The following is a 144,179-nucleotide window of genomic DNA, read 5'->3' on the forward strand; positions in this document are numbered from 1 at the left end:
ACAGTGAAATAAGTTATTAGAATATATGCAGATTCTATGTCTTATATCTTGTTTTACCAGGCAGGAGGATTTTTTTAAATTAATTTTTATTATTAATTAATTTTGATTTATCAACAATCACTTCCATAAGCTTTTGAGTTTTAAATTTTCTCCCTTTCCCTCCCTACCTCCCTCCCCAAGACAGCGCACAATCTGATATAGCCTATACATATACATTCTTATTAAACATATTTTCACATTAGTGATGTTGTAAGGAAGAATTAGAATCAATAGGAGGAACCATAAGAAAGAGAAAACAAAACAGAAGTAAAAATGTAGCAAATAGTATGCTTCAATTTGCTTCCAAATTCCATAGTTTTTTCTTTGGATGTGGATAGCATTTTCCATCATCAGGCCTTTGGAGATGTCTTAGATACTTGCATTGCTGAGAAGGGCTAAGTCTATCAATGTTAGTCATCACACAACATGGCTGTTACTATGTACAACATTCTCTTGGTTCTGCTCACTTCACCCAGCATCAGACCATACAAGTCTTTCCAGGTTTTTCTGAAGTCTTCTGCTCATCATTTCTTACAGCACAATAGTATTCCATTACATTCTTATACCACAACTTGTTCAGCCATTCCCCCAATTGATGGGCATTCCCTCAATTTCCAATTCTTTGCCACTACAAAAAGAGCTGCTATAAACATTTTTATATATGTGGGTCCTTTTCCCATTTATATGATCTCTTTGGGATACAGCCCTAGAAGTGTTATTGCTGGGTCAAAGGGTGTGCACATTTTTATAGCCCTTTGGGCATAGCTCCAAATTGCCCTCCAAAATGGTTGGATCATTTCACAATTCCACCAACAATGTATTAGTGTTCCAATTTTCCCACATCTTCTCCAACATTTATCATTTTTCTGTTTTGTCATGTTGGCCAGTCTGATAGGTATGATGTGGTACCTCAGAGCCAGGCAGGAGGATTTTTAATAAAATGTTTTTGAAATTAAAAAAAAGTGAATGATAGGAAAATATACAATTTTTTAAACGTTGAAATTGCCAAAGATCCTAGAAGGAAGAAAGCTCAATTAATGACTTTGAGTACAAGCAGATAAATCAAAAGGTAAGATACTGGAACATAAAAGAAGATGGCCTCCAGAACATCTAACCGAGTCCAGATATCTCTGAATAAGTAATGCAAAACAAATGAAAATGAATCAATACCTGATGGGACAAAGGACTCAAGAAAACATGGAGCCACAGCAGAATGTTCCTGAATGTTTCAAGAGGGAAATAAGAATCATAAAAGCAGAATTAACAGCCCACACAGAATTTTTTTTAAAAAGGCAGAATGGAAAAACTGGAACTCACAGTGATGAATCTCTCCAAAGAAACTAGAACAATTGATTTGGAATACAAATGATCTTTACATAAGCAACACATATTCAACCAGAAGAAGTGATGCAGAGAGAGGACTTGGTTAATAAAAAGCTGGCCTTAAAGGGAGGACAACAGCTGAGCCCTGTGCTGTTTAACATTTGTGTTAATGATATAGAAAAGCAGAAATGTCATACTCATCAATTTGTATGAAACTGGTACAAACATGAGCTAACCTGCTAGATGACAAAGTTTGATAGGCTAAGAGAATCGGCCTATTCTGAATGTAAGATAACTGTAAAATCCTGCACTTGGGTTAAAAAAATCAACTTGGGGCAGGTAGGTGGCACAGCGGATAGAGCACCAGCCCTGAAGATAGGAGGACCTGAGTTCAAATCTGGCCTCAGACCAAACACTTGACACTTACTAGCTGTGTAACCCTGGGCAAGTCACTTAACCCCAATTACCTAAAAAAATTTTTTTAAATTTTTTTAAATCAACTCCACAAATAAGAGATGGGATAGGTGTGTATGAGCAGCAGTTGTTCCAAAAAGGATCTGGGGGTTTTAGCAGCTCAATATGAGTCCAAAGCGTGATATGGCAGCTAAAACAAGCTAATTAAATCTTAGCTACATCAAGGGGAATAGTTTTCAAGAATAGAAAGGTGAGAGTCCAACTGCATTCTTCCCTCATCAGGCCTTATCTGGAGTACCATGTTCAGTTCTGGGTGTCATAATTTAAGGAAACTGACAATCTGGAAAATGTTCAGAATGGCACCAGGACGGTGAAAAGCCCAGGGACTGGTTTTGCCTTTGTCTGTATCCTTGGTTCTTAGTACAGTGCTGGCATACATTAAATGTTTAAGAAATACTCGTCAACTGAAATAAAAGGATTAGTTGAAGAAACTGGACAAGTTCAGCCTCAAGAAAAGACAGGGGAGACATGATAGTTGTTTTCAAATATCTGAAAAGTTGTCATGGAGGAGAGATCAGACTTGTATTGGTATCAGAAGGCAGAACTGGAAGCGATGGGTGGAGGTTACAAAAAAGTTGCAAATTTACAATTGGAGTTAGAAAGAGGCTTAATGTTAGCTAAACAAACAAACAAAAAAACCGTAACAATTAGAATAACCCCACAGCAGAATGCATGGCTTCAAGAAGTGGTAGCTTCCCCCTCCTTGTAGGTTTTCAAGCAGAAGTTGTTGGCCAGTCGTTGGCCATTTTGCCATGATTATTCTTTTCATGTATGGGTTGGTCTAGTGATATGAAGTACCTTCTAACTCTCAGGATTTAAGTAAAAACATCAAGCTCAGTGCAATGGGCAGAAACAGCAAAATGTCATCCATCTTTTAAAAGTGTCATATGATAAATGTGGAAAGCCATATTTTGTTGTTGAGTTTTTTCAGTCATGCCTGACTCTCCATGACACTATTTGAGATTTTCTTGGCAAAGATACTGTAATGGTTTGCCTTTCCTTTCCCAGGTAATTTTACAGATGAGGAAACTGAGGCAAACAGGGTTAAATGATTTGTACAGGGTCCCTCAGCTAGTAAGTGTGTGAGGCTAGATAGGTCCTCCTAGCTATAGACCTGGTGCTCTATCTACTGCACCACCTCACCACCCCAGAAAGCCATAATACTTTCATTTTTAACAAAGTTAATAATTATGTAGGAACCTAAAACACACATAAAATTATTCCTCATTTAAAAAAAAAATTTGTATAGCTCTATGTCAAATCCAGAAATGATGATATTGAGCCCTGATAATAATGGTTAGCAGCCACAAACTAGAATTCACTATGAATAGGTGTGCAAAGAGGTACCAGTAATAGGTCTTTGTGACCATACATATAGAAAACATCACCATCTTCAGCATGATTTTCAAACTAATTGAGTCAAACATAAATAGTGTATGTTGCTACAAGGTCTGAGAATTTTAGAGCTGGAAAGGCCCTTAAAAATCATATAGTTTATTTGTAGTTAAAGATTCAGAGACTTGGTTTCTCGTACCTGGCAATGACACCAGGAAACAATGCTGTTAAATCTTAAAGAGCTATCACCTTGCTGGAAAGACATTAAAACAAAAAGCTGTTCATTAGCACAGCCCTACAAAAAGAAAAGGTCTCTCACTAAATTTCTAAGACTGGCATAAAACTGATCTCCGTAGAGTTTGGAAAACCACTGAAGTAATGGGTGCTAAATAAGACAGTCAGGGATGATTACAGCAAACAACAAAGCTAAACCGATGAAAGGTGAGTCCCTGCAATCCAAAATTCCCTTGCAGAATTTGCTAAGGTTGAGTTGTGCCCTAAACAATAGAAAAGCAGATCCTGAGCCAATTTCCTTGGCTTTGCCTTTCCCTTTGCTCCAACTGGGCTGGGCCAACATTAAAGGTGGCAACACTATTCTGGTATAAAATCTCTGTGGTCTAATAGAAAAAAAAGGCAATACTGTAGAAGTGGAGGTTCCAGTTCTACCACTGCGTTCTAACACTGAACAAGTTCTTAACCCCTTTATGACACAATTTCATTTGCAAAATAAGGGGTTTTAAATAGGTGCTCTATGAGCACCTTGAGAACTTTCAGTTCTAAAAGGATTGTTTTACAAACACGTATTACAGTAAATTATTTGCATGCCACTCTATCAATTATAAAAATTAACCAATAGCAAATCTACCTGCTGGGTGGCATAGTGAATAGAGCACCAAGCCTGGAGTCAGGAAGACTCCTCTTCATGAGTTCAAATCTGGCTTCAGATACTTACTAGCTGTGTGACCCTGGACAAATCACTTCACTCTGTTTACTTCAGTTTCCTTATCTGTAAAATGAGCTGGAGAAGGAAATGGCAAACCACTCCAGTGTCTTTGCCAAGAAAACCCCAAATAGAGTCATGAAGAGCTGGAAACTACTGAAATGAATGAACAACATTCCAGAGCTATTTTGTCTTGGTAGTGTTTATTAAAATATTAAATATTTTTATTATTAATAATATATAATAACATTAAATAACTATATTAAATAAAATATTAAAATAGCGCATCCTCAGACTATCACTCTTCCATTATGCCATTGCCTCATATCAAATTCATGACATCACAGATCTATAGCTGAAAAAGACCTTAGGGACCATCTAGTCTAACTCCTCGTTTTATAATATGATCAGGAAAGTTCAGTGATTTGCCCAAGGCCACAACTCAGGCATCTTATCTAATGGTATTGGCTTATTTTCCATTGGATATATTTTAGTGTTCTAAATGGAAATTTGGGAAGTTTTTTAGTTTTCTATGATAAGGGAAATTCTAGTCTTAGATATTTACAATTAATTTCTTAAAATAAATTATCTTCATTAAAAGTAAGTAAAAGGTAGCTAATCCCATCAAAGCTGAATCTGATTAGCTTCCATTTCAAAAGATGACTTTTTTTTTTACTCTTATCACCACACTTAGATGGTACTCTAGGAGGCCTCTAGTATTGACAATACTACAATTGACACCTCCTTCCTGAATTTCTTATACTCAGAGCCATAACTGAGAGACACTGACCCTGGGGCAAGCTTTACAAAAGAACAAAATTATATAGACACATGCCCTCAACTTAACTTTTTTAAGACAAATGCTGTTGAAAACACATTGAGGCTGGTCTACCAAAGGTGGGTGGGGGTATAGTATATGAGGAGGGTAGGAAGCTCACCTGTGGCACATGAGTAGCCAGTGGTAGGAATCACCTGGCACTTTCCTATTTTAACTCATTATGCATGCTAACTAACCAACCAAGCAAGGAAATAAATATTTAAGTACCCGTTATGTGCCAAGCACTGTACTAAGTGGTGCTGGGGACATAAGTACAATAATAAAACAATCTCTATGCTCAGGGAGCTCATTGTAACAGGGGAGACAAGTACACACATTAAGTATAAAAAGACTATAAGACAGCTAAAGAGGAAGAAAACTAACAGTGGGGGAGCTCAGGAAGGTATCATGTAAGCATAACCTTTTTTTGTGTCCCTTTAGGCAGTCTGGGGAAGCCTATGGATCCCTTTTCAGAACGTTTTTAAATTCATAAAATACATAGAATTACAAAGGAAATTAATTATATTGAAAGTTATCAAAATATAGGTATTTTAACTTCATAGACCTCAGGTTAAGAACCCCTAACATGGGTGGCTGAATTGTATCTTTTTTTAAAATAGAATTTTCTTTTGTTTTTATAACATATAAATTCCTTCCAGTAGCCCTCCCTCTCTCAGAGAGCATCCCATATAATAAAGAATATTTTTTAAAGAAAAGGAAAATAAGGAAGACAAAAAAAACCCCAAAAAACAACCCTGCAAAAGCAATCAATATTTTTAAAATCTGGAAATACATGCAATGTTCCATACCAGTGGACCTCCCACATGTGCAAAGGAGTGAAGGGAGGTGTCTTCTCATATCTCTTCTTTGAGGCCAAGGTTTATTCTTTGTAATTCTGCAACATTCACTTTTGATTATTTTCTGGTGGTTGTTCTTTCCATTTACATTGTCCTAATTATTCTGAATATTGTTTTCTTGACTCTATTGTACTTCACTCTGCATCAATTCATAAGTCTTTCCATGCTTCTTTACCATTTTTGTCACTTTTTTAGAGTACATTAATACTCCATTACATTCATGTACCATACATAATTTGTGTGGCAATTCCCACTACAAGAATTGCTGCTATAAATAGTTATGTGTACCAATGACCTCCATGAGATACGTGCCTAGCAAAGGACATTTTAGTCATTTTACTTGAATAATTACAATTTGCCTCCCAAAATGGTTAGTTGATTCACCATTCCACTAACAACGCACTAGAGTGTGCCTATTTTTCCACAGCCCTTCCAAACAATAACTATTCCCATCTTTTGTCATCTTTGTCAATTTTCTAGGTGTGAGGTAAACCCTCAGGGCTGTGTTGATATGCATTTCTCTTATTATTAGTGATTTAGAGCAGAAGTGTCAAATACCTATGGCCCCACAATACTCCTGAGGACAGCCAAAACCAGATTAAAATGTAATTGGGCAATATTTAACAATATAAAGATATAATAAAGCATAAGTAATACTAGTATGTGGTTTTCTAATTCAATATGCCAGCTCCAGGAATCCTCATGTATGCTTTAGTGGCCCCATTTTTTATTTGAGTTTGACAAACTGACTTTCATATGTTTGCAATTGTTGCACAGTTACATGTTAATAGTCTGTGGTTCTTTTCATAACTGTTTATTCATACTCTTTGATCTACTGAGGATTGGTTTTTGTGCATAGCAGGGTTTCCCAAAAGTCTTAGTGCAGTTTTAAGCTTTAACAGCTTAAAAACAATAGCTATAGTTTTGACTGTGAGGAATTTTTTCTTACCATTGACTTCTATGCAGTATATGCCTAGTAATGGAGATTTGAGTCATTTAAACACTTAAGTATTTAAAACTGCACCAAGACTTTTGAGGCATCCTACAACCCCCTAATCTGAGAAATTTGATAAATTTTTTTCTTTTTTCCCATTCAGTCACTTCCCTTCTTATCCTAGAAACACTGAAGTCGAGCTTCAACTTGAAAGAGAGAGGGAGACTATGAGATGATGGTGAGGAAGAAGTGTATTTCAGGTATGGGGCATGGCCAGTGCAAAGGCAAGGAGATGAAAAGTAAGAGTGGGGTGTTCAAAGAACAAAGAAGGAAGGCTAGTTTGACTTGGACATTTTTGGCAACTGTATGGTAGGAATCAGGAGTTAAAGGAGAAGCTGAAGATTAGAAAAGCAGGATGACTTAAGTTGTCATTTAAACAACAGATAAACAGGAAGCAATACAATCATCAAATGCCCATGTAGAAGGGTTAGCCTTGACAAGAAGGATGGCTCCCTCATTGACAGAGACTGCAGAAAAGGAGAAAGTGGGATGAAGTCAAGGGATTTGGGGATGAAGAGAAGAGGGGAAAAGGGAGCACACATTTGATGGCCTCAGTTTTCTTGGTAAAGTTAGAGGCAAATCCTTAGCTAAGAGGTTCTCAGTTGTTTCTTCCAATTAAAGTACAGTTAATATCCTTAAAATGTTGGCACCCTTCCCTAGTTCTGCTCCACTTCTTTTATTCCCTTCCTATATAATCTGTACTACAGTTACCTGTGTATTTGTCTTAACTCCCTCTGTTCCCCTCTCCAGTAAGTTTCCTGAGGGAAGAAACTATTTCATTTCATCTTTGTATCACTAGGGATAGTATAGTATAGTATAGTACATTGTATATGTTAGATACTTAATACATACTTATTGAATTTAATGTTCAATCAACATCCTAATCATCCTGACCTAGGTAACTTTAGAGCACAGGGGCAAAACTGCAACTCAATTATGGCATTAAGATTGGACAAAGCAAGCTCCTACCAGAGAACCATTTCACATCACTAAATATGTAATAAGGAAGAGTAATGAGAGGAAGTCTAAAGTAGCAATGGAGCCAGTCCTGGGGTCAGAAGTTTTAAGTAGTTTTAAGTCTTGCCTCTGACACATACTGGCTATATGATCCCTGGTAACTTACTTAACCTCTAAGTAATATAGACAACTCTTTAAAGCTGTAAGTGTAGAACAGATACAGATTTCCATTTGTCAAGAGAATCTCCTCAATAGGAATTTCCTCTACCAAGAAGGTCACAGGTGTGGATTGATTTATGTATTGAAAATGTTTTTCCTCCAATTACATGTTTTTTGTTTTTTTAAAATGAATTGTTTTCTTCTATTAGCTTTTGTACCTCCTTTTCCATTTGGCCAATTCTACTGTTTTTTTCTTTGTTAATTTATTTCTTTCTAGTTTTCAACATTCACTTCCACAAGATTTTGAGTTCCAAAATTTCTCCCCATCTTGTCCTTCCCTCCACCCCAAGATGGCATGCATTCTGAATACCCCTTCCCCTAATCTGCCTTCTCTTCTATTGGCCCCCCTCCTCTTATCCCCTTCTCCTTCAATTTTCCTGTAAGGCAGGCTAGATTTCTATACCCCATTGCCTGTATATCTTTTTTCCCAGTTGCATGTGAAAACAATTTTTTTAACATTTGTTTTTAAAACTTTGGGCTCCAACCAATTCTACTTTTTAAGCAGTTGTTTTCTGTAGTGTACTTTTTTTTCCATTTTGCAAACTTTTAAAGGAATTTTTGAAGGAATTGTTTAATTTTTCTTCTACTTCTCTTATTTGACTTTTAAAATCCTTCTTGAGCTCTTCCAAGAAGGCTTTTTGGGCTTCACACCAGTTCATATTCCCCTTTGAGGTTCTGGATGTGAGTATACTGACAATGTTGTCCTCTCCTGAGTTTGTGTTTTGATTTTCCCTGTCACCAAGATATTTCCCTATGGCCATCGTTTTCCTTTGTTGCTTCTTGCTCATGTTGTTTGCCTTTTTTCTGGCTTTTAAAGTTGATCTCTGCTTCTGGGGCACAGGGATTACTATCCCAGCCTAACAAGGTTAGGGGCCTTGTTACTTGTTTTGTGTGCTGGGGCACCAGGTGTTGGCAGCTGGAGGCTGTAGGCATCTGGTAGTTTACCTGGTGCTGAGCTGATGCCTGGTGTTGGCACTTGCCTGTTCTACCACCCTGGGGCTCAGGATCTCCCCTACTTTGCTGAAGTAGTGCTTGTTGATGGCTTGCCAGGACAGCTCCCCTCCTGTACTGGGCCCCTTCAGCCACAGCAAGAGGGACCTTTGCCATTAATCCCCCTAGCCTACCAAGCTAAAAGGCTGCTGTATCTCGTCTTTCTGCTGGCTCCACTATTCCAGAATTTTTCCTGGGGAGATATTCTCTGGGTTTTCCAAGGTCAACAAGGGAAGGTGAGAATGACTTTACTGCTTACTCTGCCATCTTGGCTCCTGAAAGTTGAAATAGCTCCCTCCAATTACATGCTAAAAATAATTTTTAACATTTATTATTTTGTTTTTAAAGTTTTGAGTTCCAAATTCTATCCCTCCTTTCCTACCCTTCCCCTCCCTGAAACAGCAAGCAATCTGATATAGGTTATACATGTGCAGTCATGTAAAACATTTCCATATTAGTCATTTTGCTCAAGAAGACAGAGACAGATGAAAGGAAGGAAGAAAAGAACAGAAGAAAGAGAAAGAGGAAGGAAGAGAGAAAAGAAGGAAAGAAAATAGTATGCTTCAGTCTGTATTCAGACAACATCAGTTCTTTCTGTGGAGGCAGATAACATTTTAAATCATGAGTCCTTTGGGATTGTTTTAGATCATTATATTGCTGAGAATACTCAAGTCATTCACAGTTCTTCATCATACAATATTGCTGTTACTGTGTACAATGTTCTCCTGGTTCAGCTTACTTCACTTTGTATCAGTTCCTGTAAGTCTTTCCAGGTTTTTCTGAAATCATCTTGCTTGTCATTTCTTATAGCACAATAATATTCCATTATAATCATATACCATAACTTGTTCCCCAACTGATGGGCATCCCCTCAATTTCCAGTTCTTAGCCACCACAAAATGAGCTGCTATAAATGTTTTTCAAATAGGTTCTCAAATATTCAAATAGGTCCTTTTCTCTCTCTCTTTTTTAAAAATCTCTTTGGGATACAGAATTAGCAGTGGTATTATTGGATCAAAGGGTATATAGCCCTTTCATAGCCCTTTGGGCATAGTTCCAAATTGCTCTCCAAAATGGTTGGATCAGTTCACAATTCCACCAACACTTCCTCTCCAACGTTTATCATTTTCCTTTTTTGTCATATTAGCCAATCTGATAGGTATGAGGTGGTACCAAAGTCGTTTTAATTTGCATTCCTTTAATCGATAATGATTTAGAACATTCTTTCATATGACTGTAGATAGCTTTGATTCCTTTGTCTGAAATCTGCCTGTTATATCCTTTGATATTTATCAATTGGGGAATGACTTGTAATCTTATAAATTTGACTCAGTTCTCTATATATTTGAAAAATGAGGCCTTTATCAGAGATACTTGCTGTAAAAATTTTCCCCCAGTTTTCAGCTTTCCTTCACAGGGGTGGATTAAAAAAAAGAAAAGAAAAAGAGAGCCATGATTTGATGGGTGATATGAGGCAATATGGCACAGTGAATAGAAAGCAGGTCTCAAACCCTGGAAGACCTGGGCAAGTCACTTAACTTCCCAATGCTTTTGCAACCTACAACAACTTCCCTCATCTGGAAGTTCCCCAAGCCAATTAAATCACAGTTCCAGTTCCTATCCCTATGATCAAAAAGTCCTTCTCTGATGCTTTATCATGAGGGTAAGGGGGTCAATGGGTTCTCAAAAGCTGTGCCAGTAAAGTGTAAATTTTGGCAGTTTCTACCAAGCAGGAAAGGTTTTGAGAACAGGTCCAGTGATGGACTGTGCAAGTATGTATATGTATGTACATGTATCTCTACAGACACACATGGCAAATTTCCAAGGACAATTGGTCTGTCTGCTTCAAGTGTTTCCCCGCTCTGATCCATCTTTCACATGCTGCTAAAGTAATTTTTCTTAGGAACAGATCTGACCGTGTTGATTGAGCAGTCAAACTCCATCAAATATAAACTCTGTTTACTTTTAAAGCTCTTCACAAACTGCCTCCATTCTATTTCTGAAACCTCTTTGGACATTGCTACTCTTTTCTCACTCTGTGCTGTAGCCTGACTTCTCTGTTCCTCACACATTGCCCCCAGGAGCAAATGAAAAATACTCTGTTTGCCATTCAAAGCCTTTCATAACCTAGCCCACTCCTTTCCAGTCTTCTTACAACCTTATTCCCCAATACATACTCTTTCTCTTTGATACAGTGACACTGGCCTCCAGGCTGTTCCATTTTTTTGGCTCTGGGCATGTTCTCTGGCTGATCTCTGTACCTGGAACTCTCCCCCTCCTTGGCTCCAACTACTGACCTCTCTGGCTTCCTTTAAGTCTCAACTACAATCCCACCTTTTACTGGCAGCTTTATCTAACTCCTCTTAATTCCACTGCTTTCCCTCATTTGATTATCTCCTATTTATCCTGTACATAGCTTCCTTTGTATATATTTGCCTGTATGTGGTCTCCCCCATTAGATTGTAAATTACTTGAGGCAGGCACTATCTTTAGCCTCTTTTTGTACTTCCAGAGCTTAGAATGGTACCTTGAACAGGTTAGGCACTTAAATGTTTACTTAATGAATGAAGTAAGTTAATCTCCCACCTCCTTGCCTTTTTACTTGCCAACAACTTACGTGGGTGGAATGGGTTCCCCCTTTATTCTCTGCCTCAAAATTCCTTTCTTTTTCTTAAGCCGGTTCAAGTATTATCTCTGGTATGAAGCTTTTCCTCAAGGCTTCTCTTCCAAATTACCTTGTATTTAACTTCTTGGTATAAATATTTCGTATTTATTCATGTTACACACATAGAGAGAAAAGGAACAGGTTTGGTTTTTTTTTAAGCTCCTGCTCTCTGCCAGGTACTGTGGGAAGTGCTTTACAAATATTATCTCTGAAGAGCCTCACAACAACCCTTAGAAGTAGGGTTGTTGAGGAAACTGAGGCAAAGAGCAGTTAGGTGACCGAGGTCACATATCCACTATCTGAAGCTGTATTTTAACTCAGGCCTTCCTGACTCTCAGGCTGTACATGCTATCCACTGATCCACCTAGCTGCCTCACATATAAATATATTGTTATTTGTACTTCTTGTCTTCATTAGATGCAAGCTCTTTGAAGTGGGCATTGTTTTATTCATATTCTCCAATCCTGTAGTCCACAGGAGGTCCTTCATAATGCTTGTTAATTGACTGATAGACTAGCCAAACTAATTAGGCTCAGAAAGGCTCATTAGCAGGTTGGCCAGGTAACAATGAATTTTTCAAGTACTACAACTCTCAAAGACCATAGGCTAAGTCCAGGAGTTATCCACCAACAATATATGTCAATCCTTACAGTATTGCAGTTGACTAAATGTACTCTATAAAGTGAATCACTTTATAATAGGGTTTTATTGTATCCTTTACCCCCTTCCAGACACCTAACACAATCACAATAAAAATAAAGAACCCATTGGATTGAGGAGAGTCCCTGCCCACCTCCACCTCCCATCTGCTTATCTACATCCTACTGATTCTTCAAGGCCCCAAATCTACCTCCTGCATGAAACCTTTTCCACCTATGACAGGCCACATGGGTCTTTCCTTTCCTGAATTCCTGCTACACTGACACATTATTAAACAATGGTTCAGCACTTATTTGCTTTCTATTTTATGAATGTTGGTTGTCATCATAAACAGAAGATAAGCTGTTTGAGTGGAGGAACTATAGATGTTATATTTATCTGCTTCCCCACAGCATCTTGTACCTTTTAGGTATCCAACAAACATCCCACAGCATCTTGCACATTGTAGGTATCCAATAAATATTGATATGACAAACTGGATATGAGCTATAAAAACAAGTAACAAAAATAGCAACCTTTATAACTGTCTTTCTTCATCACTCCCCTCATAATCACCCTTATCAGCATCACAACTCTGACTATCCTCATGAAAGCATGATGTACTGGGTGCCTGTGAGGCATCAATGAATGACTGGCAGATCATCCAAATAGCATTTTTTCTTGATACACTGTCTTCATGAACATTTTTAATGACTAGAAAGAAAATCGTCAAAAGAAAATGTTCAAAGGAAACAATAGAAATGTAAACATTAACTCCCTCATTAATATAGTATACGCTGTAACAAGTGAGAAAAAATGTCCAATATACCTCAAATTATAAAATGTGAAATTCCTAATAAGGGGCTTCAAAGCTAGTGGCAATAAATACCACCAACTACCCACCCAATCCTTTAAGCAGAGTTACCACCAAAGCAGAAAGAAAATTAAGATGGTTTGTGGGTGAGAATTGACACATCAGAAACCTATGTAGGGAGTTTAGATACAGATTATACTTGCTGTCTGCTAACACACAAAATAACTGAGACTATAGATATATAACTAGAGATTCACTGCCAAAGTGAAGAAGAAAAATAAGACAATAGTTTTAAAACAATGAAATAGTCAGACACTCATTATTAATAGTCAATAAGACAATAGAAAGTAATTCAGACCACGGTTCTAAATGACTTGAACAATTCTTTTATTTTGGAAGTATATTAGAGATCTGGCCTTGGCAAAAGCTTACACTTCTCAGAAAGTGTGAAAAGAGACAGTTCCACAAGAAGATTGTAAAGAAGTGTCAACACAATTTAAATGTGACATTGTATATTTCCTTATGTCCACAAATAATCAATCTGAGATTGTCATAAACAACCTTATAAACAGAGACGTATGTTTAAGTCATGACTTAAAAATATTTAATTTTAAAATCATACTGATTAGCTAGGAAAAGAGGTGGGGTACAGGGACTGAGGATTTATTAAGTGCCTACTGTGTGCTACATACCCTGCTAATAACTTTACAAATATTATCTCATTTGATCTTACTAACTCAATTAGCTCAACTTAAAGTTAGACCAGTGTGGATGGTTTGATTGCAATGAGGGATGGGCTAAAATAAGAATGACATCTTAGGGAATACTTTCTTTAACTCTTGCAATGGCTTTATTATACTTTATTTCCAACAATTTAGTTAACACTAACTTTCTGCATTCTATCTATAAGGTCTTTCCACAGAAATAGGAAAAGGATTATTGGATATTTTCAGCTCTTTCGGCCATATCCACAATACAGATAGAGCTTGACATCATATCTTGTTAAATAGGAAGTAGTAGATAACCCCTATTTCCCTACTATGCCTAGATTCCTGTTAGCTTCTGAACCTTCTCCCCCACTTTACCATTTTAATGCATTCAGGTGTTCCCACTTCCCTGTCAAACAGACAAATGCAGATAAAATTAACAATATTACTTAGAACTTGGCCCAAAGCTCCATATATCCTCCTCAATACTCTTCCCAACTGAGCTATTTTTGAAAAATAATGTTAAATTTTAAGTTCCAATTATCTTTGAGACTCCTCCAGAAACTACCAATAAGTGCACACAACAGTAGGCACTTAACCATGCTCACCAACCAACTTTGACCACTTGCATGTAATTAGGGGTGGAAATGGAACTGATCTTGTATCGTGGAACTGCATTTCAAGCAGTCCTGTTTCCACCACTGGATATATTTTAAGTGGTTTCAAGTGAACAAGTGTTTCAGTAAAGACTATTGTGGGATTACAGACATGGAGCAAAAAGGGACCTTGAAGGCTGTCTAACCCAACCCCTTCATTATATAGATGAAGAAATAGGCTTGGAGAGGTTGAATGATTTAATACCCAAAGTCACAAAGTTAATGAGCAGAATGGACCTCTGACTTAAAATCTAGTTTCTTGCTACAGCAATCAAAGAAATTAAAGGAATAAATTTATAGCACCAACCCCAGGTTCAGGGTGAAAATGACCAGAGATAGCAGACCCTAGCTCTGGAGTCCCCTCCCTTTAGCACGAGAGCCCTGCTGAGTCTTCTTTCCTAGCAGTAATTCCCCTCCCCCAGCTGTAGAGTCCCCGCCCCCCCAAGCTGTAAAGTTCCGCCCCCAGGAGAAAAGTCCCCGCCCCCAAGCTGTACAGTCTGAGCTCTGGAAAGACAAGTTACCGTCCTCGCGTGAAAGACCAGGAATTCTTAACCTTAAGAGGGCAAATTCCCTGGTTGGTCACTACCAACCCTCCGCCCACCTCGCCCAGTCCCCTGACTCAGTCCTGGTTCCTCACGTCCCAAAAGTCCACACAGAAGTTCAGGCATTCCACTGAAAAGGGGGAAAACTCCAACTACTACCGGCAACCCCCGCTTTCACTACCTGACTGGGAGGGGCTCCGGTTCCAGGTAACCAGAGCCTAACCCAGCCACCCAATTAGGATAAGAGCCACTGGCCAGGCCAACCAATCGCGGCCGACCGGCCAAGTCTTCCATGCGTGACGTCAGAAATAATTAAGGAGTCGCGTCACCTCTACGTCAGTCCTTCTGCTCCCTGGCATCCAGTCTCCGAAGCGAAACTGAGGCCACTAGAGGCCCCGCCCCACTCCGGGTGGAGCGCGGCCAATGGAGGAGGGCCTTGAAGTAAGAGAGCCAATGAAAGGAGGCGGGAGGCGGTGACCAAGCCTGGGGGGGCGGAAAGGAGTGGAAAGGGGCGGGACGTGGCGGCCGAGGGGCTGCGGGAGGGTTTAGTTGTGCTCAGTATATGACAGTACGTCAGCAGCGGGATGGCCGTTGCTGTGGTGGCGGCTGCAGGAGCCGGAGCAGCTGCGGCCGCAGTGGAGGCAACAGTAGCAGCAGCAGCAGCACCCGGGGGAGTTTAAGATGGCGGCGGGGGGGCCGGCGGCAGCGGGTCTGCGGGAGGAGCGGCGCTACGGTTTATCGTGCGGGAGGCTCGGCCAGGACAACATCACCGTGTTGCATGTGAAGCTCACAGAGACGGCGATCCGGGCGCTAGAGACATACCAGACCCATAAGGTGAGAGTCCGAGTCCCGAGCCGAGCCGAGCCGAGCCGGGCTGGGCTGGGCTGGGCTGGGCTGCGGAGCGGAGCGGGCGCTCCGGAGCGGGGCTGCGCCGCGCGCTCCTGGCCCTCTCCCGTCCCGTCCCGTCCCGTCCCGTCCCAGCAGGGCGGTCACAGGGCGGGCAGCTCAGCCCCTGGAGGATTCCGCGCTCCCTCCCGGGAGCGTTCTCTCCGCCTCACCCCCGGGAGGATTCTCCCTGTCCCAGGCAGCCCCAGGGCAGCGGGCCGGCGGGCGGCGTCGGTCTGGGATGCCCCTTCTTCGGGTGGCAGCCGGGCGGGGACAGGGAGGCTCCCCCAAGTCCAAACGGGGCTCCGAGGGCGGCCGCCCGTCCATAACGCGACACTGAGGGAGGGAGGCGCAGCCAGACCCGCCTCTGACTGACCCGGGAGCAGTCACTCCAGTGAAAAGGAGAGAAACACCCGGGACAGAGTGGACACAGAGCCGGGGACCCGCCCGGCACACCGGGGACAGAGGCGACAGCGGGAGAAGGGACAGAGTCGGGACATGGGCTCGGGCACGGCCATACACGCCTGGGGACAGCTGTCTGAGGGACACTCAGCACTTATGGGGGGGAGCGAAACGCACACGCAAACCCATTGGGGGGCAGAGAGAGGGTAATTCAGAGGCACCCACCAAGTGGAGGCAGAATGAATGACACATGGACACCCACCCGTATGGGAGAGAGAAGCGGCAGGAACCGGAGTGTGGGCTGGAGACAGAGACATCGACACCGAGGCCGGGGACATGTGCACACGGGAACACGAACTGGGATATAGACACAGTTGAAGGTACATAGGTACGCACAGAGACATCTCCAGGGAGGAAAACACATAGGTGTGAACTATACATGGGAAGAGAGGAGCTCATGAATTCACAAGTGGAAGTGCATACACAGAGAGGGAGAGAGACAACTATATAGACGTGCATTGACACAGAGTGAAAGGACATGCACAGAAGAGTTAAAAGGCAGAAGAACAGATAATCAGGGATCTGGGAAGAGCCCCACCATGGTTGAGGACGGAGAAATATGGATGGATAGGGACGCACAGATAAATGTGAACTGGCTTATAAAGTTACTCAGAAAGATACTAAAGGAAAGGTGAAAAGAAGAAATGCAAGGGAGAAATAGGCCAGATTTGGGGGTAGGATAGGCAAGAAGACAGACATGCAGCAAGAAAAGAATGCAGCGTTGCAGATGAAGAGATGAGGAGTTCAAGTATAGGAAAAGTGGGAATGGGGGAAAGAGAGGGATTATAGACAAAAACAATGTCATGGGGGTGACAGTATGGGTATATAGAAGGTGGGAGAGAAAGACTCAAAACAGACAGGTGTGGTTAACAGAGGAAAAAAAGACAGTCTCACAAGGAGAGAGATATGTACACCCAGAAAGATATACAGAGACATACACAGAACATGAAGGGAAAAGACTGGACACAGAGGATGACAAAGAATGACACACTCTCATACTGAGAACAACCCTGACATAAAGGAGAGATGTGCTGTTTAGAGGGTAGCAGCATGATTAAGTGATTCAGAGTCTGTGCTGCCCTGCACCACCTCTGAGCATCAGAGAAAGGAGACCCATTTATTTTCCCTACTTTTCTCTCCTGCATTCACTTATATGTTCACTACTTTTAATGTCTGGCTAGTACGGGGTTAAGATCAAGCAAATTCAAATCCCAGAGCTTTGAGCTCTGGGCGTGGATAGCAGGAAAAGTCTATCTTCCATCATCCTTGCTGAGAAGGGAAGGAAATCTCCCATCACCCCCTCTCCACAGTGACTTTATGGTGTTGGTTAGCCTGCTTACTTGAGTCCTTGGATCAGTCAGGGGGTTAATATTACGGTGTTAGCTTTGGGCTTTTTCCATAAAGTTACTTTCCTCTTCTATCTGCAAGCTGATGGAATATGTGTACTCTTTGTGTAGGGACAGAGTGAGGTGTTAAGGAAAATTTTGTTGTTTTTTCTTGACCCTTTATATCTCTGTGCATGGGAGCCAGGTGGGATGGGTTAGACATAAGATCCCTTTTCTCCCATCTACCAGGGTGGAGGAAAAACTGTTGGTAGTACTGTGCATAGTTCCTGGGTGCAGGGGGAGGGGGAGGAGAAGGGAAGGGGGAGGAAACCTGCTGACTTGGCATTTGCCAGGACAAGGCCCAGTTCTGGGCTTAACCAGTTCCTATCCAAGGCCAGACCAACAGCTCAGGCTGTCAGTACAGCACCAACAGAACTTTTTAACATGCTTGGCAAAGCTATGAGTCAGGGTGAGGCTGTTAGGCACTATGGATCAGGAAGTGGGAAGAGTTTCAAGAGGTAGGGGAACTATCAGAAACTCGGGAGCTGCCACACTGACTTTTTTAGACCAGCTAATGGGAGGTTATTTCCCAATGCAACCTCTTCCTATGCAGTGTCTGACTAAATCAGACACAAAGACTGAATCAGACACAAATTTATCCTAGAATTGACCCTGCATTAAAAGTGATCTTTCCTCCTGACTAATAGTTTGATTCTAGTCAGCCAAATGATTTGTAGGGCAGAAGCAACTACAATCCCCGGCAGTAACCCCCAAAAAGAAGTATACTGATCTATAAAAATATGCCTGTCTGGTTCTCTTTTCACCCTGAACCCTTGTCGGAATAAATTAAAAAAACTTTAAACTGCAGCTATAATTAGGAAGTGTATGTATGTGTCTGAATGTCGTGTAGTAGTAAAGAAGGTTTAGGCCTATGCTTACAGAAAAATTTGCTTCAGTTTTCCATATAAAATTTCCCTCACCCTTCCTGTGTTCTTCATTGTTAAAAGAGACTGGTGCCAGAACTGCAAGCATCCCCCCAAGTGACTTCAGGCTGGGCAAGGTTAAAGCTATTATTATTACTTCTCCCAGTCTGAGGACTTTAAAGGGACAATACTTTCTAAGAGCCAGAAATTTCAACATTACAATTAATAGAACTTTCCCAAATTAAGCTTGTTCTTTGTCCATTTGAATTACTCTTCCAAGATAATCCATTTTGGCTTGAAAATTAGGAGGCTTTGAGGGGATGAATTTAAGAACTTTTGGGAGCTGTGAAGTAGAAGAAATGGGAAGTTCTTAGTAGTAGTTGAGTGAACCTAAAAGAACTATACAACATAAAGAGTTCATGAAAACACTTTGCTGTAATTAAAATTCTGAAATCTCTCATTTCTCAAATCATAATTCCTTCCTGCTTTAGAAGACATCCCGAACTAATTGATTTTAGTTATTCAAGTGCTCTCAGGTTTTGTTAAAAAGAAGGATAATGCTGCATGATTTTTAAATATTTTTTCCTATGCAATGTGATTTTTAAGTAAGTATACAAATTGTCTGTGAGTAAAAAGCTGCAGTGAGAGATAATTTTGTTTTATAAGAAATTTTCTAGTCAATTTGAACCTGGAAACAGTTTGAAACAGGTTATATGTGTGTGTTAACTTAAAAGGTTTTCATGACTTGCATTATGAACCAAACATGTTTGAGCAGATGAGTATGTGGATAATTTTGCTGACATTAGCAAAGCTGTCTTTTTAACTGCAGGTAAATGTAAGCTGGATAAAGAAAAGGGCAAGTGAGACATGAAATTTTAAAAAATTTGCTGTCTGAATGTGCCAGTATTTGGGGAAAAGCATATTTTAATATATTTTATCAGTTTTTCCTAACTACATCCCTAGGAGCAGTACTGAATTTTATAAAGTTAAATGGTTTTGAGTTAAATGGTTTGCCAATTACCATTAGTAAAAATCATTTTGCATTTGAGTACTTAATTTGAAGGTATGAAATTTGTGCAAGTTTTACTTTCATTTCACTGACAATCTAATCAATTGAATATCGTTGCTTGATGGAAATTTTAAAAGTGTTTGATGCTCAGTGAATGAATGAATGAAAAAGCATTTATTAAGCCCTTACTATGTGCAAAGCAGTATCATTCATATATCCACTTCCTGTTAATTATGGTATTTCTATTTAAAATCTTTTTAATTTTTAAAGCTCCCTAAGCTATTTAATGTGTGTGTATGTCTGGGTAAAAGTTAATTTCTAGGAAGGAAGAATAATTATATTCATTAATTAGTATCCCATTAACACATTCTTTTATAAAATCTAATAATTTTGCATTTGAACAAAACTATCTTGTTTTTATTAGTACCTGGTAGTAAATAATGTACAAACTCAAACATAAGCTTTTAAAAATTCCCATTTTTAGGTTTTGCTCAGCATTAGGGCTTAAATCAATATACTTAAGTACTAATAGTTATTACCAAAGCAGACATTTTCAGAAATTAAACTAACAAAATAATTATCTGTACAATGTTTTGCTTGTATTAGGGGCTTAGTACATGTTTGAATTGAACTCTACAATAGAACCATGATACACTCTGATATACACTCTGAATCCTAGATTAAATAAAGTAAAATACTCAGATCTACTAGTTGATACTCTCACCATGGTAGGTTTCCAAAATTGGATTAATGGTCATTTAAGTATTCTGGTTAAGAGTTTGGATAAACTAAAATCTCACCTTCTGCCAGAACTTTTCGGTTCTCCCTAAACGCTAGCACCTTATTCCCTCTGAGATTACTTCCAGTTTATCTTCTATATATCTTGTTTGAAAATAGTTGTTTGCATAATTATGAGTTCCTTGTGGAAAGGGACCATTTTTGCCTTTCTATCCCCAGCACTATGCGAGGCACATAGTAGGATTGAATACATTTGATAAATGCTTCTTGATTTGACTTAATTCTCTGTTTCTTGACTGTCATCTTCCCTCACTCCCATCAATGTTCAGTTTCTAATTTTTATTAACATTTCTCAGTCTCCCTCCCACAAATATGGTTTATGCACAATTAACAAAAATCACTGTTCACTTAAAGTAGCCAAAGTTGTCATTCAGTAAATTATCTATATGGATTTTAAAATTTAAAATAATTTAAAATGCAAACCTTGATCTCAAGCTTTTTGACAGACAGAAATAAAGATTTCACGTAGTAGAGAGTTCATAGGAATAGATCATTCACTGATTAGTGAAAGTTGAAAGGTGATAACAAAGGAGATTGTTCTAAAAAGTAGTATCCTAATTGTCTCAAAAGTTAGAGAACTTGGAAGGTGAAATATTACACATATATGTATACATATATAAATACATACACACATGTGATTAGAAGAACATTTCAATCCTGAAAGAATTATCAGTATGCTTAGTTATGACAACCACAGGATCCAGCCTTTACATCTGTTTTTACTTTCAAAAATTAAAGAAGCAGTGTGCATACAGTTTGTTAGATTATGAGCAGACACAAAGGTTCTAAAATATAATTTTCAACTGTTGAGTCATTGGTGTAATTTTGCAATAACCAGACCCTTCTCCTTATTTTACAAAGAGTATAGCTTGACCATTTCTTAGTTTTGGCTGGATGTATTTGGAAACTAGGGTAAAAAAAGTATGTCTCTAAAGGAGATAGTATAATGCATTTTAAATGACCTAATCTTTTTCCCTTTTTGTGTGTATTGAAATGATTTTTCAGAAAATTTCTATGCATTTTTTACAAATGTCATACCTAGCTAAATTGTTTTTGTTTTAATTTTACCTAAACTTCTCCATGAGTTGTTAAAAAAAAACTTGTTTTTAAAAAGCAGGTAGCATTGTAGCACAGTTCTAACTGGTTTTTCACGTCAAAATCACTGTTGGGAAATATGAAGCATAATCCAGGCCAGAGTTACTTGGGCAGGCTGTAGCTCTCTATTTTGCTTGGCTATGGAGTTATTGCTATCAATGGGCTATGTTAAAGCCTTCAGGAAGAACTGGTTCTAAGGATTCCACTGACAACCTGGAAAGTACATACCTGGAACCCAGTTGACACAATCTATAGTTGGCATTTAAATATGGGGTAGAGGGGGGAAAAAAGACAGTACATTAAATAATGAATATGTAAATGATTTAAAACTTTATGTATCAAAATCCAGGAACTTAAACCCAGAAGAGTTGGTTGCTCCTGTTTGAATATAGAACATTTAGCCAGCATTTTCAAAACAAGAAGTTTGTTCTACTGGTACTGCAAGTAATTAAATTATTAATATAGACAAATAGGGTCATGCTTCAGCTTTTCCTTATTGGAGAACGTGTCTGCTGTCAAACTAGAAATGACCTTTAGATGACTGAAAGCAAATCTACAGATCTTGACTCTAGATTTTTAACAATCCTTCCAGTGTTAAAGCTCAGTGACGTGCACTAAATTTTTTCAGCTAAGTTAAAGGATGATTAGATCAGTGGTTTGTTTGGGTGAAAGTTTGAAAAAAGTGATTTTTCTACCAAGAAAAATAGCAGAATGTGAAATTAGAAAATTGTTATTCTTTTTAAGTCAAACTGAAAAGAAATCTTGGGTGTAATGGGTATTTTTTGACCTTTGCCCTTTTCTTTCATAGCTAATAGGATTTAGATTTTGAGATATATATTTTAAGTCCTTTTTGACAGCCTTAATTGCATAACCTCTATAAATTATACACAAGACTTTCAGAGATTTCTGATAATAGAAAAATTTTATTTTTACTTGAGTATAACCATTGTAGTTTGTCATTCATGATTGTCCTAAAGTTAAATAACACTACTGTGGAATATGCCCTTATTTGTATTTTGAAGATCCATTTCTAAGTCTGATTTAACTATGGAAAAAAGTCACTGTTTTTTCCCTTGCCCCTCCATTTCTGCTCTCCCATGTCTTTTGATTGTCCCATTCCCTTTTAGTTTAAGAATTTCTTTAAGGAAATTTGAAAAAACACACACACTACTCAACTACATAAAATTTTTATTATACATTTTTAAAAGTTATAGATGTCCACTTAGCAACACTTGGTTCATGGTCTTGTTGAGGTAACCTGCCAGAAATTTTTTCTGCTAAACAATGAACCTTATTCACTAGATAGAGTTTGACCTGTCAAAGAGAGTTTGACAACAGCAAATCCAGCAGATTAAATTTTCCTCTAAGATGCACTTATTCATTTTGGGATCTAAATATTTATCTGGAGAAGATGCTTTTACATGACTGCCTTTTTAAAAATATTTTTCATTTCCACTGATGTTGCCTGTCAGCATTTTATCCTGGGTGATAGAGGATAAGATTACAGAGTTAGGCCAATAAAATGAGAGAAACAAAAACTTTGCCTTCTGGCTTCCTTGGCTTCCATGAAGTCACAGTTAAAATCCGTCCTACCCGAAGCCTTTCCCTATCCCCCTTAATTCTACTGACTCCCTTCTGTTGATTATGCCCTACTTCTCCTGTATGCAGCTTGTTTGTCCATAGTTGTTTGCATGTTGTCTCTCCTGTTAGATTATGAGCTCCTCCAGAGCAGGGACTGGCTTTTGCCTTTCTATCCCCAGTGCTTAGTGCAGTGCCTGTCACATAGTAGGCATTTAATTAAATGTTTGTTGAATGACTGACTGACCCTGGAACACAGACTGTAAAAGGATAGTTGAGTTTATTTAATAGATTTAATTTAATAGATTTAATTTAATAAATTTAATAGATGTTTCTTGCTTCAATAAAAAATATTAATGAGAAGGTACTGGTATCAGAGGTATAAAATAATGCATCCTATATCTTGAAAGAAAACAAGAGTATTATTGAATCATAAATTTATTTGTTGTGAAGGACAGTTTCTTTGTTGAAAGGCTTTTGGGTATCAGAATTATGAAGTGGACTATTATTTATGGTTTTAATGGTGTGGGAATAGTTTGAGGTTTTTAACAAGGAATATAAACCTTTTTTCTCCCTGTTTATTCTTAATAGACATTTGCTGAATAAATAAACAAATCTTTTACAAATGGAAAATCCAGTTTTGTAGTATCTATATGTATATTGTGGGGCTTTTCTTCTAAAATATCTAGAGGGTGGAAAACGTTATTCTGTAGATCCAGGTCGGTGTTGGGATAACCATGACTTAAGCTCAGTGTTAACTCTTAAATATTCTCTGTATGTTAAAACAATGCCAAGTTTTCTTTAGCTATCAGCAAAGCAACTCATTACATTTTATAGTTACAGTATGTGTATGATATCAATGCAGATGTGTTTTTGGAACCTGAGATCTGTGGACTCTCCCTTAAGTTTCTAAGTTTTCAGTATAAAACCATGTACCTTTTTATAGGGCTGTACATTGAGAGCTAGAAGGGGCTGCAGAAGTTCACTATTACAACCTCCTCATTTTTTAGAGGAACCAAGGCCCAGATAGGTTAAATAATTTGCCCAGGGTTACACAGGTAGTAAAATCACAGAGCCAGGATTCAATCCTAGGCTCCTTCTGTCAGATGCAGCCCTCTTTCTGCAGTACCACCCTGCCTCTAAGCAAAGATTATTTTGCCATTTTTCATTCTAAATCTTCAGCTCAATTCGTCATGATCATAGGGAACAGAACTATTTTCCTTTATGAGGGACAGATAAACTTGTCAAGCAATTAAAAGACCAAAGTGGATATCTCTTTTGAGAAAAAGGGAAGGATATTGTGCTCTAGCAGGTAGAAAGTAAAAGGTGATTTATAAGAACTCATTTTTTCTTTAGCTGCTGGTACAGATAAAAATTTTTCTTAAATTGAGCCATTTAAAATCATCTTTGACGTTCTTAATGTTCAACCTATAATAAATATTCCTTTTCAATAGCTATTGTTTAGTAGTATTCCTCATAGAATGACATTGTAATAGAGTGGTAGAAGACTGGCCTTGGTTAAGAAAACCTGGATTTGTTTTGCCTCTCATGCACATTAGCTGTGTCCCCCTGGACAAGTCACTTAACCTTTCAGTAGCCTTTGCAGCCCTTTAAGACTTAAAGTTACAGTTGTCCATCTTGGATGGGGGAAATTAAAATCCTAATTCCAAAAGAAAGAAAAACCTTATCATTTTTGCTATGTGGAACAGAGAATGGATTTTTTTTTAACCCTCTTTTTGAATCTTTGGGTTTGCTATAATAACTAGAAATCAGTCGACTTGTTCTTTACTAGACAGACTGCATAATATTTTTACTTAAATTACTGAGTGTGATTCCTACACATCTGCAGAGAAGAGTTATGATACATTTAGGTAGCATAGTGGAATGAGTGTCTGGCCTGGAGTCAGGAAAACGTAAGTTCAAAATCCAACTAGCTGTGTGACCCTGGGCAAGTCACCTCACCTCTGTCTGACTCAATTTCCCTCACCTATAAAATGAGGATAATAATAGTAACTACCTCCCAGGACTGTTGCAAAGATGAAATGAGATTTGTAAAGTGCTTTGTAAACTCTAAAATGGCTATATAAATATTAGTCTTGTTGTTGCTGCTGCTGGGTAGTATGGCTTTCTAACCCTTTGACCTTTTTAAGGGGATATTTAGTAACAGTTTAGTAAGAAGAAACTTCTTACTCTGCCAGAATCTGGATTTTCTTATAGATTTCATATCCATCCTGTCATTCTATTTTTCCCACTCCACCCATGAACCCAGGAAGATAAAGGGTTATGTTTGATTTCACCACGAGGCTGTTGGGTTGTAAGGCTGATTAGTGTTTTATCAAAGCATTTCCTCTCACTGCTACTCTTGTCCCTAGGCATACTTCCCCAACTAGATATTTAACTACATTGGCCACATTTTTTAATTGGTGAAGTTGTCAAAAATAAAAATTTTTTTTAAAGTAATATCTTTAAGTAGTATAATAGACTTCTTAGGGAGGGAACATGATCTATTCTACTAAAATGTAAGAAACTCTTTATCCTAATACCTAATGCAGCAGTGAAAAGAATCATTAGACTTTTAGGCTTTTTTCTGTGTTGCAAGAGAAAGAAGTTCTTTGGCATCCACCTTTTAGTCTTTTGGATGGAGAAAAAGGAAAAGCGTAGCTAACGATGGTGCTGGTTTATATAGATGATACCTCTTATAAAATTAGTGTGAAATGGATACATCTACCTGTTAATACTGTAGAGAAAGAATGGCATGAATAATTCCAAAATAGTGGGTTACATTCCTTTGTCGTGAAAGTGAGTAGGGGAAAAACAAATTAACAGATTGGCCACACCTCAAAACATAGAACTCATTCTGCTCTTAAAATTCACCTGCACTCTACTGGGAAGAGGAAAACCTGCTGAATTCATCATCAGTCCTCAAACACCAGATTTCCATAGACAAAGTTTGGGAAACTTTTGACCCAGCCTTAGGATGAATCAAAGACCATGTTTGCCCACAAAATTTGTTACTGTCTGTCAGCAATAGCATTGGGATAGATGGAAGTATCCCAAATCAATATGAAGCTTCTTATGCATAAAATCATAATACCTGGAGGCACCTAGAAACATGCTGAATAGAAAGGGGAAACCTGCTGGGGACTCTCAGCAGCATAGAACCAAATTATTCCAGAGTTGGAAGGAGTTTCCTAATCCAACTCTTGCCTGAGCAAGAATTTCCTCTAAATCATCCTAGACAAATAGGAATTTAGAGGCTATTTGAAGACCTCCAGAGACTTAGAAACCACTGTGGGGATCAGTGTTTCTAAACCTGACTCCCTTCTCTCCTAACCTGCTCCCAGTTGAAAACCCAAGAAAGGGGAGTGAAAAGCCCATTGTAACAAATAAGCATAGTCAAGTGAAATATCCACATAGTAACCATTTTAAAAAATGTTACGGTCTCTCTGTGGTCAGAAGGTGGGTAACATGTTTAACTATAGTCCTGCTGGAGACATAGTTCATGGCATTTATGTGTGTTCTTAAATTCAAAGTTGTTATTCTTTGCAATGATATGCTTGCATAATCTCTTGGTTCTGCACACTTCCCTTTGCATGTGTTCATACTACCTAGGATTCTCAGAAATCATCTCTTTCATCATTTCTGATGGCTCAATAATATTCCACTGAATTCATATATCACAATTTGTTCAGATGTTCCCCAACTGATAAACAACCTTTCAGATTCTAGTTCTTTGCTTTTCTTTTTCTATTTTAATTTCCCCTTCAGGATCAAAGAATTTTGTTCTGCTCTTGACTTACAAAGAGAAAGTGGTAACTTAAGGTTATCCAAGTAATGAACTCCCTGAAAACTAGAATAGATTAAAGAGACTCTATAAGACACAAAATTCGTATATTCTCCTTCCAATTCTTTGCTTCATATCTTTTATTTCATTTTTAAAAAATCTCTTGATTTTAAGTATTTGTGTAGCTCTTGTGCAGCATCCAATTTTTTTCTGCTTACATTCATTATAGAGTGACTCTCCTTTTGAGAGATCTCTACATTTATGTTTTTTTTTGATTGTGTACTGGTCAATGTCTTCTTTGGTTTTTTCATCTCTCCAGCTTTATTTCCTACCCTAGGGCTTTGTGCCAGGAACAGGCCCTGCCTAGTGCATTGTTTTGTGGGTGGGGCAGTCAGCCTGGCTTGGCCTTGCCCTGAGTCACCAGGGTCCTGGACTGATAACCTCTTTCCTGGGTTAGGCTTTCCCACCTCTTCATCTTTGAGATTTAGAGCATTGAATCTTCTGGACCTTCTGGGGTCTGTCAGGACCAGTGGTAAGGGATATGTTGATGGTCCTGCCCATAGTTGAGTTCACCGTTGTGCCCCCCCCCAAAGTCCCCTTGGTCGGTTTACAGTTACCCTGGGGCTTTCTGGGAGAGCCCTCCTCTCTTGCTGCCTCAGGGCACAAAGCCCTGTAGGTTATCAATATCTCTGGCCTTCTCTGGTCTCCTGGGAAGCTACAGGCTTATTTGTCTATGGCACTAGCTTTGCTAATGGTTCTTTCTGTTGCCCATGAGCCGCTGACTGACATTTTTTATATGTACTTTCTAGATGGAAGGAGTCACTGTACTGTCTCATTGGTTTTCTTGGTCATTGTTCAATCTAGTTGGAATTTCAGGGTTTTGCTGAAATAAATAGGGAAGCTGGGTAGCCCACCTCAATTCAGGTAGCTATCTTGGCCAGAAGTCTTCTAGCCTATTAATTACTAATTTTTGGATCTGATCATTTCAACCAGTTCATTTTATTTTGTTGCTATGTTTTGTTCTCCCATCATTTTCATTTACAAATATATCCCTCCTCCCTTACCACCCTGGAGAGTTATCCCTCAATAGAAGGAAAGAGAGTGGAGGAGCAGGCTCAGCAAACCTATTAAAACACATCGGCCATGTCTGACAGTATTTGTAGCGTGCCATGCTCTGTCTTTCACCTCTGCAAAGAAAGGAAGGAAGTGATTTTCTCTCTCTTCTCTGGTCAAGCTTGATTATTATAATTAGGCAGTTCCCAATCAACAAATATTTATTAAGAGCCATGGATTTGTGATCTTGTGGCTGTGGGTGACCCCTTCAGGAGAGCAGACTGTCCAACTTAAGCAACTCTTGTCAGTGTCATTCAGTTAGTAAGCATATGTTAAACACCTACTGTGTATCAGGTACTGGATGAAGTGCTGGGAATACAAAGAAAAGCTGAAGATAGCCCCTCCTCTCACAGTATGATAGGGGAGACTGGGTGGATGTAATCAACAAAAGGAAAGAGCTAGCTATTAAGGGGGATTTGGAGAGGCTTCTGGTAGAAGGTAGGATTTTATCAGCACTTGGTGGAAGCCAGAGAAGCTAGACAGGGGAGATGAGAAGGGAGAGAATTCTGATGAAAATGCCTGGAGTTGGGAGATATAGTGTCCTGGGCAAGGAACCTCCTGGAAGCCAGTGTTCTCCCAGAAGTTCACCACAGGGGTTTAGCCGCCATGCTGCCGGACGTCTTCCTCTCTCTTGAAGTTAAGAGGCTACCAGTAGAAGAGAGGGTCCATCAGATTCTCTTGCTGTATCAACCAGCCAATCATCTTTTTTGCTTGTACACCTACTTGGTAACACTCTTTACAAGACTTATTAATTTACAGTACTTCATCTTAGCCCACTCACATGCCCCACGTGCCTCTCCACTGTCCCCTCAGCTCCTGTGACTTTAACTGTTATCTATCTCCATGTAGATTATGCAGTTTCAGAAACTCGGCCACAATCTTTGCCCTGAGCTTCACCATTAATTACCACTTACTTGTTGGATATTTCAAACTTTATGTTTCAAAGACTTTTTAACCTCAATGTGTCCAAAACTGAACTTTATAACTTTTCCCCAAATCCCTCCCTTTTTGCTATTTTTGTTGAAAGGCACCACCATCCTTCCAGTTTGTCAGGTTAGTAAGGTCAGCCTTATCCTAGGCTCCTCACTCTCCTTCATCCCTCATATCCAGTTAGTTGCCAGATCTGGCTGTTGTATGTCACCCCTTCTCTCCACTCGCACAGCTCCCACCTTAGTTTCAGCCTGTACCATCTCTTAGCCTAAGTTACTGCAACAGCCTCTGAAATTAGTCTCCCAGCCTCTTCTCCCCCTACTGTAGTCCATCCTACACCCTGCTGTCAAGATGATCTTCTTTAAGCACAGATCTTACCATGTGACTCCCTTTGCCGAGTCAGCTCCATTGGTGTCCTATTGCCTCTATGATCAAATAAAAACTCCTCCGTTTAGCTTTCACAAGTCCAACACAACCTGGTCCCTTGGCACCTTACTTTTCCAACCCGTTTTGGACAATACTTCCTCACCCTGACAGTGAAGGAGCCAAACTGTCCTTCCCTTCTGTTCCTCACTCAATACTCCCATCTCCGACTCCTGTGCTGTGACTGTATTTTCTCCTTGCCTAACCCTCATAAAATCTTTTTCTTGTTGTAAGATAGTTTAAGCACCAGCTTCTACATGTAACCTTTCCTAATTTCCCCTAACTGCTAGTGCCCCCTCCAACTACCTTGTATGTATATATACCTTCTATTATATTATTTATCTCTATACCTTGTAAATATACCTTCTATATTTATATTTATATGTATATATGATATATGTATTTTTATACATCCTGGTCTCCTCCATTAAAATGTAAGCTCTTTGCATATAGGGATTGTTTTTTTTGTTTGTTTGTATTCCCAGCACTTGGCACATTATGTGGAACATAGTGGGAACTTCATAAATGCTTGCTGATTGATTAATACTCATTTTCAGTTCTTTGGAACTAGTCATGTAAAAAGGTAAAGCTGTGCTTTTATTTCTGTTTAATACTTTGAAATATTTTAAATTTTGAATGAGGTGGAATGGGGCTGCACCTACGATTACATTGGATTTTCCTTTGAGGAAACTCCCTTTACCAGTGCAAATCAGCACCTTCTTTACAATTTATAGGTTTTGAGAGTAGCCTAGGATGAGAAATTTAGTGACTTGTCTTATAAGGTACAAGTATGTGTCAGAGGTGTGACTTGAACCCAAGTCTTCCTGACTCCCAAGGAGGCTTTCTGGCCCCCCCCAGCAATGTTCCCCACTGCTCTGACTGTATGAGGTTGAGGAATAGTTTAGGAGCATTAATAACAAGTCTATAACATTTCATTTATCATGCAGTTGGAACATTTGGCAAAAGGAGTTTCCTTAACTCTAATTTGCAATTCAGTTTCTTGTCTGTCTTGTAGATAGATATAAGATCGATATTTTTTTTTCAGATGCTGAACCCTGCAAAACTACTTTTATCTCTGAAAATATTACTTGGTACAGATATTTAGGTATAGTTTGACAGTTTAAATGCTTTCTTAACATTTAACTAATTTTCAGCGTAAATTTCCTTTGTGGTTTCATCATTTTGAAATATGCCATTTCCTTCTGGCCAACTAAATATGCATGAAGTTAATTTGTGTTTCTTTATCTTACAACCACTGCAGTCAATTCATGTTTGTTTAGATTTAGGCTAAAAACCTAAAAATATTCTTATCCAAAGATTTTACTATAATGGTGTGCATTCTCAAGACTAGTGGTCTTAATATCTGTCCCTTCAGTACAGAGAGCTTTTAGATATAGAAAATGTGCTATAGAGTGTTCTGCCTGTCTCTTCCTGTTGCATTTTTTATGGCATTCAAGAACTGCAGTCCAGGATTGTATGAGAGTCTGGAATCAGAATTTAAAACAGTATGATATTTGAGACTATTTTAAGTCATTCTGCTTGTAGACATTTTCTGTTGTAGCTTTTTAGTGAAGAACTTTTATTCTGGCATACTTGAATTTGTATGCAAGGATCCTTTATTAGTTGCGAGATTTTCAGGTTTTCAGTGAAAAATGAGAATACAATCTCTTAGGAGTATGTTCCATTACAGTAGACCATTCCTTATTACTAGAATTATATTTAGCAACAGAGATGTGCCTCTTGCATCTTTCTTTTTTTTCCATGTCAAAGTGTTTTAGCTACACTAGAGAAAAATTGTAATGATTATATAAAAGTCATCTTTCTTTAGAATCAAAATACCAAAATGATGATGAAAAAGTTCTTTTCTCCATCTTTCTATTTCTGTGATGAACCATTCTGGAAAGATAACTGCCTTCTTACAAATTTCTAGGCAAAGCATTCTGTTGGCTCACAACCCTAAAATTCATGTGTTCAGCAACTATATTTTAAGCAACTGCTGTGTGTTCTGAGGACAATATAACCACAGAAATGGAAGACACAGTACCTGCCTTCTAGGAGCTTACATTATCACTAGAGAGTCAAGTCACACATCATGGAAGAAATTACGAAGCAATAATAATGAACAGTAATAATAGCTGGCATTTGTATGGCACTTTGAGATTTTGCATTATCTAATTTGATTCTCACAATCACCCTGTAAGTTAAGTTCTCTAGGTATTTTACATATGAAGGAACTAAGGTTAAATAAAAGGAGTTAAATGATTTATTAGGCAAATAACTAGTGAATGTTAAAAGAAGAGATTTCTAAGTCTTCTGACTGGGAAAGTCCTGGTCTTATTCCACTTCACCAATCTGTCTCTCTAGTGCTTAGCAACTAGAAGCTAGGGAGTGATCAGCATGGGGTGAGTATAGTCTGGGAAGTTTTCTTAGAAGGCTAAATATTGGATTGAGTCATGAGAGAATTGAGTGATAAAGGTGGATTGACCAAGAGGGCTCAGGAACTCTTCTGGTGAAAGGGAACAGTCTGGGACAAAAGCGAAGGAAAACAAATCACTTCACCTTTCTGGGACTGTTTCATCTGTGGACTGAAGGGGTTGAGTCCCCTTCCAGCTCTAAAATGTATGATCCCATGAACCCAGTTTTTCAATATAATTCTTCATTTTCCCCCCTTTGTAATGTGCAGAAGTTAACCCTCCTTCATTACCACAGCTTCTGCCTTACTGCAGACCATCATCACCTCACAGCTGGATCACTGCAACAGTAATCCAGAGTGATTGACCATTTCTTCCAATATCCACTTTATCTTCTGAAAGTGTCCCCTTGTTCGAGAACCTACAGTGATTGGCTATTGTCTGATTCATTTAATTTAAACTCCCCTACCCCGTTTCCGGAACTTTCCATAATTTCATATCCAGTCTACCTATCAATTTATTTCCCATCATTTCCCAATTCAAAACTTTGTTTCTTTCTGGTAGACATTATACCCATCCTGCTCCCTGTAGACACCATACCCATTCTTGACTTGATTTTGCTCATGCTATTTCCCTCCACTCCCTGTTATCCATCCTTCAGAGTCCAGCTCAGTTCCTTCTTCTTTCTTGTAGCCTACTTGCTCTGTTCTCTCCCATTTCAGAATTACTAGCTTTATAATTGGTACACAGTTTAATACATCATTGTTCTATATCATAAACTACTAAGGGCCAGGGAATCATATCTCATATTTGTGTATCTCTCATAGTACTTGATAATGGTGTTGGGCCTAAGTATTAATACTTTGTTGATTGATGTGGGGATTGAAGGAGAAATAAGACCAAAAATAAGTCTGAAGTTGTGAGTCTGTGGGACCAGAATGCTCATAGTCTTCATTGGTAGACATAGGGAAAGGGTTCCTCTTTTGATGGAGGGGTAGGGGGAAAGTAAATTTTCAAAATTTCATATAAGGAGAAATTGGCATGTACTTACAGAGATGTCTTTTAGGCATTTGGAGTTATAAGATTACAGAGATAAGAGAATCAGAATGGAGATGTAGATTTTGGGGAAATTATTTAAAGGTAGTAGCTAAAACTATAAGAGTAATGAACTTCCTGATGGATGGATGGAACAAATATAGAATGAGGAGAAAGGACCAAGGATGGAAGTTTTGAGATAACTACAGTTAAGAGTTGGAGAAAGAAGAAGAAGCAGAGAGAGAAGAAAAGCCATATAAGGATGTAGGGCCAAATGCCAAGAGACAAGACAGTTTCAAAAAGAAAGTGATATCTATTAGTGTCGAGTACCCAATAACAGTAATAATAATAGCTAACATTTATGTAGTGCTCTGAGGTTTGCAAAACACTTACATGTTACCTCATTTGATCCTTACAACAGCCTTGTGAGAGAAGTGCTATAATTATCATTACTGTTTTGCAGATGAAGAAACTGAGGCTGAGACGTTAAGTGACTTGTCTACTTGTCTAGGGTCATGCAGATAATAAGTGTCTGAGGCAGAATTTGAACTCAGGTCTTTCTGGCTTCCAAACCCAATACCCTGTGCACTAAGCCACCTAGCTAACTACCTGTATAGATTACAAGTGATAATCTCTCTACATGGAAGATTAAGAGTGTGAGAAATGAAGAGGTCACTGGGTGACCTTAGCAGTTATAATGGAGTGGCAAAGTTAGAGGCAGGCAGGGATAGACCACCTCAGTTCTGGCAGTTTAACGGTGAAAGGCAGTAGGAGAAGTTGGATGGATGGGTGGATAGACAGATGGATAACCTGAAATTAGTAGTTTTACACCCGTAAGTCCCAAACCAGCAAATGAGTTTGCCTATTAAGAAGTTTGGTTTTTGTTGATAAGCCTAAAAGTAGTAATTGTGTTCATATTTTTGTTTTCAAACTCAAGATACTTCCTACCTGTGTAGCCCTGGGTGGGTCACTTACCCATTTTGTCAAAGTTTCTTAATTTGTAAAAAGGGGATAATAACATCTCCCAAGAAGGTTGTGAGTGAGGATCAAATGAATAATAGTGACCAGCACAGAATAAGCACTATATAATGTTGCTTATTACTATTATAGTACCTAGCCATGTAATAATATTCCAGAAAGCTTTATTTTTGTCCATTTTCATGAATTATAAATAGGTGTTTCCCTTAGTTTTTATATGAAGATAATATAATATCCCTTTGAAACATGCACTGCTAATTTACCTATGCCTATTTAATTGACTGTCACTCCCATATTACTAAGACTTCATTCAGGGTGAAGAAAATTTTTGTAAACTGTAAATAAAAAAAATAATAATTGTCCATGAGAAAGAACGTAGAAGTGTTTGTTCATGCTTGTATAGTTGTATGTGTACCAGGAGTGAATACTGTAGCAAGAAATTGTATTCAGTATTCTTCAGTCTCATTTGCAGAATTGTTACTCTGCATTGAGGTGTAGATTCACTTCATGGAATAGACATATTTAATTCAACAAACATGGATTAGGTACAACCAACTTAGTGTTTAACAGTGTTTGTTGAATGAATGAATACTCCTGGATATTAAAACACAATTCTTGACGTTTAATTTACAACCTGATTGGGGGGTGTGGGGAAGTACAAAAAAAAGTGGAAGGAAAATAAATTTTTTTAAAACTAAAATTTTGGAAGATGCATTTATCTCCTCCCCCCCCAAAATGGTCCCAAGATAGATAATATTTAAGAATGAAACAAATCTTTTAAAATTACATATTTAAAAGTAAAATTACTTTCTGAGCAAATATTCAACTCAAATTATAAAGGGCACAAACAAGCTTTATAATAAAACTGAAAATATTATACCAGAAAATATGTTCTTTTGGAATTAGATACTTGGGTAGATAGAGACCTAAATACCCAATATATTAACCTTGTCCTTGGTTTCATCCCTGATAAAATGGGAAAGGAGGTGGTGCAAAGAGTCTTCACCAAATGTTCTGAAACATTTTAGTTACTGAATTTACGCCAGCTAGCTACATTTCTGTATTTCTCTTTGGTTTCTTTTTTCCCCACAGTCTTAAAATTTTTGAGAAACTGAGCAAGAATATGTATTTTTATGGCATGTTATTGACAAATTCAGTGAGGCATAAGGAGAAAAACAAAAAACAGAAACCCTTTTTAGGTTTTATAGTTGAAACAGTACTATATCTCTTATCATGTCACCTTAGTTTCATAATTCTGTTAAAAGTAAGATAATAATAAGATTTTTTTTGTGAGACATATCCTTACCAAGTTTGCATAGGATTTGAAGTTTTTAAAAGATTATTACTATGTTACTGTAACACAGGTTAAACTGATTGTGTTTCTTTTTCCTTTTTTTTTAATAGAATTTAACTCCTTGCAGACCTTCAATTCAGTTTCAAGGACTCCAAGGGGTAAGTATTCTTTTTATTTTACAATTTTTCAGGAAAGCTTTTTAAAAATTTTACCTATTATGTTTAAATTTTTAATCTGTTTTTTTCACCTGTTCCTCTTAGAATCTGTGATAGCTAAGGGTACTAGGCATCCTTTGCTCATGTCTTGGTTTGATAAGCACTTAGGCTGTTTGTCCTTTGTGAATTTAAAGCAAGAAAATAGATACATGTTAACTAAACCATAAATTACTAAAATAATTTTTAATAGAGTAAGACATGGATTACTTTTCCTTTACCATTTTTATAGGCTGCATAACTGATCATGTAATATTCCAGCTCCATTTGATGATATCCTAAGAATTAAAAATTATAAGGAAAATCTAAATATCAATGTCTTTAAATGTAAAAAGATACCAATTTATCATAATTAAATACTGGAAGAACATTTTAGCATTTGGAGATGTATAAAATGGAATGAGTTTCCTTTGTAATTACTGAGATCTCTGACACTGGAATTAGCAAAGCAGGGGTTAACTGACCAACCACTTTTTAGAAATGTTGTAGAAGGTGTCCTTACAGTGAGAAAGAGCTGGTCTACTCACAAGATACTATGATTCTGTGCTTTACCCTAAGGAATTAAAAACAATTATAAACAACTTATGGCTCTCTAATTACCATTAGTATTGAGTGTAATATGGCAAAATTTCAGTATTTAAAGTGTATAAATATAATGCAGGAATGGAAAATTAAGATTTTTTTGTATATACATAGTAGCAGGTTTAAAGAATATAGCAAAGTTTTCTATGTTTACTTTATTGCTTCACTTAGCCACATAAATAATGACTAAAGCTCCAGACATAGAATATTCATTACAGAGAAACCTGTAATTAAAATTGATGACATATATATGGTATATATATATGTATATATAAAAGAAATCAAATATAGTATAAATTCTGTGGAAGAGCAGATAGGTTTATTTTCTGTATACACTTCACACAAATTAATCTACTCCTTTGTATGTCTGTCTTAAGCATTGGTTATATTATGTGTCCTTTAAAATAAATACATTTCTGGAAGTTGAGGAGAAAACTTTCTGTTTGGTGATACTTGTACATATTATTATTTCTGTTGCCTTTTTTTAGCTTCATAAAAGGAATGTGTTTTTGTTTTTATTTTATTTTTTAGTTTGAAAAATAAAATCTCTATACAGCTTTTTATAATTTCAGTATCGAGGGACCAAGGAATATCATGCCATCCATTCAAACCAGTTCTTAAGAAATAAGTTGTAAGAACCCCCCTCCTTTTTTTTCTAAATCTGTGTTATAGGAGATTTTTATATTCCTCTTTAGTAAAAAAATCTTTATATGTGTTAGGGCTGAGCCATGTGCATAGGAGCCTTATAATGAGGTCCCTTTGGCATTTCTATAACTGATACCCCACAAATAAGATGTAAGATGAAGCAGCTTTTATAGGTTGGATTTTGCTCTGGAAGAGGTGTTATAGCTAGGCCCCATTACATAATGATAATGTAGTAGTTTAAGAAGTTTAAGGAATGTTGGTTTACTTATGACCGAGGGGTTTAAAGCTTGGAAAGGACCTTAGAGATATGGTCCAGCTCCCTCATTTTATAAATGTGGAAACCAAAGGATTTGGCCAGAGGTCCGCACAAGGTGGTAAGCATAAGCAGAATTCAAACCCTGGTTCTTTGACTATGAATCTGGGGCTTTGGCTTAGAAGAATTTCTTTTTAATATGTGAATCTTTATGGCATCCTTTAACTATCCCAAGAAATATATAGGAAGTCCTTAGCATTCATAGGGATAAAATTTTAGACTTTCTGAGGATTTTCACCAGTACAACAGGGAGGAGGTGAGAGAAGAATAATTTGAGAGTCTCGGCCTAATTTACTTCTCTCTTTGCAGACACACGATTATATCTCAGGCCTCTTTGTCCATTTTCTGTTTTCCTCTGTCCTCCCAGTTGGGGAGGGGACACTATTGGTCAGGGAGATACCAAGCCAGAATCAACTATACTGATCTGATGAGGGGGAGGGGAAGGAAGATAAGGGAAGGCTGAGGTATGCAGCATTTCAAATTAGTCCTTATAGATTAATTTAAGCACTAGTAACTCAGGCATTGTGAAGGAGTTTAACTCTCTGTGAAACACTGGCTACCTCCAGGGCCCTGGGCAGAATTACAAAGTTTATCTTTGGAGTCATTCCAGCCGCCTTTCAGAACTTCATTGTGGGATTGGAGAGTTAAGGATAAGGAAGATCAGCAAACAGGTGAATCAGACTTTTGGTCTTGCTTGCAGCACTCACCTCCCCCCACCCTCACACACACTTTAACTAGTTCAACTGGTAACAATGTGAATTCAGAATTGTTTAGTAACATGTACCCACCCACCCCTTCCTCCCTTTTGCAGAGTTCTCTGTACAACTTGAGGGCTCGGTAAAAATAGATTTATTGCTGGGAAGATAGCTTTGGTTGGCAAAACGCAGAGCAAATTTGTGAAACAATAAATGTGAGTCTCCTGTATTTTATTTTTATCTCAGAGACTCTGGTAATAAAATAAACTAGTATAAGTCTTCCTGAAGGAATATCTGCTTATGAACTTTCCATGTGTGATAAGTAGACCTTCTTTGGTGACCTCATAAGTAGACCTCATTTCATCAGTATGGAAAATTCCCAGTTTGAAAATATTCCTCACTAAGGAAGAATTACAATTCGTTATAGTCTCAGCCTATGACACTTAAAAGTTAAGTGACTTGCCCAAGGACACAGAGATATTATGTATCAGGAACAGAAATTGAACCCAGTTCTTCTTGACTACATATATGACTATCTACTATGCCATACTATGTGGATGAGACTTAAAAACTTGATGGTTTCCATAAATTTGTATTTCCTTTCTGTGTTTTTCTCCTGAAGGAAATTTTCAGTAAAGGGGTTGAGACATTTCTCAGATATTCACACCTCTTCCTTGAAGGGATTCAGCAGTATTATTTAACAATGTTACATTCCTTAGGTGTTAGCCTTGGTTTAAATCTGCATTAATTGTCATGCCTATTTAGTTTATAGGCCTATTCAAAGATGAATTGAAATGTTGTTAAAATTCCAATGGCATCTTAAAACTGAATGCTCACCTCTTCTGTTTTACCTGCTGAGACCTGTGCCCAGTCCTTCATGGTACAGATTTTCCCTGGTGCTTATCATGCCATTGCTTTTTTAGTAATGTCTTTAGAAGACCAGCGTTTTCCATTTGTACAATGAACCTTCAGTTTAGTGCTTAACTATATTTCACTTGTGTCTGAATTTGTTCATGTTTAAATTTTCCTCTAATATGTGCAAACTGAATGTTAAGTAAGTTATGGTTTATCTGATAATTCATTTTAGTCAAATTAATGAAAATTCTGAATAACTTCATTCCCTGCTCTATAGTTCCTGCAGGTATATTTTAAAGTGTACAAAATGTGAATAGGTTTTAATATTCTCTCTTTTTAAATAGCTCACATAATTGGATTGTCCTATTTATAAAGCTAAGTGCTACAATAAGGAGAAACAGTGAAATGTTCCAATGAGAATAGGGAATTCTATTTTCTAAAACTGATAGGTGTCAGGAGCTCTCTATAAGCCTCTTAAAAAAATTCAGTATTCACATTCTGATTGATTAAACAAATCATCTTTGTAGTTCTCAAACCCATACCCAGAATGCTCATATCTAAAAGTTTTTACAGTGACTATTAAGTTTCTTTTTATAGACAAATATTTTGTAATAGTAAAGATAGTTGGGTTTTTGGGGTGGTTTTTTTTTTTGCTAGAACTCTACTTTAACTTTTATATTGGCATGCTAAAATTATTTAGTTCAAAGAACTGTGTTGGTAATATACTAAGCCATTCCATTTCATGGTCATTTCCTCATAAGCTTATTTAAATGCAGAACACAATTCCTTTAGATACCAAAATGTATGTAACATGGGCAGTCCCATCAAATTGTATTCCAGTGATGTTTTTTTAAAAATAAATATCTGATATTTTTCTGATCTTTGGATGTGAGTGAGAAGGCATAATGCAGTCCATCAACAATTATTTATTAAGTGCCTACTGTATGCCAGGCATTGTGTTAGACTACAAATACAAGGCATGAAGCAACCCCTGCCTTCAAGGTTACATTCTAATGAGGAAGACAAAAAAAATACATAATGTTTATCTAAAAATATATACAGCATAAATATAGAGTTAATATGTTTGCATATACATACATGATGCAGAATAGTTTGGAAGAAGGAGCAATAGCATGCGGTGGGGGAGTCAGAACCAATTTCCTGCAGAAAATGATATTTATTCTCTATCTTAAGGGAAGCTACCTGTGAGGGTTAAGTAAGAAGAGAGTACATTTGAGGCATGAGGAATGACTGCCAGTGCATAAGCACAGAGATGAGAGATGGAGTGTTTTGAGTGAAGAACAAAGGGAAGGCAGGAGAAGTAATATCCATGGCTAGAAATATAGATTGGAGCCAGGTTGCACTAGGCTTTAAAAGCTAAATAGAGGAGTTTTTAATTTGATTGAGGAGACAATAGGATACCACTTAAGTTGATTTTAAGGAGGAAAATCACATGGTCTCTGCATAAGGAAACTTACTTTGGCAGCATTGTAGGATGGACTAAAATAGGGAGAGATTGGAGGCTGGGAGACCAATTAGGAGGCTATTACAGTAATTTGAATGAAAGGAAATGAGGGCCTGAACTAAGTTGTTGTTCTGTGAATAGAGTGGTAGGGTCAAGTGTAAAGGCAGAAACAGCCATAATTGGCACTGGATTAGATATATAGAATGAGTAAGAGTGAGAATAGTGCTAAAGTTATGAACCTGGAAGGATGGGTGGTACCTTCTGCAGAAATAAGGAAGTCTGGAGGAGGGGGAAGGATTTGAGGGAAAGTTCATGAGTTCTGTTTTGGACATAATGAGTTTAAGATGTCTCTGAGAGTTCCAATTTGAAACATCCAATAGGTAAGTGGTGATGTGGAACTAAAGATCAGGAGAGAAGCTAGGGCTAGGTATAAATCTAGAAATCATTTGCATTGAGATATGATAGCAAAACCATGGGAGCTAATGAAGTTACCAAGAGAAGAATATGGAGGGAAAAGTGAAGAGAGAGTCCAAGACAGAACCTTGGAGAACACCCATAGTTAAGAAGTGTGAGATACATGATGAACCAGCAAAGGACACCAAGATGAAGTGGTTTTCATTTCACTTCTGACTGTTTGGGGATGTGGTGGGGAGAATGAGGCAGGAGAGAATAGTATCATGAAAAACTAGGAGAGAGTGTCCAACCACATGGGACTGAGAAAAAAAGATCAGAATTTGCAAATTAATATCATTGGTAACTTTGGAGAGAACAATTTATTTGACTAATGAGGTCAAAAGCCAGATCACAAAGAGTTGAAGAATGATTTGTAAAGATGAGAAAGTTAAGGCAGTGCATGCAGACAACTTTTTCAGGGAGTTTGGCTGACAAAGGAGAAACACTATAATCACTGTAATGCACTATCCCTGTCTAGTAAGGGATATGAAGAATGTAAAGCAAGAATGAACATCTGCCTATACCAGGAAGGAGGAACTGTTAGCCTGTTCATTAGTTAAGACCATGCTTATACTTCTTTGGTCATTTTAACAATTTGTTTAAGTTCTCCTTAGTTCATTCTAGTCGATATCATAGTATCATTTTACAAGAGTTAACCAGAGTCAGTAATATTCTTACATTTCATGCATGTGTGCATTTATTTTACTCTTGCATTTCTTAGCAACAAATTGAATTCAGAAACTAATAAAATGATTTGAGGTTAAGTCACCATAATATAGAATAGAGATAATTTGTGCTTACAAAAGGTATAAACAAACTTGTATGCAAGGTTCAAGGTTTAAGTAAGGAAAGATAATTTCTGACTGGAAGGAAGATCAGGGAAGCTTTTTATGACGTTTGATGTGGGTCTTGAAGAATTTTAACAGACTTGGTTTAGGAAGTAGAAGTGGGAGGTGGAGAAGAAGGCAAGTATTCAAAGGAAAGGTGAATGTCATGGAAGCAGAAAAGCACAGGGTGTGTGTATGAAGAGGGATAGTAAAGGCCACTTTGTCTAGAGCAGTGGTTCTCAAACTTTTGGTCTCAGGACTATTTTACACTCTTAAAAATTATTAAGGATCCTGAAGAGCTTTTATGTGGGTTATACTTAATCAGTGATTACCATATTAGAAAATATATCTTAGTGGTATTATAAAAATAGTTTTGATTTCACAGACCCCCTTGGGGATCACACTTTGAGAATCACTGGACCATTTACCATAAAGAGTAAATGGGGAGTATAGAGCAATGTGAGAGAGAGCTGCAATGGTAGAGTAGTATCAGTTTGTGGAGGGCCTTCAATGCCCATCTTTAACCATCGGGCTCCATTGAAGGTTTTTGAAAAATGAATGATGTTACCAGATTTGTACATGGTGAACATTAATTGGTCAGTGGTATGAAATATAGATTGGAGTGGGGACACCAGTTCTGAGGCTACTGTAATAGTCCAGATAGGTGGGTGATAATGAGATATTCTGAACTAGGATGGTGGCATTGGGAATGGAAGAAAGATCTACTGTCCTTTGCTTCTGGTTGGATCCCTTGCACTTAGCACCATGTCTGGCACAGAGCAGGCACTTAATAAATGTTTAGTGACAGACTTGGCTATGACCTAGGTAATTTTCCTCCCCAAGCCAATATTCTTTAACACTGCGCTTCCTCAGAAAAAGGTGCTATTTACATCCTCCCTCAGTATTTTCACATGACAGTTGTTTAGACCTAGGATCTATAGATACCACTATTTTTCACAATAGTTACAAACAGGAATCTAATTACTCCACTGGATCTGGAGTCTTATTAGTGTAGATATTCCCTCCATTGATGCAGATAGCAGCACATCCATGCCTGCCCATACTTTACAATTCTTATCTAAGTCCTCCCATAAATTCATTGCTGCACAGGATCCACCCAGTGCTGTAGGGGCCTTCTTCATGTTCTCTTGATGTTGTAGGGATACTGATGAAGCCCAAACTCTGTCCATCAGTTGTCTCTCCTTTTTACCATGGGACTAGCCCCTCTTCTTTTTGAGTCACGCATTGCTTTGGAGACACCCTTTATAATACTTTTCCTATCTTTTTGCACAAGCTTATCATGGGGTGCTCTGTAACAGATAAACAAATATCTCATGAAGTTGTATGTGTTGTTGCCTTTGGCTGCACAGGAGAACCATCTTTGCCAATTCCTTTATTTGCTTCTCTTAGAAGAGCCTGTGTGCCATTCTTTTATTTAACTGAAATTTCTATCTTATAGTTTCATTTATAGTAAGAAATAATATATAATAGTAATAGTGATATATTACTATACATAATTATGCATATACAATTATATACATTATCTATAATTATATAATAATAATATAGTGAGTCAAAATTTATACAATTCTCTTTTCTGTATAATTCCACATTTATAATGTGTTATATCCTGATCGTGCCCATCATGGACCTCTCTTATGCCCTTTGGGCAGTGATCCTTAACTTCTTATTTTGGAGGCTAGTATTCCATGTCCTGCAGTCATAATGTATCACTGGAAGAATGTTGATATTAAAAATATAGGCCTTTGTTTCAGGGAGAAACTTGGGAGCTTAAGAGCTTCAAAGGCAAACCAACCTACTTTCCTGCTCCCATTCACTTCTGGGCCTAGCCCATTGTACATTTTTTAATGTTTGTACAAGATAAATGGATGAACTCTGGGTTCTATAACTGCACATATAACAATTTGTACAATAGATTTTCTTCCTTCATTTGTATTTTCCTTTGTGAACAGTTAGGCCAAAATTATTTTGAGTTATTATCAATCTCATTTAGGAGACTGCCAGGTTCTAACAACCAGAATGATAATATCTGTCCACAGGAATACCTGGTGCACCTCATGGTCTATAGGGGATCTCTCTTTGATTTGGACTCTGCACAAGATTTATTCCTGTGACCATGGCAAACTCCTTTTGATGAGCCAATATTGTTCTCTTTCACATCTTGCCTGATTTTAATGATCAAACATCTTATCCTTAAAGGAATCTTAGATTATTTTGACTTACATGGATAACACGTTGTTGGTGGAAAACCTTTTAAGCTAGCACTAGCTCTACTGAATCAAATTTTTTTTCTCCTTTTTTTTTTATAATCAGTAAGTACAGAGGGATCAGACATTTGCTAGCTGTATGACCTTGGGCAAGTCACTTAACCTCTGTTTGCCTCAGTCTCCTCAGCTGTAACATGGGGATAATAATATCACCTACGTCCCAGGATTGTCGTGAGGATCAAATGGGATAATAATTGTGAAGTGCTTAGCACAGTGCCTGGCACATAGGGCTATATTTTAAAATGTTGGCCATTAGTAGTAGCAATAGTAGTAGTATTTGGTGCTTACCTTGCCCATCTCCTTCATTTATTTTTTCAAAAAAAATTATTTGTGGGGTAGCTAGGTGGTGCAGCAAATAGAGCCCTGACCCTGGAGTCAGGAGGACCTGAGTTCAAATCCAGTCTCAGACACATAACACTTACTAGCTGTGTGACTGTGGGCAAGTCACTTAACCCCATTGCCTAGCCAAAAAAAAAACAACAAAACAATTATTTGTGACTTACTACCAAGAGGCTTCTGTGTAGTTTATGAGTCTTTAGCCTAATTACTTTTCCAATGTGTTTTGCCATTCTTACCTATTTTTATATGTGCATTGGAGGCACGAAGTATGGAAGTATATTTTGATTTAATTTGGAAGGTTAGTGCGTTAGCTGCAGTTACTTACCTAGTGGTCTTTTTTGCATATGCTTAACCTGGAGGCTATGTAAGAAATGTCCAAATGTCCATGAATTTTACAACTTGTTATCTTTGGCTGCACAGTAAAATCACCTTTGCTAGTTCCTTTATTTGCCTCTCTAAGAAGAACCTGTGCCTTATCCTGTCATTTAGCGGCAGTTTCTGTCTTCTAGTTTCATTTATAGCAAGAATGTCAGTATTGATATAATTAATTTTCTCTAATATATCCACTGGGTCATTGGATAAATATCTCACATTTAGAGTCACAGTCAGTCAAATCAATTAGCATTTAGTAAGTGCCTGATAGCCTACTATATGCCGTGCACTTTGCTAAGCTCTGGGGATACAAAGAAAGGAAAAAAAATAGTGCCTACCTCAAGAAACTTGCAATCTAATGGGGAAAGATAACATGTAAACAAGTGTGTACAAAGAAGAAACAGACAAGATAAATTGGGAATATTCTCAGAAGAAAGGCACTAAGATTAAGGACTGGGAAAGGCTTCTTGCAGAAGGTAGGACTTTAGCTGAGACTTAAGGGGAACCAGAGAAGGTGATGAGGACAGAAAGCATTGCAGGCATGGGATCAGCCAGTGAAAATGACCAAAATCGGGAAAGGGAGTGCTGTGTTTGGGAGGAACAGCAAGGAGGTCAGTGTCATTGTATCACTGACTACATGAAGGAGAGTAAGGTCTTAGAAGATTAGGAAGGTAGGAGGTGCCAGGTTATGAAAGGATTTGAATGCCAAACATTTTATAATTGATCACAGAGGTGACAGGGAATCACTGGAGTTTAATGAAAGAGGAGTAACATGATCAGACCTGTACTTTAGGAAGATCAGTTTGATAGTTGAGAGGAACATGGATTGTAGTGGGGAAAGACTTGAAGCAGGGAGAGAGAAAGCCAAGTTTATATTTATAGATAGTCCAAAAGCTGTGTGATTGTTAGCACCCCGCTGTCTCCTCTTTCAGCCACCTTAGGACTGCACATGAATGTGGACTGTTTTATACTTGTTCTTTGCTCTATAAGTTACCATGACCAAAGAATTCATCACCAAGTGGTCAGCCTATAGGTGATAATCCTCTCTGTACTTCAGATAGGTCTTAGGGAATAAGTCACATTGTGTTATAAGGACTGTACTCTAAAGTCTGTCCAGCACTGGAGAACCTGTCAGAGCTTGTGGTCCACCGGCATAGACTTGAAGAGTCCAGAGTCACCTGCATGCCATGATGATTCAGCATCAGCCTAGAACTTTGTGCAGTCGCCCTCCCCACCATTCCTCTTTAACACATCCACTCAAAAAGGAAAAACAAATTCATAATAGAGTATTTCTGCCAAAACCCTAGCCCATTATTTCATTATGGTATAGAGGTGTCCTTGAAGCTTTGAAGAAGTGCTTATCCAAAACTGACCACATCAAACTTGTGTTGAACCATGACGTGTGACCTAAAGATTTCGTTTCCTTGGGGACTTTTGTTAAGACTTATGATTTAATTAGTATAGGGAATTCCAGGTGTTGAAAATCTCTCTGCTAGTGCAAATCAGTATAACTTATTCAACTTTTGCCTTAACAAGTTTTCTGGAGCACTGAGAGGTTGAGTCACTTACCTACACAGCCAGTATGTATCAGAGTTGGGACTTGAATTCGGGTCTTACCTGGCTCCCAAGGCCATCTTTTTATCCACTGAGCTACACTATTACAGATACATGTACCATCATAACAATGGTATATTATCCTAAGGGACATTAAGAAATTTATCTAACAGCTGATATGTCTCTGGTACATTTGTATTTTAGATGAATTATGAAACATAAGATCTTCATCTGCAAGTAATGACTGATTATGCAGCCATGTGGTGTCCTAGGGTGGACTTGAATCCTAGATGGAATGATTACACTAAATGACAGGATCATAAGAGGCAATTTTAATTTTCATGCTAAATACACTTAAAGTCCCAGTCGATTTTTTAAGGGAATAAGGTTACCCTGGTTATATTTGCTGTATTTCATTGTTAATTTGTATCAATTTGGGACATAATGCTACAGTAACCTTTAATCTTGCCCAGTAACCTTTTCCTTTCCCTCCTTCCACCCCCTAGTGCTGGTGGTTGGACTTTTTCTTCTTTCTTTCTTCCTTTCTTCCTTTTTAAAGAAAATTAATTTTAAAAGCAGAAGGTTGAACACAGGTGAGCAAATAAATATGACATGTACATTTACAAGGATATGCAAAGATGTATTCAGCCTAACAAGTTTTAAATAAATGTTTTGTAAAAGAGCTCAATGATCTTCAAAAGATTAGATCTCAGGTTAAACAGATAACTGAATATTAGCAAAGCTGTGTTTCCTACAACAGTCTAGAAAATCCACAAGAGTAAAAAAAAGTTTTTCTTTTCCTTCAAAACTCTTTGCTAATTATCCATTTCAAGTTATTTGGGTATGGGTAGAGGTCTTGGGGTTTGAAAAACGAAATTATATAGTGTTCCAAATTAGCAGGCAATTTCAGCGCACTTGAAACCAGACCTATGCCTTAGACCCTAAAAGTGCTTCCTGCCTACTGCCATTCCTTCGTTCGTTATGTACTTTAAAGGCTTAATTAACTACAGGCCTGAATCAAGTAGTGGAGATAAAAATAAATCCTTAAGGTTTCCTTTCCTTCCTAGATGATATCCCTTTGTCCTTTTCTTTTTTTCCATCTTTGGTTTGAATAACCCATAAATTATTTCGGTGACTTGTTTAGCACTGACAGTAAATGACATTTAAGTACTGCACATTTATATTATGTTATATGTGTATATGTATAAGTAATTTGCTCAAAGTTACACAAGTAGTCAATAACAGAGCCAGAATTTAAATTTTGGTCCTCTTATTCCTAATGCAGTATTCTTTCCACTGCACCATACTTCCTTAGTAATGATAAGCAGATTACCTTTATGTAGCACTTCATGGATAGAAGGCACTTTGACATACCATATCCCATATTCTGCATGAAGTTCCTGGTTCCCCTTAATGCTGGTGACTTCCCTCTAATATTATCTCCAAATTCTCTCAGCTATATTGTTTGTACATAATTGTTCACATTTCCTCTCCTGTTCTTCCCCCTCCCCCACTGGGAGCTCTTTGAGATCAAAGACTGTCTTGTGCTTTTTTTTGTATCCCTAGTGCTTAGCACAATGCATAGCTTACAGTAGGCATTTAATAAATACTTATTGACATCATTAAGTTGTAAACTTCTTGAAGGTAGGGACTATTTTTGCATTTCTTGGTGGAGTGCCTAATGCTATAGGTACTAAATGAATGCTTTTTGACTTGACATGCATTATATCATTTCATACAACAGTCTACCAGGTATAGATGGCACTAAGAATGTATGGTAGCACTTCTCAGACTGATGCAAAACACCAGCCAGTTCAGAGAAGTAGGCTTAACTCTTTTCAAGTGGGAAGAAGGAATATATAATCATAGGTGAAAGGTCTGAAGAGAGATAACTTCACATACTTGTTGACTGCTTCTCAGTTCAAACTTTAGGCATCCTTAGAATCCAGATTCTTGAGATTATAAGTCATATGCAGAAGTCAAATCTGCAAGCATTTATTAAACACCTATTGTATATCTGACATTGTGCCAAATGCTGGGGATACAAAAAGAAAGGCAAAAAAAAAAATGTCCCTGGTCTTAAGGAGCTCATCATGTAATGTTGACAGTCTAATGGTAACAGAACAAGTTCCTAAAAGAAATAACTAATTGGAGTTGAACATAAGGCAGTTATCAGGAATATTAAATTACTCCTAGTGTTATACAATTATGCATGAATACTAGGGGGCTACAAAGGAGTTAATACAATTACTAAGAGGTTCAAAATAATTTCTTTTGCTTGGAGATACTTTTCTTTTTCCTAAACACAGTCTAGTGCTTAGCCCATCTACAAATAATAATGCTAAATTTACAATTCCTCAAGAAAGATCATTAAATCTGAAAGCACATTCTCTGTTAACAATTGAAAACCATTTTTTTTCCCTCCTGGATTCTTTCTATTTAAGTTCTAGTGACATTTGTGCCAATGATGAAAAAAGTTCTCTATCCTGTTAATATGAAAATGTTCATTTCATCTCTCTGAGCAGCTGCTTTTGTAAAATTCTTATATGTTTTCCATTTGCATTTACACCTGTTATTAGGAACCTTGTCATTTTTCTGGGAACTACTTGGGAACCCAGAATTACACATAGTATAGAAAATTGTTTTTCTTCTGTTGTGAGCTCCTTGAGGAGAGGGACTTGTGTCATTTTTATTTTTGTGTTCCCAGTATCTTGTATATGATAGGTATTTAATAAATACTTGCTAAGTGGAGTGTCACTTAATTCACTTACATTAGCCAGCAAGATAAACCTAAAAAAAATTTTCATTTTGACACATTCTAAAAATACTGCTTTGCTTTTTTTTACTATAGCATTCCCTGAATTTGAGCTGCTAATGTTATTGAAATAAAGATCTGTGTTCATTTTTAACAGATATCACTGCGACAAATATCTCAGTATAAATCAAGTATTGCCTGCTTTAAGAAGCAGTTGATACCACAACATAACAGTAAAGTAGAATAATTTAGATGATTCAGTGGAGTTTAAGAAGATTTTACCTGGATAAGAATGTAGCAGTTTTGTTGTGTTGGTACATGTGTGTGTGTGTGTGTTATGTGTAGTGTGTTTATCTGGGAAAAAAAAGTTGTATATCTCGAAATGTATTTGAATGTGTGTGTATGTAAAACACATTGCAAACCACAGTATGCTATGTAAATTATATTAACCATTATTATTATCTTTAACAACAAGAACTGACATTTAAAGTTTGAAAAATAATTTATATACATTCCTTCATTTGACCCATATAAAAATTCTGAAAGGTAAGTACTACCAGCAATATTCCTATTTTCCATGAGAAACTGCCTCTCATAAAGGCTTGCATAAATGAGTATCAGAGGCTGGATTTTAACGGAGGTGTCACCTGACTTTACCTATCCAGTTTGTCACACTTGCCTTTTTTGAAATCTGTGGCAAATTTATATGGGAGCCATTCTTTTTATAATCATATGCAGAAATTTACAGGAAATAAAAACCTAATAAAGGAGCCCTCAGTAAAACTCATGGCCTAAATATTGATACACAAATGTATAAATATACATGACAAATTGAGTTCCTTATTAAAAAAAACACATTTGATATCAATAGTTATCACCAATGCTTGCTCTAGAAAGGTATATACCTTATTCAATAGAAACAGGATAAATGAAGGGAAAATGTAGATGGGAGAAAGTAAGAATATATATTAAGAATATATACTCAAGTGAGGAAAACCAGAATCAGGGATTGGGGAAGACAGAGAAGATTGGGGCCAAGTGTGAATATTAACACAGAAAGTAAATAGAAGGCAATATTGTCATGGAAGTATACTTCAGACCATCTGGACAGAAGGAGAAAATAGATAGTGTATTTAGGAAACAAATCACAAGCCTGGCATGAGAATATAACATGAAGTGATGAGAGTCTTTAGTTATCATTTATTAACTATACAACTACTCATATTCCCTACTAAAAATAGAACTAATAATTTCTTATTTTGACATTATTTCATCCTTTAAAAGGTAGAGGAGCCATTGAAAGGAACTTCAATTCTGGATCTGATAGTGACCAGCAAAGAGGGATTGGTTATGGGAGTATAGGGTAGAAATGATAAGAGCGTTAGGCAGACATTTCATCAAAGAAAAAAGCTAGGCATAATCTGAATTTGGGGAGATCAGATTTCAAAGAATTTGTAAAAGAAAAGATTGCTTCCCATTCTGCAGAGGAAGTCAGCCTTCAAGGGCTGAGATGCTCTCAATGAAATTGCAAAGACTCAAGAGAATTACAATAAAGAAGAAAATTGGGATCTGACTAAAAAGCCCCTCGATGCACAGGGAATTTATCCACCAATTTTAGATTTTTTAAAAAGACACATGCATTTGTCTGAAGGATTCTCTGGATGTTTTGGCTACTGTCTTATTGACATCCACTTAGAATGTAACAAAGATAGAAGTGAGAGTAGGTAAGAGAGGATTAATATAAAAGCATAGTCTGGTCTTCTGTAGAAATGGGTCAAGAACACTAAAGCTCAGAAGGAACTGAAACTGGAAAAGATAGCCAGAAATAAAGTTTGGAGCTTCTTTTACTTTCTTTTTTTTTTTAAAAAGAGAAAAGGTAAGAGTTGAAGAGCAGATGAGATACTGACTACTGAGAGAGAGAACAGTTAGCTGCTCAGTCCTTATTTTCCTTCTGTTTTCTCCAGCAAGAGAATGATGTTTGGAAAGTACAATGCAAAAATGGCTAATAAGTTGATGTCAAAGTTAAATAGGCAGATAGTAAGAAAACATTTAGTTTCCCTTGATTCGTTCAAGTCACCAGACTTAAATGAACTATGTACCAGGGTACTGAAAGAACTAGAGGTTATGATGGCAGAGCCACTGTTACTGATCTTTGAAATATTTCAGAACAGAAGAGATGCAACTGGACTATTGAAGGGCAGATACCCAGTTTTCCAAAGTGGGACTGGAGTCTGCAAACTATAAGTCAGTGAACTCAGCTTTGATTCTTGGTAAAATTCTCTAGAACATATTGTCAAAGGATCATAGGTTTAGAGCTGAAAGGAACTTTAGGGGCCATCTCATCCAACCCTTTTATTTTATAGATGAGGGGCCCAGGGCATTGCCCTAGATCCCATGTGTAGTAAGTAACAGAGCCAGGATTCAAACCAAGGCCCTCCGACTCCTAATCTAGCTGTTTGCACTGTACCATAGTGAATGGTGAGTGAATATTTTTTTAAAAACAGTATTTACAGTTGTGTGAAATGGACAAATCACTTAATCTCACCGAGCGACAGTTTCCTCATCTGTAAAATGGGAATAATAATAATTCCTGAAGTACCTCTTTCACAAGAATGTGGTGAGGATCAAGTGAAATAATGTATGTAAATCACTTTTTAAACTTTAAAGTGTTAAGTAATAATTATTATCATATCTGGGGAGTATTATACATATATTTTACTTAGATTTTAGCAAATCTTCTGACCAAATCCATCCTTCATGCGAGACACGAACTAGATAGTTAGGTGGATTCAAAGCTGATTGAATTATCAGATCCAAAGAGTTAGTCATGAATGGCTCAGTGTCAACTTGGAAGAAGATTTCTTAGAGGAGGGTTTGAGGGATCTGTGCTTGGACCTTTGAGGTTTAAGGTTTTTGTGTCCAATAAAGGCATAAATGGCATAGTTATCAAATTTGCACATGACTCAAAGCTATAAGAGATGGTTGACACACTGAATGACAGAGACAGAATTTGAAAAGATTTTAGAACAGTAAAATGATGGGCCAAATTGAATAATTTGAGATTTAATAGGGATAAATGTGGAGCTGTTCTTTGGGTGGGTAGAGGATATCTTATTGGACTAAATTGCATTTGAGTTGCAAAAATCAGCTGTTGTTATTTTTCAATCACAGAAATGTTGACTAGACGGTGGGGGAGGGGGAGGGGGGGTGAAGACCTAGAGATTTTAATGGACTTCAAGCTGATTATGAGTTAACAGTGTCATATGGCAGCCAAAAAAAGCTAATCTGATTTGGGGATATATTAAGAGAGGCATAGTTTGTAAGGTGGAAAAGAGCATCAATGAAACATCTTTTAAATGCACAAAGGTCAATGAAAAAGTACAGAAGGGGACACAGACATAGAGCAGTTTTATTATTTATTAAATTTTATGTGTATGTATACATATATCTATACACACATCTTAAAAAATAAATTGTACAGGGGCAGCTAGGTGGCACAGTGGATAGAGCACTGGCCCTGAAGTCAAAAGGGCCTGAGTTCAAATCCAGCCTCAGACCAAACACTTGACACTTACTAGCTGTGTGACCCTGGGCAAGTAAGTCACTTAACTTCAATTGCCTGAAAGAAAAAAAAATTGTACATAATAGAAGTTCATAACAGAAGGCCTCATGTTCTTTTTTTGTGCATTTGAAATATTTGTGTCAATTGAGGGTTGTTAATTTCCCAGTAAAAGAAAAGAAAAAATAAGGAGATTGTTATCTCACTATGCTCTGCCCTGATCAGGCCGTATCTGAAATATTGTATTCAGTTTATTTGGTAGATAGCTGCTTATTCAGATATAGGATGAATTAATGAATTCCTGAGCCATGGTTTCAATTAGAAACAGATTGAAAGTACTAAATATAAATGTTATCAAAATTATCACTTTATACACTGGTAAGCAAACTACTACTTTAAAAATATTTTGAGGAAGAGACAAGTTCTAATGATTAAACTTAGTTACAAGGTTTGATTAAAACCTAGTGCCATGCTTTGGAACATGTTTTGCTTCTATTCAAGCTGAAATTTCTCAGTTCCCTGTAGCTAAGATCTTTTCAATAAAATTTACTATATGCAGCATAAAATAACTACTCATTTTTCCTTGTTATTGCTTATGTATATCAACAAGACTTTTTAACTTTATGTTACATATTGAGTCTTACAGTATGAACAATTTATACTTCCATAACTCAAGGAACTGCAATTTCATTGGTATGAGTGTAGTGTTTCCCTTACCTCTTAGTAGATAGTATGCAAGAGTCAAGACAAAAAAGTCTTCGGCTAGTGATCAGCTGTCTCATAATGGCACTTAGCTAGATGGCAGTGGAGGGGCAGAAAGACCTGGGGATTTTAATAGACTGCAATCTTAGTATGAATTAACAGTGTTATATGGCAGCAAAAAAAAAAAGTTTATTTGGAAATGTATTAAGAGAAGCATAGTCCTGAGGGGACAGACACAATGTTTCTCATCACCTGTACCTGAAGCCTTTCCTGTTTGGTGGGATCTATCAAGAGCTTTCCACTACTCTGCCTTGACCACTAAGAGCCTGGGATCATCTTTATGTGATGGCATGAGGCATCAGAATGGGACTTGCTCATCGTTCTGTGAGGATGAATATGTTGCAGGCCCCTTGAAATTATACCCATCAAATTCAAGATTTATTTTCTAGCTATTAATCAAAATTCATATATATTAGTCTAATACTGAGAAGGAAAAAAATGTCATGTGTAATTCTAGTGTAAGGCTATTTTCTAAGTGCTAAAACTTATAGTTGACTAAAGAATATTATATTCTAACTACTGGATGTTTTTCATTCATATTCAAGGAGGTTTAAAATTCCTTTTATTAGGTTCTCTTGTGGAAAAAAAACAACTAGAAAATGGTCTTACTTGGAGAATAAATCAGGTAAATATAGTTAGTATGGGGAATGAGTAGCATTTGTTAAACTCATATGTGTTATATTAGTTTTAAAGACAATAATGAAGCACAAGCTGAACATAAATCAGTAATGAAATGAGGTTTTACAGAGAAGTGTGATAATAGACTCTATAATAAGATGGTCATCCCCTTGTGATTTTAGTATTGGTTAGGCCCTTAATAATGAATTTGGAGGTCTCAAATTTAAGTGACATATAGAAAGCTTAAAGGGAGTCCTAAGAAAAGCAATGGGAAATGACTAAAAGTTTGAAAAACAGAGCCTATGAGGAAAAGTTATTTGAGTGGGAAGGACTTGAAAAATTATCCAAATCGAGCCAAGTATGTCATGAGCCAACTGTTTAAAATGTTGCTTTGTCACCTATTGGCTGAGTAGGAGAACTCAATCCCCACCCTCAGGTCACTGTTTGGAATGGAAAGCACAGGCAATGTTACTAACTGTTATCAGGCATGTGGGAGGAGAGGCCACTTTCCTACAAGTCAGCACTCACATTTCTGGTCAGTTAAATAGTACAAAAGCCTGGTACGATGATAGAGAAGTGAAGGGCGTCCCAGATAGCAAGACCCAGAGATTAAACAGATAAACAATTTATGAGAACCAAAAGGAAAAAAAGAGTCCTGCAGATCTTAGAACATGTTTTGGGATGAAGAGGTGCTAGAAACTGGTTGGTTTCTTCCTTCTTTTTTACTTTTGTTATTAATCATGAACTTCATTGTGAAATGTTAACCTGGATAAATTAATAGAAAAAATAATTGAGAAAATAAAACCCAAATAAAAAATAAATGACTGAATTCATAACCCAGACAGCATTAATTTGAAGTTCCTGAGGGACAGAAAGAAGAAAAAGAGAAGAGAAAAAGATCCCTTATTCCTAGCATCAGATTGAGGCTGCTTGTCTTGGAGAGTCAGTCTCTGGGGAAGAAACTGCATTGGGTTACAGCAAACACCTACTACCTCCTCCTCCTCCTCCTCTTTAGTCTCCCAGCCCTTTTCCTTATGAAGATTCTGGGAACATAATACTAGCTTACTTATGTATGGAACTTTAGGGTTTAAAAGTGCTTATGTAAATTGATGATCAGATCACCAACTATCTAGTTCTACTGACCTCTCTATGCTAGTGATTCCCAAATCTACATACACAGCCTTTATTTCTATTCTGAACCTGAGTGAGGCATCTCCTACAGCCTGCTGCCTCTCTGCACCTGGATATCCTGTAGGCAACTCAAACTCAACATTTCCAAAAGAGAATTCATATCTTGTCCCACCCTTCTTCCTAATTTTTCTGTTTTACCAAGGGTACCACCATTCTTTCAGTCACCCAGGTTCACAACATGGGAGTTATCCTCATTATATACCCCCATATAAAATCAGTTGCCAAGTCTTATTCAGTCCACCTCATCCTCATTTCCTCTGAATGTCCTCTTCTTTCCACTCACTTCACAGCCATCTTAGTTCATACCCTCATTACTATTGCAATCCCCTCCTAATTTGCTCTCATTTTATCCACCACCCCTCATTCTCCAATCCGTCCTCCACAGAGCTGCCAAGCTGATATTCCTAGAGTATAGTCCTGGCCAAATCACTCCCCTGCTCAGTAACTTCCCATCGCCTTGAGGATAAAATTCAAACTTCTGTTTGGTACTTAGAGCCCTTTACAGTCTGGTTCCACTGTATCTTTCCAGGCTGATTATATACTACTCCCTATCATGTACTCTATGTTCCAACCAAACTGGCCTGTTTGTTGTTCCCCATGCAGTTGTCCTGCCTCTCAGCTCTTTGCCTTTGCACAGCTCTTCCCTATTCCTGAAATACTGTCCCTCCTAACCTTCTACCTCTTGGAACTCCTGGCTCCCTTCAAGCCTTTGCTCAAGGGCTACTTCCTTCAAGAGCCCTCAGTGCCCCACAAATAACTGTGCCATTTATTTTTTATATGTCTTGTATTAACTGATCTGTGAGCATATCATATTCTCTTCCAGTAGAATGTAATTTCCTTGAGCAGGTACCAAGTCACCTTTGTATTTGTATTACCAGAACCTAGTGCAGTGCCTGACACGTAATGGGAACTTTAATAAATGCTTATTGATTATTTCATTTTGTGTTCAAAATAATCCTATGAATTATTACTATAAACAATATCATTCCCATTTTTTAAATGAGGAAATTGAGATTCAGATAAATTAAAGGACTTGCCCTAATATCGTGTAAATAGAACTTATCCTGAACTCAGGTCTTCTGATTGTCATGCCACTTTCAATATAATAATTTGTATTTATAAGGCATTTTACAGTTGCAACATTCATTCCCAGTCTATATCACTGCAGAGAAAAAATATTTTACTCCTTTGGGATAATTGAATCAATCCCTTGAGTCCATCATGCAAAGGAATAGGGGGTGTTTAGAGAGGGACCAGGCAGCAAGACCAGTTGTGTTTTGTCATTACAACATGTAGGATACATATATTGGCAGTAAAGTAGCAAACCAATATATTGACATCAGTGTAGACTCCAGAGCTCCTGATTCAATAGCCCAATAAAGCTGATCTTAGAAATCTGTCAAAAAATCCTCTACAAAATAAAAATTAAAGAGAAAAAGTTTGTTCAGTTCTAAACTAAAATTTTGTTATAAGCTTATTCTCACAATAGATGTGTCAAATCTCTAAGAACTAAGGCTCTGACTTCTGTGTTGCAGCATTGGAAAACAGAAGGTTATACAAAACTAATTGTTAACAACATGAGCTCTGTTTTTTTGGAATGGGTTTACCCTCCCTCACAGGGGTATTGTGAAAATAGGTATTCATAAAGCCTCTTGAGAACAATAGATGAAAGTAAATACAAAATTCTTTGCAACTTTTTACTAGCAATTTTTAGTACTGCATTTTTAGGACTGATTATCTTTTTAATACAAGAAAAAAAATACCAACCTAAAAACATTAGCAGCATTTACCAAGACAATGTTTTAAGGTGTCAACGTTGTCATTCCCATGAGAGCTCTTAATTTTATTTCCTCTTGTCTTTGTTGTGCTGTAACTAGTTTGTGGGGCTCTCTGGGGCTCTGAAGGCTGTATATTTTTTTTCTTCATGGAGCACTTGGGAAGCAGTGTTTGCTAATCTCCTAGAGAAACAGCAGTCATCTATAGTTTTTCATCATTACCAGTATTTGTGTTGCAGTTGAATATTTATTGCACCTCTTTCACCCATAATTAAGTTTTAGAATAATTGGATATACTGCTGTGATTTGCTGGTAAATTTTGTGAAAGAACAAATGTTGAACTGCTTACTCAGAGTCTATCTCCACTAAAATCTAACCTTGAATCCATGATTCAGAGTTCCTAACTGCTTAATTTCTATAAACCTGGTTTGGGGGTGGGGGAAAGAGAACTCTTCATTATCTGCAGGAGATTTATTACCAGTCTTCAACCCATGGGAAAGAACTTTAAACACTTCATTACCTCCCATTCTCCTAAGGAAAGTATATGGATGACTTAAATAGAATTCTAAGAGAGCAGCCCCACTTAGGTTGATGCTTTACATCTGAAGAAATGTCTCACTTTTAATGGCTCACCTTTTAAGCCATTGAGGCCAAAAAAAGGCCTAAAAAAGAGTTGTTGGTTTTGTTTCTTTAGGATAAGGGGTAAGAACAAAAGAGATCGACCACAAAAGAAATTTTCAGCACGATAAATTCTATAATTCTTCATCCCCATCCATAAAAAAAATCATTTTGTGCCAAAACATCCCTTGAATGGAGTGACTCTCAGGAATTGGCCAAGAGTAGCAATAGAAAACCTATATTACTTTTCAGCTTTTCCTGAATCAGATCTTCACATTAAACAAGTATCTCATATATATCTGTTAAAACATATGTACAGAAATGCATTCTATGCCCAGTACTATTTTAAAGTGTAATTAGTGTACCTTTTAAAAGGTCTTTATGAAATAGACATCTTTGAGGGGCTCACCTTAGAAGTTTACATGATCCTTCAAGTTGGTTCATATTTAACAAAACTTTGGAAGGTCAGAACTTGTAGCTCTTTTCAAGAAAGATGATGAGATTTTTTAAAAAGAAAAATGCACAACATAAATCTGTGCCCTACAAACCTAGGAAGTAATATAACCTAGGGAAATAAATGTAGCACAGCAGAAAGAGGTCAAAAACTCCTTCTCATCCTGATTTTTTTTTAAACTAAAAGACTAAATTTTTAGTTTTTCCAGAAGACAAACATAATAAAGTGGATAAAATACTCATCCTCTTTATTTTGCTTTGGGTTTCTTTGTCTTTCACCTTAACTTTCCATAAACCCTTAAAAGCCTGTAATTCCCTGGAATCCCAGTTTTATAATGTGTTTGTCTTATGTTTTATTAAGTTTCCCTGTCACCCCCAAATTTTGTTTCTATATAAGCATTGGTTTTATGGGATGTTTAGGCCTTTAAAGAGAGTGAGTCATTAAGAAATTGTGTACAACTTTATTATGTTTGTCTTCTGGACATCATTTAGCTTTTTAGTTTTTCTTTATTCTATCATTAACTGGTGAATGGGTACTATCCATGACTGGTTTAACAAACTACAAATTTAAATGAAGTACAAGAGATTCTCATTTATCTAAGGACTGATAGCATGAAAGGTTACTTAAACTAAATTCACTTAAAACTAAAATAATCATAAGGAAATTTTTATTTGGAAATTTATCTTGAAAAATGAAAGTAAAATGATGAAAATTATTTTATATTTAACAAAATTCAGCTTAAAATTTTAACTGTGTGCTAATTAAAGAATAAACAAAGGATTGATCATGGTAATTTTTCCAGCAAAACTACATAAAAGTACAAAACAAAACCCTTCTGTTCACTCTTGACTTTCTTCAGCAAGTTCCTATTAAGAGGCATCATTGTTATAAAAATATCCTTGCATAATCCTTTGATATGCAGATCATTCTCTAAAACAGCTACTTCCTGATAGGCTCACTGGGGTGAAAATAGACACTAATGTTAAACAGGAAGGGATACTTGAGTGGGAACTAATTTCGTAGTGGCTAGTTCCTTGATGAATACTTTCATATTATGAAAACTTGCTCCCCTGTGCAACCTTAGCGTGGAGGTAACTTAGAGTGAGTAAGACCTGGGTTCAGGTTTTGCCTTGTCACATGCTAGCAAGTCAGTTAACTTCTCAGTGCCTCAGGCAAGTCTCTAAAACTTAGTTGCAGAATATCTGCAGATTTGAATTAGTTTCCTCATTGAGTTCCCTATACCAACAAAATAACAGGTACCAGGAAAAAAAAAACAAGCATGTCACTAAGGGGACTGATATAATAAATTCTCAGATAATGACACACACACACACACACACACACACACACACACACACACACACACACACACACACACCCTTTTTCCCCCAACAACTATTTTGGTGTCCAGTGTAGTCTTATCCCATCCTTAATAGAACTTTCTTGAAGTACCTTCTCTTACTATTAAAATATCCCCAAGCCCTTGTAACTTTCTTCTTTCACGACCTAAAAACTGCCAGTACCTCCTTTTCCTCTGAGAGCAGGGATTCTTGATGTTTTTATGTCAGGGTTTTCTTTGGCTGTCTAGTGAAGTCTCTGGATCCCTTCTCAGAGTGATATTTGCAAATACACAAGATGCATAGGATTACAAAGGAAAGTTATGTTGAAATATAGTTAGCAAAATATTTTTAAAAAACAAGTTCATAGAACCCTACCCTAGAGTATCCTCTTCAGCCCTTACCCTTATCTTCTAGCCAGCTACACCAAAATGTTTTCCAGCTGAGTTTTAATAACCGTTGTTAATAACCAATATCAAAATCTGCTTTGGAAAACCCTAACTTAACTGATGAAAACAAAATTGATTTATTGTATTTAACAATAAAGATAAATGCAACCCTATTAATACCATCTTGATCACTTTTCAGCACTGTAATAGGAAAGAGGAAAATGATCTCAAGTTAATTATTTCATTTTCCATTTCTGCGTATTTGAATTTGAAAAACTTACCCTTCGTTACTGCAGAGTATATTTCTTGTATGTAATTTCTATTACAATTGCTTTTGAAACCGGACATTATTATTGTCTTTTTTCAATGGTCATGCCTGAAAAAGGATTCACCGTTACCAGGACTGATTGATTTCCCTAATAAGACACTGAGTAATAGAAATAGAAAGTGAGCTGTCAGCAGAGAGCTGCTTTTTAACAAAACTGTTTAAGAAATTCTAAAAAAGAATATGGAGATTATACTTGAACTATGAGTTAGAGGGAAAGCTTCTATTACTAATACCTTCCTTCTTTTCTTAAATACGTCTGTTACCCAAAGCAATAAGAATGCCAAGAAAATATAGATTTTTTTTAACTGAAGAATTTAATGGAATTGACAGGCTGATTGCTTATACCAAGGTCTTGTTTCCCAGATGTCTCCTCATCATGTTACTAGTACTCTGGTCATTTTTGCCATTTCCCCTCCTCGCCCCCAAGAAACTTGGATTCAGCATTTGCCTGATCTTGCCCAGAATCAGTTTTCCACACCATTTCTCAGCTATCTCTTCAACACCCACCAAGTGGGTGAGTCCCCTCCTCCACCATTTTCAGTTCAACTTTACATATTGTCTTCCCTTGAGAATGAATGTAAGCTCTTCTTCGAGAAAGGATTGTCTTACTTGCTTGTATTCCTTATTTTTAGCACTTAGTATAGTTCCTAGCACATAATAACCAGGAAACACTGGTTATTTCCTGTTACTAGGAAAGTAAGCACTTAATAAATGCTCTAATTTGTACTGACTTCCTTTCACATTAGGTAGGCAGAGCATTACTGTTGTCACATTGACTCATGGAGCAGTTTGCAGATTTTTTAGTGTTTTGGTTTTTTCCCATCATCAGTTAACAATATTATACCTTGTTTTTGTTTTCTCTTCTGATAAATCTATCTCTTGCCTGAGGTTATTAACTTTCAATCCCACCCCAAAACTCCTGGTTCTGCTTCCAAGCCCAGCCAGAGCACTCTAAGGAAATACATGTTCTTATTAGAATTAAAATTTTTTAATTCTTTATAGTAAATCATGGAATCATGGATTTAGAGGGAACTTGAGAAGTCATCTATATCATCATTCACTAAATGCAATGCTTTCATGAAACATTGTATTAAATCTTGCAAAGTCTTTAAGCTTCCAAGAACAGTAAATCTGTTGCGCCCATTGAGGTAGAGTATAAAAATAAAGTGTACCTTATATACGTTAATAGGCAATTTGCTATAGTAGATGGAGCACTACATCTGTGATTCAGGAAATCTGGGCTCTTAACTGTTCCAAATCAGCATGTAAACTAAGGCAAATTATTCAGTTTCCATGGGTCTGATTTGGGAGCAAAAGGCTCTGAGTGCTAATCTCAGCTATACTCTAAATTATGTATTCCCTTAATTTATGTGAATCTTTTGAAACCTTCCTGCCTCTGGCTCAGTTTCTTCTTTCATATAATGAAGCAGTTTGATTAGAAAATTTCTAAGGTCCCTTCAAATTGTTAAATTCTAATGATTAGATGAGCCCTGTGAGGCCTTTTCTCACTAATAGGGAACAGTGAGATAATGAGAATTTGCCAATAACCTGAGTAAAAAATGGTATTGGGTATTAGTACTAATGGAGAGACAACTGGACGTTTTAGGAAAGTGCCCTGATACAGAATGGAGCTGAAGATAGTGAATTTCTTTGACGAGAATGTTGGCAGTCTCTTACGGTAGAGGTACTAGTGATACTTTAAACCAATATTAAAACAGCTGTGGTCGTAACTTTGGTATGTCTTCTGCCTTTAGCTTTACGGAAATGAGAGATGCAAAACTGGTGAAATGACAATTCACATAGTATTCTATCCCATTGCCACATGCCTGAGCATGAAAGTGAAAATAATTAGAAGCTTCAACATATATATACCATGGTATACTGTGTTTATGTTAATTATAAATGTCTGAAAGTTCCCTGAAACTTTTTTATTCATAGCTTTTATCAGAGACAGACTGGAGTTTGGGATAAGGGTTGTGGATTGTGGTCCTTAACCTTTGATTTGCAGTCTCTCATTTTTGGAACAAAAATAAAAATTTGCTTTGCCAGTTTTTCCAGAACAGAATGGGATATTTTTATCACACTCATCTTGATAAAAAAAATATTACTTACAGTTATATTCCTTATTACTTTTGAAATATTATACATTTAAAATCTAAATGGTGATTGAGTTCTGAAGGAAGTCCTTAAAACCCACTTATATTATGAGTTAAATGGACTTTTATTTAGCCACTGTTACGTAGGGATCATTCTGTGCTACGTGAGAAGGGAACTTGCCCTGGGAACCTACCTTTGTCCTCCCCCCACATTCACATACTAGGTCAGCAACCTTCTAGCCCAGCCACCATCTAGACCAATATAAGAGGGGAGTCATCCAAATGTGACCTGGACTCCCAATTGTTCCATCTGTGCTAGGTGCTCTGCATAAAGCAAAATGGGAACATAAAGAGTAGGCAAATACCTAAGGAGAACATTCATGAGTCAAGGAATGCTTTATTGCTTCCCTGTTTTCCTACCCTTCTGGTATAAATCCACTGTTTCCTGACACTATCACATAAAATCTTTGTCAGTTAGGAACAAAATCTAGGTCTGTTTTCTAGGACAGACTTCAGCAAAATACAAGTCTAACAAGTTGCTGACCAACCTGTTCATTGATCTACCACCATTGTTGGCCTGTAGATGATACTAATCTAAACAACCCTTTTCATATAATAAATACTATGTCTGAAAGCACTGGACAATGTGAGATGAAGCATTAACAATTAGCAAATTTGCCCCAAAAGATATACCATCAGCTGAGATCAGTTCCAGGATCTCAAAGGTAAATCAAAAGTAAGACCTACAGTGGTTAACAGACGTAGTGCCCTGCTCTGGACCCTGGTAATTAGCTATATAGCTAATTATATGTCTATAGCATTGGTCTACAAAGTGAGGGCATAGAATGACTGTAAGGGATATGTGCTAAATTAATTAAGAAGTGGAAAGATGAATTTCATCCCATCCTCGTCAGAATAGCCCTTCATTTTTTTGTCTCTAGCACAATACCAGTCCCTTTCATCTATTATCACTCAAAATTCCCCACTCTTTTCCTTCTACTATTGGCCTCTGATATCTGGTTCTTCAGGGTAGTTAACCTGACCCAAGTACCCACAGCTATTGAACATTTCCCACCCTGCCCTTCACATTACCTCATAGATGTGGCAGGCACCTATCAGTGCTCAGCCAACAAGCAATTATTAAACACTTATTTTTGTGCTATGTACTGGGAATACGAATACAAGCAGAAGGAAAAATAGTGTCTCCCTTTAAGGGAGCTTCCATCCCAATGAAGTCTACATATAAAAGAGAGCTGCAAGGGGACAGGGAAGAGGGATGGGGAGGAGGAAAGGTGAAGGTGTACCCAAACTAGAGAGGGCAGGGCACTGTGGAGAAAGTTGGAGACTCAGGAAAGGAATGAAGACATGGTTGGCCTAAGCATTAGAAGGTCAAGAAAGAATCAGCCAATCAGGGAAAGGCACACCACCCCTCTCTTCCTCAGCAAAGGGTACTTCCAGTGTGGGAAATCCAGGGGTGGAGTGAGTTTTCAAGGTAAATATATTTCTCTGTTAATGGTAAAGAAAATCAGAGGAGTCTGAAATATGATCTGGAAAGGAATGAAGACTCCTGGCACCCATGCTTGCAGCCTCTCCATTATTCTGGACTCCTCATTCTCCCTCAGTCACATAGCCAATCCATTGTTAGTTCTTGGCTTGTCTACTTCTACAACATCTCTCATGTCTTCCCCTCCTCTCCACACATTTCTGTATTTTAGCCCTTCCACCTCTTGCCTGAACTATTGAAATAGCCTTCACCCAAGTCTGTTCCTTCTTATCCCTCCTTTAAGTATTACAATGCATATTACAATCCTTTTTTTTTAACTGATGAGGTGCATAATTTAAAAAAAAAAAGCTAAAGATCTGGAGGAGTTCTTGGTAGATGGATAGAATAGTTTCCAGATCTCCTTTAATATTCTGATGTGTGTGTATATATATGAAAGGAGGATAGGTATTAGTTAGAGCTAGTACTTACATGTTTGTATCCTGTCCTAGAGTAAAACAAAACTGTTAAAGGGAATATGAATATCTAGAGAAGAGAGAACCCAGTAGGTTCTCTAAGACCCTAGACTCTTAAACTCTAGACTACATATCAAAGCCTGCCAATCCGACCTCATTTTCAATTTTTAGCATTATTGTAGCCCTATTGGTGCTGATTCCTGGGCAACATCCCACAAGCTAGGAGGATATGCTTAATGGCCATATATATGCGCCAGTCTATTTTCCTGATTTTCTGTCCTGCCTGAATAGACTGTCACCAGTTGCCCAATACAAAAAAGGGGGGGGGGGATTACAAAGACCACTTAAAACTGTCGTTATATATCCACTTTATTCTCAGCTCAATATTTGGGTATTTACTGTTTTATGGAAATTAGATATAACAAATGCATATATCCTATAAATGAGGCTTCTGAGGTTTTAATAAAAAATTTGAAGTAGAATTTCCCCCCATGTACTTTGATCTTTTTATAGCGAGAAGTTTCTGGTATAGCAAATAGATGGTGAAATGTAGTCATAGGTGGACCAGCACCATATTTAGCTCAGATCAGAACCATAAATTACCCTGAGCAAGCATGATTTTGTCCCAAGGTGCCAGCATCTAAAGAACTCATATTTCTTCCCCAGAAAGAGTTCTTTCAGTGGCAACATCCTTTTCTGTTCATTGTAGTGTTATTGAATGTTAATGTTCAATATTGTTGAAATTCTAATAAAACATTCTAAGTGACTTATAAGAATGAGAATACTAAGGCAGCATGGTGCCACTCTAATACACCGCATTATATATGTACTATTACTATGTAATAGTAGCAATGATTGGTTGTCCTTCAAGGTTTTCAAATATCTGTACTAGTGCTGATGCCTAAAATACTTGTACAAATCGCAATATTTTAATTTAGGGCAATCAAGTTATGTTCTTGATGTATGTCCTTTTAAAGAACTTTTACTTATTAAAATATTACAGATTCAGATCTTGACTTTTAAGATATATAGAGTAGTTCACAGTTTTAGGGTAAGAAAGAAAAAATTCTCCAGGAAATTCTCAGAGCTTCAATAATCATTTTTAAGTATTTTGTTCAATCTAGCAGTAGATTCAGTGAGAAGATTTGGACTCAAATTCCACCTCTGCTGCTTACTTTCTGTGTGATCTTGGGCAAATTAAATTAGTTCCCCATTTTAAACATTAATTTCCTCTTATGTAAGTTGAAAAGGGTTTAACTAGGTTATCTCTATGGCCCCTTCCAGCTCTAAATTTTGACCCTCTGTTATCCTGTGATTTGGCAATACATAATTTTAGGACCATTGAACCTACTTCATTTCCCAAAAAAACTCATCTTTTACACCAGTATTCTCCTAGTGATGCTATATGATTGCCACATCATAGAATACTGTCATCAATAAGCAAACCTATATTAAGCATTTAGTATATTCCAGGTACTATATATGCTAGGCGCAGGGGAGAGAAAGATCCTGGAGGCAGTAGGGAGCCACTGGAGTTTACTGAGTTGAGGAGATGACATGACAGTGGCTGAATGGATTGTAGTTTTGTTTTATCTAAATTTTGCAACATGTCCATTTATTAATCATGCACTGTCTGCATAGACTGCATTAGGTACTGGCTCACCTCAAAAGTGGAGATACTATACAATTCCTGCCCTCACATTTCTTAGAATCCAGTAAGGGTATAAGGAGAGATAAGGAGAGAGAGCTAGTCTGAGAAGTAGAAAGATGAGTTCAAAATCTACTTAAGACACAAATACTGGCTGTGACCCTGGGCAAAAAACGAACAAACAAAAAAACGTAATTTCTCTGTGCCTCAGGCAACCCTCAAGATTCTTGATGTAAATTAAAACAACTTTCAACCTTAAGTTTACAAAGTTTCAACCTTACAATTCATCATATGAGCAAAGATGACAAAGGGAAAACTGACCATTTTTGGAGGGACTGTGGGAAGGGAGGCATACTAATACATTATTAGTGGAGCTATGAAGACATCCAGCTGTTCTAGAAAGAAATTTGGTACTGTGCATGGCCTTTAACCCAGTGATGCTACTACCAGACATATACCCCAAGGAGATGGAATAAGAAGAGAAAGAATTCCCATGTACAAAAATATTTATAGCTATACTTTTTATTATAGCAAGGAACTGGAAACTAAGGGAGTGTCCATTGATTAGGGAGTGGCTGAACAAATTATGGTATATGGATATATGATGGAGTGTTATTACACAATAATAAATAATGATGGATAGATTCAAAACAGCAACAAACTTCTATGAACTGATGCAGAATGAAAGAACTGAACCAGAAGAATATTGTATATAATCAGTACAACACTGCAAAGAAAAATAGCTGTGAAATATTTAAAAACTATGATCAATGAAATGACCATTTATGAATTCCAGAAGACTCTAGAACAATGAGTTATGCTTCTCATACCTCCTGGCAGAGAGGTAGTCAATTGGAAATGCAGAATGAGCCATATATTTTCAGACACAGCTGATGCTATTTCTTTTTCACATATCGGGTGCTAGGTGGCACAGTGGACAGAGCACCTGATCTGGAGTCAGGAAGACCTGAGTTCAAGTATGGCCTCAGGCACTTACTAGCTATGTGACCCTGGGTGAGTCACTTCACCCTGTTTGTCTTAGTTCCTTATCTGTAAAATGACCTGGAGAAGCAAATGGGAAACCACTCCAGTATCTTTGCCGAGAAAACCCCAAATGGGATCACAGAGTCAGACACAACCAAAAAACCAAGAACAAAAAATGACTGAACAACAAATAATTCACTTGTAATACAGGGAAAGGCTTTTATTGGGGCAGGAGGAGTCAGTTAAGACAAAACAGAGTTCTAGTAGATAGGGACAGTGCTGCTAAAATAAAAGGAAAAAAAGAGCCCGAATGAATCATTAAAAATGAACACTCTCCTTTCTCTCCTGACACTTCTATCACTCTAGTAAAGGCCCTCATCACCTCATGCCTAGATTATTGCAGTAGCCTGCTGGTGGGTCAACCTGCCTTAAGTCTCTCGCCACTTCATTTTCCCTTCAGCTACCAAAGGGATTTTCCTAAAGCACAGGTCCAACCATGTCTCTACCCTACTCAGTAAACTCTAGTGGCTCCCAATCACCTCCAGAATCAAGTACAAGATGCTCTGCTTGATACTCAAAGCCCTTCATAATATAGCCCCTTCCTACCTTTCCAGTCATCTTATGCCTTGCTCTCTGCCATGTGACTCTTCATTTCAGGGACACAGGCCTCCTGGCTTTTCCCACACACAAGACGCTCTCTGCCCCAGGCATTCTCTCTGGCTGTCTCCCGTGTATGGAACGTTCTCCCTCCTCCATTCCAACTACTGACCTCCCTGGCTTCCTTCTAAGTCCCTAATAAAATGCCACTTCCTGTTGGAAGCCTTCCCCAACCATTCTTAATTCCAATGCCTCCCCCCGTTAATTATTTCCTATTTATCCTTCTTATGCCTTGGTTTTTATAGATTTGTTTGCACGTTGTTTCCTTCCTCCAGTAAACTTCTTGAGGGCCTGGACTGTTTTTTTGCCTCTTTTTGTATCCCCCGTGCTCAGCGCAGTAGCAGGCACATAGTAGGTACTTAATAAATGTTTGCTGATTGATTGATTGGATCATAATTAGTAAAAATAGAAGAAAGTTCAGAAGGGAACCCAGTTCTTTATATAAGAGATTGTTTTGAAGAGAGGTCAGAGTAGAAGTTAAAAAAAAAACAGTGCTTAACAGTGTCTGGCACATAGTAGGCACTTAATTAAATGTTTGTTGACTTATATAAAGCATATTGTTATAATCCAGACAGATGGTAACAATGGCTTGTACTTGTGGGAATAGAGATATTTATCTTCACCACAACCTAGAATTTTACAGTTGAGGAAACTGAGGCAGAGAGAGTTTAAATGGTTTGCCAAGTGTGACTTGAATAATAAATGTCTCAAGGCCAGATCTGAACTCAGGTCTTCTTGATTTGGACTCTTAAATCCAGTGTTTTATCTACTATGCCACCTAACTGCCTGATAAACTCCTCGGTTCAGTTGTCTGTCATCATCATCTAAACAATCAGAACCAATCCCTTCCCTAAAGGACTTACGGTTGTTAGGAGAGAATAGATATAACACATAAATGTAGTATAAATTAGTGTATCAAAAGGCAAAGAGTTTTAGTATATTAACATAACGAAAATGTCAGATCACATAAAGAATAAATTCAAGGTGGGAGATATCTAAAGGCTTCATGGAGGAGGTATCCCTTGAGCTAAGTCTTAATAAGTAAAACAGCAATAGGCTGAGGTGGGGAAGCATTATGTGTAAATTGAATAGTGAGAGATGAGGTACAGAGACAGGAAAGCGTGGGATATATCCAGGGAATGTCAAGTAAGCTAGTTTTGCTAGAGGGTAGAGCAGTAATTCTCAAACTTTTTTTTTTTTGCTTACAGCACAGAATCCTTTGTTGTGAGAAATTATAGCACACTGAATGTTTATGTTGGCAACATTACAGGAAAGTCAGGAAACTCAAGCATGCACAGTTTGTCTTCAATAATAGTAGCCATTTTTGTTGAGCTTTTTCCAAGTTGAGATGATTGGGTGTGTGTAATAGGCAAGTCTTGTTTATTTTTCAAATACCATACTTATATTACATTCACTGAAGAAGTAAAAGGTATATTAAACAAAATAATAAATTTTCTCTTTTTTTTGTAATAATGTAAAGATTTCATGGGAAATCACTTTGAGAATAACTGCTGTAGAATCCATGAGAATTGTTAATGTATGGTGAAACTGGAAAGGGTTAATAGGGTTGGGACCAGGTTATGGGCAGCCTTGAAGCCAAGTTAAGGGAGGAGGTGCGTTTTATTCAGTGAGAAGCCATTGAAGGTGTTTTGACATGATCATACCTATGTGTTGAGAGAACCATCCTCCAGACATATGTACTAAGGATGCCTTCTTTAAGTCATAAATTTTCCATTGAAATTATCATCATCATTGTAACCAACTTTTACATAACATTAAATGTGAATTTACACAGTGCTTTACATTCAGTACCTCATTTATGTTTTAAGTAATCCTGATTAAATACATTTGTGTGGCATCATTAATCCAGTTTTTCAGATGAGTAAAGTGAGTCTCATATAGATTAAGTGACTTGCCCAGGGTCATATAATAGTGTCAGAGACAGGATTTAGAGACAGCTGTGTGGTACAGTTGATAGATCACCTATGGGTAGAGTGGAAAGGTGGCACACCTGGAGTCAGGAAGTCTGGAGTTCAAATCCTGCCTCAGACACTTAGTAACTGTGTGACTCTGGGTAAGTGATTTAACCACGTTTGCCACACTTTCTTTATCTGTAAAATGGGGATGATAATAGTACCTGCTTCCCAGGGTCATTAGGATCACATGAGATATGTACAAAGTGTTTTGTAAACCTGAATGCTACCTACTACTACTATTAGTGCTGCTACTACTACCACCACCACAACTACCACTACTACTACTGTTATTACTAACCCCAGATCCAGTCCTCAGTCGTTTAGGCCATGCTACCTTATCCATACTTGGACTTTAGGAATCCTGTGCCACTATCTTGTCCTAACCCTGAGGACTACAGGAATATAAATTTCTGGTGCTGTTTTCAAGGGGAGAGGAGATGGGTGGATAGGCATAGGAAATTTCTCTCCTAGGAGTGAAGGAGACTTAAGGATACTGCTTCCTCTGCCAAACTAATATTGCTCACAGAAAAAGCTAAAGCAAACAAAGAGAAATTATTACACCAGTATACAGGAATAGATTTTTTTTTCCCTTCAGTCTTACTTTGACATTCTCTCTGCCCATTCTCCTTTCTGTGTTTTTATAAAATCATGATAGTATGAAAAGAAGTTGTTCACAAAGTCTCAGAATCCTAGAACTAGGGGACATCTTGAAAACTTGAAAAGAATAAATGTGGAAGAAATGTTTTAAAGTGCTAGTTTATACTGGTAGCAATAGAGAACTTGTTATTCCAAGAGGTAGTACTCACTATGTATATAACTTTGGATGAATCATTTCACCTTTCAAAACCTCAGTTTCCTCATCTGTAAAGGACTAGACTAGACTACCCTGTTATTCTGTTGTTCAAAAATATGGGGTTAAGTTAGTTTAAATAAATTCATCATAGTTGATGGTTTCATATCTAAATCTTAGCAACTCTGGCTAAATTGTGAAGCAGCTATAGATAAAGAATCATTGTCTGAGCTGTTACCTTCATTACAGAATTTAATTCATTTAACACCTATTTTTCCATGTCTCCCTCTTTTATTTTTTTATTTGGCCACATCCATTTTGTTTTCAGTTTGTCTGAAAGAGACTGGAGGTTTTATTGGACTTCAAATTAAATATGAGTCAACAATGTGATGTCGGCCAAAACCACTAATATAAACTTAGACTATATTGAGAAAGGCTTAGTGTACAAGACGAGGGAGGGTGATAATCCCACCATATTGTACTCTAGTCAGACCACAGCTGGGCACTGTATTTTAGGAACAACATTGATATGCAGGAGAGCATCTAACATATGGGAACTAGAATGGGGAAGGGCCTCAAATTAATGACATGAGGATCAGTTGGTGTTGCATCCCTCAGAGAGTCAGTTTCCTTATGTGTAAACTTTACAGAGTTGTTGCAAGGAAAGCATTTTGTATACCTTAAAATATAATACTTATTATTAATAAGTACTATTATTAATAGTAATAAACCTTAGAAAACCCCCTTCCCCAAAAGAAGAGGCTTAGAGGGAATGTGATAGCTATTTGCAAGTATTTGCTGGACTGTCGTATGAAAAAGGGATTTGACTTGTTCTGCTTGGCACCAGAGGTCATGACTGAGAAGAATAAATAGAAATTACAGAGAGGCAAACAGGCTTAACATAAGAAAAAAGTTTCCTAAAATTAAGAACTGTCCAAAAATAAAATGTGTCATCTCAGGGGGTAATGGGTCCCCCTCATCAGAGGTCTTAAACCAAAATTAAATGACCACTCACTGGGTACGGGATGGTTCAGAATAGGTTGGACTCCATGACCCTCGAGGTCCCTTCCAGTGCTGAGATCCTGTAATTCTGTACATGCCTCATACATCCCAAGCATTGTGCTAATAAGCATGAGCTTAGGGTGGAAAGATAACAATCCTCTCAAGGAACTGAGATGCTTCTGGGATATCATAGCATGTGTCAAGAAACAGCTGTGTCCTATCACCAAAAGAATTCTGGATTTAGAGTTAGATCAAGAACATGGGGGGTAGGGGGAGAGGCTGGGCAGCTAGGTGGTACGGTGGTTAGAGTACCAGCCCTGGAGTCAGGAGGACCTGAGTTCAAATCCAGCCTCAGACACATTAACACTTACTAGCGTGTGACTCTGGGCAAGTCACTTAACCCCAATTGCTTCACGCCCCCCCCCCCAAAAAAAGAATATTGGTTCATATCTTAGCTCTGACACTTACTACCTGTGAGACCTTTGGCAAATTGTTTAACCTCCTTGGGCTTCAGTTTCTTCATTTGTAAAATGAGGGGATTGGATAAAATTACCCCTAGGGAACCTTTCACCTCTAAATCTAGGAGCATATAATTCTGTGATCCTGAGTAAATACAAGATAATTTGATGAGTTAGAAAGCACTAGTGTGGGGTGAGGATAGAAATGAATGAGACTTGTCAGCTGACTGGATATGGCATGTAAGGAACATGGAGGAGTCAAGTATGAGTCAAAGGTTGGGATTAGGAAAACCTGGGTAACTGAAAGGATGACCGGGCCCCCAGCAGACACAGGAAAGTCTGGAGGGGGGTGATTTGTCAGGGGGCAGAAGTGGGTAACAGATAACGATTCAGTTTGTGATAACTGAGAGCCATCCAGGTGGAGATATCCAGAAGGCAACTGGTAATGCAGGACAGGATTCAGGAGAGATTAGGGCTGGAAATATAGATACAGGAGCCCTCTGAATAGGGATAATTGAATGGTGACCTGTTACCTCCAAGATTAAATGCAATCTTTTCTCTTTGGCATTTAAAACCTTGTCCAGAATGGCTCCAACTTGCCTTTCTTGGCTTATTAAATCCTACTTTCCACAGTCTGTGATCCAGACTGGCCTACTCTTTCTTGTACATGGCATCCCATCTCCCACCTCCAGGTGGTGATTGCACTGGCTGTTCCCTGTGCCTGGAATGCATTCCCCTGTCTCTTGGAATTCCTGCTTACCTCAAATTTCAGCTCAGGTCTCACCGCCATGAAACCTTTCCTGACCTTCTTTCCCCTCCCCCCCACCAGCCACTAATGGCTCCCTACAAATTCTTTTATATTTACTTTGTTTTTTGTTTTGCATGAACTTATATATGTATATATTGTGTTCCCCCAATGGAATGTAAGGTCCTAGAGGTCAGGAACTATTTGACATTTGTTTTTTTATCCCCATTGTCCAGCATAATACCTGGCTGATGTAAGGGTTTAATAAATGCTTCCTGATTCACTGCTTGAATAAGAATTAAATTGCTTAGAAATTAAAATCGTTCAGTCTTGGCTCCAAGACACCGACACCGACACCGACACTGTCCGACACCGTCCCCTACCTCTTTGTAGAAGAGGGGGATCATGGATGGATGTTGATGACCTCTTCTCAGGGTTGTTATGAGTATTGAACTGAGATCATTTATATGTGTAAAGTGCTTTACAAACATTATAGCTATATAAATGCTAGCTGCTGTTGTTATTATGACATCAGAATTTTTTTCTTTATTATAAGATTACTGTTTGAGAGGAGAGAGAGCATATGGGGCAAATGGAGGGAACAAAAAGATATCCTTAAAAATGTATTTTTAAAAAATTAACATGGCTTCATTGGGAGGCAGTCATGCCAGATTAATTTGATTTCCTTTTTTAAATAAGTGTGCAATAAGCATTAAGCCCGTATTATAAACTAGACGCCAAGAATACAAGACAAAAATGAAACAGCCTGTACCTTCAAAAGAGCTTAGAGTTTACTAGGGTGGGGGGGGTGGAAAGGAAGCCACAGGTACACAGCTGAGGAATTACAAAATACATACAAAGTGATTTGGTAGAGGCAGCATTGTCTTCTGGAAGAGTTGGCACTTGAGCTGAGCTTTGTATGAAGTTTAGCATTCTCAGAGGCAGAGTTGTGAAATGTCGGTATGGAAAGCCAGTTTTGCTGGAACCTAGGACATTTGAAGAGAAGTCGTGTGAAATGAAGTCTGGAAAAATAAGTTTGGAGTAATTTAAAATTAGATTGTGAAGGGTTTTAAATACCAAAGGAGTGTTTGTGTTTGATCCTGGAGGCTATAGGGAATCAATGAGGCTTCTCAAGCAGGGGAGTGACATGATCTGACTTGTACTTCACGAGTGTCACCTTGATAGCCATGTGGAGGATGATTTTAGGAAAGGGGAAAGATTGGAAATAGGATAGGTCTGAGTGAGAGGTGGTGAAGACCCCAAACTAGAGTGGTAGTTCTGTGAGTGGAAGGAACGAGTTCAGGTAAAAGGTTTTATGGAGGTTGAATTCCAAAAAATTTGCAAACTGATTGGATATGGGTTGTGAAAGGGACTAAAGGGATGTGAGGTTGATTTGAAAGCTACAAACCTGGGTGACACTAAGGATGATAGCACCCTTACCAGACATAGGAAAGCCACGATGGGGAGCAGATTTGAGGGGAAAGATGAGTTCTGTGGATTTTGAGATGCCTGCAGGACGTCCAGCAAAACTTGATAAAATGGGGTTGGTATTTAGGAAGGCATATTGGATATATAGATCTGAAAGTCATCTGCATAAGAATTGATGAGTTCACTAAGAAAGAGAATTGTGTATAGAAAGAGAAGAAAGGAGGTCAGGAGGTTCCTGAAATGTGCTATGGGCTTAATAAATGTTTATTGATTTCTTGATTGGAACCTATGGTTGGTGTGTGGTTGATAATCCAGCAAACGAGACTGAGGAGCAGCAGACAAACCAGAGAGAATTTTTAAGATAGTTACTATACTATTTATTTCTTCCTTTTTGGCTAACACACACTTGATTTACCAAACCTTGTGAAAATAATCATACCTACAGAAAAGAGTACAAGTAAAATCTTTGGAGAATACCAAAGGACTTATTTTCAAATGACAAATGCCTTGAACTTATTAATTTTATGATTTGAACATAGCTCTCAGGAGGGCTTCAACTTAGTATGTTACTTTAGCAAATTTTGTTATGAAGTCCTATGCCGAATTTACAATTTGAGCCATTTCTCTCCCTCTTTTAGCTTGTCAAAATTCCCAAAAATGATCCTCCAAATGAAGCGCATAACTTTAACTTCTACTTGTCAAACGTTGGCAAAGATAACCCTCAGGGAAGCTTTGACTGCATCCAGCAAACTGTCTCAAGGTAAGTACATTTTAAGTTATGATAAGAGAAAAATATTTGTATTTATGTCTGAGACTTTGATTAAACTGTAGAATGGTGGTTATGGTACTTTAATGCTAAGTCAGACTTTTAAAAATTAGCATTTTATAGATATGTATGTGTATGTATACATATAGTTAATATATAAGTATACACGTGAGTGGAATATATCTTCTTTCAAAGCAAACAAATTGGCTGCTTATTTAATATTTCTTAACATTTGTCAATAAATGTTTTCCTTATCAATAAAATAGCTTTAGTGCTTCCTAAAGCTAGATTGGCTCAGCCACTCCTCAGTACATAGCCTCTGGCATTTACCCAACTGTCCAGTCCCAGCCCTGATACTCAGGGTATTTAGTAAACATTCTGAATGTTTTACTTTTTGTGGGGAGAAAAACAGCATTAGGGATTGAAGGTTGATGTAAAGAAATAATACATATAATTGAAATTTTGCTTTAAACCGTGAGAAGGAAGAAAGGTAAAAAGCAGGCATTTATTAAGGCCTTATACGTGCTAAGCTCTAGGGATACAGATACAAGCCAAAAAGAAAGATGACACCTACATCCATAGAACTCACGTTCTTATGGAGGAAGATAACACACAAAAGGGAGGTGGAAAAGGGCAGAGGGGAGGGAATGGTGGAAATAAAGGGACCCAGAACGGGGACATAGTTGTGAAGACCAGAGGAAGTCAAGAACAGGGCCAGGAGCAGAATGAAGCCTGGCCCTTCCACAAAATGGAGGTTCCAAAAGGACCTCACCAATGGGAGAAGGCAGGGACAGGCCTTCTGAGTGGCATTCCCTGATTACCAGGTATTCAGAACCAAAGGTACTTTTTAATAATAATCCAGAACAATATCCTCATTTTTTTTTCAGATGAGGAAACTGAAACCTATACACTTGGATTGACTTGTTCAAGGTCACACAGTTAATTAGCAGAAAATATCAGTGATCCAGAATCCACATTTCCTGGTTCCCAGTCCAAAAACCCATACTCCTACATTCTGTCAGATAATTTAACTGATTTTTTTTAGAAAATTGTTTTTGTTTTTGTTTCATTAAAGGGCTCAATACCATCTTATAAGTAAGTGATATTATACAATTAATTGCCCTATCAGTTTCCACTTTCGAAACCTTGGAGGGCTATCTAACAGTGTTAGCTATATCATTACTGTCATCAGTGTTTTTACTCTTAGCGTTCCTCACTGTAGTTAGAGCATATATTCATGCTTAGTAAGATCATTAATGTGAAATTAACAGAAATTATGTCTCTGTCTTTCATCAGACCTCTATAATTTGGCCCGTCTTACCTAATCAACCTAAACGTCTAACGTATCCATCAGTGGAAACTCTGTAACATTTATCAGCACATTATCTGTTCTGTGATTTACATATGATGATGTACTAGGATTTTTGTGATGATTTCTGATCTTTTTGTTTCTATAAAACTTATCTCATGAACAAGATTGTAAACTTGAAGGAGAGAGACTGTGCCTTATATTTATTCTGCCTCTCATAACCTGGCCTCAGTATATACCAGTTGACTGGATTCCTTTATTAACTTCTCTGACTGCCTCTTCTTTCTTTTCAAGTTCCCCTTTGTAGGGTGGTCATTCCATGGCCTTGAACCAAAAGAAGCTATTTGGAGTTTTTTTTGTGTGTTTAAAGAAACCACAAAGAAATATGCCATTCTGGATCGTAATTAATGTACTTTGAAATACCTAGAGTGATATTACTGGGAAGGCATTAGGGAAGTCTGTCTCTAAGCAATTGATGATTAAGAAAAATGTTTTGTTTTGTTTTTAAGAGCAATGATTGTTTGTCATTTATTCATTGTGGTCTTTCACTAATGCTAAATCTGGCTCTTATCTGTCATCTACATATGCTACCTTAACTTTCTAGTTGACATTTTTTCCCTTTGGAGCTGATGTTTTATTATGTAAGTATGTGACATTATTAGGCTAATCATTAATAGAAATTAGCCAATAGGTATACTTTGGCCATTTCCTATAACAAATTAGTACTGGGAAAGGAACCTCAAGACCCTATTTCTTCTATTTAAAAGTGTTTTACCTTTCTTTAACCGATCACTGAAATGTGTTAGAATAGCTATAGCTATCCTAGTGTTCTCTATTAAGCTCTAATGTTCTTACTTACCATTGATCCCAATAATTATGAACTTTTGGCCTTTGGCTTAATATATCAATAACTAAATTAAGTAAGAGAAGACTAGTCACATTTTTTTACCAGAAATCGCAACGGACTAGCTAAAGTTTTTTGTATTAAATTTTGCTTGAAATAACTAGTCTATCCCCTGAGATTTGGAAGTGTTATTTGTTTTTTATATGGGGATTTTTTGTTTCCCTTATTATCCCATGCCTGGAATGTTGTTCCTCCTCACTTCAGCCTCTAGGTTTCTCTGGCTTTTTTTCTAGACTCAGCTCAAATCCTACCTTCTATAGTCTGACTTTCTCCTTCCCCTAGCTGCTAGTGCCTTCACTCTGAGATTACCTTCCATTTACAACATATTTGTCTTGTGGGAGATTTCTTTATCTCCTGCATTAGAATGTGAACTCCTTGAGAGGGAGTGTTTTTGCATTTTTTTTTTTGTATCCCCAGCACTTGGCTTACCGCCTGGCTTGCAGTAAATACTTAATAAATACTTGTTGATTGGCTGAGACTGTTAATGATCAATATTGTATAATAATAATAATAGCAAACATTTATGTAGTTTGTGCTATCAGGCACTATGATAAATGCTTTATAAATATTATCTCATTTGATCCTCACCAGAACCGTGGGAGATAGGTGCTTTTATTATCCCCCTAAACTGAGGCAAAAAGAAGTTCAGTGACTTACCACAAAATATCAACACCTTATATCCTTTTTAAAATACTATTTTATTTTTCCCCAATTCGTATAAAAACAACTTTAAACATTCTTTTTTTTAAGTCTTGAGTTCCAAATTCTTATCCCTCCCTTCCTTCCTGAGACAGTAAGCAATCTGATGTGGGTTATACATGTGCATTCGTGTAAAACATATTTCCATATTAGTCATTTTGTGGAAGAAAACTTGAACCAAAAAAAGAAAGTGAAAAATAGTTTACTTTGGTCTGTATTCAGTACTTTCTCTGGAGGCCGATAATATTTTTCATCATGAATCCTTTGGGATTGTTTTGGATCATTGTATTGTTTAGAATAGCCAAATCATTCGCAGTTCTTCATTGTACAATATTGCTGTTACTGAGCTCCATATATTCTTTAAAATCCTCTACCCCTTATTCTTACTAGAACTGCCAAAGGTCACATAGCTAGTTAACGTCTAAGGACATATTTGAACCTCAAGACTTGGTGACTCCAAGCCCATCATCTATCCATTACACCACCAAACTGTGAAATAAAATCTGACCCATAGAAATACTGCTTTAGAGAAAAATGTTCACCTGAAATACCTCTCTCCAATTGTTACTCCGTCTTATGTTAGAGTTGAACACAAATTGAACTAATGAAAAACATAAATCTCACTTGCCTCATTTCTAGCCCTGTATATCACCTAATAAATGATACTAACACATTTGAGAAGTACAAATTTTAGCACTTGTGAGGCAGTTCTTAAAACAACTTCAGAAGTCAAATTTTAAACCTATAAAACTGATTTTTTTAAAAAATCAACCCATAGTTATATTTTCCCTTGAATTTAATAAGAAGGTTGTGTCTGATGACAACAAAAGTTGCTTAAAGAAAGTTAAAGAAGCTGAAGCTAAGTTTAAATTTTTTGGAATTAAGTTGCTTTTTCCAAAAAAAAATGTTAAATTGCTGCCACTTATTCATCCCCTACAAGTGAGTTTTAAATGGAAAGGCAAATGTAAATTCTAAGGTGCTTGAGGATCCTAAGGTAATAAAGCAGGCTTTGGTGCTTGCTGGAATTTTGCCACCAACTAGAACACTATTTGCAAATTAAAATTTAAGATACATCTCACTACTCAACTCAGTGCTAAAGATTTGTCCTGTAAAGAGAAAGTTTATTAAAAGTCACTTTTAAACACAAACTGCGTTTCAAGTCTAGTAAGAAACAAGTGCCAAGAACATGTGGCACTCATATGTTGCCATAGACCTAGGGTAAAACCTATATGGCTCTACCCATTCTATTACAGGTACAAAAGAAGAAAATGTTGGAAATTAGAGGAAGATACAAGAATAGAATAATCTTTAAAATCTAGCTTGCCTCTACTGACCAAAACATGAGTTTAAAATGGTCATCTCTTACAAAGCTACTTTGTTATTCTGCAGTTCTGGTGCCTCACAGCTCAATTGCCTGGGATTTATACAAGATAAAATTACAGTATGTGCAACAAATGACTCCTATCAAATGACGAGAGAACGAATGACCCAGGCAGAAGAAGAATCCCGTAACCGAAGTACAAAGGTTATAAAACCTGGTGGACCATTTGTAGGTGTGTATGTGTTTCCTTTTTTTTTTTTTTACCTTTCTCATAAAGAGCAATTGAAGTACCTTAGGTTGCCATCTATAAATTCCACTTCCATTATTAACTTATTAAATCAAAGAAGTTGGTTGTCAGGGAAAATGGGTGTGCAAATATAAAATAGTTTTATCTTATCTTGTGAAAATTACCATAAGAATACCATATTGTTTAAAAAAATTTTTTAACTTAATTGTTAAAAGTGATTTTTTTCCTTCAATTCACTTCCCAAACTATTCCTAATGTAGCTGGTCTGTATTGCTTTGAAAAATGTCTCCTGAGATCTGAGAAAGTGACATAGGAGGTTGTAATTGTTGTGCTCTTCCTTGCCACAAGAAAATAGAGCTTGTGTGTGTGTTTTTAATTTATTTATTTTTAGTTTTCAACATTCACTTCCATAAGGTTTTGAGTTTTAAATTTTCTTCCCTCCTCTCTCCTCCTCCCTCCCTAAGACGGTATGCAATCTGATATAGGCTCTACATGTACATTCCTATTAAGCATATTTTCACATTAGTCATGTTCTAAAGAAGAATTAGAACCAATAGGAAGAACCACAAGAAAGAAGAAACAAAACAAAGCAGAAGGAAAAAAAGAGCAAATAGTATACTTTAATCTGCATTCAGACTCTATAGTTCTTTCTCTGGATGTGGATAGTACAGACAATATAATTTTGATAATGAAAAAATGTTGGATGGTTCATGTTTTACAGTTTGATAATTATTTTTAAAATAAAAAATTCTCGATTAGCAGATCTTTTTCTTTTTTTGGCTTAGTGATCTACCATTGCAGGCTTTTCCTTGCATTTTCAGTGGATACTCAGAAAGGAATTTTTATCTCTAAGAGGTACCCGTTACAAAGCCTCAGGGTGCCAGCACTAAAGGAATGAAATCTAATTACTCTTTGATACTTTAGGCTGTCATCTAGTATTCTGGTGCTTTGTCCGTCTGTCCAGCAAGAGAATGGCTAAAAATTCAGGCTTTACCAATTCCACTCAACATAACCACCAAAACAAGGGACCGACCATAAGAGTGGCAAAAAGGTGATTGTTGGCCATGTCTCTTATTTTGTGTTGATATGGAGAAAGGAGTAGGTGTTTATCAGACCTAATTTGGTATATTAATTTTTATGTCTGTTAGTACTATCAGGAATTGGATGAACCCTTTGTCAGTTTTAAACAGCATAAGCATGCTTTTTTTAAAGTGAAGTATTATTAATTTCAAAACTTCAATTCTAGCAGTGACAGCCTCTCTAAGGACCAAGCCCCTTAATCTTTATCTTTCTATGGCTGAGTATAATTCTGCTTCTGTGTTTTTTCCTTCTATGTGTGAGCCAGCTACAATGCAATCAGTGTTTAGAAACTACACTTCTGTCATTAATAGGCACTTTTTTGGAACATGGCCAATGCTCCTGGGAGCTAGTGCTTAGCTTAGATACACTTAGTTTGGTTTAACAACAATTCATAACTTCCCCAGGTGTCTGTACACACAGGACCAAGTTCTCTCTTCAGTAGGCAGCCACCAAAGAGCATTTTTTTCCTATTCTAATGAGTGAAATAACAATTTTTTATCACCTTTCTTACTCCTTTAACCTCAAAATTGACTTAATTAAATTTATGTACCAATTGTCTAATCTTGCTGTATTATTTTTAAGATTCACAGTATAGTGTTTATTTCATTTTAAGTTATCCTCCATACCCTTTTAACTTGATGGAGAAAGAATGTCTAAAAGTACTGGACATTGTAGATCACTTCTTTATTCAGCATATCCTAAAAATTTTGTCATTCAAGTGAAATATATTTGAATTTTGTAAGGAAATGAAGAGGTGTTGGGTCTCTGGGACAGGAAAGGGGGCAGGGAGGGGGGACAGGGAAGGTAGAAGTAGAATAGAAATAAAGTTGAGAATTTCTGCCTCTGGCAGAGCCAGTTAAAAATGCTTGAAAAATGTTTTGATTTATTATAAAACAGAGAAATCAATTGGAGCTGGAGGGGGGAGGGAAGGGTGCGTAGAGAAAGATTGAAGGAATATCACTGCTCCTCAAAGATGGTTTTCTGATTAAACCCTTTGACTTCACATCAGAATGGTTTGGAGGTTATAAATAGATTTCAGCTGCTGAAGACTTTATTTGTCTAACAATGCCTTGTTTTTAGCATGCACAGGGTTCGAAACACGTAGGTTCCTACAAACCACACAGTGTATGTTCAATACTGTGTAATGGTACTAAAAAGTAACCAAGTTATGTCAGCCTTTAAGGGGAAAAAAAAGGACATCGTAGCTTGGCGTCACTGGTGGCTGAGTGTCATCCTTCCAAGAGATAACTTAAGAACTCAAGAGACTAAAGGTTATTCAGTCTCCCTGTTTCAGGGAAGATCGGTGAGCAGTGTGTCTGCCATGTACAATGTACTGTTTTTAGTTAGGACTGCAGCCAACCATTCCAGATACAGAGTTGTTGTCTACCTGGCTATTAACAATTTCCCTTGGTAACATTTCCTAGGACCTCAGTTTAGATCATTCTTCTATTAGCACTAGGAATTTGTGACATCTTCATGACATCTCTCAGATAAGCCCCCCTCTCTCCTCTGACCTTATCACCATTTCACACCAGACTTGTGAGAGCCTGCTTGTTAGTCTCCCTGCCCTAAACCTCTCCCCACTTCAGGCCATCCTCCACCCAGCTGTCATGTGGATCTGACCACATCACCACCCTGTTCAGTAAACTCCGGTAGCTCCCTATCACTGCTAGCATCAAATAGAAAAGGCCCTGTTTGGCATTCAAAGCAGACTGCCTCTTAGCTGTCCAGTTTTCTTACACTTTTTCTCCTCCCCTGACCTCCACACTGTGCAGTCAAATACACTGGCGTCCTTGCTGTTCCTCAAACAAGACAATCCATCTCCGGGCTTTTTTTATGGGCTATCCCCCATGCATAAAATATTCTTCCCTCTTCAAGTCCCAGCTAAAATATCACCTTCTTCAAGAAGTCTTCCCTGATGCCCTTCAATGCTCGTACCTTTCCTGTCTTGATAATCTTCAGTTGATCCTGTATATATCTTGTTTATTCTTCATTGTTTTCCTATTGTTTTCCCCATTAGACTATGAGCTTCCTGAGAGCCCATTGTCTGGCTTTTGTCTTTCTTTGTGTCCTCAGTGTTTAGCACAGTGCCTGGAGCATAAGAGGTGCTTAATAAATGCTTATAGACTGATTAACTTCTCAAGCTTTTCCCTCATCCTCATTGAACCAGCTACTTACAATCACCCATACAATATTCTTTCATGTTCTTAAATACTGTTGTTACAGCTTTCCTCGGCTTCTCTCCAGGTTAAATGACCCCAAGTCCTTTTAACCTTTCTTTGTATGGCTTGTATGCCAGCCCTCTAATCATTTTCATTGCTCTCTTCTGAATCCTCCAATTCTTCTCATCTCTGAGTTCGAAACTGGACAGACTGCTTTAGTAAAGGTCTGATCTTTATTATAATGCTTTTTTAAGAGGTCCGTGTTGCTATCTCATTTATATTCAATCCTTATGGTATTGCATCTCTTTCAGTCATTTTCTCTCTAATTATCTGTTCACAACTTCCCATTTTCAACCAATTTGTCAAAGTTACTTCAGATTCTTTTCTCTTCTTAAATGCTAGCTAACCATCCAGATTTTGTCTTTAACAAATAGTCCTTGAAACAGTTGTGCAGTCTTCATAAAACAGAATGCCCCTTAACTGTTTGTTATGCCATGGAAAACCAAGCTCAAAGTTGATACAATGATGCCTCAAAAACCAAGGATTATTTTTCACAGAAAGTCCCTCAGGAAATGAATTAGAGAAAGTTCTGATCTCAGGTGAAAGCAACCTAGGAGTTCAGTCTCCAGCAGAGGACTCTAAAAAGTGCACCAAGGCTTCTAGGACAGTGGCATGTGGGAGCAGGGGAAACACCTGTGCATTGAGGTCTTCTGTACTGTACTGCCATATCACCAAATAGAGGCTCATCCCCCAGAGCCAAGAGTGATCTATCTAGATTGAGAGGCCTAGGAATTCACAGCTCAAATGGGAGAAAAAGATAGATATTAGAAAGGAATCTATATTCTTATTCCTTCTATAATATTTCTACTTTTAGTAACAAAGTTTCCTACAACAAGTGCATCTTTGTTATATTCTTTGTTAAGAGAACATTGGTCATAGCTCCTTTCAAATTTCTTTTTCCTTTAAAAGGAAACTAAACTGTTTGATTATTTTACCCTATCCATGTGATCCGATTTAATGTTTATAAGCATATTTTTATATATAGTCATGTTTTCTAAGTTTGCATGTTACTGGCTTTTAATTTTTCTAGATAAGTAAATATGACCAATGTAATTTCCGAGACTATACCTTCCCATTTTCCCTCTTTTAAAAAAAAATCAGTGGTATTTGTTTATATACTTGCATGTATTTCTGTTTGTTTATATGTTTTGTTGCCTTTCAAAAAATTAATGTCATATTTAGTTGTACTGAATAACCTAAGTGCTTATATGCTCATTGAGCTGTATAAAGTCCAGCATTGGTTCTGCATTGCCAAAGCCACTGTCTTTTATTCCCCCCTTTCTCTCCCAGGCCAGAAAAACAATTTCAAAAAGCCAGTTTGCAATATCTACTCTCTTTCTAGGATGTGGTATTTTGTCTCTGTTTCAGCTTGTTTATTTGATAGTTGTTAGACATGGGGAATGAATCTCTTACTTTCCATCTCATATTGAGTGGAAGACCGGTAAGTTCTTGGATACATAGTATTAGTTGTCTGTCTTAATATAGTGAAATATAGATTCAGATGAGCAGTCCCCAGGTCACACAACACAGATCCACTGCCACCAGTTATATAAAGAGCTCTAGGGATTGATTAGAAGTTGAATCTGGAAAGAGAATTAGGTTCTCCCACAGGTTTCATTAAAGGGACTTTTCTGAGGTTTAAAAAAAAAAGTTGTTTTCCCCACCCCACCTCTTACCCCTTAATATTTCCTGCTTTATTTTTTGGCCTGTTATGTAAATTACAATGTTTTCTTTCTTTCACATTGTTTTTCCTGAATTGAATAGGAACCTGAGTGGGCAAAAGGATGTACAGTTCCTTGAATATAACTCACTGGCTCCACACGATAGGTTGTCATGTCAGATTAGGCAGCTAGCTGGTTGTAACACCAAGATAAAGAGAAGTGTAAAATAATAAAATAAGAGGAAGTGTCCAGGTTACCTGGCTGGCAATAGGCCCTTGCTGAGACCTTTCTACTATGTCACTACCCTGACAGTCACTCCTGTACCCTCCTAACCAAACCCCACTGCCTATCCTCAGTGAAGATAGTGCCATGAGGAAAAGTGAAGCTAAACCAGGACCCTGGCCTCCATGCCACCCTGAGGAAAAATAAGCATGTGTTAGGAGGGGATGAAGCTGACTGCCATTCAGTGAAAAAAGTATTGGTACTTTCTGTGCTTGTTAACATTTATCTTCCTCTTGACCATGAAGCTGTACCTGTTTACTTTGATAGGATGTGCTTAGCTAAGATTAAAGGTAGAAAGATTTGCTTGTCATTGTTAGAAATTTATTGTGTATTTCCAAACACTCCAATGATCTCTAAAATTAGGTGGGAAAATAAAAAAGATTTTTTAAAACTGTAATTCTTCCCCATGTCATACTTTTAGTCCACCCTCTACATTTTTTGCATACTGTCCGAAATCCTTTGGTGGGCTGCAGGTTGCACAGTCTTTAGACCTTACCACTTTTCTGTTGAGGATTTTTGTTTTGTACTTTGAGGAATGGTTGTTGCCATTAACCATGTCCAGATGCTAAAATGAAAAGTAATTATGGTAGAAAGAGATTCCTTCTGATCATATAATTTTGGTCACGATAATAAAAAATAGGCCATCTTTCCATGCCACCTCTCCCTTCTCCTTACCCTTCATGCTCTAACCTCGGTGATAAAGAAGCTGCTGACAAGATCATTTAGAGCTTTCATTGAAGATTCTAGCATTTACTTTTCCTTCTGAAATATTTGAAGCCAATTAGTCTTATTTGTAACTCAGTGGTCCAGTATGTTGGGCTGTCATTTTAATAATCTGAACAGCTAGTTAACTAAGGAGCCTGAATAGGCATGGCTACTCTCCAGGTGACACTTGGCAAGGTTTGAGGGAGGGGAATCAAAACTGAATGAGCCCCAGATACACAAAATCACAGAGGCTTTTTCCCCAAAAAAATTTTTGCTCGATAAATTGTATACTTAGTACACAATGCCCATTTCAACCAAGCTGTCTCTATTTGGAAGAGATACTTGTTGAATAATCATAAATAAAGAAGAGTTTAGTGAGATTTAGGTTCTTATATGGATGTGGTCTGCATATAGTAGGAAAGGCCTTCTTTTTCTCTCTGCAGAGGCCTCAACTATTTACCATCCTTCCACTGCTGAGGGATAGAGATCTTCTTATTTGACCATTTCTGAAATTTTTGTTAGGGCTTCCAAAATTTTTAGCTCTACCATTGATAAGAACAGATGATTAATAGGTACTAGCCCTACAGTTTGTGCCTTCACTGAAAAGGTAATTTAACATATATGTAGCTGTCATTTAGCTAGCCCATTCTCAGTATAGGCTAGAACAATTTTTAGTAATCTTACTGTGTGATTTTTCTAGACTTCTATACAGCACAGAGAAAAACAAACTGAACATTACAAAAGATGATATTTTCATATGCAGTCCTATTTTTGTTCTGTGTAGGCATATTCATCTTTGATGATAATTGTTAAGTTCATTTTTAAAAAAAGAAAGATTATTGAACTGGGAGTAAGGAGTTTTGGTTGTAACCCTGGCTCTAGTCCCTTTGTGACTTTGGGCAAATCACTTTAATTCTCTGGACCCCAGGAATTGGACTAATTGTATCTCATTAGAGTTAATCCAATGAATGAGTGTAGTTGAACCTGACTGACAGAAATTCTTGAAACTTACTTTGAATTATTGTTTACCTACGTAACATGTGTGTCATCCTCAAAACTCAAAAATAAACAAATAATATGATAGCTACCTCAGAATACTGACAGATGCTTGTCATAGCCTGTAGACACTGACTATTGTCTTTTCTACTGGACCTAGGCAAAAGAGTGCAAATTCGGAAAGCACCTCAAGTTGTTCCGGATGCAGTGCCCGAAAGGAAAAGGTCAACTCCTATTAACCCTGCAAATACAATACGGAAGATCCATTTGAACAACAATGTTTCTCAGCGGCCCTATAGAGACAGGGTGATTCACCTCCTGGCACTGAAGACATACAAGAAACCAGAGCTACTTGCTCGATTACAGAAAGATGGCGTTAATCAAAAGGACAAGAACTCCCTTGGAGCCATCCTTCAACAGGTGAGACCAGTTTAATTGGTGGGCATTCCTTCATCTCCTAGAGAAAGGTCTGTCACCTTCAATTAAGGTGGCTTGTTCCTCTTTAAAATAGAGAACTGTCAGACTCAGTTTAATAAAGGGGCAGTTTAGAGAATTTAACTCGTGCAAATTTGAATTACCTCAGGGTAGCCATTTAATTCATAAATGAAATAGAAAACTAGGAGTTAGTATCTGGACAGTCTAGACCAAAAGAATATGCAGGCCTCACATTTCAGTGACTACTTGAAAGGCATACTTCTTGAACGGGAGTCAGGATATTTGTACTCTTAATTCAAAGTTGCAAGGCCTTAAGCAATTCATTTAACCTGTGACCTCTATCTATCCCACTGATTACTGAATGCTGAAAGATCTAAATTTGAATCCCAGCCCTGCCATTTACTATCAAAGTAATCTAGGGCAGGTCACTTACTCTCATTGGGCTATAGTTTCCTTATCTGTAAAATGGGAGTGGTAAACCTAAATGGCCTCTAAAACCCCTTCTATCTCTAAATTGTGATCTAGAAAATGTAAGCTAGAAAGAATATTTTGTGCTTTTTAATCAAGTTACTTGAATATTGTCCCAGTTTCAATTGAGTAGACACTAAATAGGGTTTGACAATTGTCTTCTTATCTCATTTGTTGTGTATAATTTTGGCTAAAATTTATTTTTAAAAATACAAATCAATTTAGAATATGGGTTATGCTGATGATTCTTTATTGCTTTTCTTATTCCCCTTTTTATTAAATATATGTGCTAGGCTTCATTTTTCTGCAACCAAAACATATATTTATTTAGGTTATAAATTTGAGGGGAACTTGAAGTGACCATTAGTGGTTCTTATAACATCATAATCATAGGTTTGAGTCTAGTATTAGAATGTTAATTCTTAAGTAGACAGTATTAGCCTCTTAATTTATGAAGCTATTCAAGTTTGAATAACATTCAGACCTTTGATTATGGTTATGGGTGTGGGACTTGCTATCCTTTGTTTTTTCTAAAAACAATTTCACTTTAGTAGTAGCTATTAAGTTTCATTAAAAACTTTAACAGGTTTCAATCTATTACTCTGAAGACTAAAAGCTTTTCATTGCCTCTTTGAATGTCTAGTATGTTCATGGCATTATCTACTAAATGATATGCAGAATTAGAGGAGAGATATTAAACCCTCAATTTGTCCCATCTTAGCATGTATTATAATCATATCTTGAGTTATTAGATGATTTGAGTATTTTTGAAAACAATCCAAGAAACAAAATCAGTTTAAGTTCATATGACAGAGAGCTCTTTGGGGGAAAGGTGTGTACTACAGGGAGGTTACAAATCAAACAAACAAAATTATTGCCTTGGAGTACAGAGGTGACACTAATAGGAGTGACAAAATGGATAAGGATGGTGTTTTTTAGCCTCAAGTGCACATTTCTATACAAAGATGTCTTAAAACCATGGGCATGCAGTGGTGAATGGAGCATTTGAGGGAGTTATTTGAGGATTCCTAATATACAGGGACCCTATACTATATGATTCTAGTGATTTGTGATTCTTGACTTCTGACTCACTTGAAACCATAAGGTGTAATAATAGTAGGAGAGCCTAGGCAAAGCAGGGATAGAAGAAATTCATAGGAAATTAATTTTCTTTAAATTAGCCATGTAAGCCTCCCATCCTCTCTCCCTGCCCCCAATACACAGCGTTATTGATTTCATTTTCGTACCTTTCATAAGTAGAATAGAAGTTCCTTGAGGGCAGAGCCTGATTCAATTTTGTCTTTTTGTCCCCAGTGCTTTGCATTGAATAGGAACTTAAATACTTAACTGTATCAAATTATACTTAATTGAATTAAATCTAGTATCTGTACAGCTCACAATATATTGGTTAAAATTTCACTGCCTTTCCTTTCTCTCTGATGTCCATGGAAATGGATAGTAAGCTTACCCCAAAGGACATGTAAAGGATGGAAAGAGAAAGATCAAGGGATTGTCCACAAACTGGTTAATCATCTCCTGAATAATAAAGTTGAAAAGCTGCCTAGACTAATCCTCTTCCTTCTCTGCCAGTGGGGATGTTTGCTGATTTGTTGCTCAACCTGGTTGTTATAAGTCATCCTTTGAAAGTTGTTGATTCATTGAGCTCCTCAAACTAAACCGTAGCTGAGATGATTATGCCTCAATTTAAAATTAGCTAAATATTTTTGGAAACTTTGATAACTTGTTCCTTATTCAAATAACATGTATGACTTTGTTCTTAATTTTACCTCATAACTCTATAGAGTTTCCTGGCACGGGAAAAATCAGCTCAAATGTTAAGGTCAGACTTATGCTTAGAAAGGAAAGCACTAAAGCTTTCTTATAATTCAACCTCAAAGCAACTTTCAGTAGGCAGATAATCAAAGCAAAAAAATCACTGGGTTTTCCTACTCAAATTATCTGGGCATTCAGGTTAGCTTTCTGTTTTGCTTTACTAGAATAAACTTAGATTTAACCTTTTTTTTTTAAACTGGACTTGTGATTTTATTAATGTGGAAGCTCCTTCTACCAATACATATAGCAGTTCCTCTGTAACTTACACTCTTAAGAAGTTGCCCAGGGTAGTGACAGGTTAAAGATTTGTCAGCATTTACACAACCTAGGGTGTTTGAAAGGCAGAACTTGAATCCAGGTCCTCCTGACTCCAAGGTCCACCTTTTCTCCACAGCACCTTTATGATTTAATGTTAAAATAACTGGTTTCATTTTCAAAAGAAAACATCAAAAATTATGATACTCTTCAAATAAAGGTTTAAAAGCATCTAAATATAAAAAGTAAATAAAAGATAACATTTTGACATACTTTTAGGACAATATCTTCTTTTCCTGTAAGTGAAAATAAAATTTCTGCTATTAATAACCCGAAGTTTGTTGATTCAATAGAGTCATGACACTCCTGCTTGTAAATCATACTGCAGCTTCCACCATGGCCTGAATGATTTTGGTTCTGAATCACCCTGTGCCTGTCACAGCTAGTGGTCAGGGTAGCCAGAGATGTAGCTACGGACGATTCAGGAGGAGACAGTAGTCATAAATTTCTTAAAGGATAGTGGGAAGCCTAAGCATTTCCTAATGGAAAACAAGAATTGCACTATATAAATCTGGTGACCTTGCATAAAAATATTGCAGATATAATTTAATGTTAACATATAATTTTTCTACCACAAAATTAATAGTTCATATTAGTTTTCACATCATTGATACAAATGGTATAATGAGGTCATATGCTGGACTTGGGATGACCTGTGTTTAGAAAATTCCTCTGACAATAGCTACGTGATCCTGAACAAGTCTATGAATCTCTGTGTGCTTCAGTCATCTCTCTAAGTCTAATCTACCAAGTCAAAGATGGGTTGCAATTTGTTTGGTGGAGGGAGTTCCTACACCAGGACTTCTTCCCCATATTACCAATAACAGGTCCTTCAGGTATTCATTTCTTGTCATCAGTGTATGAACGGTATAAATTTCAGCCGAGTTGCAGTGAGAGAACTGTTTAGTTAAGCATATTTGACAGGTGATTTGAAAATCATGAAAGGAAATCACAATCTCCCCCCCAAAAAAAGTAGATATTCCAATGTAGAATGTCAGTAAACTATACCTTTCATCTAACCTGGGATGGGGGGAGAATAACTTCTGGTAATTCTGGAAACCATGAATTTGTGTAGTCAATGTAATCACTGGATTGGTGAAAATAAGCAGATAGAGGTAAAAAGTAAAAAAATAAATTGATAAACTTATTTCCATATGGCTTTTACCTGTCCATTATTATATTATGCCTGTAGTGCTCCTGGGATGATTCTATTAGCTACTGGAAAATAGAGGTAGTTAGTTCAAATCTATTTAAATATCTGTGGAGGCTTGAGTAGTATATAGCAAACGTGTTTTCAGGCTTGGTAAAACATAAACATTAACAATGTAATCGCAGTGATTCTTCTGGGGTGAGGTTATTTCTGGACTGTGGCCAAAGGAATATTTTTTTTCCATATGCTTTTGAGTTGAAAATTTTTCTCCCTTTTCCTCCCCTCCACCCTCCCCAAGACGGCGCACAATCTGACGTAGGCTTTACATTTATATACCCGTGAAACATATTTTCACATTAGTGAAGTTGTAAGTAAAAATTAAAACCAATAGGAGGAACCATCAGAAAGATGAAACAAAACTCAACAGAAGGTAAAAATAAATGATAGCGATTCGACTTCCATAGTTCTTTCTTTGGATGTGGACAGCATTTTCCCTCCCGAGGCCTCTGGAAATGTCTTAGAGCCTTGTCATGCCAAGAAGGGTTCAGTTTAACAATCTTAGTCATTGCATAACGTGACTGTTATTGTGTACAGAGTCCTCTTGGTTCTGCTCATTTCACTCAGCATCAGACCATATAAGTCTTTCCAGGTTTTTCTGGTCAGCCTGTTCATCATTTCTTATAGCACAATAGTATTCCATTACATTCATATACCGCAACTTGCTCAGCCATTCCCCAATTGATGGGCATCCTCTCAATTTCCAATTCTTTGCCACCACAAAAAGAGCTGCTATGAGTATTTTTGTACATGTGGGTCCTTTTCCCATTTGTTTGATCTCTTTGGGATACAAAGGAATATTTCTTAATGTGAAAGTTTAATGACTTAATTTAATTCAAATGTGCAATTGTTTTGTGTCCTTATAAGGTGTGTGTGTGTGAGAGGAACATAGGTAATTTGAGAATTAACTCTGTTTGGAGAGTAATACTACTGTAACTAGACATATATAGATATTGATAAACATAACTGTTCCCATATACCAGAAATGCCTTTTCTCCTCATCTGTCCTAATGATATTTTCCTAAGTATCTTTGCATATCAGAATAATATAAGTGAAAAAGCCTTTCAGAAAGAAAACATTTAGATGCCCATAAAAGAAAAAAAAGTTTCTAAAATAAAGTGAAATAAAAATTAAAAAAAATAAAATTTAATGAAATCTACCATGTACCAAATTAGCCGTCTCTTATATGCTAATGCATTCAGTAGTGACTTTTAAGTGTAAATCTTAAAAGTTGCTACTGGTTCTATACTTTGTTGTGTATTTGATTATTCTTTGTGACCCCATTTGGGTTTTTCTTGGCAAAGATACTGGAGTGGTTTGCCATGTCCTTCTCCAGCTCATTTTACAGATGAGGAACTAAGGCAGACAGGGTTAAGTGGCTTGCCCAGGGCTCACACAACTAGCCAGGTTTGAACTCAGGAGAGTGAGGATTCCTGATTCCAGGCCCAGCATTCCATCCTCTCCACCACTAGCTGTCCGTGATTCTGTATTAGAAAAAGTATTAAGTAGCTTACAGTGTGAGGCAGCAAGCATTTACTAAGCACAGTGCCAGGCACTGGAGATAAAAAGAAAGGCAAAAAACGAAAGTACAAACAAAAAAGAAGCAGTCCCTGCTCCCAAGGATTTCCCAATCTAATGAAGGAGACAACATGCAAATAACTCAGCTGTTGTTGTTTGGTCGAGTAGTCCTATCTCACTCTCTGCCGAGAGAGTAGGGTGGTTCGCCATTACCTTCTCTAGCTCATTTTACAGATGAGAAAACTGAGACAAACAGGGTGAAGTGACTCACCCAGGATCACACAGCTACTGAGTGTCAGAGACCAAATTTGAACTCAGGTCCTCTTGACTCCAGGGTTAGCACTCATTGCACCACCTATCTGCCCCCAAAAACAATTAGGTGAAACATGACATGTGTGTACACACACATACACACACACACATACATACACACACACACACACACACACACACACACACACGTATGATAAACGTTGGGCTTTGAATGCCAAACAGAGGACTTTATCATTGATCCTGGGATCGATGATAGGAAGCCAGTGCAGTTTCTTTTACAGATTGGTCTAATGTCCTATATTCTTGTGTCCTATGCTGTAGGTAGCCAACCTGAATCCCAAGGACCTCTCTTATACCTTAAAGGATTATGTATTTAAAGAGCTCCAAAAAGATTGGCCTGGATACAATGAGATCGACAGACAGTCGCTGGAGTTAGTGCTGTCTAGGTGAGTTGTTTTGTTGCTTTTTAAGGAGAAGAATAAAATTAGGATGATAAACATTGGCAGTAATGTTATTTTGATCTGGGGAGTGGGGAGGAGAAACAGGGGTAAACTTTTCTCTTTAAAGTCTTGATGAAATCATTAGTGTAACCTGGAACGTGTGTGTCCTTTACAGAAAATTAAATCCATCTTCTCAGAATGCTACCAGCACCAGCGGTTCAGAATCTCCTATATGTTCTAGTAAAGATGCTGCATCTTCTCCTTCTCAGGTACTTCATAAAATCATAGAATCATAGAATGTTAGAGCTGAAAAGGACCTTGGAGATCATTGCGTCTGACCCTGATTTGTAGAGAATAAAGGAACTCAGGCACACAGAGAGGAAGTGATTGCTGAAGGCCACCCAGCTTGGAGAGGGGCCAGAGCCAGGCCTAGAACCCAGGTCCCTTGGCTCTCAGTCCACTGCTCTTTTTCACTCCCAGTGGTGTCCTAGCAGGAATGCTTCACTTTGACCCTCTGGTGCAACGAACAAAACAGAGTTTTGCGGTAGTTGTTCTAAAGCTTAACTATCATAACAGGATTTTCTTCTATTCCATTTGATAACTGACTAGGTGGCTCACAAGTCCCTCCCAGCCCCATGATTCTGTGATTTACTGTAGGAAATTCAGGAAATTTAATCTTAACTAGAAACGTGTATAACTTAAATTTTTTTGAAACCTTTTTAGCAATTTTCTTAAGAGCCTTAAACAAAAGGTCATAAAGAAAAAAGATTACATACCACTACTTAAAGAAAGCTAAATTATATCAATCCAGAAGGTGGCTATTTATATTACAGAGCAATTATTTGTTTTGTAAAAGCATTCATCTGAATATTGTTTTTAAAAATGAATTTCCCTTACTTGAATATTTAAATGAAGGTATACTCTCCTTGGGTATAGGCTGACCTACTGGTGAAAATTGCAACCCCTCAACACCTCAGCTTGATTGATTCTTAGCCATTTCTTTATAATAAATACTCTGTAGATAATCCACTTAAACTGCTGGAGGCCTTCCTTAATACATTTAAAGTCTAGTTCACTTTTTAGAGCTTTATTTTCACACCTTTTTCAGGAAAGAAAAATACCAAGTTTGCTTTTAATATGCTTGTAGGTTCAAAGAAAATATTTTCCCATATGTTCCAGGGGTGAGGAAAAGATGTTGAACCTGAATTACAGGACAATAAAAAATTTGATGTGCTTTTTTTCTTTTCTTTTTTGTTTTTGTTTTTGTTTTTGTCTTTAAGCATTAAGTAAGAGGATCACTGTTATTAGAAGTCTGTTACTGAATGGAAGGAGCAAACAAATATTTGCCATGCTTCTCAACCGCCAGAGGCCAGTCAGGTTGTAACTTTTCTGAACTGGGGTGTCCCAGAGGATCCCCTTTGGCTTGGAATTACACCCCAGTGGATTTGGCCTAATCCTGAGGGAGATCAGAGCAATTCTGGGTTAAATCAGAACCAGTCTGCCTGAGGTTGAACATAATCTATTTCTGCCCAAGACTTGTGAAGCAGCCTCAAACAAATTTGATCATTCATTCTTGGCAGCTGACCCAGATCCCTGGTGGTACTGATGACCAGAATAGACCTCCCACTCTCGGCACACATGCCCGGTACTGGGAATAGAAGTGACCTGTGGCAAAAAGTAATGAAGCATGCCTTGGGTTTAATGGCAGCTTGTTAATTCATCCTCATCATTATCCCTGGTGCATAACTTCTCCAAGCTCCTTGTTAAGAAATTTACCTTCAGCTATTAGGAAATGTTGGAGATGTGTTGTGAGGAGCATAAGAGAACAAAAAACTTGAATTTGTGGCTTTACCCACATAGCAAATAGCTGTTATGACACTACTTATACTCTGATCTAATTATATACTGAGAACGATTTGATACTTCATGGTGGCAAATAAATGGTGTTAAATTCTGTGAGAGAGTAGGTGAATGAATTGGTTATTCCTTATGTTGTTTGTATCACACGCGAAGCCTATAGTATTATATTACCTTTCATTTTAAACCTGTAACTTGTACTTTGAACTGCCTTGCTTCACTTTTTACTTAAAGCCCATCTTTTCTACATATAGTAAAGGGGGTTCTTAATCTTTTTTGTGTCATGAGCCCCTTTGACAGCCTGGTGAATCCTGCAGACCCTTTCTCAAAAAGATGTTTTTAAATACCTGAAGGAAATGCTAAATTTCTCTTAAAGGTTAATGAAAATAGACATGTAGTTTTTATCCCATCCAGCTTTATCAACTCTCTGAAATCTACCCATGAACTCCTTTGGGATCCATGGACACTAGGTTAAGAATCCCTGGTGTAGACAGATCCATCTATATCTTTGTGACAGTAGATATTCTCCTGATTGAGTCAAAATCTTTCCCTATCTTTTTTTCTGACGTCACTTAGATCTCTCCTATAACCTAAAAACACCTTTGTGGTGCTGTGGATAGAGCACTACATTTAGAGTCAGAAATATCTGAGTTCAGATATGCCCTTAGATACTTACTAGATATGTGGGCACATCTCATCTATAAAACAAGGATAGCAATAGCACCTATTTCCATGGGTTGTTGTGAGATCTTTTTATGTCACATGAAAAAATCTAAAAAACAGAAGGAAAAGGGCATTGAGGAGAAGGAGAAAGACCTTAAGACAAAAGATGAAATTGCCAAGCTAAATGTATTTGTAAAGCACTATGTAAACCTTGAAGCATATATAAATGCTAGTTATTATTTATGATTATAATTTAGTGACAATATCACTTCCTACTCCAAGACAGATGAAATAATTGCTACAAGCCATAATGTTCATTTTAAAGCTGGAACGTTTTCACATGTTAGGAGAGAGACTAAATAAATGTTGGCCTGTTGCCTTTTGCCAGGTCTTGTTAATTCTCACATGGTGAAATGGTATAAATTGCTTCCTCCTCGAACTGTCTAAAACTAGGTCAGCTGTGGCCAGCAGAGCTTGACTACTAGCTTTATTTAGTGCTGTTACTAGGCCTAAGATCTCTGTGACAGAGGCATTTACAGAGAGGTGGTGATCTGATCAGATGGATCTGAATACCATCTAAGAAAAATGTCCATGCCAGACTGCTAAATGACATTCACATTTATTTTTTATTGTTGCTGACACTTGAGGAAAAGTTAAAGTTGCACCCTTGGCATTAAGGTGTGAGCAAGGCTGTTCTACTGGATGTGCATTAACCTATCATTTAAATTTTGTGTTCCATCTTTGTGCCAATTAGCCTGTTTTGTCTTCCTTCCTGTTATGTTTTTCAGAAACGCCTCTTGGATTCAGATTTCATAGATCCTTTAATGAATAAAAAAACTCGGATATCTCACCTAACAAATAGAGTTCACCCAACATTAAACGGTCATTTGAATTCCACCATGAAAAAATTGCTGTGGCTCCACCACCACTACCACCACCTCCTCCTCCTCCACCACCTCCTCCTCCTGCAGCTGCCGCCACCCCAACTCCACCACCTCTTCCTTCAACCCACCTTCCAGTTTCAAATCCTCCTCAGACTGTAAATTCTAACTCCAATTCCCCTAGCACTCCAGAAGGCCGGGGGACTCAAGACCTACCTATTGACAGTTTTAGTCAAAATGGTAGCATCTTTGAGGACCAGCAGGACAAATATACCTCTAGGACTTCTTTGGAAATCCCACCACCTGATTCAATCCTGTTGAAGTGTCCAAAGCCCGTGGAAGAGAAACATTCAATGTCACATAAAAAATCTAAAAAAAAATCTAAAAAACATAAGGAAAAGGACCAAATTAAAAAACAGGACATTGAGGAAAAGGAGAAAGACCTTAAGACAAAAGATGAAATTGCCAAGCTAAGTAACTCCAGTCTGGATTCAAATGAAGGTATTTGAAATTTCTGAGAAGATTATTGTTTTAAAGCATTAATGTGGGCATGCTGGTGGGACTTTAAGAATTACTGGTTCCCAGTGAACTACTGTTGGGGGAAATGGGGTAGGGTTTCTTGGGTTTTTTTCCAAGTGACCTCCACTTCTTTAGTTAAGTCCTTATCTTGACCACATTTTTCTTTATGGCAAATTCTAACCTTTTTCTGCATTGTCTTTTCTACAGTTTCCTTTGAAAATACTTTTTTTTAAAAGATCTTTAAATATGATTTTACATATGCAGTATTTTGGTAATAAAACAATAGGGTTAATGTTGTCAGTCCTCCCAGGAATGTCCTTTTAGCCCTCTTCTAGAAAGTAGGTCTTATTGAAGCTTTATAGGACGTTTTAACAGCTATAAATGTTATTTTTAAACTTATTTAACAAAAAGAATATTTATTAATTACTCTTCCCCCAGAAAAGAATATAGCTACTATAATTAGCATTAGAGGTGAGAAAATATTTTTTAAAAATCTTTGGAACTTGCAACTTAAATTAAATTTGAGGATTCAGAATGTCACCTCTACTCGGACTTTTGCCAATTTTCCATAAGTTACTATTTTATTAGTTTGATAAGTCTTGTACAAATGTTTTATATTACAATGGTCTTGTATATCAGAAAAGTAACATAATTAAGAAAATTCTGGATTTCCATTAACCTAGCTGTTTAGGGGTAACAGAAATGCAAGGGATAATATGCATAGGTTTCTTTTATCCAAACCTAGATCAAATGTCCTCTTTTCCTAAGAACCATAAGAAGTCTATATGTTCTGGCAGAAGTTTAACATTGTAAAATAAAAGAAAAAGAAGATAGGCTACAATGCTCAGATTCTTATAATCTAGCCAAGAGCTCAGATTCTTAAAATCTGGCCCACTTGCATTAGCGATATAAATACTTAGATACCCAATATGATGGATGTTCTAATAAACCTTGTCTTTAGCTGAAAAAAAAAAGACAGGCTAAAAAGCCCCATTTAGAGAAAACATTAAGCTAAAGTGCTGTAATTCCCACAATAGAGCTTTCCTACGGTGCTTTTTTAAAGTCACTGCATTGAACTTAAAATCTGATAATAATATAATTCAGTTTTTTGCTTTTCAAAAGGAAATACTAGCCTTGTGGAGTTACTTCTCTAACAGTTGAGGTCAGGCTCACCAAAAAATGGAAGAATCCAAGCCCATCTTTCAATCTTGTAGCTAATTATAAATGCAGGAGATGACTAAGACAAAATTTCCCAGAAAAATACTACTTTTGTCAAGTGTATGAATAAGGTTTTAAGGAGTGTCATGTTTTGCTTTCTATATTTGTGTATAGAATTAAAATGGTACAATTCTCTAATCTAACTTTTTTTTTTGCCATATGGTGCTCTCAGCAGTGAAAAGTCTGCAGAAGTGGTACAGTAGAATCTGTTTGTAGTAAAATTCATCATTAACATGAACTTGAGTATAATAAAATGTCAATATATGCCGTTTAAAGTACTTATGTAGACTCACAGCATGGTGAGTCTGAAGCAGGGGCCGTCTTCTCTAAACCCACAGTATTTAACTTAGGCAGATAAAAAGGAGGCATAAAAATTCAGTAACCTCAGAAGTGCAGGATTCAGAATTCATAGGTCAGATCTCTAAAAATATGCTGTCTCCTAATGTCTCTCTTTGCCTGCAAGATAGAATTCTTTTTCTAGCTTAATCTTGGTGTTGGGGTCCAGAGCAATTTAATACTTAGGGATACACTTCTGAGATGGTCAAGTCAACTCTTTACCAGCTCAGTGTTTCCTCAGAAATTCAGTAGGAGTCAGACTCTCTTTCCTTGACAGAGTCAGTCTTAGGCTTCTTGAAGTTTTTCAGTCAGAGTTTAGAGCCTCCAAGGACTAATCCTACTTGGAGAAAAACAAGAGAATTTAGAGTCACGGCCTGAATTTGGTTTGAAATCAGTCTCCTTTTAATGACCAGAGAAAGGGACCAGATGATAAGTACTCAGGTATCCACCAGGATGTAATCTCCTTTGCTCACAGAGAGATACAAGGGATAATAGTCACAGGTTACCTGTTTTTTATGGGTTTTGATTTGTTTGTTTTTTTATATCCAAACCTTCCTCAACTATGCTTAAGAACCACAAACTTATAAAGTCCACATGCTCTGGAAGGAGAGCTCTGCATTGTAAGGGGGTGGAGAATGAATATGAAATTGCAAAGTGTTCACTTTTATTATGCAAAGAAGATTTAAGTTTTGCAAGCAAGCAAGTGGTAGAGTATTAGTTTATTAGCCTCACTTTACTTTGGATGGCACAAATTTACTCTATTAAAAGAACCACTGAACATACTCTTGGAAGATAGTTTACTCAAATGGAATACTGTGGGGATTTTATACACTTTCATGACAGTCCTCAGAGACTTACACATTATTTTTTCTTTTCTTTCCTTTCCTTTTTTTAAAGCTGTGTTCGGCATTATGAGGTTAGTTCAGTATGCATTAGGGCATAGCACTGCCTTATTTTAAGTGTCTTAAAACTGATGGGAAAACTTCCGACACAATTCAGCAGACTTCATACTCCTCCCCATCTCCCCCCAAAAAGGATGGCAGTAAAAATACAGTGACTAAAGCAGTCTGCTACCTCACATTATTGTCTTGTCTGTCTTGTTCAAATCCCATGAAAATTAGATGTTGATGTAAAACTTGTATCTCCAATTGTTTCACTGCATCTGCCACCACAGTACTTGAATGCTGTGCAGATGCCACAACTTTTCTTGAAATAATAGAAGATTGACCTTGGGTTAAAATTGGATTCCTTTATTGTGCAGACACTGCAGTAGCCAATGCACTTTCAACGCCTGGTATTGGCCATGGTAGAGCTAGTCATATGGCCTCTATTGTTCATGTTCAATTGTATTCCTTGCTCACTGTTGCTTATTGAGGTGGCAGAATAGAATTTCTAGGAAGAGTGTTCTGGGTGCTTCTGATTTGGATTAGAATTCGAGGTTTATTATGACCATATTAGGTGATGAGCATATTAAAATTCTGTTTCTTCTTAGGAGTTGAAGAGGTTTGCACTGCCTCCACAGATCCTTCATCAGCTATTGAACTACCGGATTATTTGATGTAAGTTGAAATGTCTGCCACCAGAGAATGGTAGTGTGGGGCTTAAAAGTCTGCAAATTCTCTCTGCATGACTTCCAAATCAGAAAATTTAAGAAGGCTTAAAAAATAAAATACTTGGACAATTTTTTCCCATTAAAAGACTACCCCTAAAAAGCTGATATTTCTTAAATTAGTCCTGCCAACTAACTTTCCTGGTTAGGCATGTAGTACCGCCCCATCCTTCTTCTGGGCTGTTCTTCTGTTCAATAGCCTTTAAGTGTACAAGAATCCTTCTCTTTGTTCCCATGGGTAGAGGAAACATTTGAATATGGAAGAATTTAGCTCTCCAATACTTCAAAGCTGACAAGCCTGACTTAGTCAGGGGGCGGTCATTTTCTAGCCTCCCTTTGGGAGGCTTAGTTATTAGTAAATGTGGAATCACTGGGATTTACAGCATGCTTTTTAATTATATAAAGGACAGCAACACATTGTTTTCTTCAAAACCTGGAACAAACACTTAAAGGTCTGTCCTCCCTTTAAGATGAAGAAAATACTGAAATTTGAACAATGCCTGTATGGTCCTAATTCCTCTCTCTTTGGATGGATATATATGTGTGTATACATATATATTTATGATACCCCCTGCATATTAAAATGCTGAGTTGGGAATGTTATTATAAGCAGGAAATTATGACTTGAATACTTCCTTCTGCTTTCTATAGAATCACAGGTTCTGTTGAAGTAGAAAATAATCAAGCATCAGGGGGATGGAGAAATTGAGTCAGGCAAACTCTGTTCCAAATGAATTGTGAACAAATTTACAACATTTATGAACCATGAAAAGCTAAATGGAATTTAGGATAGTGTTTGAATGGACCTTTGCCACTGTCACAAGCTTATGTTAGATCAGGTCGGACTTTTGTGCTATCCAGATTTTCTAAAAACAGTTTCCAAAATAATTTATAATATATCCTTAGAGTACTTTAAAGTTCCTAATAATGAAGTGATTGCATTATTTTGAGTGAGAAACTTAATTATGAATGATAATTCCCTAAAACATAGGATAATAAATTTAGAGCTCAAAGTGACCCCATAGGTTTTCTCCAGAGGGGTCAAACTCATGGCCTACAGTGCTGCTGAGTGCAGTCAGGACCAGATTAAAATGCAATTGGGAGATATTTCACCAACAAATAAAAACACAATAAAGCATACACAATGTTAATATGTGGTTTTCTAAGTCTATGTGCATCCCACAGGGATTCTCATGTACAGTTTAGTGGTCCCCATTTCTACTTGAGTTTGAAGCCCTGATCTAATCCAGTGCCCTTATTTTATGGATAAAGAAACTGAAGAAAGTAAGGTGACTAATAAGTAGTAAGCTGAGATTTAAAGCTAGTTCCTTTGACTCCTCTCCTGATCCAGCATGCTTTCCATGCTGATTATTACTTGCATAGCTCAAAAGGCATGCAAGAAATAGTGCTAAACAATCCCTTTCGTTTGAATTAGTGTATGATTTTAGAGCTCTGTAGAGAAGCCTAAAAAAAAACCAGTAGCAGCCAGGACCAGATCTGCTGAGCTGGCACTCCAGTGCCTTTGACAGTCAGCAGTGCAGCACCAACAGCTGGTGAGACAGCACTGACTCTGTGACTAAAGAGGATGCTTTTTCATTAACTACAGAAATTGCACTATTCTTCATAAGTTGGCCACTCATAAGTTGGCCACTCTCGTATGATAAGTGACAGGACAGTATCATATCCTAAATTCTTTTCTTGTAAATGTTGGACTTACTGTGATGGAATGGTAAAGTGTACTTTCTTATACATTGGCTATTGGTGTGTGAAACCAACCCCTCCTCCTACTGTCCACATAACTAGTGATGATAGATTCATTGTAAAGAATGTGAAAAGATCCTAATTTTTTTTTTGTCTTCAGCATCTAATGGAAATTCAGGGCCATTTGTAACTACATTTTTTTTTCCAAAAGAAACCACAGTTTTAAGTAGCTCTTTTATAGTCCCTTATACATGTTTGTGTTGATGTTTGTGATTAACAAACATGTGCTGTTAACTTTTTACATATACATACAAAAATGAGTGAGGGATGAACGAGAAACGTTGTTCATGTCCTTTGGGTTTATATACTTTTAAGAAGTTTGATGCCCTAATCAATTAACCAACCATTTTCACATTGTGACTCAGGAAGCATTAATGAAGTACTTACTATTTCCCAAGCATTATGCTAGGCACTGAGAATAAAAATCCCAAAGTGAGATAGTCCCTGCCCTCAGAGAGCTGACATTCCATGGTGGAGGTCTGACTGGGGGGGCAGGGAGGGGAGGGGCACGGAGTGAGGTGGAATGCAGTATGTTCACAGACCAATTAGTGAAGATATTTACAAAATAGATACCAAGTGATGCATTAGGTTAGGAGACACCACAAACAGAATCAAGAAAGGCTTTTTGAAGGAGATGCCCTTGAGCAGAGACTTGAAGGGAGCTAGAAGCCATGGGGTAATCAGCCTAGAGCTGGCAGGTGAGAAGGGGAGAGTAGTCAGGGCATGGGAAGAGTGAGGGAGGCTATTCATAGGTACAGAAGTGAGAATCATGTAAGTGTCATATAAAAAGAACAGGAAAGGCATGCAGCTTGGCTAGAGTATAGAGTAAGTGAGGGAGGGTAATCAATCAAACCTATAATCAATCATCTTAGAAAGATAGGCTGGAGCCAGTTTGGGAAAAGCTTTACTAACAAGTAGAAAAGGTTGTGTTTTATCACAGTGGGGCCAGGAGCGCTCCTTGAGCAGAGTAGTGACATGGTCCAGCCTATGCTTTAGAAATATCAACAGAACAGCTTTGTGAAGGATGGAATGACTGGACTGGAGAACCAGAAAGCTGGTTTGTCCAAATTAGAGGTGATAGCGACCTAAGTTATCCTAGCTGCTATATGAGAGAGAAGGCACTGGATGTGAGAAATATTCAAGAAACAGAATCAATAATACCTGACAGTAATGCCTTGGATATGGGGGAAAGGAGGATAAGTGAAAGTGAAGAGTTGGATGACTAGAAGAGTAGTGGCACCCTAAACAGAACCAAAGAAATTAATTAGGAGAAATAGGTATAAAGAAGGGGAGAATGATTTCTTTTTAAGAGGTAGTGAGTTTGAGGTGCCTGTGGAACACTTGGTAGTTGGAGATGCCTGACTAGAGCTCAGGAGAAAGATGAGAGGTAGATATGGAGATCTGAGAGTTGTCAGCATAGGGAAGATTGACTCCATGAGAACTGATGAAATCACTGAGAAGGTGGTGAAAGAAGAGGCCCAGGACAGAGGTTTTCAGGTAAACTGACACACTGGGGATAGAACTCAGAGATAATTGTGCAAAGGAAACTCAGAAGGATCCATCCTGCAGGTATGACTAGAACCAACATAGACCACCATCCTGAGAAAAAAGTATTTGTCATAAGGACGTGGTGGTCAGCTGTGTCAGTGTCAGTTTTTCTTATCTCTAGTTTCCATGGACAAAGTTAGTGGACAAATAATTCCCCCATAATTCTAAACTTCATCCTAGCTAGAATTTTTAACCTAACTAAATACTTTTATATGGATTTTTAACAATTAGCAAAGTGAATGGGGGTTAAACTGCCTTTCTCTTCTGCTATCCCACCTCCTCAGTCTTGCTAACTTCAGGATAACAAAGTATCTCAAAGACTGATTGCTTTTATTTTGCCTCCTTTTTTTTTTTGACAAAGGACAATTATCTCCTACTTGGTTAATCATCTCTTTAAAAACTGGGAGTTGGCCACAAGAAGCATAATTTATATTGCGTGTTTTATTGCTGTTTCTTGTCTGCTCTAATACCACTTTAAATGTCATTCTTGAAAAAAAAAAAGGTGAGCTTTTTTTTTAATTTTAAGGACATTTTTTAAAATGTTTAAATAGAAGTTTAAAAATACTGACAAGACCCTAAAGTATGTAATCAAACATATTCCTAATGGCTTGGAACCACTAAATAAGATAACTTAACTTTAGCTGGAAAGCATGAATCTGGCAAGGGTTAAATATTTTAAATGATGAAATAAAACTAAACTGGATGTTTTGTGTAGCCATTTTGCCTATTCTCTTGATATTCCCAGTAAATTCTCTTCTTTTTTTTTTCTGGGCTCCCTCTGGTGTGCAGTCAAAGCAATCCACTTGCAATAAAGACTAATTTGCCCCTCCTTGGCAGTTCTGGCCAGCAAGATGGCTTGAAGTTGGCATGGCTATGCTATCTCAGTTACACTGAAATTAAACTTGCATACCAACTCAGCATGAATAAATATACTAAGTGGAGCATTAAATCACTATTTCCTGTAGCATCTGTAGTATATCCATTACAAGGAAATCGATAGGATCATGTAATAAATGAAGTTGAATGTAAATCAGGACATTTTCCTAGGAAAGCAAATTAAAAGTAATCTTATGTTAGGGAGTGTAGTAATCTCATCTTAAAATGTATACTATAGGCTTCCAGATACCCTCCATACACTGTGACATATAAGTGTTTTCAAAAAACTGAATTCAGCAGTCAATAAAACTTCGTCATTCTGATCCCTCAAAGTCATTATCTCTGAATCTCTATCAGGCATGATTATAATCCCTGTGTCTTCTCCCTTTCTGCCTTGGAGAATAGACTTTGTTCTGGGTTTTGTGTTTTTTTTTCTTTTTTTTCTGTGATTGTTAAATGAACTATAAATAACACTTCTTTTATATCCTATGGATGTGTCTACAAAAGGTACGACATAATTAAGATGCAAAACTGCACCTTATGAAATACTTGTAGTGCCGGCAACTTCTTGAAGAGCTAACGAAGAACTTCTTTTGTAAGAATCCCTAACCTTTTATGTGTCATAGATCCTCTGGCATTCTGGTGAAGCCTGTGGACCCCTTCTCAGAATAATGTTTTTAAATACATATAAAATAAAATGCACAAGATTAGAAAGGCAACCAATTATGCTGAACTGCAGATAACAATTTTTTTAATTAGGTTAAGAGCCCCTGCTCTGTTATAAAATATAATAACATTATTATTCTGGTTATATGCTAGCATCCAAATTCCTCATGACTTTATTTTTTAAATAAGTTTTTATTAGTATCTTCTGTTTCTTACATCATCATGGTTATCCCAAGTATCCCTCTCCTTCCCCTCTCAGAAAACTGTCCCATATAATAAGTAGCATTTTTTGAGAGCAGAAAAAAATCAGCACAGCTGATCAATATGTTAAAAGGGTCCAAAAACATAAACAATTTGTAACAGCTGGGGACCCACAAAGGGTTTCTTTATCCATAAAATAAGGGCATTGGATTAGATCAGGGCTTCAAACTCAAATAGAAATGGGGATCACTAAACTGTACATGAGAATCCCTGTGGGATGCATATTGGCTTAGAAAACCACATATTAGCATTGTGTATGCTTTATTGTATTTTTATTTGTTGGTGAAATATTTCCCAATTGCATTTTAATCTCGTCCTGACTGCACTCAGCAGCATTGTGGGCCATGAGTTTGATAGCTCTGGAGAAGACCTAGGAGGTCACTTTCAGCTCTAAATTTAATGTCCTATGTTTTAGGAAATTATCATTCATAATTAAGTTTGTTTCTCAAAGTAATGCAATCACTTCATTAGTAGGAACTTTAAAGTACTCTAAGGATATATTAAATTATTTTGGAAAGAGTGTTTTTAGAAAATCTGGATAGCACAAAAGTCTGACCTGATCTAAGCATAAGCTTGTGACAGTGGCAAAGGTCCATTCAAACACTATCCTAAATTCCATTTAGCTTTTCATGGTTCATAAATGTTGTACATTTGTTCATAATGCATTTGGAACAGGGTTTGCCTGACTCAATTTCTCCATCCTCCTGCTGCTTGATTATTTTCTACTCCAACAGAACCTGTGATCCTATAGAAAGCAGAAGGAGGTATCCAAGTCATAATTTCTGCTTATAATAACATTCCCAACTCAGCATTTTAATATATGGGGGTATCATAAATATATATGTATACACATGTACATACCCACCCAAAGAGAGAGGAATTAGGACCATATAGTCATTATTCGTGTAATTTTGTTACATTTGCTTTTTATTTTTTGGTGTACAGTTGCTTTTTCTGTTTACATTGTTGTAATTATTGTGTGTATTGCTTGCTTCATTCTGAATCATTTCATATAGATCTTTCCCTGCTTCTCTGTATTCATCTCACACATCATTTCTTACAGCACAGTAATATCCTATTATGTTCATGTATCACAATTTGTTTAGCCATTCTCCAGTCAATGGGCATCTGCTTTGTTTCTAATTCTTAACTATCATAAAAGGTGCTGCTATAAATATCTTTGTGTTTATGGGGACATTCTTCTTATTGATGGCTTCATAGGGGCATAAGCGCAATAATAGAGTCTCTGGTTCAAAGAGTGTGGACATTGTAAGTCACTTTTTAATTCCGAATTGCTTTCCAAAATGGTTCTACCATTTCAAAACTCCACCTACCAGGAATTAGTATGCCTGTCATTCCATGGCCCCTCCAGTAGTTATTAACTGTTGCCTTTTTTGGTCAAGGGGTGAGGTAAAACCTTAGGGTTGTTTTGATTTGCATTTCTCTTATTAGTGCTTTGGAGCATTCTTTCCTGTGGTTATGAAAACTTTGCAATTCTTCTTGATTCCTTGTGTCTCAATGTGTCAGATAGTTTTATCTGATTAATGTAGTGGTAGCCTGCTTTTGGAAAGAAGTAGTTTTAAGACAATAAATCTTCCATGAATTACTTTTTTTCTGAAGATGTTTTAATTCTGTCACCAAGTTGTTATTGATATTGTTTTACATTTTCTCGAATTTCATTTAAGTCCTTAAGCTTTTGATAGCTTGTTTATGATAACTCAGCAAAGAGAATATTTGTAATTTTTTTTTTTGCAATTCAATTGGTAGTAGAAGCATGGAAATGGAAGTTATCTAAGATGTTTTTTCAAATATTTAAATAAAATCTTCAGTCAGAATGATGATGCTTATATTTTCAGATGTTCTGCCTTATAATCTTAACCTTCAAATTTTTTTTTATTAGAAAATATATTGCTATTGTCTCACATGAACAACGCCAGAATTATAAAGATGACTTCAATGCAGAGTATGATGAATATAGAACTTTGCATGCTAGGATGGAGACTGTTGCTAGAAGGTTTATTAAACTTGATGCACAACGTAAGCGCCTTTCTCCAGGCTCCAAGGAGTATCAGGTAATAAATGGGTGGACTTGACCTCATGAGCATGACTAAACTTTTCTGTCCCCATCCCCCATCTCTAACCAAACAGTGCAAACCCACTATCAGAGAACCTTGGCCCTTTTGCAGTGCACAGAGAGTGGCCAATCATTCTGTTCCCAAGTACCACTATGTGATATTTGACTTAATCTAAAATTAGAGAGGCAATATGTAATTCAAAGAGCTCTTTAATGGGAAAATTATTACTGATAGAGATGTTGAATTTCATCCCATGAGTAGAAGCAATGTGTCCTTTTTGGAGGTATATTAACTTTTTGAACCTGTAATGTTTAGGACCATGAGAGAAGTACCACTTTGGCATGGGTAAAAATGAGGACTTATCTCTTAGAGCATGCATAGTAGGTAAGCTCTATGCCCAGAGCCTGTGGTGCTTGAAGAAAACATTACCTATTAGGAATTCCTTTTTTGCATTTGTCACCCAAAAGAAAATTTTAAATTGTCAAAACTCTTGTGAACACATATAACAATATTAAAAGTTTGCCACTATGTCTGTTTTAACCTTTCCCACATTCTAATTTAATTGCTCAAATATTCATTTGGGTTCTAACTCTTAACTTCCTCTCTTACTCTATGCTGAGGGGAATATCTGAGTAATGCCACATCAGAAATTTGCTCATGTGGTGAAAGCATGTGTGTCAAATTGGTGTTGATGGTACGCTCATGACTACATTTGTTTCTTTTCCTCGCTAACTAGTGTTTTTCAGATATGAGTTTATTACATAATTTTATTAAATGTTCCTCCTCATTTTCTCACTTTGCTTACCAGCCAATTCTAGTAAAGTGGGAAATGGCTTTCTAATTGGCCTTCTTAACTCAAGTCTCTCCTCTATCCTTTACATGAATCTTTTTTTTTTTTAGTTAGGCAGTGAGGTTAAGTGACTTGCCCAGGGTCACACAGCTAGTAAGTGTTATGTGTCTGAAGCCAGATTTGAACTCAGGTTCTCCTGAATCCAGAGCCGGTGCTCTATCCACTGCGCCACCTAGCTGCCCCTACATGAATCTTAATGCACTGATCAGACAGTGTCGTTAGTGTGCTTAAAAAAAAAACTGTAACTAACAATTGCAGTATAAAGGTCTTCTCTTAGCATTCAAGGTCCTCCACAATCTGTCACTCCTCTACCTCTCTTAGCATTTATCTCACACTGTTCCATTTCACTTACTCAATGTGCTAGCCAAGTTGGACTGCCTCATTTTCATCCTGATCTCTCCTGTCTTCTTGCCTTTCTGCATGCCATCACCCCATAGATGAAATGCATCCACCATTCCCATTTTGTTCTTTTTGAAAAAGTCCCTTACTTCATAATCCAAGTCAGTCATCAATTATTAAGCCTTTCCTGATCTCCCTATAACAGAAAGTCCTCGATTTCTCATAGCACTATGTCTGGATTCTCTTCCTTTGCACTTCCTTGTATTCTTCCTTGTATAATATTTTGCATGTCTCATTCTCCTTCCCATTATATGGTAAACTCCTTATTGGAAGTACTGTGCCTTTGCATCCTCAGTACCTGGTATGTTAGCTTGCACATTGTAGGCATTTAATAAACATTTGTTTACTAACTACTGAGACTCATGTATGTTAGCACTTTATATATTATATCCTTATTATATCCTTAAAAATATGTGGAATCACTTTACCCTCATTTCAACCTCATTGAAATAAAAATTTAGTGAACACTCATGACAATATATAATTAAAACTATGATGATATATAAGCAAATAGCATAAATGTGTTACCCCAACTTCAGATTTAACCTTCCCAGCCTTTGTTCAAGCTACCCGAGTCATTGAGCTCTAACTTTTATTTCAAGTGATAACTGCTATCACACTTAGGGAACCTAGAACATAAGTATTTGAAGTGTTTTCCAACCCTTTGGCTAATCCTAGTTCATAAAAGGAGGATCAAGCTAGCTGACATCCTTCCTCCCTAAGTGAGGCAGATTGCATTTGCTCTGTTGTGTGGCCATAAAATGCATATAAAATCCTGACAAAATGGAATAGATGAGAATAAGCAGAGATCAGTATAAATATATCCTCCCTATCCCACTATGGAAGAACAACCTGAAGGTTCATGCCCTAGAGATTCATTACGTGATAGATTTAACAGGGTTTAATCTTTTTATATACACTTTATGGAGTTGCACCATTTTTACAAGATTACTCAGTGAGTTGGGGTGTAAGCAATGGATTTGTTATTTCTTTCTGCATTAGTAAGTAGCAGACTTCATAATGAAATTCACTTCCTATCAATGAGATTAATTTTTCATTCTTCCTGAAGAATTCTGCCTTCTGTTCTCATTTCAAACCTTTTGTTTTGTAGACTATTCATGAAGAAGTCTTAGAAGAATATAAGAAGATCAATCAGGTAGGAACAGTCAGTATTTTGTTTTTTCTTCTGTAGTAGAAAGTACTATCTTTGTTTCTAAAACCTCCGTTTTTTTCCCTTCTACAGTCTAGTCCCAATTACCATGAAGAAAAATACAGATGTGAATATCTTCATAACAAGTTGGCTCACATCAAAAGACTCATAGGTGAATTCGACCAACAGCAAGCAGGGTCCTGGCACTAGACCCCTGCTTAGACCAGAAGATGTGAATAAACTTAAGCTTATTTATTTAAAATTCCAAATGAGTTGCTCTAAGATTCTAAAAAGTTGAAACTTTGCCAGTTGAAAGTTTCAGTATTAGCAAACTTTGAGTTACTTTTTTTATTATTATTTTTTATTTTATTTTGCTTCCCTACATATTTGAAGCTGCTTTTTCTGGTCCCTTTTTCCCCCTCAAGACTTAGTTTGTCCATGGAGATCACTTTTAGATATTGGGGGTCCAGTGTCTGTACTTAAAGGTTGTGCACATTTTCAAAGAAATAACAATGTAGCAAGTTGAGATGCTTTTGGATAAATATAGGCCTGGTTTTTTTTAACCTTTATTAATGCGAACTCTTTGCCTTAATTGGTAGAAAGTTTAGAAATTTGCACAAAATACAAAAAAAAAGTTAAAACATTGTTTTGGAGGGTTAAGAAATAGAAAGGTGTGTGTATATGTATGTATAAATTATATGCAGCCTGACTTGATCTCAAACAGTAATTTATCCCTACAAGTTAAACCCCCCCCCCATTGCAATGGTTGCCTTAAGGTGTTTGCTTGTTGTATACATAGTGTGGCTAATCCTTAGCTACGCTGCTTCCCATTTTATTAAAGTGATGGAGAAGCACATCGTGGCCTACCAGCGTCTGTAAGAGTGTGCTTGTACTTAATGTATGTGTGCAGAGGTTGTGTGGATGTGAGCATGCATGAAGAAAAAAAGCTGCTACTCTTAGTAGGCCAAAACGCTCAGGTTAAAACAACTGACGAGTGTTACTGTAGGTTTTTTCCTATAAAATTGCTACTTCTATTGTGGAAGACAAAAGCATTTCCATTTCAACAGTTTGTCAGCTTTATTAATGTTGGGGAAAATCGATGTTATGAAAAGACTGATCTATAGTTTTGGGGCAAAATTATAAAAATTAAACATGTAGGTGACCTATTTATATACTGCTATAAAGTATTTTTTTGAAGAGAGATATGCAAAGAAGCTATTGCCTACATGAAATGTATATTTAAAGATTTTTTTTTCTCCTGGGTGACAGGAATATAACAAAGAACAGATATATTTAACTATAAAATACTGTGATTCATCAAACAGCACAAACTTTCATTTCATGCAGTTTATCTGTTTACTTTGATTTAAACTATCGCTTGTTTTATCATGTGGGAACATAAGTTATTTGGTCAAGCATGTAAGGATTTTGAACGAACGTTGGCTTAAATTGTGTTGTCTTACCGTATTGTCTTTTCAAAGTGCTGCCAATTGAAAAGGGAAGCATTATGTTTACAAATCTGATTTTTGGAATGTTTGCCAAATTTTTGGTAGTGTCTTTAATAAATGTCTCCAGCATCCAAAAAAAAAAAACTAACCAAATTTGTTGTGTATCACTGTAAACCAGAATATGTTTGGTGTCTAGGATACACGAGGTACTGTATCATCATCCAGTAGTCAGGAATGGGAGGGGAAACTTTCTCTCCAACATCCTTCCAGAATATTCACCAAAAAGATTAGGTCGTTTGAGAGAATGTGCAAAGCCTCAATAAGTCTGCCTTTGACTTCAGCTCTTTTTCAGTCCTATTACTATGTAGAGTAGAAATCATGGTACTCTTGGTGCTCTTTCTCTTACCTCATAATTGATACAATCACTATTAGATCTTAATATGTTTCCAAATTTTAAAACAATATATACACAAACCAAGGGGAATTTATTCAGGGATAAGGTGGAATTTTATCTTTATACATATTATGATTTCATCAATGTATCTAAAGCATTTTATCTATAAATAGCGCAGTTCATCCCAGAAGGGATTCATTGGTTTAACTACTTGGATGATGACGAATTGGTAGGCTAACAAAAAAGTATTGGCTTTAAGACAAGAAATATATGCTTCTAAAGGCTTGGGAACAACTCCAAATCTTCAAGTCTGTAAGTCATAGTATTTTAGAGCTGGAAGGGACCCTACAGATCATCTTTCAGTTAAAATGTAAGTTTAAATAACAGAAGAAGAGAGAAAAGACTACCTATGTATGTCTGCCCATCATCGTGTTCCAGTCACTTCTCTTCTAGTTGTGATGTAAGAGTCCATCTATGATTGTTTCCATGCCAATTCCTGTTGAAATATATGTTTACAAATAAGACTCTCCTTGTAGCCAAAATTTTATCCTCCTTAAAACTAACTACCACAAACATGTAAGCACATCTTCTGGTTTACAGGTTGGGTAATTACTTTAGCTGGAGATCACATTTATAGTCCAGCATTGCACATCCTTAGGCTTCACCACCTACTGTAAAAGCCTTAATGTAGATGGCATCCTTTGCATTGGGCATATCCTTGCAAAATGTATGTCCATCTATTGATTGCAAAATGTAGTTCTTTAAATCTACATATCTGCTCTTACTCTAGTCTACATCTCTGTTGAATAAGTGTATGAACTTATCAAAGTGATATTTTTTAACGATATTAATCTCTCACTGCGAGATTTATAGATTCTCTCAAATGAAAGCCAAATGAAACTTTTCAGGTGATGATGATGGTGCAGGTTCAGTTCCACTACTCTCTGTATACAGTTTGATTCATTTGAGAGAAACAGTAGTAGTAAAATAGCATCAGTCAAGGTTGTCATATGTCTTTTGCTGCAGTTAGTCTAAATCAGTTGGAAGCACTCGCTAAGAGTTTCTCTTCTTTAATTAGCTCTTATGAAATGGAATGAACAGTTGATTTAAATCAAACCAAAATGATACTAAGTAGTTTTATAAAAGCAAAAATAAACCACAAATTTTTTTTCCTTCATTTTGTTGGTTTTCTGTTTCTCAAGTGATAAACTAGGAAGAGGGATCAACCTTTTGAGTAGACATAGTCAGTCCTGATTCTTGCAGAGTAGCTGGTTGAAACAAGTTTAGGTCATTGCTGGCTACTTTTATTTTTAAAAAATTCAGTGTTAATTTCTGTATATCTCTAAATCATCTTATAATCTTTACACGAATTTCCTTTTCCCTTGACATATTTAACTATTATGTAAAGCAAAGGCAGATTCACAAGTTAAAAGCAAGGTTCTGAAATTAGATTTAAACAATTGATCCATCATTTGATGTACTGTAACTTGATAGTTCTACTCATTCCATCCTTATTTTTAAAACTTTACTGAGACATTTTAGCCGGTTCATTGCCTTTCTGGCAGTGTTGACTCACCACATATGTTTGGCATATGCCTTCACTACTTTTGAAGTTGTTAACAACTAGCTATCTGCCTAAGTGTTACTAAATCCTTTCCTTTCACATACCTAATTGGAAAGAGTTAATATAGCCAGCACTGTGAAAGAAACATTTTTGGGGAAGAATATTAAACTGACACTACTAAAGGAAAACAACAGGGAATGTTTGCAAAGCGTTTTGTAACATGAAGACTAAATAAACAAGGCTGTGAGGCTCCTTTCTGAATTTTTTGAAGTGTTTAAAAAAATACATACCCACATTATTTCTCGGTTCCATACAACCCATATTAGGACTCTCAAAAGTAAAATGCCACAGGGGCATTTTGTTAAGCTAATGAACACTTGAGCCATTGTTGCCCCCACTGTTCTACACCAATTTTAGTTCAATAAAACAGATGTTAACTTTGCAATCCTGTAGTTTTTCTTGTCTCTTTTCAAAATATTTAAATTTTTTTTAAAAATCTTTGTATATCTGTTATAAAGGCACACAAAGATATTCCTGGTAAGATATTTGGGTAATGTAGACTAGAATTGTTTACTGTAAACATCCATACAAGTGTGACATTCATTGAGGAGGGGATATTTCTCCAGCTAAGGTAAATTTGTGAATTGTTGAGCATGCAGAATTAGGTTCAGAAAATGGCAGTTTTCAATTCTGAGGAGATAAAGGTGGCATGGTAGGTAGGATGGTGGACATGGAGTCAAGAAGGCATGAGTTCAAAATCCTGTCTTAGACGTTCACTAGCTTAGGGATGGGGAACCTGTGGCCTTGAGGCCATATGCAGCCCTCTGGCTCCTCACGTTCAGCCCTTTGGCTGAATCCAAACTTCACAGAACAAACCCCCTTAATAAAAAGGGGGGTGTGAAGTTTGGATTCAGTCAAAGAGCACACTTTGGGGACCAAGAGGGCTACATGTGGCCTTGAGGTTTCCCACCCCTGCACTAGCTATATAATTCTGGGCACAATTTTCTCAGCTGTCAAATGAGGGAGATTTGGACTCAGTAGGCTCCAAGGGTTTTCCAGCTTTAACTCTGATTCTATGATTTTAAGTTTCTTAGGACATTTCTGAATCATTGGCTCCAATGTGGTGGGCAAGATGAGCCATAAAATGCTCAAGTAAAATATGAGTTGTCAAGAAGAGTTAGAATAATAGCATGAGAAATAGGCAGTGGGGGATAATCTTAATTGATTTATCAGAGGAGTACAGAAAATAAAGTTGAAAATAAGCAAAAAAGACTTGCTTCTTAAGAATACATTCATAAGTTCCTAAGCAAGAATATTTAACGTTTTTTGTGTCATGGAACTCTTTGGCAGTCTGGAAAAACCCACAGATGGGTACCTTCTCAGAATAATGTTTTAAAGTGCACAAATTAAAATACACAGGATTACAAAAGGAACCAATCATGTTGAAGTACAGTTGTTATCAAAATATCTTTTTTTAAAAGTTCATAGACCCAAGGTTAGGAACTTTGGCTCTAAAAATGTGTTTTTTAGGGCATCCACTATTTTCACAAATAAGAGTTAATACTGGAATAGCAGTATGTTTGGAAAAGCAAAGTGTGAAATCCAGTAGGCATTAGTGCCATAGTAATTTTCCTAAATTCATAGTGGATAAATCCACTATGGATGATTTCTGGAAAGACATGGATGAAATGTTCAACACTCAAATATTTACTCAGTGCCTTCTGTATACCAGGCACTGTGTTAGGTGCTAGGAATATAAATACAAAAAAAAAATGAACTAATCTCTACTCTCAAGGAGCTTACATATAAGGAAACTCTATAAAGACAGCAAAAACAAAAGCAGGTAAGTACAAAGTAGTTTGGGGAGGAGGGCACTGGCAGCTGAGGGATCAGGAAAGGCTTTGCATAGAAAGTCATGCTTGATCCGTGTCTAGAAGGAAGAGGGGGATTCTATGAGGCAGAAATGAGAAGAGGTGGTTTGCAGGTATGGGAAATGACTAGTGCTCGAAGGCAAGGAGACAGGAGATGGGAGTGTCATATGAAATGGACCAGGAGAAGGCCAGTTTGGCTGGATGGCAGTATAGGAGGTAGAGTAATGTGCAATATGGCTGAATGGATAGGTTGGAGTCTGATTGTGAAGGGCTTTAAAAAGTAAATAATGGGAGTTCTTTGGGTTTTTTTTTTACCCCTAAAGTCAGTAATTGAGAGCCATTGAAGTTTGAGTTGAAGTCTTGAACCAAGATGGTAGCTGTATAAGTACAGAAAAGGGTCAGTTCAAAGATGTGGAAGTGAAAAAAGCAAGATCTGGAAACTGATTGGATATATGGGATGAAAGAGTGAACAATTGAGGCTAGTGTTGAGGAGACTAAGCTGAGAAACTGAAAGAGTGCTGATGCCTTTGGCAGAAATAAAATTTGGAAGAAAGGTGGGTTTCAGAAGGGGAATGAATTTTGGTTTGAATATGTTGAGTTTGAAAGTCAGGAAGTTGGAGTCGGAAAGACCTGAGTTCAAATCCAGCCTCAGACACTAGCTCTGTGACCCAGAATAAGACCATTTAACCTCTCTGCCTTGGTTTCCTTAACTGTAAAATGGGGATAATAATAGTACCTACCTCCCAGGGCTGTTGCAAGGATCAAATGAGATAATGTTTTGTAAAGTACTTAGCACAATGCTTTATACACTTAATAGATGCTTGTTTCTTCCCTCTCCCCCTCCCTCTCCATAGGAACTAATGAGGCCTCTAAGAAAGAAGGGAAGAGAAGAAGATCCAGGACAGGCCTCTGGAGAGAATACTCACAGTTAGGGGGCATGATCAGGATGATGAGCCAGCAAAGAAGATGCAGAAGGGGAGGTTGGACAAGTAGAAAGAAAACCTGGAGAGGGGAGTGTGACAAAAGCTTTAAGAGTATCCAGGATGAGAGGATGATCAGTGGTAACAAATCCAGGAGATGGTCAACAAGCTATGTTAGGTGCCTGTTATGTACCAAGTACTGTGGTTGAGGATGAAGGTCTGAGATCATCAGATTTGATCATTAGGTCATTGAGAGACAGCTGGGTGGTTCAGTAGATAGAGCACTGGCCCTGGAGTCAGGAGGACATGAGTTCAAATCTAGCCTCCAATCCTTAATAGCTATGTGACCCTGAGCAAGTCACTTAACCCTAATTGCCTCCCTCCTCCCCCACAAAAAAAAAAACATCGGTGCCTTTGGAGAGAGCACTTTCAGTTAACTGATGAGGTTAGAAGCCAGACTGCCAAGAGTTAAATGAAAATGGGAAGTGAGGACATGGGCCAGCCAGAGTATCATTTTTCTAGGAGTTTGGCTGAGGAGAGGAGAGACAGTTTGAGGGATTAGTAGGGCCTAGTGAAGGTTATTTAATGAGGGAAGAGATCGCTGTGTGTTTGCTGGCAGGGAAGGCAGTAGTGGATGAGGAGAAGTTGAAGATTAGCCAGGGAGTAATCGACAGATAAAAATCTAATCACATCACATCACAAGATGTAATCAAGGACAGATGTAGAGGCTGTGGTAGAGAGAAGGGCCACTTCATTAAAAGACTGGAAATAGGAGAGGGTGAGGGATAATGTCAAGGAGTTTTGAGATGAAAAACGGGGGAGAAGAGGACAATCACATTGAATAATCTCAATTTCTCATTAAAGTAAGAAGCAAGATCATCTACTGGGGTGCAGGGAGGGACAGGAAACATAAGGAGAGAAGAGGTTTAGAATGGCTTCTATGGGGAATAAGATGAGGAGTCAATTAGAGGATACTGTAAAAGGATTGCCATGTTGCAGTGAGTGCCCAGTTCAAACTGGTTAGCATGAATTTATAATGTGCCCAGTCAGCATGGTCGATGGGAAGAAGATTAGTTAAACAAGTAAACTGAATTGGTAAAGTACTTCTGTGCTGTATTTATGCAGTGGTTCAGGTGACAGATGAGTCTGGCCATAAAGAATTTCAACCATGGAACTTATGTATCAGATGTGTACATCTGATGAAGCAACGTTCTGGGAGGAGGAAGCTGTGGATTGGGTCTTCATCCTTGGAATGCTTTCTAGCTCTGACCAGTCTATTTAACTTATCCGTCTCCTAAAAATAAAAATAATGCCTACCTCGCTGGACAATTGGAAAGATTATTGTTTGGAAAGCACAGTGGATGAAAGGTATTTTAAGTCCAAACCATGTGCTTAGAGTGTGGAAGATAAGAGTCTTAACAATCTATTGGCCATCAGTTTCAAGGTGAGGAATCCTGTGATGAATCAGTTTTAAATGAAATACAAAGGTGACAAAGGTAGGGAGAGGCTTAATGTTTTGGGGTGGAGTGTTTGGGGGTTTGTTTTATTAAAGGTTGGGGCCTATACTTACCTGTTCTACAGGTTTAAGCTAGCCAGGAAAGTAGGGAGGGCAGGTAGGTAGTCAGTAGCCCTGACACAAGGTTATTGCCAAATGTATGGTTGGGGTCAAATACTTCTGTCATATATGATTTATTTAATGAATGGGGAATGAGGACTGAGACCATGAGCATGAACTATTTGCATTTCTTGCCCAGATGATTCAGCTGAGCTGCCCATAACCTTGTGTATTTGCTGTAGTTGAATCCTTGGTACAATGTAACCATTTGTAGAAAGACAAGGAACTATAGAGATACTGGTCTCTGAAATAAAGGAGAGACTTCTTTATCTGAGTTTCCTACCAGGACCTAGGACTCAAGACCTTTCATTTTGTTCGACATCAGTAGGAAACCAGAAAGTTAGCAAGCCTTTAGCCTACAAAACTGGTTCACATTCTTGTCAGAGAGAGAGACAGAGAGAGAATAATGCAGAACCCTGAGAGATGCTGTGAATTCTACAGACAAACCTAGAGAAGTCTTGGGTGAGGTATACAGACCCCACTCCTAAGTATAAATTCCTGTGACTAAAAGTAAATAGAATATTCAGTGTGCAAAATAGCAGCAAGTCCTTTTTATGGAGTTTTACAGTCTTAGGATCCCAAAGTACCTCTCAGTTTTTTGGATTTAGCCTCATAAAAACCGAGGGTTATTTCATTCCTTGGGTTTGTTTCCCCAGCACCCAGCACAAAACTTGGCACATAGTGTGTGCTTAATAAATACTTGTTGATTGATCCTATGCCTATTTTTAAATTGATTTATTTATTACATTTTTAAAAATTATTTTGAGTTCCAAATTCCCTTCTTCTATCTTGTCACCCACCTCTTGAGAAGACAGGCAATGATCCTGTTCTATTATGTTGAAGAAACACCCTCCATAAAAACATCCCTCTCTTTGCATGTTCTGAGACCTGGACTTTTGATGTAGGTAGTGCCTTTCCTTGGCATCTTACTCTATCTTGCACTGTCAGTAGTTTTATGGATGGAAATTACATTAAAGATGCATTACCACGTGCTTTGCCTCTGCACTCAAAGCACCATGGGCCCTTTCCATCAGACATGCAGCTGAAACTTCCCCTTTTCGTTATCTTCCCCCTCCCCAAATGTGAGCTCCCTAAGAACAAGGACAGTCTTGCTTTTCTCTTTGTAGCCATAGTAGTTTGCTTAGGGTGCTTTGAACACAGAGCTTTAATCAATGTTTTTTCATTCACTGTATTTATCACATAGCATATATATCACTTCTCAAGTTTTTTGGTCTCACTACTCCTTTAAAATTATTGAGGACCCCCAAAGAGCTTTGATTTACACGTATTGCTATTTGCCATATTAGAAATTAAATCATCTTAGCATTATTATGAAAATTGTTTTGACTTCACAGATCCCCTGAAATGGCCTCAGGATCCCCAGAGGTCCCCAGACCACACTTGGAGAACCATTGCTGCTGTAGCATATACACTTCATGAGAATGAGCACTGTCATTTTTTAAATCTTTGAATATCCTTGGGATCTAGTATAATGCTTTGCTCATGAAAAACCCTTAATGAAGGACTCTTTTCCTAAAGAAAATTGATTTAGTTATCTATTACATTCTAGTTTATTTGGTATATTCTTAGAATAGCCATTTTTCCACTCTTCCTGAGTTCTATCAGAATTTACTGAATTTCAACAGTCTATTACGTCGGGCAGCTAGGTGACATCAGTGGATAGAGCACTAGGCCTGGAGTCAGGAAGACTTCTCTCTGAGTTAAAATCTGGCCTCAGACACTTCCTAGCTGTGTGACCCTGGGCCAGTCACTTTGCCTTGGTTTCCTCATCTGTAAAATGAATCGGAGAAGGAAATGGCAAACCATTCCAATATCTTTGCCAAGAAAACCCCAAATGGGGTCACAGAGAGTCGGACATGACTGAACAACAACATTGTGTTATCCTAACTTCTAACTCCATGTCCCTTTAATTGCCCACCAGAATACGTTTCTGCCCCCCAATACTTCCAAAGCAATAAATAAATGCTTATTAATAGGCATAAGGTACTATGTACAAAACAAGCTCTACATTAAAAGATCTTGCAGTCTAATTGGGGAGATAAGAATGCATATAAAGATGTAACTAAAAATACAGGACAGTAAATAAAGATCGAGTAGGACATGTATTAGAAGAGGGAGGCTCCCTGGGAACACTTCCAAGAGGAGGTAGGATTGGATCCATGCCTTCAAGGATAGGCTTTGATTAGGGAAGGGAAGGGAAGGAAAAGAGCATTCTACAGAGGGGAGGAGAGGAAAGTACAGGTTATTATTTCAAGATAGAAGTAGTTAGACCAGTTTGGTTAGTTTGGGGTTTATATAGCAGCATAGTGTAGATAAGGCTGGAAAAGTCCATTTGGCTCTAGGTTGTAGAGAAGTCCCTAAGTGTATGTATGAGGCATTGGACATCTAGCCTGTAGACAGTAGGGAGCCATGGAAAATCTGAACAGAAAATTGGGGTAATGTGAAAAAGATGGAAGAATTTAATTCGTTGCTGTGAAAGGCTAAGATTCTGCCAGTGATGTTCTGTGGCTACAAATAATTGAACGCCATTTCAGAAGTATCAGTGTTGCAAATTTAAAGCAGTAACAAAATGATGGCAAACCTAAGCAGGCCAAAACATACTACAGTGATCTGCATGTGTGAAAATATTGTGTATGACTGGAAAAGAAAATAAGCTGGTCGTGTAGTGAAAATTCTTAATTGCTGAAGGAACTCAGTACTAGGTAAAGAGGTCATTCTCTGCCTCAATCTTTATTAAGACTTAATCACTGAATGGGAGTTCCCTCAGTCAAACCTAAACCTGTAAAAGACCTTAGCTTGAAAAGGCCAAGGTCTCCCACTGCATCCTGCACCATCTCCAGTTGTCCTGATCTATACTTGCCACTGGACCCAGGTGGCTCCAGAGGAGAGAGTGAGACTGGGGACTTTGCACAGCCCTCCCTCATTTAAATCTAATTCACTTGTAAGTCATGGCATCACCTCCCTGATGTCATGGTCCTCTTCCACAACAAAAGAAAACAATAACAGTGCCAAGCTCACAGCCTCTACACCCTCATTCCATGCTCTTATGGGGGGTGTGTGGGGGGAACTTCAGCTTCATGTTGATTCCTCCTCAAAAGACTCTGGCTTCCCAGTTCATCAACTTCCTCAGCTTTCACCATCTGCACCTTCTCTCCACCTTTGCCATACACAGGAAAGGCTATATCCTTGATAGCATCCCTTTCAAGCATTCTACTCAACAATCCGTAACTTTGAAAATCTTCTGATCATGACCTTTTGTCCTTCATTGGTGTGCTGGAATCAGCCCCTACCAACTAAAGCCAATTTTTTAAATTTTAGAGAATTTACCCCTGGGGAGAATTTATTCCCAGAAATCAGTAAACACTATAAATCAGAGCTTGATTTATTGTTTTGATTGGACAAGAAAGCAATTATAAAGATGATAATAATGCAGATTAAACTTAAATGTGGCATGGTGATCCCCCCCCCAAGAGGCAGTTGTTAAACATTTACCAGCATACCCCTGAATTCAACTTCTCCCTTTGACTCACCTAAACACATTCCCTATTTTCCCCTCAACCTCCAATCATTCCACCCCCTCTCAGCTTTCCCAGGCTATCACTGCATTCTGGCCTCACTCTCCTTATAAATCTAGACCCCACAGTTAACTAATTCAGTTTTAAATACTGTCTGTCACCTACCATTGAATTTCTGTTTCCCTAGTTCTGGCTGCATTGATCCCTTTCTAAATCCCAATCTTAGATTATTCTAACCATTCACCTTCTCCAAGCTTTTCTGAATATTGATAAACCTACTGCTATAGGAAGTCATAAAACTATGATGGATGGGTCCACTGCAAATTTTTAATATATTTTATGTGTTTTCTTTTCTCCACATATGCACTAGTTCAGGCCCTCAAAACCTCTTGCCTGGATTGTTATAACACCCTCCTAATTTGTTTCCCCACCTCCAGTCTCTTCCTCTCTAACCCATCCTTAACATAGCTGCCATACTGGTATTTCTAAAGTACAAGTCTGACTATGCCCCTAAAGCTTCAGTGGCATCCTATTTCCTCTAGAATGAAATGCAAACTCCTTTGTTGGAAATTTAGCTCTAGCCTGTCTATCCAGATTGATTGTACATCACTCTCCCTGATACGCTCTATATCCCAGGCAAACTGCCCTGCTTTCTGCTCCTGGACGACTACATCACGTCTCCCATGACCATGTTTTTTCAGAGACTGTTCCCCATGCCTACAACATTCTCCCTTCTCACCTCTACCTCTTAGAACCCTAACCCTCTTCTCAGATCAAGTGAATGACACCTACTTCAAGAAGCTTTTTACTTATTTTTCCAGTTATTACCATTTCCCCAATTCCCTGAGAAATTATTTTGAATTCATGTGGTGTATATTTTGCATTTATGTATTTGTGTACAGGTTGCTTCCTCCCAGCAGATTATCGGCTCCTCCAGAGCAGGCAGCAGAGTGCCTGATATGTAACAATGTCAACAACACAACAATAGCATTTATATAGTGCTTTAAGATTTGTAAAGTGCTTTTACACATCTTATCTTATTTGATCCTCACAAACACCCTGTGAGAGATGCTAGTATTATCCCCATTTTATAGATGAAGAAACTGAGGCAGAGAAAGGTTAAGTAACCACCTCGGAAGTCCCACAGCTAGTAAATGACGAAGATGGGGTAAGTGGGGGGGGGAGAGCTGCTGCAGTAAATCTGGTCTTCCTGTCTCCAAATCCAATACTCTCTATCTACTTTCCCGTCTAGCAATAGGTACTTAATAAATGCTTGTTGAGTTTGATTGCCGAATCAGAAACAATAAATGGGCAGCCAAGGGCAGTACCAATACTCCTGAGATATGAAAAGAATCAGGGTAAGGCCTCTGCTGCTTTGAATAGACGATTTATGGACTACCAAGGAAAAGAACTGCACAAAATGAAAAGATCTAGGGATGGAGATATTGTGCCCTGCATACATGGAAGGAGTTCCCACACCAGTGAAATCACAGACCTTCCAAAGTGCTAAAAGATGGTTTGGAAACAGCCATTCATTGGAAGTAAGATAAGAGAAATATTTATAAGTGAAAGAGATTCCTACTCTTTAGCTTTGGATGCTCACGTTCTGTAAATGGATTCCTGGGGAAGAATCTGGATAATTGCATGATGCAAAGTCTCCATATTCTTCCTCTTCTGTCCTCAATATCATGAATTTTGGATTAGTCAACTATGAAATCTGTATTCAGTTCATGGTCTTGAAGCTTCTCTTTGTCATAGTTAGCTAGCAGCCTTTAAGCCCACTCTGCTCTAGTGCTGAATCCACACCCTCATGTGTGCAGAGATTTAAGGGTCTCTCCTCCAGTTTTTAACACAACTGGCAAATAGGTTCCAAAATCCAGTTCAAGATGTTCCCTATCCTGTATAATTTTAAAATAACGTTTCCCCTACTGATCAAGATCATTCCATGAATTAATCTGGCAATGAACTTCAGTAACATGAAAAATAAAGCAGTGAAGTAGATTTTTTTCATACTTGTTAAAGGAATGCTAGATGACAGATTAATTTATTTTAACTGAATTCAACAAATATTTGGCATCTAGCAATATACTTGACACTGTAGAAGAGATACAAAGGAAACATGCCATTAACTTATAGACTATTATGACTGGAGATCTTAGAGTTCATCTAATCCAGAAATTTTTAATCTTTTTTTGTGTCATGGACCCCTTTGGCATTGATGAAGTCTGTGGATACTCTCTCATAACAGTGGTTTTAAATGTGTAAAATGAAATACGTTGGGTTTCAAAGGAAACTGATTATATTGAAATATAGTTATCAAAACATCAAAAGTTCCAAGTTTATGCACCCTCTAGAATCTATCCACAGTAAAGAACCCCTCTTTTCTAATCCAACTCACTTATTTTACAGACCAGGTCCAGATAGATTAAGGGTCTTGTTCTAGATCACACAACTAGTTGGGAAGGGTAGGGAGAGACAGACAGACTAGAATCCAGGTCATAAGATTTGCTTCTTCCCTTCAAAGAGCTTACAGTCTTATTATTGCAGAGGTACCATTTACATATGTGAAGCAATTTTTTTGAAATGTCAGGCAGTAAATTATATAGTGCTAAGTGAATAAAGCCAGTTGCTAAAACTAGATCTGTTTTTTTCCCAAGTCCTAAAGGGGGCCTGGGCAAACTGACCCAACAAAGTTGAAACCAACATAAAATCAGCCAACAAGTTGCATTGTTATGGTTTGAGTTGGCTGTTTACACACACACAAAAAAATTGAATATAATCTATTTGAGACAACCGTGGTGTATTAGCCAGGATCTGAGACATACAGTAAACACAACCTATCTTCTAAGAAATCATCTTTCAATATTAATGTTTTTAAGAACTCAGCTTAGTTACGGGGCAGCAGGGAAGCAGCTCCCTAATACTACAAAAAGCCTTCAAATATTTTGATTGATTCATTTCTCAGTATCCTCTATCCAGCAAAACTTTACAGCTTCTGTATTTTAATTATGTCTCAGTGGTCCTAAAGGGGTGAGGTTTTTGTAACAAAGGTATTCACACACCCAAGTAACAGGACACCTGGTTGCTTTCAGGGGTTGTGGGGGGTGGGTGGAAGTGCTTAATCACGGATCAAATGCTTCTAGACAGAGACTGCTGTGAAACAACTCCACCCAGGGCTCTGTAAACTTTGTTTGCCCTTCAAAGGGAAAGAATCCACTTAGTTCAATGTTCCTTTAAATGAGGTCAAAGAAGTTCCAGGAGGGTCTCCAAGGAAGTCATGGCCACCTGAGTTACCAAAGCCCCGAGCTGGAAACAGCTGTGTGGTAGGGGCTGTTAGCTCAGCCTCCTGCTTTCCCCCACCTCAACCCTCCCTTTTGTTGACAAATCTTTACTGTCCTGTGGGGAGTGCAATGGAAGCCAATTATCACCTCCCCACCTGCTCCTTCCTCATATCCTTTCCTGTCCTAGGATAAGTAAAAGCAAGATGTGGTCATGACTGTCCCCTTCAGTCAGTGTGGAAACCTGGCCCCCATTTTGTTTGGGGTTCAGGGGCAAAAAGGAGTAAATACTGCTAGGGAGCTAGGGCTGGGTCAGAGAGAGTGCAGTACTAGTATTTCCTTCACGCAGTCCAGCATCAGCCTTCATCAAGCCTTGTTTTGTTTGTTTTTTAAAAAGCAATATTTAGGTGATGTTGTGGTTTATCTCTTTATATTAAGTACACTCAATAGAGAACAGCTTCAGGATTGAAAAATGCCTCTTAATTATTCCGTCTCTGAGTTTGAGTCATTGGCCCGAATGCTTCAGAGGTCTCAGTTGGTTGGTCGGGCTATATACTATATCTTACTGTTCAACTCATGACAACCAGTCCTGAAATATAGGTTCTTAATTCAGACATGTAGGAAATGTTACACATACACACACACCCATATATATTCATGGCCTAAAATAAGGCAATAGTTTAAATCTTTGGAAGAAGTAATGACTGCCTTCCCCAAGAGCCCCAGAATGATCGCTAAATCCCTGAGGTTAGAGGTTGGTGTAATGAGTGCATAAGGGATTAAGAGTCACAAGTAGACTGAATTTAGAATGTCTCTCTGGGCTTTACCTGGAAGTCTAGGCCAACTTATAAGGGCCTGTTGTCCACCAGCAGTTTTGTGAAGAAGAAAAAGACCTATTAGAAAGGCAAGCTTTTGTTATGGGCGTCCAGAAAACATTTCTAGCTCAGAGTCAGCACAATGTAATAGGAAAGTCAGAATTTGGAGCTAGAAGACATGTGTGAACTTGGGCAAGTCACTTTAGAGAGGCTTCGGTTTCCTCATCTGTAAAATGAAGAGATTGAATTGCCTGATCCCAAAGTAGCCCTGCCCAACTCAAAATCTGTGATTCTAATATAGTGGAATCTTTATTTCATCCCTATGGGCACATCCTCCAGTGATGCAAATGACATGTTTTCTACCTCTACTTTCTTCTCAGACAGTCTGCATAAGCTACAGTAGCCAATAAACAAATAAATAAGAATTTAGCATCTAATGACCAACAAATGAATAAGTAAATACATAGGTAGATGGATAAATAGAAAAATGATTTATTTAGTTAAACAACTAATAGCCAAACTACCAGACCCATATTTGAAAATTTCACCTTAGTAGGGCCTACAAAGTAGCTAAGGGACCCAGTGGATGGAACACTGGAGTCAGGAAAGCTTGAGTTCAAATCTAGCCTCACTTAATAACTATGTGACCCTGGGAAAGTCACTAAGCATCAGTTTGCCTCGGTTTCCTCGTCTGTAAGGCGAGGATATTAAGAGCACTTACCTCCCAGAGTTGTGAGTGTGGAATGAGATAATATTTGTAAAGTGATTTGCAAACCTTAAAGCACCATATAAATAATTGCACTGTTATTATTATCTACCATAGCCTGACTTCCGCTGGCATATCCTATTTGAAAAAAAAACAAAACAGGTTTACTTTCAAACAATAGTAAGACATCTGAATAGGATTTTGGTGAAGAAATATAACTTAACTTATTTTTAAGAGCTAAAGCCAGTAATTAAATTTGACACCACAATGGTATGGGCATTAAATTTGGTGATGTAAAAGGAAACAAAAAGTCACCTTTTGTATAGTAGTTCAAGGACTGACCTTGGAGTCAGGAAGACCTGGGTTCACATCCTGCCAGTGACTGGTACTGGTTGTCAACTTCTCAGTGCCCTAGGCAACTTTCTAAGACTGTGTTGCAGAACAAGTGCCAACCTGCACTGGTAGGAGGAGTGTCCTCACTAAGGAGTTTCCAATGCCAATGAAATTCCAAGTCTGATTTAAAAAAAAAAAGGACCCCAAGAACAATAGAAAGGTTGAGGGAGTGCTCTAAGAGGCCCACCAGAATTGAAAAGGGAAGAAGCAGGGAAACTTCTGGACAAAGATGGGCACAGAGGTTAAACAAAGTGAGTTCTTAATATTACCTTACATTTTATTTTCAATTATTTTTATTTATTTTATCAAATATTTCCATAGATATAACTTTTTTTAACATTCATTTTTTAAAATTTTGAGTTCCTAACCCCCTCCCTCCTTCCCATCTCTGAGAAAGCATGAGATTTGATATTAACTATACATGTGAAATCATATAAAATATATTTCCATATTAGCCATGTTGTGAAAGAAAACACAAAATAAAACTAAAAATAAATGAAGTTTTAAAAAATGTGCTACAATCTGCATACAGAGCTCATCAGTTTTCTCTCTGGAGGTAGATAGCATTTTTTATCATGAGGTCTTTGGAATTATCTTGGGTCATTGTCTTGATCAGAGTAGCTAAGTCTTTCACAGATGATCATCAATGTTGCTATTACTGTGTACGATGTTCTTCTGATTCTGCTCACTTCACTCTGTATCAGTTCGTGTAAGTCTTCCCAGGTTTTTCTGAAACCATCCCGCTCATCATTTCTTATAGCATAGTAGTGTTCCATCATAACCATATACCACAACTTGTTCACCCATTCCCCAATTGATGTGTATCCTCTTGATTTCTAATTCTTTGCCATCACAAAAAGCAATAAATATTTTTGTACTTATAGGTCCCTTTCCTTTTCTTTGATCTCTTTGGGATATAAACCTAGTAGTGGTGTTGTTGGAGAAAGGGTATGGACAGTTTTAGAATAATAATGCAATTATATAATTATTTGGCATAGTTCCAAATTATTCTCCAGAATAGTTGGACTAGTTCACAACTCTACCAACAGTGTACTAGTGTCTCAACTTTTCCACATCTCTTCTAGCATTCGCTATTTGGCTTTTCTGTTATGTTAGCCAATCTGATAGGTAGGAGGTGGTATCTCAGAGTTGTTTTAATTAGCATTTCTCTAGTTAGTAGTGATTTAGAGAATTTTTTCAGGTGACTATTGATAACTTTGACTTCTTCTGAAAACTGTCTGTTCTTATCCTTTAACCATATATCAGTTGGAAAATACCTCTAATTTTTGCAAATTTGGCTGTGGTCCATATATATTTAAGAAATGAGGCCTTTATCAGAAAAATTTGCATTAAATTTTTTCCCAGTTTCCTGTTTTCCTTCTAATTTTGGCTGCATTCATTTTGTTTGTGCAAAATCTTTTTAATTTCATGTAATCAAAAATGATTTTACTTCCTGTAATCCTTTCTATCTCTTGTTTGGTCATAAATTCTTCCCTTTCCCAGCAATTTTTGTCAGATAGTAAGTTCTTACCCCAAAAGCTTGGATCTTTGGGTTACTAAATTGTTACGGTCATTTACTAATGTGTATCCACCACTCTATTTCTTTGCCAGTACCAGATTGTTTTGGTGATTACCACTTTGTAATATAGTTTGAAATCTGGAGCTGCTAGGCCCCCTTCCTTTACATTCTTTTTCATTGACTCCCTTGACATTCTTGATATTTTGTCCTTCCAGATGAATTTTGTTACTATTTTATCTAGTTCTATAAAGTAATTCATTGGTACTTTATATGGTAAGGCACTGAATAAGTAAAGTAACTTGGTAGAATTGTCATTTTTATTATATTTGCTCAGCCTACCCATAAGCAGTTAATATTTCTCCAGTTGTTTAGATCTGTCTATATTTGTGTGAAAAGTGTTTTGTAATTATGTTCATATAATCCCTCAGTTTGTCTTAGCAGGTAGACTTTCAAGTATTTTATATTGTCTACAGTTATTTTAAATGGAATTTCTTTTTCTGTCTCTTGCTGCTAGACTTTTTTGGTAGTATATAAAAATGTTGATAATTTATATGGGTTTATTTTATATCCTGCAACTTTGCTAAAGTTGTTAATTGTTGTAACTAAATTTTTAGTTGATTCTCAAGGGTTTTCTAAGTACACCATCATATCATTTGCAAAGGGTGATAGTTTTGTTTCCTCATTGCTTATTTTTATTCCTTCAATTTCTTTTTCTTGTTCTACTACAATGGTGAATAATAGTGTTGATGATGGACATCCTTGCTTCACTTCTGATCTTATTGGGAAGGCTTCAAGTTTATCCTCATTACAGATCATGCTTGCTCTTGGGGCAGCTAGGTGGCGCAGTGCATAGAGCTCCAGCCTTGGAGTCAGGAGGACCTGAGTTCAAATCTGGCCTCAGACACTTGACACTTAACTAGGTGTGTGACCCTGGGCAGGTCACTTAACCCCAATTGCCTCACCAAAAAAAAAAAAAAGCAGATCGTGCTTGCTCTTGCCTCTAGATAGATACTAATTATTTTTTTTAAAAGGTTCCATCAACTATGCCCAAAGGGCTTTATCATACCCTTTGGTCCAGCAATATCACTACTAGGTCTGTATCCCAAAGAGATTTTTTTAAAAAGGGGGGAGGGGGAGCAAACCTATTTGTACAAATACATTTATAGCAGCTCTTTTTGTAGTGACTAAGAATTGGAAATTATGGGGATGCCCATCAATTAGGGGATTACTGAACAATTTGTGGTATATGATTGTAATGGAATATTATTGTGCTATAAGAAATGATGAACAGAATGGTTTCAAAAAACCTGGAAAGACTTACATGAACTGATACAGAGTGAAGTGAGCAAACCCATGAGAACATTGTACCTAGTAACAGCAATAATGTATGATAAACAACTGTGAATGATTTACCTATTCTCAGCAATACAGTGATGTAAGACAATCCCAAAGGACTCATGATGAAAAATGCTATCTGCCTCCAGAGAAAGAACTGATGCTGTCTGAATACAGAATGAAGCAAACTATTTTTCACTTTGTTTCTTTTTTAATTTTGAGTTTTCTTCCACAAATGACTAATATGGAAAAATTTTACATGATTGAATGCGTAACCTATGTCAGATTGCTTACCATCTCAGGGAGGGGCAAGAAAAAGGAGGAAGGGATAGAATTTGGAACTCAAAACTTTAAAAAAAAAAAAGGTTAAAAATTGTTTTTCCATGGCACCTTCACAAAAATTGAGCATGCCTCAGGGCAACAAAATCTCACAACCAAATGCAGAAAAGCAGAAATGTTAAGTGCATCCTTTTTAGACCATAATGCAATAAAACTTTATTAAATCTGTGCCATGTACAGCTGAGAAAAAAGTATACTCTTTTATATTCCCATTCCACTTTTTTCCAGAGGTCTATCATATCCAACTTTTCTAAGCTTCTATTCATCTCCTTGAATTCTTTCTTATTTATTTTATGATTAGGTTTATCTATCTAATTTTGAAAGGGGAAAGTTGACATCTCCAACTAGCATGGTTTTATGTCTATTTCTTCCCCATAATTAATTTAACTTTACCTTTAAGAATTTGAATCCTATGCCATTTGGTGTGTATACCTTTGGCATTGATATTACTTGGTTTCCATGGTTTATGGTCTATGGTTTCTTTTAGTAAGATATAGTTTCTCTGCACAATAGATTCTGCTCCAGCCCCTTATTTTAACTCTGTGTGTGTCTCTGTTTCAGGTGTATTTCTTGTAAATAACATATGGTTAGATTCTGGTTTCTAATCCATTCTTTTATGTTTTTTTTTTATAGGTAAGTTCACTCCATTCATATTCACAATTATGATCATTAGATGTGTATTTCCCTCCATTCTATTTTCTTCTTCTTATCCTTTCCTTCCTTTAATGTCTGTTTTGCTTCTGACCACTGCCTTCCTTTATCTGCTCTTGTATTATTCTCCCTTTCTCTTTTTCCCTTTTCCTCCTACATCCCTGTTGGGTAAGATAAATTTCTATTATCAATTGATTATGTATACATATTGTCCCTCTTTGAACCAATTTAGATGTGAGTGAGGTTCAAGCATTACTTGCCTACACCACCACCACCATTTCCCCCTCCACTATAATAGTGCTTTCTTATGCATTTCTTTTATGTGAGATCATTTTCCCCATTCTCCTTTCCCCTTCATCATTCTCCTTTCCCCTTCATCATTCTCCTAGGGGATCCCTCTTTCTCACCTATCCATTTTTTTTGACATAACATAACATAACATAATCAACTCACTCCTGAACCTTCTTTCTAAGAATCCTTCTAACTCCCCTAATAATGATAAAATTCTTAGAAGAAATATGTATCATCTTCCCATATAGAAAGGTAAATGGTTTAACCTTTTTGAGTCCATTATAATTTCTCTTTCATGTTTACCTTTTTTATGTTTCTCTTGAGCCTTTGTATTTGAAGGTCAAATTTTCTATTCAGCACTGGTCTTTTCATCAGGAATGCTAAGTCTTCTATTTCATTAAATATCTATTTTTTTCCCTTGAAGGAATATATTCAGTTCTGCTAAGCAGATTATTCTTTGTTGTAATGCTAGCTCTTTTGCCTTCCAGAATATCATATTCCAAGCCCTCTGCTCCTTTAGTGTGGTAGCTGCTAAATCTTGTGTGATCCTGTGGTTCCACAGTAATTGAGTAGTATTTTCTCTTTGACTTGGGAGTTTTGGAATTTCACGGAAATATACCTAGGTGGGGGCAGGTAGGTGGTGCAGTGGATAGAGCACTGGCCCTGAAGTCAGGAGGACCTGAGTTCAAATCTGGCCTCAGGCCAAGCACTTGACACTTACTAGCTGTGTGACCCTAGGCAAGTCACTTAACCCCAATTACCTGTACATATAGATAGATAGATAGATAGATATAGATATAGATATAGATATAGATATAGATATAGATATAGACATAGATATAGATATAGATATATAGATATATATACACATACATATATACACACACACACACACACACCTAGGAGTTTTCACTTTGGGATCTCTTTCAGGTGGTAGTTAATGGAGTCCTTGAATTTCTATTTTACTCTCTGGTTCAAGGATATCTGGGTCCTTTCCTTTGACAATTTCTTGAAATATGATGTCTAGCCTCTTTCTTTGATATTGGCTTTCAGGTAATCCAATAATTCTTTGATTAATTCTCCTTCCAGGTTGGTTATTTTTCCTATGTTTCACATTTGCTTCTATTTTAACTTTGATTTATTGTTTCTTGATGTCTCATGTAGTCTTAGCTTCTAGTTGTCCAATTCTAATTTTTAAGGAATTATTTTCTTTTCTTTTTTTTCTTAAGGCAATTGGGGTTAAGTGACTTGACCAGGGTCACACAACTAGTATATGTCAAGTGTCTGGTCTGAGGCCAGATTTGAACTCAGGTCCTCCTGACTTCAGGGCCAGTGCTCTTTCCACTGTGCCACCTAGCTAACCTAGGAATTATTTTCTTCAGTGAATTTTTGTACCTCTTTTTCCATTTGGCCCATTCTGGTTTTTAAGGTATTATTCTCCAGTAATTTTTGTGCCTTTTTTACCAAGCTGTTAATTGTCTTTTCATAATTTTCTTTCTTTGCTTAATTTTTCCTCTACCACTTTTATTTAATGTTGAAAATCCTTTTTAGCTCTTCTAGGAATTCTTGTTGGGCTTGTGTCCAATTCACATTTTTTTTCCTTTGAGGCTTTGGCTTGTTTTGACTTCATTGTCTTCTTCTGAGTTTGTGTCTTGATCTTCTCTGTTACAATGGTAGATTTTTATGATCAGATTATTTTGTTGTTGTTGTTTGCTCATTTTTCCACCCTATTTCTTGATTTGAAAGTTTATGTTGAGGTTGGGCTTTGTTACCAGCATGGGGAAATGGGGGAGGGGTACTGTCTCAAGCTTCAGGCTTTTTCACACTGTGTTTTCAGAGTTAGTTCTGGGGATTTGAAAGTTTTGGGTGCTTCCGAGAGATATGGTCACTGCTCTCCTGTTCTACATTCTGATCTTTATCCAGGAAAGGACCCAGGCCTTTGGCATTGCAATTAATACTGCTCCTCAGGATCCCTGATCCCTTGGGACCAGAAGTGATATTGCCCTCAAGGCTTCCATTCCCTCTGAAAGTGTTTCTCCTTGCCCTTGAACTATGACCTAGAAGTGGGTACCAACAATGGAGTCGCTAAACAGTTGTACCTCAGAGCTTACATTCCCTCTTTGACCAAAAGTGCTCCCATCTTTGCCCTTGAATTATGACCCAGAAGTGGGTACAGACAATGGAGTTGCTAATCAGTTGCTCCTGAGGGCTTCCACTCCCTCTTGCCCAAAAGTGCTCCTCCCTGCCCTTGAACTATGAAGTAGATATAGGCAATGGAGCTGTCAAACAGCATCTGGTCCTGGGTCCAGTGCTAGTCCAGTGGTCCCCTGTAGTCTCTTTCTGACTAGGTGCCAGGTCCTCTTACCTCTGGCTTGGAAGCTCCCTAAACTGCTGCTGCTGCTTCCATCACCACCACCTGGTCCCACCATGGCCTCTGGAGCAGCCTCTTTCCAAACTCCTAAATTGTCTTGGCCTGGAAGGAAGTCTCACTCTTGACATTTTATTGGCTCTGCCACTCCAGAATTCAATTTAAGGCATTATTTTAAAGTTGTTTGGGGAATGTTGGGAGGACTCAGCTGAACATTTCCTCTCCTCCACTATCTTGGCTCCACCCCTAAAAATCCAGCTACCTGGCATTTTATCACACTTTATTCAGCTTTCAAAACACTTCTATATAAATTCAATCAATCAATTGAAACATTTATTAAGAACCTATATGTGCCAAACACTGTGCAAAGTGCTGGGGATACAAAAAGAGGCAAAATACTCACTCTTCCTCAACACTTAGAAATGGATCAGTGAAGTAGGTAGAACAGAAGTTGTCCCATTTTTATAGATGTGGAGATTCCAGAGATGAAGTGAGTTGCCTAAGGTCACACATTGGAATAGGGATCAGAACCAAAGTCTTCTTACTCTTCACTTAGTGCTATTTCTCCTCTCCAAATCTGAATGCAATCCTGTCTACATCCAAGTTAGAACCTCTTCTCACTAGGCACTTAAGCCTGCTACATCCATTCTTCAAAGTACAGTTTCTAACCTCCTCTCAATCAATCAATAAACATTATTAAGTACCTATTTTGGGCAGACACTGTGCTAAAAACTAGGGTTACAAAAGGAGTTTACAATCTAAAGAAAAGAGGAAGGCGAAGTGTAGTTCTAAATACTAACCAAGGTTATCCAATCACATGGGGAACACCCTCCCTGCTTTCTAAGAGTATTTGATTGAACCTAGTGAGTTAAACAGTAAGCTCCCTTTTCAGAGTTAGCTCTTTCTGCCCTGGTACTGCTAGCTTTGTCACGGACTCCATGCTTTTCTTTTACCTGATCACGAAATTCCTTTTTCTCCTCAATAGATATTGCTCTTTGAATAAATAGATGAATGAATGAATAAATTAAATGAGTGAATGAATGAATGAGAAAGTATTTGTTAAGCACTTGTTACATGCAAATCACTGTGCTCTGTACCGGGGATATAAATAGAAGAGTAAGACAGGGCATGCCTGCAGAGCTTGCTCACCTTCTGTTTCCGGAGAACATAATTGTGGAAGGTGTCATCTGCAAGTCAGATGGAAATGTCCACTAGCCCTTAGGCTGCTAGTCTGCAGCAAAGTTGATTCCAGTGCCGCTTCTTTATTGTCTTTTCCCCTGACAAAATCATCGGTTTCTGATGTTGATGATGGTAGTGCCTGACCCATGCTGCCTCCTGCCTCCCCCTTGGGGTGCCATCTTGCCTACTGGTGGCAGTTTGGGATGTTAAATATCCATCTTAATGTCCACCTCTGAATTTTTTTTTAAATTTTCCCTTTTTTCCACCCCTGGAACTTAAGAAGCTAAGAAATTAGTGTTTTGAGGCAGATATAGGTTTCAGACATGCAATTTTTTCCCTCTTTTAGATTCAGCAATTTGTCATCTTAGACATGTAGTACCTAGGACAAGAGTGATGTGATTTATTCACGCTAACTCAGCTGTATCCATTATTTCATGCTGTCTCCCTAACTAATTGCTGTTTAGTAGTTCCAGTCATGACCAACTCTCCATGACCCCATTTTATGGTTTTCTTGGCAAAGATCCTGGAGTGGTTTGCCATTTCCTCCTCCAGCTCATTTTACAGATAAGAAAACTGAGGCAAAGAGGATTAAGTGACTTGCCCAGGGTCACACAGCTAGTAAGTGTGTAAGGCCAGATTTGAACTCATGAAGAGGAATCTTCCTGACTACAGGCCCAACACTGCACCACCTAGCTGCCCTACCCCACCCCCATCCCCATTAATAATAAAGTCATATTATTTAAGAACTAGAAAGGATCCTCTTATCTAACCCTCTCATTTTACAGATGAGGAAACTTAAGTCCTGAGAGGCTAATAATAGTTCACATTTATATAGCTCTTTAGAGTTACAAAGAGCTATCCACAAGCCCCTTTCAATAGCCCTAGGGGGTGTAAGAAATAGTATTATTAGTCCTATTTTACAGATGAGAAAACTGAAGCTCAGAGAGCTTAAATGACTAGCCAGGGACATGAGGTTGTGAAAGCAATATCGGAAGATCTAGGTTCTAGACCTGGCTGTGCCATAGACCCTGTGTATTCCTGGGCAAATCACTTCATGTCTCTAGTTTCTTAATCAGTAAAATGAAAGGCTTCCATCTCTATTTTTCTCCTGCTTAGCAGAAAATCCAACCAGTTGCCCAGTGAAGGGAAGGGGAAAAGAAGATAATAAGCATTTTTTATAGCTTATGTTCCAGGCACTGGGCTAAGTATTTTATGAATATTTTCTCCTTGTGAGGAAGGTGCTGTAACACTCATTTCACAGTAGAGGATACTGAGGCAGAAAAAGGTTAAATGACTTGCCATGGGTCACACAGCTATTGTGTGTCTGGGGCCATATTTGAGCGCAGGCCTTTCTGATTCCAGGCCCAGCGCTCTATTCATCACCACCTAGTTGCCATCTGTAATAAATAATAAAATAAATATCATTCCTGGCATAGAAAAAGAATGCTATTATTATTATTACCATTCTTCTTCTAATATATTTTTTCTGGGCCCACTCTGTCAGGGTCAGGCCTACCACATCTCCCGCAAGGTACTCTGAGAAGTTTAAGGTGTCCCTTTTCTCCACTATCAGCTCACGTCCCCATAGGCTATCTTCCTTCCATTTGTTAGGAAGCCAGTCACTAGCACTCCATTTCCATTTAACCATTTATCAATGGGCAAAAGGTAGGCATGACTCATTGTCTTTTAGTTCCTCAGCCATACTCTGGAGCTATTTCGTGGACTAGCAAGTTGTCTAATCTTTCAACTACTTGGTATGAAATGGCTTACCATTGGTCCACTGTCTTGGGGTCTTATTACACATCCAGGACTCTTACTTGAACTCTGTCTCCCTTTGTGGAAGATGTTGACAATGAACTAGAGCATCCTGCCATCGCTTGTTTTTATCAGAACTCTTCTGAGCTGAGGTCATAAGTAGGTGGTAGGCCACCTTCACCAGTGAAGAGACTCCACCAGTTATGAGTCTTGGGACATTTCCATCTTCTGAGACTTCAAACGCAAGTCATCTCTTGTGCAAATGAATAGGAGGAAGAAAAGCATAGTAACAGAAACTTATGGGAAGAGCTCCTTTAAGGGAATACTCTACATCCCAATTCTTCTTGCTAATTTCTTCCTTTATTATAGATATCTGGTAGCAAGCCTTTCTAGGCTTTACAGGGAAAAGTTTATGCCCAACTGGGACAAGCAGAAATTGCTTAACAAATTGATGTCCATCAATAGATACTCCAGGGCTACCTCTAAACTTGAAGAGTTAGATTTTAGAAATGGGTTATTTTTTCAATTGAATACAAAACACAGAAAGAGGTTTCAGTGTTCAGTTAGACCTCATAATTTTCTTAGAGGTCAAGGGGGAGGGAAGGGAGAAAGCTTTGCATGAAATCCAAATAATTGTTTTTCTGAGTTTGACAAAGAGACAGAAGAGACTGAGAATGATCACAGAAAAAAAAAGATTTGTGTAGGACAACACATGCATTTGAACATAGTATCAGCTATCATGAAAATCTGATGTAAAATATGTTAAAATTAGCACCTTGGAGTTTTTGAGTCAATAGGTCACGATCATTTAACAATAGGACTGCATCCCTAAATCCACATTGACAAAGGGTGGGCCAAAGGGAGTTCAGTCCTTGGAGCAAGCATGGTATGTTCTGTCTGGTCTCATCCCATAATGAAGCTTGATAAGCCTGCAACAGGGACCTTGTCCCTGAAGTAGGACATATGCAAGTATTCTGACTGTTTTCTGTCAGCTTACTGTTTGACAATGAAAAAAACTTTTTTTTTTTTTGGTGAGGCAATTGGTGTTAAGTGACTTGCCCAAGATCACACAGCTAGTAAGTGTTATGTGTCTGAGACCAGATTTGAACTCAGGTCCTCCTGACTCCAGGGCTGGTGCTCTATCCATGAAAAAATCTTTTAATTGTCTGCTGAACCACAACTAAATGTGCATGCAAAAGACTTGAACAGATTAAATCCATCTCTTTCCTGATAGTGAGTGAGACAAGAGCTTCTGTAATAATAAAGAACATTAATATAGCTCTTACTATGTGCCCAGTGCTATGCTAAGTACTTTACAATTATTATTTGATCCTCACAACAACCCTTTAAGGTAGGTTCCATTATTATCGTCCCCATTTTACAGATGAGGAAACTGAGGCAAACAGCAGTTAAGTGACTTGCCCAGGTAAACCTCTGGGTAGGGAGATGGGAGTACCATCTGTCTTATCTCCCCACCTGGGCCTACCATATGGTAGTGAAACTGAAGCCATTTCTCTTTCTTCTGTCTGTGTAGTATCTATTATTTTCTGATCTTGGGTGAATGAATATCAGAGATAGGCAGCTTATGACTCTGTGAGAGGCTGGAAGAGCCATACTAGGTCTTGCAATTAGACATCATGGCAGAGTCTGACATGACTGCAGCAGCTGGTCCAAATGAGGAGTCACTCCTGAGGAGAGATCTGCTTGACCTCTAGCCACCCTTTCAGCTGAGAATCTTGCCTTGTATTTCTTTGAAAAAATATAGGCCATTTGCCAAGAGCTCCCTCTTCTTTTCCCCTCATCTCACATCACCCAGATGCCTTCTGCCACTACCTCCTCTTTCACCCGTGTCTTACATGAAGTGGCCTTTCTCTTTGCCAAGACAAACCCATCTACATGCCCAAGGGATCTCATTCCATCCTGTCTTCTCCATCTGATTGCACCCTCTATCACCCCTATTTTCTCACTTGTCTTCAATTTCTCCCTTTCTACTGGCTGCTTTCCAAATGGCTGCAAATATGCCCATGTTTCTCCCTTTTCAAAGCATCTCATTTGATCCATCTACCCCAACTAGCTATCATCCCATATCTCTCCTCCTTTTGTGGCTAAACTCCTTGAGAAGGATATCTACAATCCATCCCTCCTCTTGATAGTCTCTTCCCACCGTGTTTTCATTACACTGCTCCATCCTGGTTCTCCTGCCTGGTACTGACTTGTCCTACTCAGTCTCCTTCACTGAATCTTCATCTAGGTCATACCTGCTAATTCTGGGTGTCCCATGAAGCTGTCTTGACCCCTCTTCTCTTCTTCCTTTATGCAGTTTCACTTGATCATCTCACCAGCTCCCATGGATTCAATTATCATTTCTATGCTGATGATTCTCAGGTCTACTTATCTAGACCTAACCTCTCTGCTGACCTCCAGTCTCACCTCTCCAATTGCCTATCAGACATCTCAAATTAAATGTCCTGTTAAACATTTAAACTCTACATGTTCAAAACTGAACTCATCTTTCCCCCAAACCCTCCCCCCTTCCAAACCTCCTTATCACTATTGAGAGTACCACAATCCTCCCAATCACCTAGGCTTACAACCTAGGTATCATCCTTAACTCACTCTCACCCCTATATTAATCCATTGCCAAGTCTTGTCTATTTTGCCTTTGAAAAGATTAAGAAATAAATCAACTCACCTTTTATAAGAAGACTTACTCTTTCCCCCTTAATGCTAGTCTCTTCCCTCTGTTGATTATCTCCAATTTATCCTGTCTATATTTTGTCTGTACATAACTGTTTGCATGTTGTCTCCCCACTTAGACCATGAGCTCCTTAAGAGCAAGGACTATTTTCTTTGTATCCCCTGCACTACTAGTGTCTGGCATGGAGTAGACTTAATAGATGTTTATCGACTAACCTGACCCACCAGAAGAAGCATGGGTTAGGAGATCATTTCTGGAGCCTTCTAGGAGGTTCCCACTTCAGTTTAATATTTGCTCTGAAATCAGGGGCAAGACCTCTTGATTGTGCTACACCGTGCATTTATGGAGTGGGCTCACCAAATGTGGATTGATACCAGGTAGAGTACACTGTAAATATTAAAATGATTGGGCTCACATTGGCCAATCCCTATTGCATGCATATGTTCATGAAAGCTAACAAGGAGCCCTTCTGGATCTGAAAAATCCCTATTGACTTGCCAGATTTTGAGCAGAATTATTTATGATGTTACTGGTAAAGGGTGTATGAAAACATATAGAAGAATCTGATCAGAAACCAAATAAACATGGCGGAAATGAATTTTGTAGGCCAGAAATTTGCCTCAAGCCCGTCCTCTGAATAAAGTATCGATTCAGTTGAGTTTCCAGTCTTGTTTATACTGCTTGGTGTGCAGAATGAAATCTCAGGAAGAAGTGAAGTGTCTTGATTATTTTGCATCAGGTGACTGAGAAGACAGTGCTTCAGTTGACAAGAGTACCATGTTGTTATTGTTCAGTCATTTTCAGTCGTGGCCAATTCTTTGTGACCCTTTTTGGGGTTTTCTTGGCAAAGATACTAGAATGGTTTGCCATTTCCTTCTCTAGCTCATTTTACAGATGAGGAAACTGAGGCAGACAAGGTAAAGTGACTTGCCCAGGGTCACACAGCTAATAAGTGTCTGAGGCCAAATTTGAACTCAGGTCTTCCTAACCCCAGGTCCAGAGCTCTATCTACTGCACCACTTAGCTGCCATAAGCAAAGGTAAAGTTAAAACAAGCTCAAAGTCTATCAACATACATTGACAGTACTGGCAATGTGCAGAGAGATGTTAAAGATGTGAAATTCTATCAATTATGAATCTCCAGGAACTTAATTCTAGCCAGAAGTTAACAAATGTTTATTTATTGCACATTTACAACTAGAATTTTCATCCGTAAGATTTAGAATAATATGGCATTTAGAGCAAGGAAATGAAGGAAAGGAAGAAAGACTTTAAAGATTCTGTGTCCCTTTGTACTTTCCCCCATTTTTTTTTCTTTTAGCTAAGGAAACTGAGAGGTAGGGAGGTAAATACAAAGTTGTACAGATAATTAAAAGCAAAGTCAGGATCTGAACTCAGTTTCTCCAACTCTAAATTCAGACATCTTTCTTTTCTAGGAATTTTGAGCTGTTCCTCAGTAAAGCCAAATCACTTTTTAGACTGTTCAATGCACACCAGAATAAATATTTGAGAATTGTTTTTCCCCATTATTTCTTCACTGATGATGACTATGTTTTTACCTTTAAAACAGATTCCTCACTCTCCTTTAAAAGGAATCTCTTCCCTTTAATGGAAGTCTTGGGGTTTGTGCTAATGTGTATGTAGAGAGAATTCCACTAATGATTGAAAGAAGGTTCTCTGAGGATATTTAGACTCTGACCTAGTGTTCGCTTGGGAAGCAGCCACTTGTTTTCCTTAGAGGTGCAACACTATACATGTACAGAGAAAATAGGTCAGAATCTCCCAGTTGTACTGCATGCTTCCTCAGCTAAAGGTCAATCTTAATCCTAACACAGCTTCCAGAACTTCATGTACAGTTGGGCTTCTCTAAATGTTTCCTGTCTGGGGCAAGACTGTGTGGAAGGACATCGGTTTCAGTGAAGTAAAGGAAGGCTAAGTTTCTTCCTTGTTAGGACAAGGCTTAAGGTTACCACGCCTCCTTTTGAAAAACTACAAGAAATTCGAGGGAAACTTTATTGTGATGTTTCCAGAGGTTGAATTTTGGAACTCTATTGCTCTGTGGAATCATAACTGGGAATTTCAAACATGAATATTGTATGCAACATTTTCGGTTGTTGCCAATGTATTGATTCATTTTGCTGACTATATTTATTTCCTATAAGGGATGGCTTCTACTGGGTGGGTGGGTGGTACGTGAGTTAGTGGAAAGTAACAGAAATGCACCAAAAATAAATAAATAAATGACAGAAGGGAAGAAAATCAACAAACTTTTTTTTTCCATTTTAATGCAGAGAGGAAAATAAACAATTCAGAAGGGGACAGAACACATGGTAATTTTGTTACTACTACTACTATTTTGAAAACATTGTAAGTTAACAGAATTTCATAACTTAAAAATATTCTTTTTTTTATACATCGGAATATTTGTGTTCATTGATGATTAAGTGTATAATAAAGGGGAAAACTGAAGAAAACAAAATAAATGGCATGCAGGGAACTATAAAATGAGAGGGCTTCACTTTTCTCTAGAAGGAGAACAGATGTAAATGTGTAACTCATCTAGGACAAGCCCCCAGTTCATTTTCTACCTAGCTAAAAGTCAAAATGAGGCCAAAGCATTTCAAGATATTCCGTAGCCAGAATAAAGAGAAAGTTGGAAAATGAAATATGATCAAATCACAGAATGCCTTGAGATGGGTTGTGTTAACTAAAACCAGTTTCAAACAATTCTTCCCAAAGTAATAAATGCCATTCTAACCCCTCAGCATGATAAATATTGCCAAGAACAGAAATAATCCAGAGATCAACAATGAGTGATAAGCTGGTCCTTCCAGGATAAATTGTTAGGTGACCAGCTCTCCTCAAAGCCTTTACAACTTTCATATTTTTCTACCTTTGGTTATCCAACTCCCAGGTACAAACTGGAAAAAGTTACATCACTGTAACTGAGCTCCATGTTTCTCTGGTCAAGTCCTCTTCCACAGCTTCATCTTGGTCCAGAGGTGATCTTGGGTTTTCTAGTGGAATGCAAACTTGATCTACTTTTGTTCTTGTCAGTCAGTCATTTCAGTCATGTCCGACTCTTCGTGACCCCATTTGAGGTTTTCTTGGCAAAGATATTAGAGTGATTTGCCATTTCCCTCTTCAGCTCATTTTACAAATGAGGAAACTCAGGCAAACAGGGTTAAGTGACTTGCCCAGGGTCATACAGCTAGTAAGTGTCTCAGGCTGGCTTTTAACTCAGGAAGAGGAGTCTTCCTGATTCCAAGTCCTGCACTCTATCCACTGCACCACCAACCTGGAAACACTTCAAGTGCAGTACAAGCAGCCGACCCAGAGTCTATTATCTATTAAACAGTCTGGCTAAGTGCAGAGAAAGCCATCACCAGAAAACTGGTGATGCCAGGGCATGAATCTTCTTAGCCATAGCCCCTCATGAAACTGTATATGAAGGCCTGGGGGGTGGGGAGGGTTACATCCATGCAAGGTGTACATGACCACACCAATGAAAACGAAGCTTTAATACTAAAGTCAACTACATGCCATTTATTCTTTGCAGTGAAGAAATTGTTTTCAAAGGCAAAAACCAAATTTTGTATTCTCCGAACAATGATCATATTACTGCTTGAATTATTTTCTTTTCTATTCTTAGTCATTTGGGGTTTTGGCTATGGCCTGATACTTGTCACAGCCAGGCACAATCCAGCATTTAGTTCTTTCACCTTTGGCTCTTGGGCTAACAAAAGTATGGTGTATGATTGTAAGTGTATAATGTTTTAAAAGAAACTTGGCAACAGAGAACTAAACACACGCACAATTTATCACTGCCTTATTTTCTTAACTTCCTCCAATGTTTATCTGTTCAACAAACAGACCATGAGAAGGTTTAAACATATAACACACACACACACACACACACACACACACACAAGTATTCTATTCCTTTATGGAGATATTATAGTTTTCTGGATGTTAGCCATAACATAAGTACACATACTCGTACATGTGTTTGTTGATTAATACCTTAACAAATATTTATTGATGCCCTTATCTGTCTTATCTGATCTCATTTACCAGGAAAGTTGTTTACATTAGTAAAGACATTTTTGTCAGCACTTCCCCCACCAAAAGGTTGATTTATGCTCAAATAGGAGAGCAGTGATATGAAAAGTCAAAGCATTTTGTTGTCGTTGTTCAGTTGTGTCCAATTCTTCCTGACCCCATTTGGGGTTTTTTTTGGCAAAGATATTGGAGTATTTTGCCTTTTCCTTCTCCAGTTCATTTTACAGATGAGGAAACTGAGGCAAACAGGGTTAAGTGACTTACCCAGGGTCACAGAGTTAGTGTCTGAGGCCAGATTTGAATTCAGGAAGATGAATCTTTCTGCATCCAGGCCTGACACCCTATCCACTTCAATACCTGGCTGCCCCATGTGAATATGGTCACAACTTAATTAGAGCTATGTTCAGTGTCATTCAATTCAACAGACCACTAATTTGACACCAACCATTTACCAGCTGATCACCCCCTTGAACATGGTAAGTACCAAATAGTTTGTTGAATTGTTATTGAAGGTACAGACTTAACTTAGAGATTAAATAAAATATAGACTATACCCTGAGGAGTATATATGGATATAGATATAGATATAGATATAGATATAGATATAGATATAGATATAGATACATATGGGAATATATATGTGGGTGGATATATGTATATGTATATATATGTGTGTGTGTGTGGACATATGTGTGCATATATGTATATATACACATACATATATACATATACATATATTTATATATATAAGGAGGGGATAAACAAATCCATAAGTAATGAGTAGACGTAGATTATTTTGTCTAACTTAGAGAAATCATTGCTAGATCAATGAGCTGAATCACTCACTCCTCCTTAATTTGAAATTAGGCATGCAGTTGGACCAGGTTCAGTCCCAGGGGAGTCTGCCTCTAATGAGAGAGGTTAAGCTTCCTGTCCTGACATTTTTAATCCATTAATCCATTCCCCACACTCTCCACCCCAGCATGGGATGCTTCTACTTAAATCTTAGTAGGTTATGGCTCATGTCTAGGGTTTCTCCTCCAAAACTGGGGGTAGGGTATAAAAAGGTACTCAATGTACAATATAAATCATGTATGGGACAGGTAGTTTATTCCTATGCACAAAAGAAAATTCTAAACTTAAGAAACTCCTAAGTGTGCATCTGACAAAAACAACCTTAAGACAGAATTCAGTAACTTAACTTATTACTACTGTCATAATGTGCTAAGGATCTGATACTTAATCTTCATCAGAACATAAAGCAGTTTGCGGGACTGCTAATTAGGTGTTCTCAATTTCACCTTGGCACTTTGCTATCCAAACAACTCCCAGAACTGTCTGCTGGTAAAATAGACAGACTTGAGCCAAGCCTTTTGTCAGAGCAGCTGTCTTCTCCAAGAACACTGGAGCAGTTCATTGCTGGGTACTCTTTCCCTGCTGCCATTCAGCTCCATCTGGATGGAACCTCCAGACCTCTCAAATTCATGAGGTCACCTCTAAGCCTGGACACGTCCATCATGGTCTACAGACTAGTTCACCAAAATCAGGAACAAATACAAAAAAGCCTAAACCCAGTCTCAAGCCTCCCTAGGTAGGACATGTGCTTGAGATGCCATGTGCTCCCAACTGCATGGAGGTTGGGGTGAGTAGTAAAAACAAGCTACCCTTCTTCCCACAACCCTCTTCCCAAGCATCTAGAAATAGTTCTGACATGATTTGCAGCCAGAAGGGAAGGAAGAATGAGTGGACAGGCTGTTCCCTTTCGAATTTCTACTAGGTCATCAGATCTTCTAGCCAATAAGGGGACTCATAATCATTTCAGAATACAAGCACCTGTGTAATGAGTTATGAAGTAAACCCTCAAGATCTTTCTTGCAATTGGCCAGAACTAGAAATGGCAACTCTGAGCATGCTTTATGGGATTCCTAAACACACACACACACACACACACACACACACACACACACACACACACTGAAATAGATACAAGGAAAAGTCAGTGCTTAGAAAATTTGAAGAGAGAGAGAGAACTTCCATAAGGGAAATTCAAGGAGGGCTTCAAAAGAAAATGTACCTTAGGCAGGTTTTGGAGGAAGAGAAGAATTTAACAGGTAGAGACGAAGAAGATTTGTTCCATTGTTCTTGGCCACGCCCCAGTGGGAAGAAGCCCAAAAAAATAGAACCTTCTCTGCCTGTGTTAATGCTTTTATTATTCAGCTGTTTCAGTCAAGGCTGACTCTTTATCACCCACTGGCAAAGATACTGGAGTGGTTTGCCATTTTTTTTTCCAGTGGCAGAGGTTAAGTGACTTTCCCAAGGTCATGCAGCTAGGAAGTTTTGAAGCTGGATTTCGGCTCAGGTCTTCCTGACTCCAAACCCAGCACTCTATCCACTGCACTACCTAGTTACCCCTGTTTAATGCCTTTGCCTGGACTCAAACCACTTTTCCCTTCTCACCTAGTTTCCCATCCCACTCATTCTCTGGTCTTATCCTGTCGCCAACTCTTGTCCCCTGCTCAGTATTTCTTCACCTCACCAGGTTCCAAGCATCAACTTTGCTTTCACAGGAGTATCCTGGACTTTAACCTGGATGTGAATGCCCTCCCTAAGGGGAAGTCATAGTCCAAGACCCAAACCCGGCCACTCCATGTCTTTCCTTAAATCAGACATACAGCTTAAATCCCGGAACTCTGACCGTGACTGACATTAATGGTCATTTCAACCACAGCCATGAAACAAAAGAATTGACTGTAATTCTGGATGAATTCAAACTCCATTTCTTGCCATTCAACTTGGATTTTTTCCCAAATATTTAGAATCCAATGGGTGTGGTATACTGAAAGTCAGATTTTATAAGTAGCTACAGCAAGGAAACACACGTAAAACTAACTTACTTAGCCTGTATGACTCTGTTTGGGGCTACTAGCCAAGAAGACACTAGAGGGTTAATAGGCA

At 37.6% G+C, this 144,179-nt stretch overlaps 1 protein-coding gene across 1 annotated transcript; it reads left to right on the plus strand.

Moving 5' to 3' along the window:
- The first annotated feature begins 15,389 nt into the window (after window positions 1–15,389).
- Window positions 15,390–112,339, plus strand: ELL2 (elongation factor for RNA polymerase II 2). The gene is given in 13 exon segments (XM_078153119.1): window positions 15,390–15,802; window positions 35,122–35,169; window positions 73,776–73,897; window positions 78,205–78,368; window positions 85,490–85,749; window positions 91,701–91,825; window positions 91,995–92,088; window positions 95,128–95,236; window positions 95,239–95,721; window positions 98,786–98,852; window positions 105,915–106,086; window positions 108,450–108,494; window positions 108,582–112,339. Coding segments are annotated over 13 exon segments (1,959 nt in total). The 5' UTR covers window positions 15,390–15,649; the 3' UTR covers window positions 108,699–112,339.
- The last annotated feature ends 31,840 nt before the right edge of the window (window positions 112,340–144,179 follow it).

This window comes from Phascolarctos cinereus, unplaced genomic scaffold (assembly GCF_003287225.1).
Source record: "Phascolarctos cinereus isolate Bilbo 61053 unplaced genomic scaffold, phaCin_HiC Scaffold_4;HRSCAF=312, whole genome shotgun sequence".
Lineage (NCBI taxonomy): Eukaryota > Metazoa > Chordata > Mammalia > Diprotodontia > Phascolarctidae > Phascolarctos > Phascolarctos cinereus.